The sequence below is a fragment of the Dermacentor albipictus genome, chromosome 7 (assembly GCF_038994185.2).
Source record: "Dermacentor albipictus isolate Rhodes 1998 colony chromosome 7, USDA_Dalb.pri_finalv2, whole genome shotgun sequence".
Lineage (NCBI taxonomy): Eukaryota > Metazoa > Arthropoda > Arachnida > Ixodida > Ixodidae > Dermacentor > Dermacentor albipictus.
In genome coordinates this window covers 47911094-48055272 of record NC_091827.1, presented here as the reverse complement: position 1 = coordinate 48055272, position 144179 = coordinate 47911094, and the positions used below count along the sequence as shown (strand labels likewise).

The 144179-nt window shown below is 47.7% G+C and overlaps 2 protein-coding genes across 3 annotated transcripts in view; one reads left to right on the top strand and one right to left on the bottom strand.

Moving 5' to 3' along the window:
- LOC139047974 (phospholipid-transporting ATPase ABCA3-like) overlaps nucleotides 1-39427 on the top strand; it is a 201193-nt gene extending 161766 nt beyond the window's left edge. Inside the window, exons 18-27 of one of the 2 annotated variants that reach the window (XM_070522210.1) lie at nucleotides 2374-2527; nucleotides 5578-5703; nucleotides 7011-7268; nucleotides 8686-8942; nucleotides 12075-12236; nucleotides 14178-14336; nucleotides 28655-28836; nucleotides 31165-31338; nucleotides 34615-34837; nucleotides 38614-39427. In XM_070522210.1, the coding sequence (XP_070378311.1) occupies nucleotides 2374-2527; nucleotides 5578-5703; nucleotides 7011-7268; nucleotides 8686-8942; nucleotides 12075-12236; nucleotides 14178-14336; nucleotides 28655-28836; nucleotides 31165-31338; nucleotides 34615-34837; nucleotides 38614-38856 (1938 nt within the window). In that variant the 3' untranslated portion in view covers nucleotides 38857-39427. The remainder of the gene's footprint in view (nucleotides 1-2373; nucleotides 2528-5577; nucleotides 5704-7010; nucleotides 7269-8685; nucleotides 8943-12074; nucleotides 12237-14177; nucleotides 14337-28654; nucleotides 28837-31164; nucleotides 31339-34614; nucleotides 34838-38613) is intronic. The other variant, XM_070522211.1, reaches the window with a different exon arrangement.
- Nucleotides 39428-56130: 16703 nt separating this feature from the next.
- LOC139047973 (protein sine oculis-like) lies at nucleotides 56131-125257 on the bottom strand. Its single transcript, XM_070522209.1, has 6 exons — nucleotides 123304-125257; nucleotides 116961-117023; nucleotides 103928-104315; nucleotides 99424-99566; nucleotides 97238-97459; nucleotides 56131-56821 (listed from the first exon to the last, which is right to left on the bottom strand). The coding sequence occupies exons 1-6, from the start codon at nucleotides 123732-123734 to the stop codon at nucleotides 56371-56373; spliced, it is 1698 nt and encodes a 565-aa protein (XP_070378310.1). The 5' UTR covers nucleotides 123735-125257; the 3' UTR covers nucleotides 56131-56370.
- Nucleotides 125258-144179: the final 18922 nt, after the last annotated feature.

Below are 144179 nucleotides of genomic sequence, written 5' to 3'. Positions count from 1 at the left end.
TCGTGCTATATTGGGCAAAGTATTGGGAAAAGCACCACTTTCCAAAAGAAAAAAAAAACGGAGGAAGTCGCGGGCGATCAAGCTCCGCATCGGGAAGCATGTGAGCGAGGAAATGGTCATATCTAGCGAGCATTTCAACAAAGACGACTTCTTTTGGGGCCACCTTGGTGCCACCTCGCGCCGCTTGTCTGCAGGCAGAGCCGCCCGACCTGGACAGCCGCGCTTGTAGTCTCTTGCACTTCACACCATATTAAATGGCGAGCGTTAAATGTAGCCTCTCCCGCTACAGCGCATATCTGCGTTTCCTTAGCAACGTCAAGGATCGCACTTAGAGATACCAGAGGCCCCTAAGCCGCCTGCTTCAGGAGATGCGCACGCTTTCGTATCGCCTCCATCACCTCTATCCCCGCCATATTGAAACGTTCTCCGCGCCACCTGTAGGCGCCGGAAAGTGCGAATGGTTCGCGTTGGAGCGAGAGGCAGCACGAAAGAGAATTCACTCGCCGCTTCTGCCACTCTCCATCGCGCCAGCATTCTAACAGCGAGTGCCCGCGGTGATCGAGTGCGATGGGTTCATGTGTGCCATTGCGCGCGCGACAGCGTGCGTATTAATTAATTTAGAAAGCAAATGCGCATGCTAGCAGCATTTTATGCAGCTGATAAAAGTGCTAACTTCACTTGGTATATAGCTGTATAATAATTTGCCATCGCAATCAATGCTTCGAATTTCGGGCACAACTACGATTTCTGTGACGCATTCCCTCGCGTTACAAACGTAAAATTTTTCACGCAGGCTGTTCTGTTTACACTATGTGTAACTAGGGCCGCAATTTTTGTTTCAGCTGGACTTTGATATCTAACGGCTTGGGCGAGTTCGTATGTGACTCCGTACACACTCCATATTCGTAGCTCACGATAACCAAGCACGAACAGGACAAGTGTGTGGACACGAGCACCCCTGGCTTTCATCTGATCCTTTATTGGCTTATAAACCTTTGCTAAATATATACGGTCGCCGCATTCGCACTTCATATTCTAATCAAATATTATTGAAACGGGAACTGTTAGCTAGGCTCGGCAAACTTTCTATCAAAATCGTCAATCATAAAGAAAAAATATGAGAACTCCACGGTAGTCATGAAGAGAGATCAACGTTCCAGCCGTCTGTCATGTCGTACCATGGCAGAGCGTATCGACTCCTTTCGCGGCGATCCCGTGGGCGCCGCCATGTTTGATCACGTGGCGACGCGTCCATTGCTTGCCTCAGCTGCCTCCGTTGCCTCCGGGATTACAATGGATAGGCATGACGCCGGTACAGCTCAGCAAACCCCTGTTTCGGCAGATATCGCAGACGGTGATTAGGCACAATTAGTACATGACCGGGGTAGTTGGAGAAGCATGGGAGAGGCCTTTGCCCTGCAGTGGGCCTAACCAGGCTGATGATGATGATGATGATGATTATGATGCTGCTGCTGCTGCTGATGATGATGATGATGATTAGGTGGACGACACGAAGCATAGGCCTCAGCTTCAAAAGACATGTAAGGGCTTTCGGAGCTCGTTGCGGCTTGTCCAAACTGTCCGAGCAGCGTACACGGTGTTTGTATCAAAAGTTGACCTAGAAATTAATCCCAAGCTGTGCAAACTTTCCGCTTATGAACTGAGTCAGGGTCATTCTGTTCTGCTCTTCGATCTTTATCCGCCAAACACTTTGAAGCAGTGGCTTGGCATGTTTCCGACTCACTAAAGCTCCTCGGCGCGGTCACTATGTCACTGCTCCTTTTCCACCTTATATCGCTCGCTTTTGTCGTGGTTCTAGTTGCGTCGTGGACCGTAACAGTACCTGCAGCTGTATCGGCGACCGTGTTGTCTAAGCGGGCAACTGCTGCACTAAATCGCCGATGTGGTGGAAATCTAAAAAAAAATGGCTGAAGGCTTAGCTTGGTCAAGCCTGGAAGATTGCGAAAGCAATACCCTTGGCTGCGCCTTGGTTCGGCTGATAGTGTGGACATGGTTGCCGTTTGTTAAACTTATGGCTATACATCATCCGACATAGCGCAAGGCAGCGCGCCGACCACTGCGAGGAGCCGCTAGGAGCATTTATCCTCCTAGCGTGACGTCACACCAGCGAGCGCCCTCTCTCGGTAGCGCCGCAGCAGCGGCGCGCAAGGCTTCGCCTCCACCATCGATGCCGCGAGCTGGGGGCCCCGTCTCTCGGTCTGGCGTGACGTCACACGGTCACGTGACGCGCAGCTGCGTAAGGAGGCGCCACGACCACCGATGGGCCGAAAGTGCGAGCAGTGTTGCTTTCGCAATAAAACCAAATTATGTTGCACGCACAGGCCCGAACCATTGCGTCGTCGCCGTTCGCAGGTGAAGCACCTGCACCTGCTGACGGGCCTGAGCACGTTCCTCTACTGGGTCCTCAACTTCGTCTTCGACTTCCTCTTTTACATCGTCACCGCCCTTTGCGTGCTCCCACCGCTGTGGCTGTTCCAGGCTGGCGCGCTCTCCGTCACCGACATCAGTGAGTCACCCCGTGGGCGCCGCCATGTTTGATCACGTGGCGACGCGTCCATTGCTTGCCTCAGCTGGCTCCGTTGCCTCCGGGATTACAATGGATAGGCATGACGCCGGTGCAGCTCAGCAAACCCCTGTTTCGGCAGATATCGTAGACGGTGATTGGGTGGACGACACGAAGCGTAGGCGTCAGCTTCAAAGGACATGTGGACAATAGAAGTGAGGCGTGCAGACAGGACACAAGCGTAGAGAGGTGGACGACACGAACGCCGAATAGAGTGTGCTAGAATATATTCTACTATGTCCTCCTGGGACCCGAAGACTGCTCGAGGACGTGACCCGGTCGCTGGGGTAGCTGTGCTAACGGGTGAAAACATCGAAAGATGAATTGGATATACCGAGGTTTTTTTTTAACGGTAAACGAAATGTTAAGCCACATGTGGCATATAGCACAAATTTACCCATTCAGCTGCATTGCTAGAAGAGGCGGTCGTTACTTAACATACAGCAAATAAAAATGCGTAAAATTGAATAATAAAAAATGATAATCGTATTAACAATGAATTTAGCACAAATATTGCAGTTCACCCATTGAAGCCAGCGACGTTATAAACCAAGCCCTCTTGGTAGGAATTTAGAATCAAGCACCAGTTTTGAAATAAGCGCTGTCAAACATGCATTAAAAATGCGGTGTTTCTCACAGACTTCCTTAACACAATGCGTTTTTATGCACTGAAGCTCTAAATTTACTAGAACAGCAATGCTTCTCCTCTCAATTTTTTGTAATGCGTATCTGGAAACTGGTGTCATCCTCAGACTTTGTTCCAAGCACATACGTCTTTTGAAGTCATCGGCTACAATTCGTAAATTGCAATATAAACCGTAAGTTAACTAGTTTAGAACTTAATTAGTGAATCTTCGTGAATTAGTCATATATTCGTTTTGATTTCTAGTGCCTGCCTCTGAGAGTAACATAATTCAAGAATTAGATTTGTGCTACGTACCCTGGGTATTATATATTTTTGTTCTGTAAGAATAAAGAAGAAAAAAATGCCCCGTATTGCACTCATCGATGTGGTCGTCCAAACGAATAGTCGGTATTCGTAAACACCAATATTTTTGGCGTAGTATTCGTATAAATTGTATGTTCTTGTATGAACCATAAAACACGAAATTCGAGCACAATTTCGATAACTTTCATCATGGTGACCCCAGTTGCATAATGGAACACACTATACCTCGCTTATGAATCCACACTTTCTCTCTATACCGCTATCATCAACTTGTAACGGATTTCCAGAATGACGCCAGTTCGGAGATTGCGCCATCAAACTTGCCCTAAATATGCATTGTTGTTCCACTTATTGTTTTTAGCAAAACGTCCTTTCATGCACTGAACCACAAGAATCACTGGAACGCCCATGTATTTCATTCCACACTGTAATAAATAGTATTTGGAAACTGGTGTCATCCTTGAAATGGATACGTCTTGCAAGCTCACCAGCCACAATTCGTAAATTGAAATATGTGCCATGAGGTAATTAACTGAGAAGTTAATTATTGATTTTTAAAGATTATTTGAATATGTATTTCGATTTCTCGTGCTAGCAATCTGCACCTGTTCGAACTCGTGGTATTAGAATCATGCTATCTCCCACAGGGGATTTTTAAATATTCCGTAAAGCTTACAAATGATCCCCCTGTATATTTGCCGTTTACATTGTTACGACTAAATACGTTGCCCTGTCTTCTTGTCATTACTTGCATTTATCTGCACTAAACTTTTTAACAACGGGTCCCCTACCAGTCGTGTACTGTGGGATCTCCTTTTGAATACATACGCTGTGCAAGTATTTACTCACGAGTAAATAAAGTTTAGTTTGGAGTTAGAATGTAGAAAGCCGTTCGCCTAGGGTGTGCAGTCCGATTAGACGAGTCTCTCTCGATGTAGAATTGGCAATAACATTAAGGTTATTTTGCATGTAGTAAGCTTGTCTTGCACCGAGCAATGACTCAATAACATTAATATTCCGACATAAGAGCGACGGCTTTCGAGATTAAGTGCGCTTGCTCTATACGTGGGTGCGAGAGTAAACAATTGTGGTCTGTAGCAAGAAGCATATGCAACGATATGCCGGTTGTTTCGACGAACAAGTTCAATATGTTTTTTTTTAGATTCCCTGTGGCAGTTAGCATAATTCTTTTCCCTAAGTAGTCGAAGAGGCGGACATTACTTGTACAAAAATTGATATGCTTAATCAACCACTTAACAAAAAGTTACTGATTAAATTGTTGACTAACTACCTTATGGCACATATTGCAATTTAAAAATTCTATCCGGGGAGCTGGCAAGGCGGATCCACTCAGAACGAATTCATCGGATGACACCAGTTCGAGATATTTATTCTCGAGCTTTGCGGAGAAATGCTTTGGCGTTCCAGTTACTTTTGTGTCTCATTGTATAAAGTGACGTTTGTTAAGAAAGTGAGTGGAACGACAGTGCATTTTTTACAGCAGGTTTGACGGCGCATATCGCGTAAATGGTGCCATCCACACAATCATTTACAAGTGGATGTGCATTAAATAAATGAAATTATGAGGTTTTACGTGCCAAAACCACTTTCTGATTATGAGGCACGCCGTAGTGATGGACCCCGGAAATTTCGACCACCTGGGGATCTTTAACGTGCACCTAAATCCAAGTACACGGGTGTTCTCGCATTTCTCCCCCATCGAAATGCGGCCGCCGTGGCTGGGATTCGATCCCGCGACCTCGTGCTCAGCAGCCCAATACCATAGACACGGCGGTTGGATGTGCATTGCAGTCTCACCCTCTAGGATTTGTAAATTGCATTATGTGCCACGAGGTAATTAGTTAAAACTTTCGTTAGACAATGTTGCTAATTAGTCGATTATCCATTTCAATTTATGGCGCAAGTAATGTCCGCCGTTTCGAGCAGACGAATTCATTGACTAGAATTGTGCTATCTGCCACGGGTAATTTTTTCGAAAAATTTGAATGTCTTCGCTGTAACACCCTTTATCTATTTGTCACAGGCCTTATCTTCTCGCTGAACCTGCTGCACGGATACGCGGCGCTTCCGTGCATCTACCTGGCGTCGTTCCTGTTCGATAACCCGGGACAAGGCTGTTCCACGCTCGCCATCGTCACGTTCATCTTATGTGAGCTTCAAATCACCAACACCCATCTTTCCTTTTATATAAAAAGTTAGGAAGCCATTCCGCCCTTTGAAGGTGGTTCACCAGCGAAGCTATTATGGTGGTGTAAATTATGTTGGTATTCAGTTTTGTTCGTATGTAACTATACATATAACTATGTATGTGCCATTTATGCGAAATACACCAAGATATCAGGAGCGCACTACGTCACGCACTACGTCACGCGCTACGTCGCGCACTACGTCATGTACTACGTCACGCACTACGTCATACATGCGCAGAGCGACCGCCGAAAGGCTTTTACGACGCCGCTCTAAAGGCGCAGGTGCTGTCGACGCAGCTGCGAAATATATCACAGAACTACTAATACTAAAAGTTCTTACCCAATTTTTTCACGCATCTTATGGTGCACCTCACCCATTTTCTCAGTCCTGAGAAGAAGGCTGGGGTCTCCATTTGATTTGTTGGGCTCCTCAGAGTCCTTGTCCGGACAAGGACTTTCGCTGAGGATACCCAATTTTTGAAATAAATCATGCCATGTGTTTCGCGCATGATAGCCTGAATTGCTTATGCGCCATAAAACCCAATACAATACAATACAATGCAGCTGCGACGGAGCGCCGTTTAGAGGCAGGTGGCCGTTACACCGAGCATCGATGCGAGCGTCGATATGCGTTGACCGGGGCGCAGTGAGAAGGAGTGCACGAAACAGAACACGTTTGTTGGTAATTTGCGATTGAGCGTACTTCCTAGTTAATTAGCTGAATGAAACTCGGAAGGACTAGAGTTTTATTCCAGCGGACAAACATGGGACTGTCCGTGTGTTGTCCGTGTGCTGCCCATGTATTGACAGCAGACGCGAATTCCACAATATTTGCATAACTTCACTGTCAACTACGTGGCTACAAAAGGTAAATGAAACTCGGCGTAATTTTATAGTCGTCTTTGTGGATGATTGTCATGTAATTTGTTTCGGTATAGTTAGGATAAAAAAAGAGATACAGCCTTTTTCTGTAGCCATACTACCTCCGTAGATGTCCATGTATTGACAGCAAACGGGAATTCTGTAACGTTTACAAGTTCGCTGTGAACTAACTGGGACAAGTAAATGAAACTCGGCGGGCAGGGTGGCCAGGACGAGTTTCCGGCTCCGCAATCGCTTGAGCCGCATGCCATCTCTCGAAAACCGTGGTAGCCTCCGTGATCTGTTACTGTGTCTAGGAGGCAAGCGTCGCTAGGGCGTGCATCTTGAACGCCACCTTGTAACAGTGGAGCTGCGTTGCATCGCGCGCGCGCATCTCTGGGCCCAGCGTCCGTCGGCTGCCTGGGCGAGGTGTTCATGGAGCACTACGCGGAAGAAGTGAACAGCGCCGCCGTGTCTTTTGTCATCGGCACGGCGCGTCAGGCAGTGCGGCTGCTGCCCTCTTGCTCCTACTCGCGCGCCATGACCAAGGTTCTGCAGCTGGCCGCCGAAAGCTCGGTGTGCCAACTCGGGGGAGCCGAGCTGGAGAGCCAGTGCAACATCAAGGTCACCGAGACGAAGCTCTCGCTGAGGCAGTGCTGCGAGCGTGAGTATCGACATCGTCCCGCTCGGTGTACTACGTGCGACGACGCGTGGAAAAGTGGTTATAAAATCTTTGTAGCTCGGCAGGGCTACTGTCCCTAAAGTGCACGGCAACGGGCAAAAATCTTTTCTGTCTGCGTCAGCTGCGTCGAATTTGACGAGTGTTGTTGCATTTGCGAGGGAAAAGGTGTGTAATCTGGTGAGCGATTTGTGTTCACGGCATTGGCGCTCTTTGGCCACTTCTGGCCCTTGCGCCACTAAACTCCCATCATCATCATCATCATCATCATCATCATCATCATCATCATCATCATCATCATTTTGTTTTAGTTTGTGCCGTAAATTTTTTATCAATGTGCTAAAAATTGAGTACCAGGTTTTCTACTCTGAAGTCGGCAATAAAAAACGGTGTCACACTTTAATACACTGCAGCTTTTGAGACATCTAAAGCAGACCATCTTGATGTATTATCTGCCCCTCTGGAGCATACGACTGATTTCCGAGGACATCTCTTGCAAACCCGCTTTACTTTCTCTAACAGGTGTTCCTTGCAAAATTGCGATATGAGCTTCTGGTGCATAGTTACGAATCTTTAAGCGCCGGGCAGAATCCCGCATGACGAATTTCCCGCTCAGATACGCCATGTTTCGCGCGTAACTTGAGCCAAAAATTTTAAACTATGCATGTGCCACGTGGGTGGAAAAAACCAAGGTAACGTTTTTTGCCGCCGCTTGGAGCAATTCAGTCTATTTTTCGCATTTGGCCCAATTACATAATGAGTTATCAAACGTTAATCAGCTGCCGAAATACTCAGAGCAAAAATATCACTGAGAAAATTGTACATCATCCTGCAAAATTCCCGATCCAGCTTTCACTTGTTCAGTACGCAGTCGGATCGGTTCCTCTTTCGTATTTTGGGGGGCTTTGTTTCAAGCTTGGAAAAAAGAACAAAGCTCTTAATTTAGAGTGTACTGGGGGATAAAAAGCTTGATCGGGAGTTATGTCCAGGACGGTGTACAACTTTATCATTACTCCTTTGGCTCTGGACGTAGTATTTGAGCAGTTGAATAATTACGAACTAATCATGTAATTAGGAGAAACACAAGATATACTCTGACTTGTTACAACTTACGGCGAACATTATTATCTTGCTTCCGTCCAGCTATGTAGCACGTGCACACATATATATTGTTTAAATTTTGGCAGGAGTATAGTATAGATACTTATATTATAGTATAGTATATATACTTATAGTATAGTATAGTATAGTATAGTATATTATAGCATAGTATAGTATAGTATAGTGTAGTATAGTATAGTACAGTATAGTATAGTATAGTATAGTATAGTATAGTATAGTATAGTATAGTAAAGACACACACTGTCTGCGTGTGCGATAACAGAGCCTTCTTCTCCCGCAGACATGTACAGTGTCAACCGGACCAGCTACCTGATCCACCCGTTCGACAAGCACCCGTACTCGGCGTACTACGAGGTCGTCACGCTGTCCTTTCAGGGCGCCGCGGTGTTCTTCGTGCTGCTCGCGTTCGAATTCGTCAGGCAGCCACTCGAGCGGGAGCTGACGTCGCTCGACAACGAGGCGTACCTGGAGGCCCAGGCGGAGCCCCAGTACACCGCCGCCAGTCCTGCAGACCGAGCCGCGCCGAAAAGGAAGAAGGTTGCGCCCCGTTGCTTTTCTTGCTTGCTTGCTCCCTTGCGGACGACGCAACGATTGAGGACGACGCAACGAGCTATGGAAAGAAGAATGATAGGTGTAACGTTAAGGGATAAGAAAAGAGCAGATTGGGTGAGGGAACAAACGCGAGTTAATGACATCATAGTTGAAATCAAGAAAAAGAAATGGGCATGGGCGGGACATGTAATGAGGAGGGAGGATAACCGATGGTCACTAAGGGTTACGGACTGGATCCCAAGGGAAGGGAAGCGTAGCAGGGGGCGGCAGAAAGTTAGGTGGGCGGATGAGATTAAGAAGTTTGCAGGCACGGCATGGCCACAACTAGTACACGACCGGGGTTGTTGGAGAAGTATGGGAGAGGCCTTTGCCCTGCAGTGGGCGTAACCAGGCTGATGATGATGATGATGATGATGATGATGTTTCTCCCTTGCTTGCTTGCTTGCTTGGGCGTCGCATTCACAAATGCTTATGCACTTCTGATTGGAATGGCTGATAGCGCCGAGTGCAATGCCTGCGGTGTCGAGGAAACCGTAGAACACCTGCTGTGCTACTGTCCATCTTATGAAAATGAAAGGCAAGACCTCTGCACAGCTCTCAGTCAGCTAGATGGAAAGCCGTTCACCTTGAACAAGATCTTGGGATCGTGGCCTCGCATATCGCAGCTACGAAAGCCCACAAAAGCGCTGCTGCGATATTTGAAAGCGACCGGATTGAGTCGGCGTCTGTGATCTGGACTGAGTGACGGACTGATATCTCCAGTGGACTTTCTCTTCTTTTATTCTTTTCGTCCCCATTTCCCTTTCCCCAGTGTAGGGTAGCCTACCGGGCTCAGTCCTGGTTAACCTCCCTACCTTTCATTTATAATTTTCTCTCTCTCTGTTGCTTGCTTGCTTGCTTGGTTTATTCGAGGCAACTACCCGCCGTGGTTGCTTAGAGGCTGTGGTCTTGGGCTGCTAAGCACGAGGTCGCGGGATGGTATCCCGGCCATGGCGGCCGCATTACGATGGGGGTTAAATGCGAAGAAACCCGCGTGCTTAGACTTAGGCGCACGTTAAAGAGACCAAGGCGGTCCAAATTATTCCGTGGTCCCCCACTACGGCGCACCTCATAATCAGACGATGGTTATGGCACGCAAGACCCCATAATTTAACGCATTCGAGGCAAATTTCCCACGAAATTTGCCTTTGAGAGATACAACTTGAAAACGACTAAATGCCTCGGTTGGCAGTGCCGCGTTGGCCTCCAAAACAGCTGCAGGATACACTATACGTACCCGAAAAAGAAAAAAAAATTGAGTAGACACATTGCAGACTATTTCGCTGTTTACAAACGAGACACCCTCGGAAGTTTCCCGTTTTGCCCTAAGAGGAAAGGGGAATAAATGGGAGGGGACCGCGACGTCGGTCTGCTAGCCTTGGCAAGCCAACCTTCTCTGACGTCTTGCTGGCTTTCCTTCTGGGCCCCCGTGTGCGTCGAATCGTGGGAAATAGTCTTGCAGACCCTCATGGCTCGCCGGCATCGAAGAAGGAAATAACCTACGAGTGAGCGGCATTACGTCAACCTGCCAGCCTTGGAAAGCGAGCTGCCCCGTGTAGCCATTCCCTTCGCTTTTTTCCCTCGCAGTATGGGCGCAACACGTGACCTCGGAGACTGCGTATTGGACGGGAATGTTTGGTTTCCGACAGCTTTCAATCGATCTGCACTTGTGCGGCGCCGTAAATCGATCTGCCGGCACAGCTGTAGCGCTAAATCCCACCTCGCACCTAACGGGACGATCACGTGACCTCTGAGAGACAGGGTATTGGCGGGGAACGTTTGCTTCCCGGCAGTTTTTATCGATGTACACTTGTGCGGCTGCACTGGCGTAACAGCTCTGCCCGCGCGGCTGGAGCGCTAAACCCCACCGCGTGCCTGACGAGACGATCACGTGACTTCCGAGAGACAGCGTATTGGCCGGGAATGTTTGGTTCCCGACAGCTTTCAATCGATCTGCACATGTGCGGCGCCGTAAATCGATCTGCCGGCACAGCTGTAGCGCTAAATCCCACCTCGCACCTAACGGGACGATCACGTGACCTCTGAGAGACAGGGTATTGGCGGGGAACGTTTGCTTCCCGGCAGTTTTTATCGATGTACACTTGTGCGGCTGCACTGGCGTAACAGCTCTGCCCGCGCGGCTGGAGCGCTAAACCCCACCGCGTGCCTGACGAGACGATCACGTGATTTCCGAGAGACAGCGCATTGGCCGGGAATGTTTGGTTCCCGACATCTTTTAATAGATTTGCCCTTGTTCGGCTGACCTTCCATATTAGTTGTGCTCGCACAGTGGGAACTCTAAAACCCACCGCGCGCCTTGCAGGAAGATCACGTAACCTCCGACAGACAGCGTGCTAGCCGGGAATGTCTGGTTTCCGGTAGCTTTTAATCGATCTGCCCTTGTTCGGCGCATCTACCGTATTAGTTGCACAGCCGGAGCACTAAAAGATACCACGCGCCTGACTAGACGATGACGCGTTGCACGGATGCATTTGGCACAAATCGCGTGGCGCAATCCTCTTTCCTAATGCTTTCGATTCTCTCTTTGTTGCTGAACCTTAACAAACATTTATGGTTTTACTTGCTAAAACCACGATATGATCCATACCACATGTTCGCACCACATGTTCATCTCACATCGGTGAGATGAATGACTTTGAGTACCGTTTAACGTGCGCATGAACACAAGTCAGTGATGTTTTCGAGATGACGTATGAACGTCACCGACTGTCAGCGAGTGTGATCGGACGACAGCATGTATGTTGGGTGAGTGTGTACGTGGGGGGAGTGGACGCATGTATGAGCGTGCGTCAGTGTGTGCCGGTAGGTGATGTTATTGGAAGCGATTGTCAAGGCGAGTGAATGTTGGTGAGCGTGAGCGGAAACGTGGGTGAGTACCGCCTAGTGTGAGTGCGCATGCCGTACTAGTGAGTACATAAAGCACAAAAATAATGGTAAGTGAGTATCCGCTCGTTTACCGACCTATGGTTTAGCGTCAACTACCGATAACCACGCGCAACTTTTGATTCTTGCGGTTTAGATTGCTTTACCTTTTCCCTTCTTTTTTTCTCCTGGCAGCGTCATGGCTTGATAGACAGCGACGTGCAGGAGGAGAACAATGTGGTTGAGGGCATCGTGTCGGGAAAACTGCCAGTCACGCCAGGAACCACGTGGCCCGTGATGGTCGTTCGTCGTTTGCACAGGTCGTACGGCTACTTTGAGAGCAACGTAGTGCTTCGGGCAAGTACCTACAGCGTCCTTTCGTCCTGGAGATGCAGAGTCGATTCAAGTAGAATTCAGTTTACTGCTTTGGTGGTGGTGGTGGCGATAAACATTATTACTGCTTTGGAAAGCGACCGGGGTATTGACCCCTGAAATGGACCACTGGGTTTAAAGGAAGCCTTACCCCACTGTCGATTCCTACGTTTTCATTCGAATGCTCTTGAAACGAAGAAATGTTACCCTTACACAATGACAGAGCCAAATTGAAGGAAATGTGCTGCATTTAACAGATACATCTAAATGTGGGAAGCAGCTTTTTGATTTCGGAACTTGGAAGGTTCTACAAGAACTGCCGGAAATTGGCAATCTAAAGACAAAAAGAAAACTGAAATAGAGAGTGGGCAAATCTGTAAACGACTAAGAAGCGATATCACAGTTCTGTAAAGTGCATCTGTTAGAGCATCTAAAGTACACAAAGTTGGTACGCGAAATTACAGCTTAAGTGAAATTGTTTGCGGGGCTTGTGCAAGTGTCTTGCTCACGAATAGCGCTACATTTCGGGAGTGATATATAATAAGACCAATCTATTCTGCTTTAGATGTATTATTGGGCGCACTTTACAGAATTGTAAAGGCCCTCGGCTAATGGCGCCACCTGGCAGCAGCTGGGCGCGCGCGCCGAATGGGACGGCCAAAGCAAAACGTGCCAGCGAGCGCGATCTCGGAGGCCATGGCTCGCCCAAGCCAGCATGCCGACTGCCCATAGATGGCGCCATTGCCTATGCAATGTGGCAGCGCCTATGGAGAAAAGGTCTACAAAACAATGCGATATACTTTGTTGCCCAAACAAGATGGCGGCTGAGCAGAAGGCTCCGAAAGTTAACGGGAAGGTCGCCTGCGTACAGGAAACGTAGTCACCGTTTCTCACGCGCTTAGTGCTAGCTACGTTATGTTTTTCAATCGGTTCGCACATGCAAAGTGTTAAAATACAGCGATAGGGGCGGGTCGGCGTCACGTTGCAGATGCTACTTCCGGGAGCGTTTAGTTATTTGGTGTCGAAGCTGCCTCCTCGGTTGTCAACCTGCACTGTCTCCAATGCCGGCCAGAACACACACCCATGGTTAGGACATTTATTCGTCCAGCTCTCGTACTTGTGGATTCAAGCTCTCTTGTGCAGTAATCTGTTGATAAATGCTTGTCTGCATTTTCAAGCACTCGTCATCTTCTAAGCAAATCTGGGCAACAAGGCACTGGTTTTCGCGTAGAGGCGGGAACCAGTCAAGCTGCCGTTATGCAGCTTCTATCCTGCCATCCCAACCACTTATTTGCACCAGTGTATACTTACGTGGTGAATGAACTCATGGAGCCCATACGTGTATAGTCATTGCGAATTGGTGAATTTAGAGCACACTATGTTGTTGAAGCTGACCCTATTTCGCGAAGTCACAGAGCCGTTTAAAGCCAAAAGGACGACATTCTTGGAGATCCGTGTTGTGTACTCATCGTATACCCACGCTGGTTGCGCTATAGGTGTGATGGGTATACCGTTAAACTTGCCCCTTCTCGCAGACATGAGCGTTCCCTGTATTAATTTTTTGTACCAAACTTGATTCTGCTTTAATTATATTTGGGGTTTTACGTGCCAAAACCACTTTCTGATTATGAGGCACGCGGCACGCCGTAGTGGGCGACTCCGGAAATTTTCACCACCTGGGGTTCTTTAACGTGCACCTAAATCTAAGCACACGGGTGTTTTCGCATTTCGCCCCCATCGAAATGCGGCCGCCGTGGCCGGGATTCGATCCCGCGACCTCGTGCTCAGCAGCCCAACACCATAGCCACTGAGCAACCACGGCGGGTGTTGATTCTGCTTTGCAGGCAGAGTATGTCACTTACGAAATCGGGCACTGACGAGCGTTCGGGCATTTATCGTCGTGTTTCGGCGCTCACTCGCGCACAGGGGCTGTGCTTCACCGTGCGCTCCGGCGAGTGTTTCGGTCTCCTCGGCGTCAACGGGGCGGGAAAGACCACGACGTTTCGGATCCTGACGGGAGAGATCGCGCCGCACGCCGGCAACGCCTACATTGGCACCGTCTCCATAGTTGAGCAGCCTTCAGGCGTGAGTGTTGCCCGTTTCTTGTTTTTTTTTCTTTCTATTTTCTAACGAAGTGTTTTTTATCCTTCGGGAACCCTTCCGGGACATTGCATGGCTCACATGTAGGACAACATGTTGATACAACGATTCAGCACATATGTAGCCCCGTGCGTACTTCTTCTAGAGATGAGCCGGTGGGCTGCTCTGTTTTCTACAGAAATGGATAGTGAAACCACAAATTGTGCCCGAATACTGTTGATACAACAAATGCATTACTAAGATGCATTACTATGCCGAACAAAAGTGAATTTTCTTCTGAATAGCCGCAGGCTATTCAAGTTACCTACCAAACCTACCTACAAGTTAGCTTCCAAAGGAAATCAAGGGTTTGGCGAAATCTCGTCTGGTCGGGAAGTAATGGCGTAATAGGAAAAAAACAAGAACGCCGACCAAAATGGGGTTGTCTAAAAATTCTTAAACGTTTGGGCTCCCACCCGTAAGCCTTTTTCACTCACCACCAAACTCGGAAAAGTGACGCCAATCTAACACAATGTGGTCAGCTACATGAGGTGGCGTGTCCACGAGTGACCGAACTAGCAGCGGTAGCCGGCGATACGCGGACGGTCTCATGGCTTCTAATTGTTACCTCTCTCTCGCGAGGACAAAGGCAATGCATAAAGTTTAACAGGAAATAATGATGAGTGGAGTGGGATGTGTACAAAACTACTGTATGCAAATACTGCGGTGTCTAGGCTTATCATGCACAGAGTTTAATCACAGATATAATGCCAGGTTAACAAGTCCTAGTGCACGTTTTTTTATGGTTTTGTTAAAAAGACCATCACCAGTTTTTAGTATACCTGAACCAAACGGAAGCAAGATAAACACACGTTCAAACCTGAACAATTCGATTGATATATGTGTTTGTGGTGTTTTTAGATTCCTCTTCATCTGTAGCACCGACTTTATCGAGACTCTGCAAAATGTATAGTTCAAATTATTCAATGCGGAGTCCCAGCCCACACTGCGACTGCACGTCCCAGTGGCGTGTAATATTACTTGGCATGGGCAGGCTGCTCAGTTATGTTTAGTTTGCATTTCAACTGAAGCTGATTGTACGTAAATACGTTGTAAGCAGCCGTGGCGGAGTCATACGGTATTGCAATAAATGCGCAGTAGCATATGCTATGACCAACAGAAATGTTAGAATAGTTTTCAGGTCAGCAACTGCTGAATTACTGTCAGCGTTAGCATTTACAAGAGGTAAAGCGGGGCGGTGCCAGCTTGCTAAATCGATCTGCTCACTTTGGATTGACAACATACGACATGTTCGTCTAAAGGTTGCGTCTAGAACTAAGACTATTGTCGCCATTCATACAGAAATATTCAGGCTCTTAAATACAACAGAGCACTTGACCTACACTGCATCTGTGTTGGTGCTTCAATGCTCCCCCAAGCAGACCATACCATGCGTTGAATCAGAAAACCAGAGATGCTTGTTCTGTACGGTCGTATTTGCTTGCTTTGGTCTGCGTGTCCGTGCGCATTCGCGTGTACTTAATGATTCGTTTATATGTATCTTTTGCGAAGAAAAATGGGAATACATATGAATTCGTACCAGTACATATGTATAGAGCTTTAGACTTTCGTAATATCACCGCAGTGGTGTCCCTGTGACTCGAGGCATCGGGTACCACTGGGTAGGTGAGCAGTGGGTTTCAGGTCTCATTGACACCTTCGCGGTTGCGAAGGTGTCGAAGGCAGACTTCCGGGTTGTTGCCAACGACTTGGACCATGCGCACCGGTGGGGTATCATTGAATTCAGTTGTGTAGGGGATCGCCAGTTTGGCCCCAGTTGGTCAGGCATAGGCGACGCGTCCCAGTATGGCTGAGGGCCCGGATTGTCATCCGGTCGGCAGTTCGGGTTAATGGAGAGTGTGGAGCGGAGGAGGAGGATTAGGAGTCCCACTTTTCTTTTTTTGCCTCGAGTTTTCAATGGCGCTGATAGGCGTCTATATAGGCGCTGCACTACGCGTATAGGCAATCCGCAGACTTTTCAAACCTGACGGTCTTAAGGCCATAATCCAGGCACACACCCGGCCACAAACTTTTCGTTAACTTTGATAGAGTTGACAATTTCTTGCTCCCACCGTTGTCGTCTGCTATAACTTCCCGTTTATGTGCACAGTTGGATGAGTGGCTTCTCTCATTGTTCAAATGGTGGCGCCGGCTTCAATACGCGGTGACCGGGACGAATGCTCCTTCAAGTGTCTCGGAAAGAAATTTCCGAGAAATCCCTATAGGCTTTCAAATACAACGACCACATGTCCGTACAGCGAAGCTTTCTTTGCGATCCCTGGCCGTGGCTGCTGCAGGGTGCTGCAGCCGTCTTGATGAATGCTTCACAAGGTACAGCTTTCATGCAACGAGTGGGCTTATATAGATATATTTTCACCTGTACTACCCCTATATATGTGCTGGTGCCCAGATCGATTCTTTACGAAATTGCAGAATAAAACAGGAAACTACCTAAATATCCTTACGGCTACAAACACACGCCCTCATCTATCCGTTATTACATGAAGATTACCGTGCCTTTATTTTTTGGTGTTTGGCCAGTCTGCTCGGTTAGTTTGGTGGCAGCCGAAGCGGGCAAATCCTGCCAATAGTACACTATAGTAAACTCAGCTGCAGAAAGTGGGTCACTCCTGGAGTTTGCGCAATAGTAAACTTAGCCGCTTCCGCACATGATGCAATGAAAACAGCTGATCTCAGAGACAGTGTCGGCCACATTCGCATGTGCCACGTGGTACGGAGTCTGCTCGTCTTGCCAGGTGGGCATGCACGTATGGCTACGCTGCGAAACGTGTTCCAGAAGATTAACAATTTTACCGCGTGTAGTTACCCGATTCACGAAAGCTCGGGTTCAAATTTGTTCCAACATAAGCGCTAAAACCTATGCTTAAGCTCCTTTCCTTTTAGTGTGAAACTAACCGACTTCAATGACGGTATAATCGGGGTTCCTGGAGAGTATTCTCCTTTTGCTCGAATGATGGCAATCGGCATCACCGCGCACGGTGAAAACAAGGGGAGGCACGCGCCCTGAATATCCAGATGATGATCCTGGTGGTGATCATATGGCCAATGATTAAGAATTCTTTGTGCAACACGCTCTGGATGCGAATTAAAATGGACATGAATGAAACGGCAGAAAAGCGCATGTCATGTCATGACCGCAATGACATTACCTCGTTTTCGTGTCATGACGTCAACTATATATATATAGTTGACGTCGACATATATGACGTTGACATATAGGACAACATCGACACAACGATTCGGCACATATGCACCCCTGTCCGTACTAGTTCTACAGATGAGCTGGTGGGCGGCTCTGTTTTCTGCAGAAATGAATAGTGAAACAACAAATTGTGCCCGGATACTGTTGATACAACAAATACACGTTATCTGCCTATTCAAGTTAGCTACCGAAGGAAATCAGGGGTTTGACGAAATCTCGTCTGGTCGGGAAGTAACGGCATAATAGGAAGAAAACGAGAACGCCGACCAAAACGGAGTTGTCTAAAAATTCTTAAACGTTCGGGCTTCCACCCGTAAGCCTTGTTCCCTCGCCACCAAACTAGGAAAAGTGACGCAAATCGAACGAAATGGGGTCAGCTACATGAGGTGGCGTGTCCAGGAGTTACCACACTAGCAGCTGTAGCCGGCGATACGCGGACGGTCTCATGGCTTCTAATTGTTACCTCTCTCTCGCGAGGACAAAGGCAATACATAAGGTTTAACAGGAAATAATGATGAGGGGAGTGGGATGTATACAAAACTACTGTATGCAAATACTGCGGTGTCCGAGTGCACGTTTTTTTTATGGTCTTGTTAAAAAGACCATCACCAGTTTTTAGTATATACCTCAACCCAACGGAAGCACGATAAACACCCGTTCAAACGCGAACAATTCGATTGATATTTTAACGCGTTTGTGGCGTTTTCAGATTGCTCTTCATCTGTAACACCGACTTTATCGAGGCTCTACAACATGTATATATTGTGAGACGAGGTTTAGGCAGCCAGTCTCTTCTTTATTCTCCCGAGACAGAGCCCCACCACCAGGCCCCAAAACGGTGATGATGAGTATGTACAGGTGAGAATGTGAAGCGTATGAATAATGCTCACACTAATTTCCCCGCACGCGCAAGCGGCCAGCCAGGCCGCGACTTAGCCAGGAGGGGAACGCCGAACGAATCGTTTTAGGCGCGAAACGTGAACGATCTCCGAACCACGACAACGATGGTCGGAAGAAACGTCTACGGGAGTAACGCGATAGTTCACGGGGGATGTTTGTTCGTTAATAATATAGGGTCCAAGAAAGCGGGATTCAAACTTCTCGCACAAACCGGGTGCACGAATAGGCGTCCAAAGAAGCACTTCCTCTCCGGGACGAAAGGAGACGTCGCGACGAGAGATGTCGTAACGTTGCTTGCGATCTAGCTGACTGACTTCTGTGTTGAAACGAGCACGTTGACGGCATTCCTCAAGTCTCGAAACGAACTGTTCGGGTGTACTGTCTGAGGTGTTAGTTGGAGCATTGAAGAAAGTGGCGTCGATGGTGAATGTCGGTGAACGGCCGAAAACTAGGTAGAAAGGTGAGTATCCCGTAGTTCGTTGGATAGCGGTGTTGTGAGCAAAAGTCACGAAAGGTAAAAGTTTTTCCCAATTGTCGTGGTTTGGCCCGATATACATCGATATCATATCTATTAGTGTGCGATGAAATCGCTCGGTTAAGCCATTTGTTTGTGGGTGATATGCGGATGTCGTCTTATGAACTGTGCCACAAGCTCCGAGTACTTCTGCGAGCATTGTTGACATGAAAGTCTTGCCGCGGTCGCTTAACAGTACACGAGGGGCACCATGGCGCAGCACAATGGCATCTAGAAAGAAGGTGGCGACGTCGGAGGCTGAACTAGAGCGTAGAGGAGCGGTCTCTGCGTAACGTGTGAGCTGGTCAACAGCTGTCACGACCCATCGATGACCCGCTGGCGTTATGGGCAAAGGGCTGACTAGGTCTATCCCAACGATGGCAAACGGTGTCTCGGGACATGGGATGGGCTGTAAAAGCCCAGCAGGAGGCGAAGTCGGTCGTTTCCGCCGTTGACACTGAACGCAAGAAGCGACGTACTTGGCCACAAAGGTAGAATTGCCTGGCCAAAAGAAACGGCTCCTAACGCGGTGGTATGTTTTGTGGAATCCCAAATGGCCAGCAGATGGGTCGTCGTGCAAGGCTTCAAGGACTTGTGTGCGCATCGAGCGTGGAAGAATAGGTACCCAGCTGTGTCCGTCGGAGTTGTATATGTAGCGGTACAGCACATCGTTGTCAAGCTTAAATAGTCGCAGTTGTCGACGTAATCTGGCATTTGGTGCAGATGTAGTTCCGCACAGGCGTTGGATGATGCTGTCGCAGTAGGGGTCAGAACGTTGACACGAGGCGAGGTGAGAGAGGCGATTGGAAGATAACGTGTCAGTAACCGTGAGAGGTAATAACGGTAATAACGGGAGTGACGACTTAGTCTCATCATCAAGTGGCGAGCAATGGAGAGGTGTACTCGAAGCTAATAATGGCAGCGGGCAGCGAGAGAGAGCGTCGGCATCTTGATGCTTTTTCCCAGACTTGTAGACAACGTCAAAGTCGTACTCTTGTAAGCGTACCACCCAGCGACCAAGTCGTCCGGACAAATTTTTGATTGACGACAACCAGCATAAGGCGTGGTGGTCGGTTATGACCGTGAAATGTCGTCCGTAAAGATATGGTCGAAATTTTTGGATCGCCCAAACTACTGCGAGACATTCCTGTTCTGTGATCGAGTAATTCATTTCGGCAGGTGTTAGTGCGCGACTGGCATAGGCAACAACTCTCTCTCGTGAGGTGGTATCCCGCTGTAAAAGTACAGCACCGATCCCATGGCCACTAGCGTCGGTGTGCAAGCAAGTTGGTGCGTTGTCATCGAAGTGACAGAGGACAGGGTCGCTGGTTAATACCTGCTTGAGGGCTTTGAAAGAAAGTTCGCATTCATCTGTCCAAGGGAAAGCAGTGCCCGACGTGAGCAACTTGTGTAGCGGCGACGCCATGGCTGCAAAATGACTGATGAAGCGGCGGAAGTAGGATGCCAGGCCTAAGAAACTTCTTAATTGCTTTTGATTTTCAGGGCGAGGGAAGCGATGCACGGCAGCAACCTTTTCGGGATCTGGTCGAATGCCATCTTTGCTGATAAGATGGCCCAATACTTTGATGTTCTTTCTGGCAAAATGGCATTTCTTTGTGTTGAGTTGGAGGCCAGCGTTGGAAATGCAAGTGAAAACTTCGTCCAAGCGCTCAAGGTGCTGACTAAAAGTTGTAGAAAAAATAACGATGTCATCTAAATAGCACAGACAGGTCTTCCACTTAAGGCCACGTAAAACTGTGTCGATCATGCGTTCAAATGTTGCAGGGGCATTACATAAACCGAACGGCATGACGTTGAACTCGTAAAGTCCGTCTGGTGTTGCAAAGGCTGTCTTGTCCTTGTCCGCTTCGTGCATGGGGATTTGCCAGTATCCGGATCGGAGGTCTAGACTAGAGAAATATTCCACACCCTGGAGGGAGTCAATGGCATCGTCAATTCTTGGCATCGGATATACGTCTTTGCGCGTGATCTTATTAAGGGCTCGATAATCGACGCAGAATCGTACGGAGCCGTCTTTCTTGCGAACCAGCACGACAGGAGACGACCAAGAACTGGAGGATGGCCGAATGATGTCTCTTTTGAGCATGTCATCAACGTTATCCGCAATGATTTTCAGTTCTGCGGAAGACACGCGATACGGGCGGCGGCGTACAACCGAACTGCCTTCGGTTTCGATGCGATGTACTGCGACGGAAGTGCGCCCCAGAAGCTTGGAGTGGACGTCAAATAAGGCTCTGTGTTTGTGCAGGAGTGCCAGAAGGTCTTCTTTCTGCGTAGTGGTCAAATCGGGATTTATCGCGGCCGTTAAAGCAGCGGCAGCAGTGTGATAATCAGTTGTGGTAGACAAAGGTGGTGATTCGGTGTGAAGCGGTACCAGCGAAAGAGGTTCGGTGTCAGTAAAGCATGTCACAGTAGAGCCCTGGGAGAGCACAACTGGCGAAGAAGTAGGGTTATGAACAGCGACTGAGGCTCTGCCGTCCTGAAACCGTACTAGGCTAGGAGTAAGGCTAAGCCCACCAGAAATGCAGTAACCACTCGGTGCAAGGAACACATCACCATTAATAATAGTGTCGGAAGTCAGCGTCAGAATATGCTCAGTGCCCGCGGGAATGAAACAGTCGGTAGACGTGACAAAACGCAGGCTGTGATCAATGACAGAGGACGAAGATTCAGTGTCTGTCATATGAATAGTTCGCTGACGGCAAGAGATTAAAGCTGAGGCGGAGGACAGGAAGTCCCATCCCAAAATCATCGCGTAAGTGCACGAAGACAGCACGACGAACTGAATGCGGTGGAGGATGCCATCAATGAAAACGCGCGCAGTGCAAACACTGGAGGGCTGAACAAGAACTGCATTAGCACAACGAAGGGGAGGGCCATTATACGGTGTCTTCACTTTTCGCAATCGAGAACACAAGTCAGCACTAATAACGGAAAGCGATGCACCTGTGTCAACCAAGGCTTCGATTCGGACACCTTCAAGAAACACCAAAAGTACATTTGACGGGCGCTCGGGAGGCGTTTCACGTTGTCCAAAAGATGCAGCTTTCCCTCCTGAAGCTGCACCATTTAGTTTTCCGGGCGGTGATCGGAGGACGAAGTAGCCGGTCGTAGAGGGGAAGAAGAGCGCCGCATTGGTGATGGAGAGCGACGACGCGGGAAACGCGATGAACTGGCAGTGTTGAAGTCCTGTGGAGATGGGGAACGTGGTGGATAATAAACGTAGTCAGAACGCCGACGTCGTGGTACAGGGCCAGAAAACTGATCCCTTTCAAAGCCGTCATAGCCACGTCTTTCATCTTGCTGACGGCGTCGGCAAAACCTGGAAATGTGGCCACGGATGCCGCAGTAGTAACAAACCGGTCGAGGTGGGCTCCATGCGTTATAAGACGGAACAGGCGATGGTCTTGCAGTGATAGGATTCAGGGACATGTGCGGTGCAGGTGCCTGTTGTGGTGGCTGCTGGGGGAGTGGCGCTATAGAGGCAACCTGAGCGTACGTTGGCGTATGGATAGGGTGCGGGCTCGTGATTTGCGGGCAGGTCACGGCAGCTAGCTCTTCCCTCACGATATGGCGTAGGCCGCCACCAGGAGGCGTCAGATGGACGTCAGGAGGGTTTGACGAAGCTTGGGCGTGCAGTTCCTCACGGATGATGGAGCGGATCAAAGCACGTAGCTCGCTGTCGTTGGACGCCTTGAAATCAGATGTGTCAGGGTGTAAGCGGAGCACATGAAGGTCATCGAGACGCTGACACGTACTGATGATGTCGGCGACGGTAGTGGGATTCAGCGCTACAAGAGCATTGAATGCCGCAGTCCCAATACCCTTGAGCAGGTGGCGTACACGGTCACTCTCTGCCATCGAGGTGTTCACGCGGCGGCAGAGGGCGAGGACGTCCTCTATGTACGAAGTGTAGGACTCGCCTGAGTGCTGTACACGCTCAGCAAGCTTCTTCTTAGCGATATCGGAGCGGACAGACGAGTTTGCGAAAATCTGGCGTAGCTGGTTTTTAAAGATGCTCCAGTTGACCAAATCGAGCTCATGATTGTAAAACCATGTTTTCGCAACTCCGGTTAGGTAGAAGGTGACGTGAGCAAGTTTTGCTGATTCGTTCCAGTGGTTAAAGTCACTCACGCGCTCGTATAGCTCCAACCAGTCTTCAACGTCTTCGCCTGGAAGCCCAGCAAATACCGGTGGATCCTTCTGAGGGGTGGTGACTGTCCAAGAAGGGGTTCCCGCAGGAGTCGGCAAGGTGGATGTCGTGGTACTGGTCTGCTGGTCTTGCGACATGGTCGAGTGCAGTTGGTAGAGGCGGTGACCCGAGCGGAGCTCCAGGGATGTAGCGTAGGTGAAGCTGGTTGAGAGACCGGGAGCGAGAGGGCGAAGGGACCGGACATCACACTCCACCACTTGTGAGACGAGGTTTAGGCAGCCAGTCTCTTCTTTATTCTCCCGAGACAGAGCCCCACCACCAGGCCCCAAAACGGTGATGATGAGTATGTACAGGTGAGAATATGAAGCGTATGAATAATGCTCACAATATCAAGTTATTCAATGCGGAGTCCCAGCCCACACAGCAACTGCACGTCCCAGTGGCGTGTAATATTACTCGGCATGGGCAAGCTGCTCAGTTATGTTTAGTTTGCGTTTCAACTGAAGCTGATTGTACGTAAATACGTTGTAAGCAGCCGTGGCGGAGTCATACGGTATTACAATCAATGCGCAGTAGCATATGCTATGACCAACAGGAATGTTAGAACAGTTTTCAGGTCAGCGACTGCCTGAATTACTGTCAGCGTTAGCATTTACAAGGCGTAAAGCGTGGCGATGCCAGCTTGCTAAATCGACCTGCTCACGTTGGATTGACAGCATAGGACATATTCGTCTAAACGATGTGTCTAGAACAAAGATGATTGTCGCCATTCATACAGAAATATCCAGGATCTTAAATACAACAGAACACTTGACCTACACTGCATCTGTGTTGGTGCTTCAATGCTACCCCAAGCAGACCATACCACGCGTTGAGTCAGAAAACCAGAGATGCTTGTTCCGTACAGTCGTATTTATAGGCGCTGCACTACGCGTATAGGCAATCCGTAGACTTTTCAAACCTGACGGGCTTAAGGCCACAATCCAGGCACACACCCGGCCACAATCTTTTCGTTAACGTTGATATACTGCCTTCCGAGAGTTGACAATTTCTTGCTGCCACCGTTGTCGTCTGCTATAACTTCCCATTTGTGTGCACAGTTGGATGAGTGGCTTCTGTCATTGTTCAAGCGGTGGCGCCGGCTTCAATACGCGGTGACCAGGACGAATGCTCCTTTAAGTGTCTTGGAAAGAAATTTCCGAGAAATCCCTACAGGCTTTCAAATACGATGACCACATCTCCGTACAGCGAAGCTTTCTTTGCGATCCCTGGCCGTGGCTGCTGCAGGGCGCTGCAGCCGTCTTGATGAATACTTCACAATGTAAAGCTTTCATAGAACGAGTCGACTTATATAGATATATTTTAATCTGTACTACCCTTATATGTGTGCCGGTGCCCAGATCGATTCTTTACGAAATTACGGAATAAAACAGGAAACTACCTAAATATCCTGACGGCTACAAACACACGCCTTAAAGGGCCCCTGAAACGGTTCGGACAAATTTTGTAGATGCGTAGGGTGCAGCTTAAGTAGAACATTCGCACCACAATTTAAGTGAAGCGTTACGTATTAATGGAGCTACAAGCGATTAGAAGTTACCCTCCTCCCCAGCCATGCTTTTCCTCCTCAACTCGTTCGCCGAGCGAGCGGGGCTAAGCTCCGCCTTCACTGGTCCTGCGTCAAGATGCGACGTCACATCGTCCACTTCCGTTTGTTTTGGAGCCCACCCCCGCCCGCGCGATACCTCTCCACTGGCCACTTGGCTGTCGACCCCAAGCGAGAGCTATCGAAGCAGCGTGCGTTGCGAGCATTCTGTCGTAGCGCCGAACGTGTCTAGTATTCCGTTAACCACAGGCAAGCTGGTCATTTCGGCAAATGACTAGAGGCATAAACTCAAGCTGATGAAGGAACTTAGGCGTAAACGTACGTGAGCGGCCTGATCGGTCTGCACGGTCCAGACACTTGTTGGCGCAGCGCTTAACCAGCCAAACAAAGCGCTACTATTGCTCTAACCAAGTGTAAAACATTTTAAACATTTCTAAAAACAACGTGTTAATGATTACACTCCTGCGAAAAATATACGCACCAGCAGCAAAGAAGAATACGCTTCGTTGCTGCTACTGTGTATGGTTGAGCTCTATGCCATCAGGTGGCTGCACCGTGCAGACCATTCACATTTGCCCTTCTGCTCATCTCGGCTCATCCCGTTACGGCACAGTCAAGCGGCCAGACCATGTCCCCTTTCGCTTACGTTTGCCCTAATACGGGACTCGCGAAACGCTATTGCGTTAGTAATCTTCCGCTGTAAAGTGACGGCCACAAACGCGCAAATCCTGGCGCCGATCGTATAGCGGCAGTCCGATGCGCAGCAGCCAGTTCGCTCGTACGCTGCCTTGCAGAGGGGCACGATGTCGTAGCTTGACATATTGCCAGTCGCTACGTTTGCAGTCCACAAGGCAACAAAGTCGAATCATAGTGCTCGCGAAAAGACTGAGACCAACTCTGACCGCGGAGCTCTCGTCAAAATGGAGTACGTTGTAACACAAGCAGACGACACTTGCTGTGTGTCGGAAGTGCTTAAGTATACTGAAAAATTGTTCTTGTGCATTCTCTTTATGCTACTTTCTTTTTATGAAAACAAATTAACTAACATTCCAACTATTACGAAGATAATTTGTTTACCATAATGTTGGAAAAGTTATCGATCACGCGCCCTAGTCAGCCAATCGGATAGCTCGCCCCACTGACGTCGTATGGGTGATTTCGATCATATGGGTAGGGGCGGCTTAAAATTCCTCCGAGCAGTGCGCTGCGATCGTCAGCGATGCGCATTTTTAAAACCTTATAATAAATTACACGCTTTGCGCAGAGCACTTAGATGTGTCAATTAATGATCAGAAGGACCTACTCTAACGACTCAGTACGTTTGTAGAAAATCGTCAAAAGCGTTTCAGGGTCCCTTTAAAGCTCATCTATCCGTTATTACATGAAGATTTCCGTGCCTTTATTTTGGGGGGTTTGGCCAGTCTGCTCGGTTTGTTTGGTAGCAGCCGAAGCGGGCCAATCCTCCCAATAAAGCACTATAATAAACATAGCTGCAGAAAGTGGGTCACTCCTGGAGCTTGCGCAATAGTAAACTTAGCCGCTTCCGCACATGATGCAATGAAAACAACGGAAGCAAGATAAACACCCGTTCAAACGCGAACAATTCGATTGATATTTAAACGCGTTTGTGGCGTTTTCCGATTGCTCTTCATCCGTAACATCGACTTTATCGAGACTCTACAACACGTGTATTTCAAGTTATTTAATGCGGAGTCCCAGCCCACACAGCGACTGCACGTCCCAGTGGCATGTAATATTACGCGGCATGGGCATGCTGGTCAGTTGTGTTTAGTTTGCGTTTCAACTGAAGCTGATTGTACGTAAATACGTTGCAAGCAGCCGTGGCGAAGTCATACAGTATTACAGTCAATGCGCAGTAGCATATGCTATGACCAACAGGAATCTTAGAACAGTTTTCAGGTCAGCGACTGCCTGAATTACTGTCAGCGTTAGCATTTACAAGGGGTAAAGCGGGGCGGTGCCAGCTTGCTAAATCGATCTGCTCACGTGGGATTGACAGCATACGGTATATTCGTCTAAAGGATGTGTCTAGAACTAAGACGATTGCCGCCATTCATACAGAAATATTCAGGCTCTTAAATACAACAGAGCACTTGACCTACACTGCATCTGTGTTGGTGCCTCAATGCTCCCCCAAGCAGACCATACCATGCGTTGAGTCAGAAAACCAGAGATGCTTGTTCCGTACAGTCGTATTTGTTTGCATCGGTCTACGTGTCCATGCGCGTCCACGTGTACCTAAATATTCGTTTATATGTATATTTTGCGAAGAAAAATGGGAATACATGAATTCGTAACAGTACATATGTATAGAGCTTTAAACTTTCGTAATATCACCGCAGTGGTGTCCCCTTGACTCGAGGCATCGGGTACCACTGGGTAGGTGAGCAGTGGGTTTCAGGTCTCATTGACACCTTCGCGGTTGCGGAGGTGTCGAAGGCAGACTTCCCAGTTGTTGCCAACGACTTGGACCATGCGCACCGGTGGGATATCATTGTATTCAGTTGTGTACGGGATCGTCAATTTGGCCCCAGTTGGTCAGGCATAGGCGACGCGTCCCAGTATGGCTGAGGGCCCGGATTGTCGTCCGGTCGGCAGTTCGGGTTAATGGCGAGTGTGGAGCGGCGGAGGAGGATTAGGAGTCCCACTTTTCTTCTTTTTGCCTCAAGTTTTCAATGGCGCTAATTGTTCCTGACGTGAGGCGTGTTTGAAATCGGCCAGAGAGGGGTCGCTTGCTAAAATTGCATGGTAACAAAAACATGGTGTACTCAAATCGTTCATATCTTTGCAACCGAACTGCCCACGAACCTTACTTCAGTATATTTGTCCAAAGGAAAGAAACCATTACTCGATCATGCATGTGTCACGTGCACAGATGATGCCGGTGTTGTATCACGCATAACACAATCGGAGTTCAATTTATCATTTCGTTCAACGTTCACTTAAGCCATAGCTCGGGAGTGCATTTGTCGATCCGAGCAGCGGCGTCGCATTTGAGAGAGCGCGCATCTGAGACGTGGTAAATATATTCCATCAAACTCGAACCGGCGCCCATCAGGAATTGGAAGGCCGAAATGCGGGAAATTTTTGCTGAAGCTTGGATTTTACTCGGTTATGGGGAGCCTGAGTTCGACACGCCGGCTTTCAATATAGACTGAAGCAACTCGCGCAGCAGGACCTAACGGTTTGACAAACCTAACCTAACCGCTTATATGTCCGTTCTTATGGAAACCCACGCCTTTCTTGCAGCTATCTACCTAAATATCCTGACTGCTACAAACACACGCCTTAAAGCTCATCTATCCGTTATTACATGAACATTTCCGTGCCTTTATTTTTTGGGGTTTGGCCAGTCTGCTCGGTTAGTTTGGTGGCAGCCGAAGCGGCCCACCAAACTTCCTGAATTCCTGAAGTCAGGTTGTGCTACAGTTGCACCGCCAAGTCACCTGTTTGCGCTGTATAACTGACACCACGCACTGCCTTCAGGAAGCATTTAACTTATGCGTTTCTTGCCCATTTCGTACCTTCAAATCGTGTGATCGTTCACATCAATTCGATCGTTCGCAGGAATCGTGCAATCGCCGCATACCGTCGTCGTCATCTTGCTGCTTCAGTCACACGCGCACTCGCGTTGACGTTAATTCTAGTTCACTGTACTCTCATCACGCGCGCGGATACTGTATTTACAGAAACGCCATTGGTGAACCTCATAACGCTTGCTCCGTGCCACGTCGCGCTCGTCCGCGGACTCCTCCTTCTCGTCGTGTCGAATTCACCTTATACTGGACCGTATATATGTTTCGCCTGTGTATTCTGTCGCCCGCAGTTCCAGCGCCACCTGGGCTACTGTCCCCAGCGGGACGGCCTGCTCGACATGCTGACGGGGGTGGAGACGCTGTCCCTGTTCACGCGGCTCAAGGGCGTCCCGCTGACGCCGGAGTACCTGGAGACGCTGCTCGACGTGTTCCGCCTCGAAGACATCGCGGACCAGCTCGTGGGCACGTACAGGTACGTTGAACCTCCTCCCCCCCCCCCCCCGAAGTTTGAACTCGTATAGCGAAAGGCGATTATAACGAACTCCCGTGCAAGGATCGAACTAGGTTTTTATGTACATTATGTTAGATTAACACAGATTGTGTTTATTGTTCCTGCATATTGCTTTTGTATTTGTGCTGTTACTACTTTCCTGGTTCTTTTTATGAATGTATGCTCAAAAAGAGTGTTTTATGTATAATGTGCGTGCATTGTGTATAATGTACATAATGTTTTTCATTTTCTGTGCTGTACACCACCCCTGTAACGGCCTCCGGGCTAACAGTATGACTAAATAAAAAAATGATGTCATAGAAAAAAAGCTATTCTCTACACGCTTAAGCTCCAGCTGTGAGCGGAAAAAAAATTTTGCATGAATGGAACGACCTGAATGGAACGGCGTTCCGCATAAACTCGCAAAACGTTTGCAACGGTGCTCCGGATATTTACATATCCCCTACTTCTTAAATACAGATGATTATGCACAACTGTGATATCGGTGAAGCAGACAGGGCTGTTGGGAACACTGTTCCGCGGACCTGTACCTTTTACCCGCAACATTGTTTCACGCAGCTTTACACGCAGTTACGTTGAAGTATTCGGGACGATCCCGTCCCGCGTACTGGAAACGTGGTTGCTAGCGGCACCTTTGCGTATGTTTTTCTCCTTTTGCGTGAAACGCCTTTCTATTCGATACGCAAGGGGTAAACGCTGGCAAAACTTTGTTCTCTGATAACCAGGAACTTACGTGTGACGAGATTACGAGTCTGTCAACTGCGAGAAACTTCTTTACCGATATTCGTGCAAAACAGCTCCCGTCATTTGTAACGAACGTGACACTGGATGTATTCATAGGAAGACGACGCAACGGCATCCGACGACGAGTGCCGTTGTCCTACGCATTAATTTGGGAGAGCGGGGTGGCGGCTGCGGCTAAAACCCCTTAAACTTCGTCAAGTAGTGACACCCTCCTCCTCCGCCTTCATTCCTCCTCGTTTCTCCTCTCTTTCATGCTCCCTCCTCGACCGTGGCGCCACCTACAGTGCTCGAGCGTAGCAACGGCGCCAACATGCGCTCCTCTCCACTCCGTAGACGCTTCTCGAGCAAAAATGGCGCGGATGCACGGCGCGAGGGCCCACGTAATGCTTTTAGGACAATAGCGACGCGGCGTCGGCATCGGCCAGAGAACGCAAGGGGGAGGCGGCATTCTTCAAAGCGTGGCACTACTTTACGAAGTTTAAGGGGTTTTAGCTGCGGCGAGTAGCCCGGTCCAGATCAAGAGCACTCTTCCCTTTATCGTACCTGCTTCGTCATTCTTGTCCGAGGCAGGGCAACTTGCCGGTGGCGCCCCTACACCGGATATATCGTCAAGCACCTATGCAACAGTAGCTTCATAAGCCTTACGACCGTGCTTGTTCAAAGCCACGAGTAGAAGCTGTCCAAATCACGTCTGTATCCACGGCGAACTGGTAGGGATGTGGCGGTATACGTGGGCGTCGCTACGTGTTTTTGTAGCAACAGGGGTAGTCTGGCAGTCTGATTGCGTCCGTTGGACGTGTTAAGTGCATCCATGATCATTCCTTTATGCCTGTTGTCAGGTACCGGAGGATTAGCAGCGGATTTTCCTACTCTTACGTTAGCCTACATATTCGCCGATTAGCAGTGCGAGAACCTAAGTTGGCGAGACGTGAGTATACATAGAAGCTATAAAATAAATAAAGAATCTATAAAGTGCATGAAATAGCAAATATAGTTTCGGAATGCTTGTACGCTATGTGCCCTGCTCACAGTGCCTGATTTGTCATCCTAGAATCGGTTTCGTCGTCTGACTAGCAGAGCCATATAACCGTTGCCTCTAGATTCGGATGTATACGCTGGGTAGTTGATGCAAATCTATTAATAGTACTATCGACGCTATCGGTAGTTTAGTCCTTACAAAACTATCGACAATGCAAGAACTGTCGATAGTACCATCACAGTGCACTATAGTTAATGCAAAATCAGGCGACGTACCTCATCGCAAACACTGCAGCGTAGGTCCCCAGTTTTATGACCCGGGTCTTATACTGGTGGACAGTTATCGCAAAAACTTATTGCAACATCGCTTGCCAAAAATGTTCCAAGAGCTATCGATGGCGCTATCCACATTAACTAGTACCGGTACTCATAAGGAGATATCGTTGATACCGTCAACAGTCTTCCTCGCATTATCCGTATAGTCTTTGCATCACTAATCCAGAGGTGTAATATTGTGTACGGATGATATCACTTCAACATCCCGCTCCCTAATTGCACGCGATGCAGTATGGGCTCCCGCCGCAAGCTGTCGCTGTGCATCGCCATGGTGGGCACTCCCCACGTGCTGCTGCTGGACGAGCCGTACGTTGGCGTGGCGCCCATGGCTCGGAGGCGCGTGGTCAACTACATCAGCGCGCTGCAGCACACGGCCAACATGTCTGTCGTGCTTACGTCCCACAGGTGACGAGACTATAGCGAGACTGTAGAGAAACAGATAGCCGCCGTCTGCACTCGGTGCATGTTACGCGCAAACCTTCAAGGTGAACCCGGACGTCTTCCAGATGAAAAAAAGAAAAAGCAGAAGGCAATGTGTGCACACGACGATGATAATCATATCGACACCCTCTTTAAAGTGGGATGGTGGCACGTTCCACCAAGCTTGCGCTTGTAACCGTTCTTGATGTACTTGGATATCTAAATTAGCATAAAGCGTCTGTGGTGACGCCACCTGTGGGCCTTGGCTGAGGCATCGCAGAGGGGTCAGACAGACACCTTCAGAGTTGGCAGGAGGCACGCAGAATAGTTATCTTGCGCTGAACCAATTAAGATCTCTTATTTTTTCGATAAGAAAAGAAACTGCCACAACGGCTTTTTGTGACCTGGATATCTGAAACCCTGTATGATTCTTACTAACTGCTTGCTTCACGCCTTGGAACTTCGCGGTATACATTGTGATTGTGGTCCTCTCCCGCTGATGCTGCGCAAATTAGTGCTAAACTATTAGTGATCAAACCATGATACTCTGAAATGCGGTTTCTTGCTCCATCTGCTACAGATGCTGCTTTCTTGGTGAGTGTGCTTCCCGTTGCCGTCCCATTCCAGGTAGCAGACGATGCAATGGCGCCGCGTCCACATCGTAATCACTAGCTGCCATGTAGTGTGAAGCAAAAAATCCCTAGTGAAAATACAGCAGACAATAGAACAGCCAGCTATTGACATCTATGGTGTGAATAAAAAAAACTGCCCGTTGGCGTTTGTAAGAGATAGAGAAATCAACTTAAATAAAGGCCAACTCTGACTTTCCTGTTCCAACATATGTAAACGAAGAAATTCTTTTGTGGGGGAATCGTTTGACCGATGTGAATAAGTTTTCTTGCGGTTGAGAGAGAAATGCAAATCGTAGCGAATGTAGGAAGTAGTGATTTACGGCGTTAAACAGGTTCGTAAAATTCTCGGAAATCCGTAAGTCTAAAAAAAAGATGAAGCACGAACATTACAAGTCCGTAACTCTGTACCATCGCAGTCCTGTAAACAGCATCTCTTACAGCATCTAAACCAGACAAAGTTGGTACATGAATTTACAGCCGAAGTCGAATTGTTTGCGAGGGTTTTCCAAACGTGTCATTCGCAAGTAATGGCTTATTTTGGAGTGGCGTATAATACATCAATTTAATCTGCTTTAGGTTTATTATTAGGTGCACTTTACAGAAATATGATAACTTTGCTTATTGCGAAGTTACAGAATTCTAAATTTGACACTTGACCTTTCTTTTCCTGTGCAGTTTTTAAGCCCGTTATTTAATTGACGGCGTAAATAAAAATACGCTTGCTACTGTCACTAAAGTTCAACTTTTTCTTTTAAATGCAAGAAACTTAATCAAATTTGGTGCAATAGTTGCCCACACAAACAATTTCGCCGTTCCCACATTGGGAGCCCCAAGCTAGAACTGCCTCTAGGAAGAGCAGACGACTACGTCATTACTATCGTTCTGTTAATGGCCAAGCGCGTTCCGTTGTAGTATACCAAAGGAAAGGTTAACCATTATAACGCAGACAAGTTGAAGCGTCTTCGCTTTCGTTCGGGTCCCCAGAGCAGTATTTCGCCAGCCTGAAGCAGCGGAAATAAAACGTCTTGCAACAGCGAAACGATATTGAATAACGAAACTTGGGTAGTATATGGAACTCGGGAACAACGTCGCGGCAAGCGTTCAGACACAGAAGCAAGTTTATCCTGCACCTCGGCTCGGAACACGCCTCAAACTTGCTGCGCTGCCCCTGCCAAATGTCTCCGACGCGCGAATCGTTCTGGGCGTCGGTTTTCGAAGCCACGGCCCGGCTTGCTCCAGCTTGCGCACAACATCACGTGACCAGTTAGCCCCCCCATAGAGTTTCTCACTACATTACCTAGAGGGAAATCTGGCGCTGCTGCGCTGTGGTATGCAAGGGAATGCCGGTATATTGTGGATTCGGATTGGCATCGTTCTCGTAGAGACAGGACACCTTGAAGACGCGCTTGGCAAATACCATTCCGTCTTTCACAATGATTCATTTTCTACTAGAACAGCACGCGAAAAGCTGTCTTAGCTTTATTATTACGCGGAAACATGTTTTGTTTAACTATGAGAACTTGTTATTGTGTGTACGACTACATGTTACGTAAAAAGTATCAGCGGGCCGCTAAAGTTGGAGGACAGACGATAAGGTTCGCGCTCGCTTTGAAACAGTTGGTCGTCTGTTCTTGCTTTTCTTCCCTTGGTCATGCATCGTGGGTGAGTAAAGATGTAATATGCGTGAATGGAAACATTTTATGAAGATTTTACTTTGAGAACGCGTTATTTGTGTAGCCATATCCACGTTTTAGACGAAGCCTCTTATAACACCAGCCAACACGAGCCTCGCAGACACATATACCGTCATTCCCATGACGGCACGGTGCCCCCTTAAGAAACTCCCATAGACGGTGGTGCCAGATTACCCTCTAGATGTTATAGTGAGGAACTCTATGAGCCCCCAACTGTCGCTGCAGCTAGAGCGCCAGAGCATAATATGCAGCCTCGCCACCTGGCGGCGGCTGTTGATCCGGCAATCTATAATGGGCAGGCGACGTGGCCTCGGTGCTTCCGACAAAGGTGACGCGCGAACTCACAGCTCCCTTGGAGCATGGCGCTTATGGGCAGAAATTGAAAGAAGGAAGAACACTTGAGAGAGAGTGCAAGACCCGGCAAATGTAATCACGTGATACAGACTAAAACTTACGCGAAGTGGCTCGTCTAGCCACGATGTTCCACCAGCTAGCCCTCGTCGCCGCATTACTGACATTACTGTTCTTCGCTGTTCGACGCTTCGAACCATTCCTTGGTAAGAAACTTTTGCATGCTTGATCACCTCGATCAGTGTATTCTGCCGACGAAATTCACGATAGTACAGTTAGCCAAACATTTTTTTTTTCGTTACAAGAAATACCACGGCAGTGCCGCCACGTCTTAAAAGATGGGCAAGTTGCGCGCAAATGCTGACAAACACTTGAGACGACACGCAAGAACCAACAGTGCGTCTGTTGGCCTCATGTCCTTTCCCAATGTTTGTCCATATTTGCCCCCACCGAGCCCTCCGTTTAGGACAGCGGGTAACTATATAGTCCCGTTCCGTATTCTTTCGATCTTCGGGACATCAATTCTGTGCAGTTTGTGTAAAATGTAATCGTCTTGAAACACTGCCCGCGCGCGCGGCGCGCAGCCTGGCTGACGTGGAGTTCCTGTGCAACCGGATGGCCATCCTGGGCGCCGGCCGACTGCAGTGCCTGGGTTCACTGCCTCAGCTGAAGGCCAAGTTCGGCAAGGGCTACACCATCACCGTGAAGACCTTGCCGGACCGAAAGCACGACGAAATCTACCAGCACCAGGTGATCCACGCCGTCTCGGCGGCATTCCCGGGCTCCGAATTGGTGCACACGTACGAGGTGAGCAAAATGAGCCCCGGCCACGGAGTGAGACATAGGTGAAACTCCCGTCAGCGCGAGCGAGCGCGGGCGACCAGATAAGGCACGGAGGAAGGAAACTAAGGAGAGGCCCTGACGTCACTCTTTGTGAAGCATAAGTGAAGCCCGAAGTTGGCGTTGCTCATGGCGATGCTCCGCCTTTTGGGACACCCTCCTCTCTTGTTTACATCTTTCGCGAAACCACGCCGCGCTGCGCGTGGTTTCGCGCGCGCTCGCGCAACATCCGGTAGAGCACGGTGCAGGTAACACATCGCAACAAGACACGGTGACTAACGCAAACCCGCCCGCACAGCGCCTTTGCCACGGCACGAAACCTACCAGAGAAACGCGTGTGAGTGCTCAAAACCATAACAACGCTGCCATTGTGGCCCAAAAGGCGTGGCTATACAGCAAAAAAAAAGCAGGAAAAGAAATGAGAACCTACTACGTCATTTCCGCCACACTTTTTTCCTAGCGCGCGGAGGGGGTAGGGCCTCTCCTTAGTTTCCTTCCTCCGTGAGATAAGGTCACAATTGTTGTATGCGCCGACGGGGCCGTATACAGTGGCAGCGCCATGCGGCGTGTCGTAGAAGCCGCAGCGATAAAAAAAAATGCACCGCCCGGGCAGGCCGCTCCGGCGCGCTCTCAACGGCGGTAATTTCTTTCCAGGCCGCCAGGCGCCGCCAGCATGATAACGGCTCCGCGGGCTTGTGACCTTTTCTGGCAGCCGCAAACAGCAGAGTTTCCACTCCTAAATGTTTCTTTCTTGCGAAGGGTTGAAATCGGCCTTTTTGGAGGGAAGCTTTTCTGTCTTGGGTCGGCCAGGTGTGGTGCTTGTGGTCGGTGTTTGTGGTCGTTGGACTGGGGAGAGGATTGCAGTGGGGAGGAGAGGCGTCGCCGAGGAGAAGAAATCCGGAAGAGAGGCAATAACACGCACCGATAGGTTAACGCAGCTGATGCCGTAAGTTAAGGGTAGGGTGCGGCGCCAATCGGTTGGCTCAAGCGATGACGTCACGGGGCCGCGGGGGTGTACTGCGTGGAGGGAGGAAACTTGTACATGTTACAGAAAAAAAGGCAACCGCTTACAATTACTTGTTTCAGAAATGTAATTTATTGCATTTACTAATTACTGCCCCAGGGAAGTAATTGGATAATCAGCGAATAGTAATTCATTGCTTTCACGTTACTCCTCTCCTCACTTTGTTGCACGAAGCTACAAAGGATACACACGTCCCCAACAAAGAGCGCTGCGTAGGGGACGTAACTAGTGTGACGGCGTGTGCGGGTGTGTGCGTGGTTGTAAATGTGCCTATTTTGTGCTCCTTTAATATCTAAGTATCGTTAAATTACAAAATTGCTAAAAGGCGTAATTGATTACATGCAACTGATGACATGTAATTTGTTACTTACCAAATCGGGCATGGAGACAGCACGCACTGCGGGTCGGGCATGATGAATCGAAGCATGCTCGGAGTTGGCGGTGAAGTGGCCGCGAACGACTAGATTGCGGCTGGATCGCTATGGCAGACGTACACGTTAGCAGGTGTAGATAAGGGTGTAAAACTTCTAGGCGTAAATGAGAGGTGAACACAGCCAAGTAGATGCGCCTATCTGAAATATCTAATGTCGCAGCGCGCTCGAAAACCGGAAGAAATGTCGCCTGTGATAAGTGTATAGCGTGTCTAGTGAGAACATTGTGTTTCCAAAGTTCCAAGCACGGTTTTTTTTTTTCATGCGAAAGCATGAAATGGCCCATTGAGCGAAAAAGCCGGCGTCTGTAGCAGCGAAACGGCTCCTAAATTTCCATTGGCTGCGACTCCACGTCCCGCGCACGCCTCTACGGAGCGAAAGGGGTCGTGTTGCTTGAGTGGAGGGGACATCGCCGCGACCCTAAAACCCCTTAAACTTCGTAAAGTAGCGACACTTTCCTCCTCCGCCTTCACTCCTCCTCGTTTCTCCTCTCTTTCACGCCCTCACCTCGACCGTGGCGCCGCCTACATTGCTCGAGCGTAGCAACGACGCCAACATGCGCTCCTCGCCACTCCGTAGACGCTCCTCGAGCAAAAATGGCGCTGATGCACGGCGCGAGGGCTCATGTGATGCTATTAGGCCAATAGCGACGCACCGTCGGCCTCGGCCAGAGCGCGCGAGGAGGAGGCGGCATTCTTCAAAGCCTGGCAGTACTTTACGAAGTTTAAGGGGCTTTACGCGACCCCACGTCACCCTCGCTCTCGGACGCCTGTTAAGCCCAGACCACACTTACGCCCACGCATGCGCAGACGGTGCAGCATGGCTAGTACGCGTCGAAACGCGGCGCGATCTCGGGGAACAGCTCCTCACTGTTGTCGCGCGCTTGGGCGGCCTCGCGTCGGCGCGCCTGGCTACGCAGCTGCGGCGTGGTACATTCAACTCTGGGTGAAGCAGATTCATATCATGCAAGAAAGTGCTCCTTCTTTAAGTTTTGGGCCGATCTAACAGCTGTAAATATACAACAATTACGTTTATAGATATCGAAGCATATTGAAACAATTTCGATAACGAAGTACCAAGCGGCGTCTGCGAAGGCGGCTGAGGGTGAGCCCAGTGAGCGCGCGCTGTCGCGCGTCTTTGTGGGTGCAAACCGCCATTACTCACGAGGCGCGGCAGGCGCTAGGCGCGTGGGCGCGAGCTTGCGCGCGTCCGCAAGCGTACGTGTGGTCTCGGCTTTATGCACGCGTTTGTTGTACGCCCAAGCTCTCGCCTGCGTTCTAACTGCGCCTCGGTAATTGCTGTGAAAAGATTAATGTTCAAAAAAACAGAATAAATTCGAAAAGAAAAAGAAAACATTGTCGTTAGTGAGTTTAACCTGCAACCCCACGCCCAGAAGCCGAGTGTCTTATTCACGAAACCATGGCCAAGCGTGTAAATACTCTGGCTTGCCCGCAAGGAATTCTTAGCTCGAAGGACCGCTCGGCGGCGTTCAATTGGACATTAATTATTTCGCATTCACAACTCATAGGAAGTGCTTAGGTGATCTCGGAGCTTTTGTTCTTTTTTCATGGAAGCTTCTCTGAGGTTAGTGAAAAGCGTAGCAGTTTGGGCGAGTTGGTATGTCATGACTGTTATAGGCTTGTAGCGCAGCTCGGAAGAGCAAAAAAGGAATAAGGTAGGGGTGATCAAAGGGAACGGGAAACAGAGTGAGCGCTCACTCTGTTTCCCATTCCCTTTGATCACCCCTACCTTATTCCTTTTTTGCTCTTCCGAGCTGCGCTACAAGCCTATAACAGTCCTGAGGTTAGTGACTTCTGCGAAGTTTCTAGCACGAACTAAAAAAAAAGCTATGTAATCGGGGCTGGTCTTCGTGCTTCTCAGGTGGCGCTGTCGGTGGCGTGTGGCTGCCAAAACTTTTGCATTACCCGCCGAGAGAGAGAGAGAGAAAACTTTATTGATTCTATCAAGGGGTTTAGCGGTGAGCCATCTTGCGCTTGCTGCCTGGCTCTTCAGCACGGGTGTGCCCCTATTCCAGGGCTCCACTGAGCCTGGCCACTTCGCACGCGTGCTGCACCATTGCCCTTGGGGCGGTGAGCTCGCTGCTGGTGAGCAGGCCCTCCCATTGCACCGCACTCGGGTTTTGATGTTTATGGAATGTGTAGTTATGCTTACATTCCCATGTTATGTGGTAAAGAGTTGGTATTTCTCCGCACCATGGGCAGGAGTTTCTGTATTGTGTCGGGTACATTTTACTTAAACGTACGCATTTCGTTTTCCTTTTCTTCCAGGGCGTTCTGGAGTTCCGCATCTCGTGGGTGCGCATACCGTGGAGCAAGATGTTCGTCCTCATGGCGCGCATCAAGAAGTGCTTCAAGCTGCTCGACTTCTACATCGCCGACACGTCGCTCGAGCAGATCTTCCTCGGCGTGACGCGCAAGCAGGCCTGCGAGGCAGCGGCCGCAGCAGCGCAGCAGGTGCAGCAGGCGCCCGCCGCCGTTCACCACATAATGACGTCCACGCTGGGCATCTGAGCGTGGACGCCATTATTTCCACGCTGGGCATCTGAGCGCTGGGCATCTGAGCGTGTTTTGGTCAACGCGATCGCACTGCGTGTGGGAAGTCGTCGTCGTCGTCACCAGCCGCGCCGGTTTGTCCCGGGCACCAACACTGATTGCGAAAAGAAAAAAGAAAGAAAGAAAGAATAACACCGCGTTGTCGTTTTCTTAACACTGGTTACTTTTGTAAGGGGCCTGTGTGTTTCCGAATGATACGTCGATAAAAGGAGACAATCCCTGCGTACAGGGCATTTTTTGCAAGTAACCCGTCCCCGCAGCCGAACTACAACCTTCTCTGCATCCTTCTTTTGCCGATCATCAAGCGACTGGAACGGACTGCCCCGTCACATAACCGAAATCACCTGTTCAACGACGTTTGCTGATAGACTTAATACTAATATTCTTCATTGAACTCATGTGGCCACCAATTAAAATGCACATTTGTAAACCCCACCCCTTATGTAATACCCCCACTGATGGGTCTTTAAGGAAATAAAAGTGAAGTGAAGTGAAGCACGGTACTATAGACCAATATAGTACCGTGCTGCCGATGGAATGTGATGGGGGAAAAGCCTACGTATGCGCGTTGCCCGACGCCTTACGGTTGAAACTGCAGCAACCGCCTCTTTGTCGTAGAGACTTCTCGTAAAAAAAATCTAATAAAAACATGCGGTTTGACGCCCGAAAGCAGTAAGGACTACGAGGAAGGCCATATAGAGAAACTGAGCGGGTGTGTAAAGTGGGTGGGAGAGGGGCGGTACTCCGGATTTATTTCGGCTATACGGACGCGGCTAAAGTCCTTTTAACTCTCTTCAACCAAGGACGTCTTTATCTCGAGGGAGATGCACGCCGTGTCGCACAGCAGTCCTTTAGCAAAGGAAGTTTAAGGAAGTTCCTAGCGAAAGGAGATGGAAGATCTCCTTTGCAGACTGAAGGGAGTACTCTTGTTCCCAGCGTGCTTGAATTTCGAGTCAAGAAATCACCCTCATTTTTATTACTTTCGCTTTTACCAGCAATTGATTACATATAATATATAGTATTTGAGCACTGACAAAGATATTTGAGTTGAGCAGCTACATTCGACTCTCGAACCGGGCGTTCTCGGAATGGATGGTGCGTTTGCCCAGTAACTCTATGGTTTGCCCTGACTGCGCCATATTTTGTTGTTTTGCTCAACTCGATCGCACGTCTTGCGCATGCGGAAAGAGTGATTCACGCCTTCTCCCAAGACTTTTTAGCAATATATAATGTGTTTCTTTCATGACTGCGCACGAGGTGAGCAGCGCCTAATGGGTTCCCAGCCAACGTTCCAAGAACGTTGTTCCCAGCGGCAGCTTTCAATAGCTCGCTTATAGGCCATGTGACACGGAGCTAACTCCTTTGAGGTGAAACTCCCTTGCAGTCCTTTAAGGGAAGGAAGTTTGCAGGAGATCCGAGTTGCCCGTGTGACACGGGTATAAAAACGTTTTCGCATTTCGCTCATTGGTATGCGGCCGCTGCTTCCTCAAACCCGCTGGGCAAGCCCCTTAGCCATCGCGGCGCCTGATGAACGCCATCACGTGATGACGAGCGGTAGCTGATAACCGCCTTGCGCGTTGCCCAGCGCGCTTAGCTGGCGCGTAGAGGCGATCACGTTGAGTCGATCAGTCTCGCCACGGCCAATTCGCCCGGAAGTTGCAAATGTCGTGTCGCATATCTTGTATTCACGAACACGCATTTCATGAGCCCACTCCGGAGCCTTCTCTGCGCCGTGCCGGATCGAGAGTCTAAACCCTGCAGTAGCGTCCACAGTGCGCCGCGAAGCACAGCAGCGTCACGTCCTTTCCTGGCCGTCGCTCGTAGGATGAGCTTCGCGCGAACCCATCTCCACAGTGCTTGATGCCGTCTATTGAAGTATAGTGGTGATTGTACACTTTTCCGGCGCGCATGTTGCTTTGACCAGCTCGGCCCTCAACTGTGCCGGCTTCAATGGATGAGTCAACGCCGGCTTCAAAAAAAAAAAAATCACCGACGATTGCAATGATCCCAATGCGAATTTCGAGCGCAGCTCTGTACGTGTTTTCTTTTTGCGATAAATATTGCCTGGCGCGTACGATCGGTCTCGTGCGGCACGTTGCTAACGAATCCAGGTGTGTCGCGACTGCCTTGCCAATCTGGAGATGGCCAGAGCCAGCGCGAGGGCGACGCGTGGGCGCGATTTATTTATTTTATTTATTTTCTTTTATTTCAGCATCAGACGAAAACAGAGCCTGATGCAGGGACAGAAGCAAGATGCTGATGGAGCCTTACGAGGCCTCTGACCCTATACAGTCTACAGCGGTTACAGATACAACACAAATCTTAGAAACAAAGGAAATAAAGTAAAATAAACGCAGCATTTGACACCTGTATACAAACGCAGCAGCAGCCGCCGCCTCCGACAGACCACCCAGACGACGCCCGCTACTCTGGCGCCATGTCGTCGTCATCGACGGCGCACTATATACATTGCTTCTCACACTCTTGCCATACCCTCCTCCGCTTTCCGCCTCATTTTTCCGCTGTGCCCTCCTCTCAGCTTTCTGCCTCGCGCCTTTCATCGCCCGCTGCGATCCACGTTCGCTTTCATCGTGCGCTGCGCTATTGGCCTCGAGCTCCACCACTGGAAAAGCTGGCGCCACCGTCGGCGTGACGTGACATGAGGGATCACGTGGACATAGCGGCCGCGTCGGCTGCTTCGGGAGCGCCGAAGCGAGCTGAAAACGAGTTTGAATTTCCTCGTACGCTGCGGTCCTCATTTAGTGGCGAGATTTTCGCGCTTCGAGTGTCTCCTTTACAACGCTTGAAAGCACTACAATAGATAGTGGCTGCCTTTGAACGCGCGCAACATGGTAGACTACTGCTCGGTGCCACAGTGCTGGACGTACGCAACGGAGCCCGGTGTCAGCCTTATTCACACGTAGCTGCAGGACAAGAAGCTACGTGAAGCTTAGCTCGCGAAACATAAAACCGGCAAACAGTCATCGGCTACAACTCGGGTATGCAGCAAGCACAGACGGGAGGAAGATTTCTGCTACGGCGCCGGGTTTGCGATGTTCGGAAAACGCGCACTGAGACACTCGCCCGAGTCCGCTGCCCGACTAACGTCATGACGGCTTGGTCTTTGAATTTGTCGATGCTATAGATACTGGCAAGTTCACTAGAGTGGAAAGGGAGCGGTAAGAAGCACATTAAAAAAAGAAAGCATGGCATATGGTCATGTTTGTGTTATGAATTAATGCACTGGATCGCAAAAAAGAAGCAGCGGGAAATTGTACGCTGATAACACCGATAAACACAGTGCGACGGAACTCCAGAAATAATATTGAAACGTCCAAGAGTTTAGAAGAAAAAAAAAGATTGAATCGTCGCGACTGCACATCGTCCCCGTAGGCGCCGAAGTCTCTACAATGAAATTATTTTTGAACAGCTCTGATAGCGCCCACGCAACATTGGTTGGTTGTATACTGTCAAATGCTCATATTCTGCTGCCTAAAGCTCATGGCACGGTGCGAAAACGCGCACGCGGCGAAAGCGAAACAGTTCGCGGACAATGCACATGCGCAGTCGGTCGCCGCGAATCTGTGTGATCGCTGCATTGAGGCTTCATTCTATTACGCTCCATTTATTTATACAAACACTATAAGAACATATTTCACATAGTTTGCTCTCAGCGTTTACCTATATACTTTTCACGCAAAAAGCCGGTTCGGGAGACTCCATCGTGGCAACCGCGCGCAGTGGCGTTCACTTTACGTATTCGGTAAAGAGAGAGCGTCTGTAAACAATTCTGTGCTTTCAGTTTGCCCAAGAATATTATTTAGACGGTAAAAAACTTCTCTCGTTCTTACAGAAATGTCCAGGAGAGCTCCCGCGTGGTGTTTTCAGTGAGCGCTGACAGCAAAACCTATGAGGAGCGCGCCGCGCGATCCCTCATACTACGCCAGCGAGGCGCTTCCGGTAGATGGCGACTCCGTAACTCCTCGCCGCCAATAGCCTGCTCGGTTACGCCGCCGACGCCGACGCTCGCCGCAGGAACGGGCGCTTAAATTGAGCTGCACTCTAAGGAATATTTCGCTGACGTGGAGCAAGAAAACTACGAGGGAGGAGATCAGTTTCTGCGTATGTTCTTTTTTTTTTGTCTTGAACTGCGAAACTTTCTTTCTGAGAAACCCGCCTGGGTTTCCTTTGTAACTTTGTGCTAGTGTTTTCCCGAGCGCGAAAGAAGCCCGCAAATACATGCAAAATTGCCGCGCGACTGGCCGCTCGAGGCACTTTGCGTATATTCGCGGGCTTCTTTCACGCTCTGAAAAAGAAAAGACACGTTATTGTGGCGCGTATTGCGCGACAGAAAGCGGTATCGGGATTTGAAAAACTCCCGATACAGCTTTCTGTTGCTCAATATGTGCTATACATTGCTCTACAATTTTCTCACTGACCCTTCTTATCTAACTAGAACATCTGAGAACATGATTAATTAGAACTAATTAAGTAATTAGCGGCATGCGAAAATCTAACCAGTGTATCTCCAAGCGACGACAAACGACATTACCTGACTCTGTCCAGTTACGTGGCAATTGCATACTTTAAAATCTTGGTGCATTATAGTTGGGACACCCTACATAGGATCTGGAGGAGGAAATGATGCTTATTTCGCAACCTTTTAGAGAGCGCGGCATAGCGCCGTTGGGGGAAAGGGTGTGGGAAGCGAAGGTGGAAAGAGGAAATGAGAATGAGGGGCAGCAGACTCGACCGTGCAGAGAAGTCGTGGGGCATCGCAGTGGGGCATCGCGGCAGCTTCACCGGCTGGATGCTCAGTGATCCATTCTGCTTCGTTCTTCAGGTTATGGCTGCGCTTCTCGAGAGTCAGCTATCGCTGAGTGGCAGTCTTCCGGTTCACAGACAAGTCGGCCATAGGTACGCATCTGTACCGGAGCCAATACTGCTGCGATTTAATTACATTGACACCATCGTGCCCAGTGTCCCCAGCATGACGGAATGCACGCCGTTTCCCTTGTTGGTGGCGTCACATCACGTGTTCTTCCTGGACGGACATTACGAAAGGACTGACACCGGCGTATCTTTCCAGTGGGCATCGCGCCAGCTTCACCGGCGGATGCTCAGGGATTCTTTGTGCTTCGTTCTTCAGGTTGGTGATCGTTGGCCTTTGCATTTTTATCGAAGTTACAGCCATTACAGCTCATTTTTGTTGCTCCTGCCTTGCTCACCATGCGTACAAAATGTGGTATCTTGTATTGTTTTCGTGCCAAATGTTTATTGCTTTTTGGTGAGGTAGAGCCAAATCCTGGCCCTCCTGATAACGATATATTGCTGGAGCTACTAGCCGGGCAACGGTACATATTGGAAACAATATTCGATCCTCGCATAACAATATTAAAACGAAACTCTCCGCGGTCAGCGGTAAAATAGATACGCTGGAGGAAGGGTAGGTTGTCTAGTGTTGCTGCACTAGGCGACCAGATGCTGGACTTTGAGAACAGATGCGTCGCATTTCTATAAAGACTTACTGGCAATTAAAGATAAACTGGATGACTTGGAAAATAGGGGCTGCCGCAATAATTTCATCCTGCATGGTCTAGATGAAACGAAGAACGAGACGACGAAAGAACTCGAAAAAAAAAGTTAATGAAGGCATTGTACCGCAAAGATTAGGAATTATGGCAAACGGCATTGAGTGAATTCAGAGGCTCGGTCGCTTTACCGAGGATAGATCACGCCCAGTTATACCGAAGTTTCTGGATTATCGGGAGAAAATGTCCATTTTAAACACTTTTTAGCTTAAAAACTGTCGATCTCGGAAGGTTTCTCGCAGCGCGTCCGTGAAGAATGGAAGCTGCAATGGTAAAAGTGCTGAAGAATAAAAACAAAGGCGGCTTAGGATAAAGCTTATCAGTGACAGAATTAGGTGTGGATGGCGCTCTGTGTGGTTGTGATAGAGTGAAGACTTTTCGTTTCAAGCTAAAACACGGTCGGCGAAACTGACCCTCGAACAATGATCCTCGGTTTTTGAAACTTTTAAACATTAACTGTAGGAACGTGGTCAGCAAAATGACTAAGGGCGAGGTATTGGTTATCACTAATAATCCGGGCATTATCACATTGACCACGGAAGGAAAGACTACGGTAGTAGGGAATGCGGAGTGCGCATAGTTTACAAAAGTGCACTAAACACATTTACTGCTAGTGGCAGAGGTACGCAAGATTGAGTTTGTTTTACAGCGAAGCTGTTTATGGGTAGGCTTCCATGCAGTTTTCACGTGCGTGTGAAAAAACCGTGGGCCGATCCAGAAGATAGTGCAGAAAGGGTCCAAGCGCAATGACACATACCAGCAAGCGGTTGTGATTGTTCGGTCCCTCATAAATACTCTTCGTGTACTTTTTCAGCAAGTTGCACAGTCCGTCAGCGCGAAGTGCAGTTCAAGTATACTGGACTGTTCATCCAGTGCTTGCAACTCTCGAGTAAGCCCCATAGCTCACCCGCAGCCTCCTGTTCGCGCAGCGACCGCTGGCCCTTCGGTCGTCCCAGATGTGATCAACGCAGATCACCACCTATGGAACTCCACTTTGCTGTCATGGTGCTTCACTGCACAAAGTCTTCCCCCCACTTCCTTCTTTTCTTCTTTCTATGCCCCCTTTCCCTCACCTTCAGTCTAGGGTTGCAAACCGGACACTCGTCTGGTTGACCTTTCTGCCTTTCCTTTCTTTGCTATCTCTCTCTCCCTCTCTCCTTTCAAGGAGCTAGTGTACGCTGGCAGGATAGAAGAATATACGCGCGATTCGGTCCTTATAGCTAGGACATCGGGCTGCTCTACTGGGATACGAGGTTCTATCCTAGCATCGGATGCGTAATTCAAGTTTTTTTTTTTTTTAAGTGTGAGCTATTCCGCAAGACAGCAGCAGCAGCAGCACTCAGTTAGCATCGACGGTCGGAAAACTCCGGGAGGGTTCGCAAAGAAAGCCTTGCCTTAAAGATTTCTCGCGCAGCTGGGCTCAGGGCCTCCGAGATCGGCGACATGCAGCGGCTGCCAGATATAGGGCGCTTGGTGTAGGGCGCTGAGTGTAGAGGGCGCGAACATCCAATTCATTACAGAGACTGTTCCTAGCGCTTCGCGCGTTTGTTAGCGAGCGGTTGACCTTGCACATAATCGACACGTGGTCCTGGGTCTTAGAGGTTCGTCATGAATTCTGCCAGCGTCTGCTCAAGCATAGTTAGATTGTTATCTGTAAAGCTGGACTACATTGTATTTTTGAGGAGACAAAGGCTGAACTTATCAAGTTTCAAGAGAGAGAGAAAAAACATTTATTCGGACCATCGAGGTGGTTGCTCTTGAAGTCGCGTGGGTGGTGTCCTCATTCCAGGACTCCACTGGCCATGGCTGCACGATGTACTTGCTGGACGAGAGCTTCTTGTCCCGCCAGGGTATGAGCAATGTCTATTGCGAAAGTAATTATACGGACACTGCAACCGAGCTTTCTCCGTCGTTGTCGCCGTCGGTGTCGCCGTGGGGCTCCACTTATATTCATTATGCATTTGTATGGCCTACCAGTGTTGCCAACTCAGTGCGCCGTATTATTCCTAGATTGATACCAAAAAATCCCTAGATTGCTGGGAAAATCTCTAAATTTGTTACACACTGATGACGTTATGCTTCACGCGGCTGCAGAGCTTCGTGCGCGTGTCTGTCACATCCTTTCACGTCTTGTTGAATGGTAAAGTGAACTTGTTTCTTTTCACTCTGATGACCTTGTTCTTCGCCGCCCGTTCTACAAGTACTGAAAATTCGGCGAGTTTGTAAGAATTCACATTCGAATTAGAGCCCAAAAGCACAAGGACCCAAGAAAGGAAGACCAGGCAGGACGAGCGCTTAAAAGTAAACGGCGCATGTCGCCATTTACTTTGATAACGCATCTACTGTACACAGAGCACTTGGAACCGGGAACGCACGAGATGCTGTGAAAGTAGAAATGTTGTAAACTGCCAAGCACGCGTCCTCAGTGCGCAAAAGGTAAAACTGGCCAAGCTTCAGAACTTTCGCCTACAGGTGCGCAGCGCAGCAGGTGTAATACCCTTCGGCGATCATTCTTCGCCCTCTCTCGCGAAGAGGAAAAAGCAAGGGCTAGCAAAAAGAAGACTAGGCCACAGTGGGGAACGTCCTTTTTGGTCAAAAAGAAACACTATGTTACTAGAGCGACAGGGCAGCCGGAAGACATGCCCCATACGGCCGTCAAGAGAACGGCGACACCCACTCCACCCTCTCCCATTACTATGCCAGAATTGAAAGAAGCTACGACTGACTACAGCTCCGCTAGTACTAGGGACCGCTGCTCCGGGCTCAAACCCCTTAAACATCGTAAAGTAGTGCCACGCTTTGAAGAATGCCGCCTCCTCCTCGCGCGCTCTGGCCGAGGCCGCCGCCGCGTCACTATTGGCCTAATCGCATCACGTGGGCCCTCGCGCCTTGCTTCAGCGCCATTTTTGCTCGAGAAGCGTTTACGGAGTGGCGAGAAGCGCATGTTGGCGCCGTTGCTAGGCTCGAGCGAAGTAGGCGGCGCCACGATCGAGGAGGGAGCGTGAAATGGAGGAGAAACGAGGAGGAGAGAAGGCGGAGGAGGAGAGTGTCACTACTTTACGAAGTTTAAGGGGTTTTAGTCCGGGCGCGCTGCTCCACCTCCACTGGTAGTGCTAGAGAGTTAAGAAGCAGCTGGTTCTAGTAACCTTGCTAGAGTCTGCGTCGGTACTTAGGAATATGCAAAGCGGCGCAAACGGCGAGGTAAGTGGATCTATAAAAATCCCTAGATACTTCCAGAAAGACGGTAAATTCCCAAACATACGGGGAGCGTTGTTTCATACATTCATCTGCTGCTTTTCTGTTCGTTTATGCCTTGTCTTTTAAAACCTTTATTATCGTAAATTTTATATGTTGCCATTGTTGTTTGTATTATTAATTCTAGCCATCATGCACAGGAGGTCCCCTTTCAGCTTCTGACGACGGGACCTCCTTCTGTATATACTTACGCTCTAATTATCCCCGTTTTTGTCATGAATAAAACTGATTCTGATTCTAAACCCCTAGATATAGGGATAAATCCCTATAGAGTTCGCATCACTGCCGCCTATGCTATATTGCTGAAACATTCAATCGCTAAAGGTACTCATACCAGCTCGTACGTTCTTGAATAAATTGTTCCTCAGTATGTTGAGAATGGCAGCCCACCAACATATGTCTTGAAACATAACATTCACAGCGCATGCCCTTTATTTTAAATCTTTTCAGACTATTAGGTACTAAAAGGTCGAAATAATATCAGTGATCGGACCTGAAAGTGCTCATATATTACAGGCGTGGCTCTTTACGGGGAGCGTAGTCAAGAGTAGCGTAGTGGGTGCCTGTGCGATGTCATTACAGACGACGTGCTAGAAGCCTTGAATGGTGTCAGAAATTTTGGCACACCCGTGTATGTCGCGTCCGCCGTTAGTCGGACCCGCGTATAGTTGTATAGTTAGCACACTGTCCGAGAAATTGCAGCACAACGGTAAACCTATGCTTCGCCCTTCGGGCCAAACTGCCAATATATATATATGATGCTAGTGAACAGCCGCCACAGTGTGGCTGCACTGAGGAGGACGAAGACGACGTGTGTGCCGGCTTGATATAGCATCGCCATTTTGGCCTCCGTGAGCTTACCTGTAAATAAATTGTATATATATTCGGCTTGATTGATTGATTGATTGATTGATTGATTGATTGATTGATTGATTGATTGATTGATTGAAAACTTTATTGCTCCACCGAGCTGGGGTGCCCGCCTCTTAACCTACACGTAGGTAGGGGAGGAGGACGAAGCAGTCCCCGCGTGTTCAGGACGGTGAGTCTTCACGGCCTCAACGGCCATGCGGATTGCTCGACGCTGGTCGTCTTCAGCCTCGCTCTGGAGCAAGGCCTCCCAGGCTTCTCTACTGACAATGTTTTCCTTGGCCCCTGGGGAGCCAGCACCCTCCCATATTATATGGTCTAGCGTACCTTTTTGCTTACAAATTTTGCAGAGGGCGTCGTTATAGTCCCTCGTCTGTGTTAAGTAGATCCAATGTGGTGATGTATAATTGTTTCCCTGGAGGCGTCGCCAAATGCGAGCGTCCTCCAGAGAGAGAGACCGATGCGGAGGCGGAAAGATTCTTCTTTCGGCTTTGTAGTGATCGACAATTTCCCTGTACGTGATCATGCTATCTTTTATCCCTGGAACTGGCTGCTCTAGAGTTGCCCGGTGGTTGAGTGCTCGGGCGAGCTCATGAGCGGCTTCGTTGCCTGGGACTTCTTCATGGGCTGGTACCCAAATAAAAGTTATGTCCCTCCTGGGAGGGTTTTTGAGTAGAATGTGGAGGGCTTCTTCCGAGATTCTCCCTTTGTTAAAATTTCGGATAGCTAATTTGTTATCGCATATTATTACTCCCGCTTTTGTTCCCGCACAAGCGAGCGCTACTGCAACCTCCTCGGCTGTACAGGCGTCCCTCGTGCACGTGGAGCACGCTATTTTAACGCACCCGTCGCCATCAACCACCGTCGATACCGCAGCCCCGTCTCCGCCGCAAGCGGCGTCCACGTACTAGAGCCTTAGCCCTGTGAGCTCTCCTCTCTTTGTTGTAGATAGGATGCATATTGTTAGGTAGGGGCGCGATTCGGAAGCGCTTACGCACGTCCAACGGAATGTCTTTCTTGTCAGTCGGGGCACCCCTGTCACTTTGAATTCCTACCCATTCCATGATTTTTCTCCCTGTTTTAGACTGGCCTAATCTTTCCAACTGAGACACTCGTACTGCCTCAGTGAGTTCAACTAGCGTGTTGTGTACCCCCATTTTGAGGATGAGGTCTGTCGAGGTCGAGTCTGGGAGCCCTAGGGCTCTCTTAACGCTCTTCCTAATGATCGCATCTTAAGCTTCACGTAACATTAATTTGGTGGAGGTGGACGTTCCCCGTACCCGTCATGGAGGTTCGCAGCGGTCGCAACGGCGACAATGCAACATCGGCTCCTGCTGGCAGCACTTCATCTACGCAAGCGTCTCCGCTTGCGTATATATATATATATATATATATATATATATATATATATATATATATATATGAGCGTGGAGGACGTATGCCGCCTTCCACCGCGCGCAAGGCTCTGGGGTGAGGGTAGGGAGGGGGGCGCGTTCTACTCCCGGCGGCCCGGGCCGCTGTATATTAAAAGCCATCTGCGACGGGGACAGATTCAGCCACGCGCAGTGTTTTCGCAGCTTAGTTCGCGTTGATGCGAGACGTAGCACGAAGGCTAATTCGCTCGCTGTTGCTGCTGCGGTTCCTCACTCCAGCGTTTCGACAGCGAGTTTCCGCGGTCATCGAGTGATATGTGTTCATGTTGGCTTGTGCGCGCGGGACATTATGCTTGTTAATTTAGTTAGTTCGCCTATGTTTACAAGTTAATACGGCCGATAAAGCTACTATCTTGCTTCGTATAGCTGTCCACTAATTTGCTATATAGCAATCGATGCTTCGCCTTTCGGGCGAAAGTGCGACGTTTTTTTTTTTCTTTCTTTTTCACTGTGACGCCCGTTTGCTGTTCATAACAACCCATATTTAGCGAGGAGTTGCCAGTGATGAAGATTACGGCGCGCCTGGAATTATTTGTTTTTTTTTTTTAGTCCGAAAGCATTATATGTCCCTTTACGTAAAAATCCATCGGCGTCGGTGTGACCAAAAGATAGTGCCAAAAACGGCCGACTGACTGCTCAGATTGATGCCATATTTCTCAGGGAGGTTCCTGTAAACAATGCAAATTAATGGCTCTGAAAAGAAAATGTAGCACGTCCCGGTTTTCGTGGGAATCGTAGACAAGCACGCTTCCCCAATGGTACGGCGGCTCCGCTAACGGTGTGCCTAGTGCCTGTGTCATTGCTGTTTTAGAAAACGGTGGTTTGTTTTCCATTTTCACTTTGTGACCACTGAGACATTGAGGCCCCACTGGATGATGACAGCTTTTAAATAATAATAACGACGTACAGTAACAAGTAAAACAACCAAAAAATCGGCAGGGACACTTAAGACTGCATACGTCTGGGAACGGGAAAGCATTATGCCGTTTGTAGACCTCGGATCGTCATTAACGTGCTCATTTTATACACTCCTAACGTGGTGCCACCTCTTCCCATTGACTGCGCCGTCACGGACCCAATCACGCATGCGCTAGGCCACACCTTTAGTACGTCAGCCAGATGGCTGCGGCCTGACATGTCCACGTACCAGCTCACAAGATTGCGGTTGGCTTAGAAAAGCCGTTTTGATGGAGTTTTGATGGATCCCAGATGGCTCGCAAGTAAGCTCTTTAGTGTGTCTTTAAAGAAGTAGCGACAAATAGAGGTGCACATACCCTCCGTTGACGTAGGCGAAGTACCACGTCAAGTTACCTCGTGGAAAGTTTCAACAGGATATAGTTTACTGGCCACTTATCTTCACTAAAAAGTAGCCGAAAAGTTGGCGAGATTCCAAAATGGTAAACGTGTCACAAAGGTGGTTAGGCACGACCGAAGTTTAGCGACTTCCTCGCTAAGCTATACCGACGCTGACGGGCGGGAAGCTTGCGATGCAACATTGCGGAATGCCGTACAATACTAAGCACTGGGCACTGCATGGAAAGCGTTGTCCGGCGCCAACGATCGAGACAAAGTTGCCATAGGGAGGAGGAGGTGTCATGGCGCCCGATGAAGCCAAGCGTCCCTGTCGAAACGCTCGCTCCAGGCTGAGGCGTTTTTTCCTGCGCCCACATTCGTGTGTGACCAGTGTTACGATACCTTGCGGCGACGACAACTCCAATCACACTGATGGGTGAAAAGTGTTAGGACTTTATCCCCTTTCGACATTCGTTTATTGTTGTCATTTTCAATAACGCGACTATACGATCTTCGTGAGCTCCGGTCGCTTTGTCATCTTCGATGCTCCCACAAAGTAGTTCGGGAACCAGAAACACAGCGGTCGCACTGTGAGATCACTAGGATACACAATAAACAGTTTGTTTGAAAAACATGGGTCATGTGACTGATTCCCGCTTAGACGAGGTCGACTCGAGCGACAGAACTGCAGCAGCGGTGCTAACTCCTGATATGCAGCGTTTTGTTTTTCATTGGATAGCGCATAGATGCCTAGCTTGCCGGAACAAAAGGCAAAGGTGTAGTTGCGATAAAAGACAAGTGCCTCCAAGTGACTGTTCAACGTTGCAGATCTTAAACAAAAAGGCCTATGTCTGATGAGATATATAGCGAGAGCCTTTAATCGGTTTTGGCGCCGCAGATCTGTCGCTAGAATTAACCGAGAATGATGCGCGAAGAAGAAATCTAATAATGAAAAAGAAACGAATATGGCGCATTGAACACAAAAAAGAAACACATCTGATATTCATGTGAATAAACTCTGAAACACTCAACTGCAAACACAAAAATCAGGAAAGCACTACGATAACAAACAGAACAAAACTACGTAAATTGCTCACAACATGCATGATCGAGTGTAATCTACTTTGTAGCCCACGTGACGGCATCAGCGTCTCCAGTCTCAGCTTGAAATAAAAGTCTCAATGTTGTTTCAATTTTGCAAATACTGTTGGTACGTCAAACGCAGCAGGTATCCTTCATTAATCAGCACTCAGTCGCAGAGAAGATAGTGCTCGAATTGATATTTGGTTGGTTCATGCGGCGATGTCAGTCCAGGCGTTACGCCGCTCAAACTCAAATCGAGACTCGGAAGACATATTTAGTCCTGGTTTACTACTAAATTGCACTTTCGAAATACCCCCCTCCCCCCCCCCCCCCCAGAAAAAGAACAGTGTATCCGTGATCAGAGGCTGCGCTACACCGAAAATACGCAAAAACGAAAACAAAGTCCGGTGGTGACGTCATCGCAAGGTTCGTACACCCGCCAAATTATCGCGACGTTAAGAATTTTGGTAGCACATCTTCCGAATTATTCGCCCATTGGTAATGGAGAATAATATTGCCTTCTTAACGGACGGAAAACTCAAGCTAGTAGCATTCAAAAACTTTGCTTGCACAAACGCAACCCGGAAAGTGTACTGCGAAATCAGTGACGTCACCAGCACCATGCCTTGTGTTCTAAATCCGCCTCTTCCAAACAAATAAATGCAAACAATGCTTTTTGGAAGAATGCCGTTATGTTGTCTAGTGTCACTTGTTCTCAACGTCTTTTTGGCGTCCTAAACTCCAAGAGCTGATCAAAATTTTGATAATATCGTCCCAGCTTCGCGCGACCGCGTGACGTCACCAAAGGTCCATACAATCAAAGACGAACACTCGATGCCGTTTGCATATGCGCATTCGAATTCAAAAGACATTCTCCGTTCCCCTACGAGTTACGTATCTAAGTACAAGTGTTCGACTCCCACCAAGAACTATGCACTTTATTTTCTCTCGTTGTCTGACCCGCTAGCACATACCACGGCGAGAATAAACATCACGCACGCTCAAAACAAAACGAAACAAAACAAAACAAAGTAAATGTATTCAACGAAAACGCGCTCGCAGCAACCAAACAGAAAGCTGTTAGCCCAACAGAAGGACAGTTGAGGGCACACGCAAAAGAGGAACAATAAAACACAGAAGAAATTGCGCTGTTTCTTTTTTTTAGTTTTATGATGGTTGACGTGCTATGAAATTGTCAATACTTAAGTGCGTGTCCATTTCGACATTATCATTTATAGCTGGCATCGCCACTATATTGCGTTAGAAATTCCACAAAGCCTGCTGCATAACTAATGCTTGCTTTAGAGAGTTGTACTTTCTACCGCCTTGAGCATGGTCATCGCAAACTCTTCCCTTTTAAACGACCGTATTTGGAATTGCACAATTGCTACAGCCCTCTATTTTCCATACAACTGAATGGCTACAAGGCGTCGTGGATCAGTCTAAGAGTGACACTGTAGGCCTATAGACATTATTCGGTCGGGCCAATGCATGGCAGGCGATTTTTCGCGTAGCATTCCGAGAGTGACCGTAGCTATTTATATACAGAAGAAAAAGCCGCACCACATTGCTTTTCAGGTAAGCACCAGAATCGATCACTTTCTCTATCTTGCGTTTATTGAGGAACAGTTGAGGGCTTCCGATAGGTACAAGCACGGCTATCAACGTAGGCGAGCGTGTGTTAAAACTGCACAGTGATATTGCAAAACAGATGACGGTAGAATACTGAAAAATGAATACTGGAACGTTTCCACATATCATTTGTACTAGTGCACATTTGAAGAGCTGAACTGAAAAAAATTCGTCTCTTACGTAGAGAAAGGCGTAACAAAATCTAAATAAAAAACAAGGAATAACGCTGAGTCTAGAATAACGCTTAGCTCTCGACACACTCGGAATAATGCTTCTTTACGAATGACAGATGCGTGAATTACTGAAAGCGGAAGAATGCGAAATGTAGTCGTTGTACATCTTCACTGGCTCTTTATTCTTGACGTGAAATTACTCTTATAGTGCCTTCAGATGCGCTTAGAAACTAAGAGAAAAATGTAACTGCGTCACGCTAACATATATGGCACTATTGTTGCATCGAAACGTGTGCCAGCTAGGCGGCTACTAAAGGTCAAACGCGTTCACGCATAAACATAGCTAACCTAAATTTGACTGGACAAAGGAGACGCAGCACATGAACAGAAACATTTACCGCGACCAGAACCGGTATCATATATCGAAGAGATATTGAATAGAGAAAGGCAAGGAGGTTAAACAGAGGTAGGTCCGGTTGGCTACCCTGCACGGGGGGAAGGTGTAAGAGGGATAAAAAGAGAAAGATAGATTTTCAGAAAACTTATACCACAGTTTACGGAATGCCAGAGCGCCGGGCACGTCAACGGCATCTGCAGCGCTGCCAACGCCATCATGTAACTCTTTGTTCAACTACAATCCCTTAGAAACGTTTATGTGTTTCGCCAATGTCCTTGCAGTGAATGAGAAGCAAATAAATCTACCTTACGCTAATGAAACTTGTTTGTTTTCGGCGCATCGGCAGGCAAGTGAAAGGAAGTCGTCGCAATCACAGTTCTTTGTGTTCTAGTTGATGTCAGCATCGAAAGATGGAGCCAGCAGCGTTACTAAGCGCGTCTCTGGTGTTCCGCTGCTTCGCAAACTGTAATACGCTTACCGAGAACCTAAATCTAATGAACTCTGCTCAGAAGAAGCCCTATTACTATGCACACGTGAATCATTGATAGTGGTTGCGAAAGCTTTCACAACTTCTGTAAGACTTCTAAGTGAGCTTTCGCACTTTATAGAGCATCACAACAACGAAATACGCGCTGTCGGAACACGTAACCAATGCGAAGCTTTGACGCTCAAATGTCCGAAAAAACACACACACGCACACTTCCAAAGAAGCGTCACTATGCCATCATTTACATCCACGCCAACGTGACGACACACACTGGTTGCCTATTTTCTCATCGCCTCTTGCCACTGATGTCTCCGCAAGGACCATTCGGGATCGAAGGCAAAGAACAAACGGGACTACCGAAGCACAATTCGATGGCATTGCGCTCTCCTAACATTTCCTATCGCACTGTTGAGCTTGCGCACCAGGCGATAAACAGCAACATTTTTCAGCGCTACTACAGTTGAGCAAATGCTCCAAATGCTGTCCTTGTATGGTTTGCTTTCACGCACGTCAAGCTATCGCCCACTTCTGTGGCATGCTGCCTACCACACACGGTTCTACCACAGACTACCACAGTTGCACTATTCTCCAAGAAGTAAAACAAAAAGTCCACGAGATTCCCGATTATCCAGCATAAGAAGCACATGTAGGCTCCTACTCATTAGGATATCGTAACTAGCACTGAAGCCGACCATGGATCCCAAAAAGCTGTGTTGATGAATTCTTCGTAGCAGTGTTACAGCACGTACAAAGGGTATGTAGAAATAACAAGGAACAGGTCAGAGTGTTGACTTTCAACTAACAGATTTATCGAGGGCAGCTCTCCAGTTGCTGCCAAAGAGGCGTCAACATTTAAAAAGATAACGGAATGAAAAGAAGATAATCACGCATCACCGCATCGCCGTCATACGCTAACAATCAGAAAGGTCATCGCCTGTTTCTACTGATTAATACAAATTGACGGCACACTGACGCAAACCGTTAGATGAAAGTCAATAGCGGTGTGTCCTCTTCGTTCTTGTTCTTCGCCGCCCGCCCCCCCTCCCTACAATTTGTATGCACCGTAACACTGCTACATACGAAGAATGCATCACCAACCAGAACGCCAGCATTCATTACGTTGATGACGGTCGGAAGAGACGGTCAGGCGTCCGCTTGCGAACACGGGACACACTTTGCTTGCAGCTTGGAATTGTTGACTAAAAAAAGTGGAAAGGAGAGGGGATGGTGGGGCACTGTCCTCTCCCACGGACGGTGGCTAACACTGGTGCACCATGGGCTGCAGACTGTGGTGCATCGGGTCGAACGCGCACGAGGAGTACAACAGTCCCGGCGACGGGTACAGTCCCGGCTCGGTCTTCACCGACATGGCGGGAATGTCTTCCAGCGCGGAGGGCCTCGACTGCTGTTGCTGCTGCTGGTGGTGGGGGTGGTGGCTCGAGTGGTGGCCCGCCTGCTGGGAGTGGTGGAGGTGCTGCTGCTGCTGGTGCTGCGTTTGCTGCTGCTGCTGCTGCTGCTGCAGGTAGGCGAGCGTCGTCAGGTCGTCCTGCAGGTGGTGTCCCGGCAGCGCGGGAGACAGCCTCTGGGCGGGCAGCGCCGTCTGGTGGGGCGCCGCGACGCTCATGCACATGCCGGCCATCAGGGGGGGACTGGAGCGCGGGGTGCACGGGACCGAGTCGCCATTGCTGGCGCGTCCGCTGGCGCCGCCCCTGCATAAAGTGGACGACCGTCAGACGGAAACAGAGTTAAACGCTGAGGCAGTCACAGTCGCATGAGCGTTTGCATTTCGACGGAAAGCTTCGTCATTCAGCATCGCTGCCTACCTGCTTGATATTTATTGTGCTTGATACTTATGTATTGTGTGATGACAGTTCATTTTGTCTTGCTTTATTGTTGTCTTTCTGTATGCATATTCTTTTGTATTCCACTGCTAATACCAACCTGAGTGCTCATGCCTTCGTGATTTTGTTTCTTTCTTTAAAGCTGTCGGATATTTAATAATGTTTAAGATGATATCAACTTTTCTTTGCTCCAACCGTCCGATTCTAGGCTGATCTTCCTCAATGGGTATGTGAAACAGTTACTGAGAGCATCACCATCATCATCATAAAAAAAGAAACTCTTGAGATAGGAGTTGCTTGTAGGTTCCCACCACCGTTATCTTCATAATCATCAATGTCTTCACCAAAAGATTCCGGGAATTCTTATATCGAGTCGAGGACCCACATGTACTTTCCAGTTTCTAGGCTACTAATTAACGCAGATGAAATCAACATCGTCTGCGCACCGTGAGAAATACTAGAATTCTAAAAACGTTAAAAAAATTCCGGGGCTCCTCATACTACATTTGATCGATCGATATGCGAAAGAATATGTGCTGTCGCTGTTGGTACCCGTCTGTCCGTCCGTCCTAACTAAGAACTAACCGAACCTAACTGGTAACATTGTGCTCGTTCTACTCAAAATAATTTTTATGACAAAATTTATCTACCGTGGGCCTCTCGAAATACGTATCACACATCAAAAATTGCTGGAGGTAATCGAGAAAAACAATACTATTTTAACGTTTCATAATTTTTTTAACATCGCAACCGAATCTAAACCCTAAACAATGAATTCGTTACATCACCAAGATTATTTCTTTATAAAAAAATTTGTCTACAATGAGCCTTTCAAGGTAATACGTATCACAGATAATGCTTTGCCAGAGATCAATAAAATAATCGCTGATGTATACATGTCATCAGGAGGGTGTTCGGAATATGTCAAGGGCATCGAACGAACAGAGCAGTGGAAAACTTATCGTTGGAGGAGGACTCACTGTTGGGATAGTTGATCTTGCATTGTAGTTATGGCACAATAGCGCCATTTAATAACGCACTCAAAGAATGAAGTCGACAGGTGGACACTTTTATCGTTTTGGATGAGCAGCCTTTCTTTTTCAGCGTCAGGGGCTGTGTATAGGCTCATGCGTAGGTCGTTTATTATGAGTAATACTTTTATCTGATAGTGGCAAAGCATTGCAGTTTTTTTTTTTATTGGGACGCCGGTTTTGAAAGTTTTCAGATGTGTAGATGATTTCTTAGTTTTTTTAACAAAGTATAGTGACCTGCTATAGCAGAACTGACAGTCGTGGCTAGTCGGTCTTTATTCATATGTGAATTGGCTTGTCCATCACAAGAAACAACACGGACGACAGAGGACCCTACACGGGCAGCGCTGTCTCACAATCTGACGTTGGCGCACCTTCCACTCTGTTCAATACAAATATTGCAGCAGGACAGAGGGATATGGTAGTTTACATTTTTCGCACGCGGAATGAACGGGCTTCTGTGTTTGACGGCACACTTACCTTTCTTTTTTAGATTCGCCTTCTATATACCCAGTGCTTCACGCGTGCTTGCATGCTTGCCAGCTTATTAGGAGCTGTGAAAGTGAAAATGACGTTCACACAATATCGGGATGCGACATTCTTTGATTTGTGTGAAAGCTAGTGAACATGTGGCAGGGGGGCGAGCTGATTTTGCCTACATTTTGGGTGGTCTTCGCGCCTGTCAGATGCCTTGATCCATCGCTCCACCTTCTCGCAGGACCTAGCTACAATGTAGTCTGGATACCAGGCCTATTGTAATTTCTAAATCTGGTCATATACTAAGCTGCGCACTGTGTCCACACATGACTTAAACCCGGCCGCTTGTGTCGCAGGTACAACGATACTGTCCTTCGTTGCCTTTGAATGGGCTGAGATGTCAAGTAAGAGTGGCTTTGGTGACCTAGGTGAGTACTGCCAGTACACATGTTCAGGGTGGAACATTAGCGTTGGTCTAAAAACTAAAGGTTTGTTTGATTCGGCAACTTATTCGTAAAATTGAGGCCGCATCCGTTTTCTTTGAATAGCTTGGGGATATTTGCCACTCTTTTGTTCATGTCATCAACTTCGCGCTGGATAAGGTAATCGGAAACAGAACGAAATATTTTGAATGCTAACCCATTCAGTAGTTCCGGAATCAGCCTGTCGACTTTGCTCAGGAAGATGTTGCTAAGTGTTGGTGCTACTCTAGAGCCAATGCAAATACCACTCTTTTGTAGATACGCTTGATCGCGTACACCTTCAAATGTGCATTTCAAGTAAAACATGAGAAGTTCCAGGAAGATATCCACCGAAATGTTGGTTCTATCAATGAACTTTACCTCGTCGTTATCGCCGTTCTACCTCGTTAGCAGTGTCCGTGTGTGGCCTCTCTGTTGTCCATGCTGTTTCTTACATCCCATGCTTCTATGTTAAATGTTTTAAGTCAGCTCGGGCAAGGGCTGGTTTTCACCTACGAGATTCCTGACGCGGACGGGAGGCACTTTCTGGACCTTCAATTGAAGTTCAACGCTGACCACGTGTGTTGAGCATACTTTCCACTTTTCTAGGTTGCTGGCCGATACAATGACTCTTTGGTTATCTCGGCCCATAATAAGCTGAAAAAGAAAAACTCTGTCCTCGGATCTGCTTCTCAAGGTAAACGCGGAGGCCAAACAAAGCATGAGTGTCGCTCTGTAAAATGCTCCACTGGAGTCACTTACCCCATCGCAACATCATGTGGGAAAATCTATACATGAACCAAATGGAAAGGTGTGTGAATGACCGTCCTGGGGAGCATGCTAAAAAATTTAAAAGAAAATAAAGGGCATAAACACGCACGTTTGACCGCGCGCGTTTCAGCGTGTTGGCGCGAACCACGAGTTCGGGGGACAAAGATCCTAGGCAGCAGCAAAAGTTGCAAGTCTCGGTTGGCTTTGGAGGCGTTCTTTATCAATAGGAATGCCTGTATTTGTGTAAGCGAAGCTTCGATAAGCCTGCATTCGTCTGAATGCGAATTCATGCAGGTTCGCTCTTCGATGCGTGAGAGACTTGAACAGTGGTTTTTTTCCCTTGTGATGTGATGACGCGACGGAGCATGCGCACAACAAATTACACAAGAAATATCGGTTGAGGGGGGGGGGGCGAGAATAAACAAGTGCTAGTAGCGCCCGTCGTTGCCCACTTCGTTCTTTGTGTCCGTTATTAGGTTGCGCTAATCTACCACGATTATCATCACTGGAGATGTGGAATATAGCGCTCGTCTTCATAAAGCGTCTCTGATGTAAGCGAATTTTCTAATTGGCTGGTGCCCGCCGCAAAAAGAGCGATCGGGGTGATAGCCGAGACGATCGCCAATTGCGGAAAACGGTTACGAAAGAGAAATTTCGTCAATGAGAGCACTGCTCGGGCCCGTACTCAAGATATGGTTATGGCACCATGGTGCCAGGAAACACCCACGCTCTACCATATAACGTGGGCCTGCCAGAAAACAAATGCGGCACCAATAATACCAAACCCGAGTGCGGAGCAATGGGAAGGAATGCTCTCCAGTGACTGTCAGGACGTCCTGCTAGGGCTGATCCGACGGGCCCAGCTGGCAGCGGCATCCAGCGGAGCCCTGGACTAGGGGCAGACGGCCAATCATAAGAAGATGGAAGACAGCATTTGACTTCGCGGAAGTCATAAAATGTTCTAGAGCTGAATAAACGTTTTTTCTCCTCCTCCTCCTCCTCATGCACGAAACATCCACGAGAGGCCATAGCCGCGACGATTTTGCCATTACATTCATGCGTCACGGGTGACAAAAGAGCCGGTTAATGTCGAAGCGGTGTTATAACCAGAGAAGTTTTGTGAATGCGATCTGCATAGGGAACTGCGCATTGTGTATTTTGGTCTCGTGTCCCCAGAGATCGTATTGGCGGCGAGCACCACCACTCGAAAAGCTGGCGCCACCGTCGGCGTGACGTGGCATGAGGGATCACGTGGACACAGCGGCTGCGTCGGCTGCTTCGGAAGTGCCGAAGCGAACTGTAAACGGAAGTTTAAAGCCCCACGTGCGCGGCGGTTCTGATTAAGTGGTGAGGCTTCACCGCCTTGTGTGTCAACTTGACAACATCTGAAACTACTATAATAGGTAGTGGCTGCCTTTGGAAAGCGTGCAGCATGGTAGGCTACTGCTCGGTGCCGCAGTGCCGGGCGTACGCAACGGAGCCCGGTGTCAGCCTTATTCACACGTAGCCGCACGGCAAGGAGCTGCGTGAAGCTTGGCTGGCGAAACTTAGAACCGGCAGACAGCCATCGGCTACAACTCGGGTATGCAGCAAGCAAACACTCGAGGAAGAAGATATCTGCTACGGCGCCGGGACTGCGCGATGTTCGGTGAGTAGCAGAAAACGCGCACTGAGACGCTGGCCCGCGCCCGCTGCCCGGCTAATGTCATGACGGTTCGGTCTATGAACTTGCTGATGCTATATACTGGCAAGTTCACTGGAAAGGAAAGGGAGTGGTAAGACGCACATTAAAGAAAGGCATGGCATATGCTCATGTCTGTGTTAAGAATTAATGCACTGGATTACAAAAAAAGAAGCAGAGGGAAATCGCACGCCGAGAAGACCGATAAACATACAGTGCAACGCAACTTGAGAAAGAATATTGAAATTCCAAGAATTTATAAGACCAAAAAAGATTGAATTGTCGTTACGGCACATCACAGCCGCCGTAGGCGTCGAAGTCCGTATAACGAAATTATTTTTCAACAGCTCTGATAGCGTCCACGCAACAATAGTTGCTAGTGTACTGTCAAATGCTCATATGCTTCGGCCTAAAGCTCACGGCACGCACACACACACACACGGTGCGAAAACGCGGTCACAGCGAAAGCAAAACATTGTGCGCGGACATGCATGCAGACGCGCAGTCGGTCGCTGCGAATCCGTGCGATGGCTGCATTGAGGCTTCATTTTGTTGTGCCCCATTTGATTATACAGGCAGCCTACTATAATAATATATTTCACATAGTTTACTTTCAGCGTTTGCCTACCTTTCACGCAAGAAGCCAGTTCGGGAGACTCCATCGCGACGACCACGCGTAGTGGCGTTGGCTGTACGTATTCGGTAAAGAGATAGCGTCTGTAAACGATTCTGTGCTTGCCGAAGATTATTATATCGACAGTCCAAAACTTCCCTCGTTTTGAGAGTACTTACATAAATGTCCAGGAGGGCTACAGCGTGGTGTTTTTATCGAGCGCCGTAAGCGAAACCTATGAGCAGTGCGCCGCGTGATCCCTCATACTACGCAAGGGAGGTGCTTCCGACAGGTGGCGACTCCGTAACTCCTCGCCCCCAATATCCCAGAATAGGCCGCAAAAGCAGTTGACAGCTAATCGTGGCTTCGGACACGTTATTAAGGGAGGTTGTCAGATGGTCCCAAACTGTTGCGCGGATTCGAAGCTTTTGCGCATTCAGCCCCATTATTTTCCTTTGATTTTTCCTGACACTCTGTCGTATCACCAAGTATAGCCTATGTGCAAGCGATAACGAGTCATAGCATTTTGCGAGCTCATGATGAAAGGTAAGAAAAATGTAGAATGAAACAGAAAACAAATAGTCGTCGCAGAATGCGGTCCCTGATGCATAATCTCTGCTCGCGACGGGTACATAAGACGCCTGACATTTCCATCGCAGTAAGCAAATTTACATGAACAGTTGGGTGAACAAGGCGGCTAACGCTGACTTCTAGTTCTGTGTTTCCTTAGAGGGCGCGAACATCTGGACAGGGATAATACAACGATTCTATTACCATGCTATTCTTCTTCGCGTTTGGTCAGTGATGCGAGCGTCGCTTCGTACGCATTATCACTTTGATCAGTCAGTCGTGGGCGGTGAATAAGAAAGCAATAGAATCAAATGAAACAAGTTCGCGCATTATTCCAGCCCTGGAGCAAATTGTTCATGTCGCCACCTAGGAATGTTTCTCTTCGCTAACTGTTTCGGTTTGGTAACTGAACAAAAGTCATGACCCGCCGAAGAGGATAACAATTAGTACTGCTTTGATTGCGTTCAGGTAGCGCTCGCCGGCTTTTTCTGAGGCTGAGCGCGAAAACGTGCGTTTCGACCAGGACGAAGGACGGGGAGTTCTCATCTTACCGCCGTGGTGACAAACGACATTCGGCATTTAGCAGTAACCATGCAGGCGGGTCGGCGAAACGGCAACGGCCTTGGAATCGGTAGACGTGACCGACCCGCCCGTGTAAATGTGATCGCGGCCCGCATGCACTTTGCTGTGGAATATGTTGAACAGGAATCGCCATGTATACCGCCGTGGTTGCTTAGCGGATTTTTCGTTTTACTACTGCGAGCACGAGACACATCCGATGCGGCCGCATTTCGAAGGGGGCGAAACTCAAGAACGCCCGTGTACCGTGCATCGGGTGGTCGTTAAAAAACCCCAGGTGGTAAAACTTAATGCGTAGTCCCCCACTTCGGGGTGCGTCATAATCAGATCGTGGCTTTTGGCATGTAAAACCTCAGAACTTTATTTTAATCGCCATGCAAATGGGCGGTGATCTGTGATTCTAACGCAAACGTTCAGAGCGTGCAGGCAGCACTGCGTCATGGGAATTGCGGGCATTTCATTTCAAGCGTAATAAAAAAACCTAAGATGGCCTTGTCTGAAAAGCGCATGACGTTATTTAAAGTGGATGGCTCATCACTGAGGGCATTTTCGGAAAACTTCATTATGATAAACTTGCGCGATTAGCCCGTGATAACGCACGGACCATCATGGTGAAACAACGCTAGAAAAACACGGACAAGAGAAGAATACAAGGACGAGGAAGGTACCGTACAAACTAGCTCGCACCCTGACCTTATTAAGCACGGACCATGTTCACGGCAAGGTGCGCTGCAGTGACTATAGTACGGTAAGAACTCTAATTAGCCTTGACTTGAGGAGGGAATGGAAGAAACAGGTACTATCGTGAGCAATATGAGCAGGAACACGCGAGCGCGTGGGAAATGGCCTCGAAACCGACGTTGGGCGATGCGTTGCGGCCGCTGTAGGAAACAAAGTGGAAAGGGCGCCGCGGTTCCGCCAACTGTCGGCACTCCCGCCTCACTAGCGTTGCTGCGTAACGGCACCGGATTGCATGTCACCGGGCGCTAGCGATGATAAGGCGGTTATGGCATGCAGAGCGTGGACCGCGCTGTCTGTAGTTCAGCGCAAAATACCGCTGTTAACCTTTTTTGTTCCTTTTTTCTTTGTCTGAGTGTGCGTATGTGGAGCGGTCAGACCCGCCTCTTAGATATTTGCAAGCATGCGACAGGGAATATTTTCTGGCCGACTTCTTAAAAGGTCTATCGTAAGGCCAGTCGCACCTTTCATGGAAACGTTCGAATCTTTGATGAACAAGAAAAGAAGTAAAAACGCTACGTCACGGCCGACGCGCATCTTTAATTTCTTTTTCGTGGCAAATGCTTATAAGGGAGACCACGACTGCCCGCGGTTAGAAGTGCGTTTCAGCGTCCTGCGATATCTCGAGTGCCGTTGAATAAGCGGGAAGAAGTCGTTGAGTTGTCGAAGAAAGCTTACCCGCAGCGAAACATTGCTGCCTTGACGGGCTGCCGGTTGAACACGGTCAACAGGATAGTGCAGGCGTACCGAGATGAAGGACGCATTAAGGATGCGCCGCACGAGAGGCGACCTCGCGCCACGTCGGCGGATCAAGACCTACAAATTGTTGCTGCAGTCAACGAGAAGCCATTTCTAAATGCGAAGGAGGTGCGCAGTACTCTTGCCCTGGAACATGTAAGCGACAGCACGGTGCGGCGAAGGCTAAGGGAAGCCGCCCTCCGTAGTCGTATCGCTGCTCAGAAGCCCCTTCTCACAGTTGCCAACAAGACTGCTCGCCTAAAGTTCGCTATCGATCACCGCAGCTGGAAGGTCGAGGATTGGAAATATGTCATCTTCTCTGATGAATCTACGTTCTCAAGCCGCTGGGACCAGCAGAGAAGAGTGTGGCGCATGGAGAATACGCGCTTCTCTCCGCAGAACGTCAAGCAGGTGGCCGCAAGTGGACGCACGTCAGTAAACGTGTGGGCGGCTATTTCGCGGGATGGCCTAAGTCCCATTGTAAGAATCCCTGGGAGATTTACGAGTTCTGCATATTGCACATTGCTGGAGCACGAGATGATCCCCTATGCACTGATGGGTCCACACCCGGATGGGTATTATCTAGTCCAGCAGGACTTGTCTCCCGTTCACACAGCAAAGGTCGTGGCACGTCTTTTAGGCGAACTAGGGGTAAGGAGCTTGGAGTGGTGTGCGAAGGGTGCAGACATGAACATCATAGAACATGTTTGGGCACGTATGAAGGCTAACCTTTCAAGACTCTCCTTGGACTCGACGACCAGTGATGAACTGTGGGAAGCCATAAAGCGCGAGTGGAAACATCTTCAAGATGACAAAGCCTTCATCGAGGCTCTCTACGTGTCTCTGCCAAAAAGAATGGAGGCCGTCATTCAAGCAGGCGGAGCCATGACCCGTTATTAACGCATGAAGCCTGCAAGGAAAGGTCAAGCTGTAACACTGATGTATTGGGATACTTTTTGTGTGGATGAAAATTTTGTTACCATTAAGCAATCGTCTAATAAAACCTTTAAATTCACTGCTGCGTACAACTTTTCTTTGTTCACAATAACCGAGACATAGAAAAACACGCATAACAAAACAACCCTGCTTTTTCCTGCGTGCGAGCGCTATTACAGGCGCCACAGTATCACGCCGGTATCATCGCGATACGTTCCGCAAGTATGATAAAAAGAGAGCTAGAGATATTTTGCGCTCAACTACAGACAGCACGGTCCCCGCTCTGCATGACATAACCGCCTTATCATCGCTAGCGCCCGGTGACACGCAATCAGCTGCCATTACGCAGTAACGCTAGTGAGGCGGGAGTGCCGACAGTTGGCGGAACCGCGGCGCCCTTTCCACTTTGTTTCCTACAGCGGCCGCTACGCATCGCCCAACGTCGGTTTCGAGGCCATTTCCCACGCGCTCGCGTGTTCCTGCTCATATTGCTCACGATAGTACATAAGAAGCCAATCAATCAGTTAGCGGTAAGAGGGAAATAAGAGGAATTCCGGATCAAGCTACAGAACAGGTATAGGAAGAGCAGATTGGGTGAGGGAACAAACGCGAGTTAATGACATCTTAGTTGAAATCAAGAAAAGGAAATGGGCATGGGCAGGACATGTAATGAGGAGGGAAGATAACTGATGGTCATTAAGGGTTACGGACTGAATTCCAAGGGACGGGAAACGTAGCAGGGGGCTGCAGAAACTTAGGTGGGCGGATGAGATAAGAAGTTTGCAAGGACAACATGGCCACAATTAGTACATGACCGGGGCATTTGGAGAAGTATGGGAGAGGCCTTTGCCCTGCAGTGGGCGTAACCAGGCTGATGATGACGATGATGATGTTCACGCCAGTATCAAGAACTGACGCAGCTAGGAAGCTTCACCGAAGGGCTCGTGACGTCACGTTCGCTCTTTGGAAGACTTGGAGGAGTGCTTCAAACGTCGTCTGTGCGTGCGTCATCCATCACTGCAGCTGCGATCCTCATCAAGCCTTTCCCGGGACGACACCGCAGCAGAATGCCGAATAGAACCGGAACTGAACTGAAAACCGGATATGAACCCTTATTTTCTGCTCAACCGGAACCGAACCGAACCCGAAGCGCAGAGGGACCTTTCCGAATCGGTTCGACCACAGGTTCAGACCGGCGTCGTTGAAATTCTACGACCATGGCATGGCACGCTGGTGCGTTGGCGATAGTAGAGCACACGTCTTGGGTCCAATGAGCGCAGCCCCCGGAGTGTTGCCGCAGGAACGGTCACGTGACTCAACACAGTGATGTCATTGGCTGACTCAACTGCACGCACGATCGCCTTTGACGCGCGCTTTGTATTGGTCGCAATGAAAAATTGCACAGTTTATTATTTCCACCACCACATGTTCGAGGAATTTGGGCATCGTACCGCAATTGCGGATTGGGCAGCCATCTTAGAAAGCAAAACAAAGCAAAAGAAAATCGGGACAACTTTGCGACAGTACTCTTTAGGAATCGATGAACGAGACTATCGAGAAGCGGGATGGTGGGGTAACCCATTGGATAGCCGCACAGGGAGCCATGAAGCCCACTGAATGCACGAGTTCCCGAAATTCATATTTACAATAGTGCTTGGCACCTCATTCTTGAGGTGTTTCCATGTTAATGCCTATAGAAGAAGGAAAAAGAAACTGTCCTCCGTAGTTATACGCAATAATCAAGTGAACTTGCATGTTCATTCAAGAGCACCTTGTAGTTTGTCGGAAACCGGTGGCATGCGAATCATTTTTCCGAACCAATCTTGAACCCGAATTTACCTGTTCAGGAAGCCTCAAACCAGCTCCAACCGTAGTAATTTTCGCTCAGCTGGAGCCCATCCCGAACCGAGCCGAAAAGCGTGAATCTGATCCGAATCCCTAAAAATTTGGGTTCGACACGCCTCGCTACAGTGCTGGGCCGTCGCCTCTGACTGGATGTAGACTTCCCAAATTCGTACTCCTTCATGAGTATGGCTTGTGCAGAGACCATTGAGCCCTTCCTCTAATAGTGCAGCTGCTTCGACGTCCAACGTCAGCCTCTTCGCAGCCCACTTAGCCAAATGAACGGTCGACCGTTTACGGAGGCAAATATCCTAGGTACAAGGCATTGCCCATCATCAACGAAGAAAGCTACGTGTGCTTCTAAAGAAAAAGCCAACGGAGCTGAAAAGAAAATTATAAAGCAGACTGCGTCTGCTATAGTGTATGTGAGCTGTCCTTCTCATTTTGCCTTTCTTCTTCAATCCCTCATCCCCACCACCCTCGTTCATGATAGCCAACCGGACGTCCGTCTGGTCAACCATCCTGCATTTGCTTCTCCCTTTCTCGACAGTGACAAGCTGAGCGGCAAGTGAGCGAACGGGTGAGTCATTCAGTCAGGAGTCCCAATCGTTCAGTCATAGTTACTCTGTCGATAGGTCAGTCGGTAATTAGTTCGGTGAGTCAATCGGCCGGTCAGCCAGTCTCGCCAATAGAATCCTCGTGGCAAACTTCGGCCAAACAAGTGGCACACAAAGCGTCAATCCTTCAGACACAATGAGAAGGCGCATCCGGCGTTTCAACACGGTGCGCGCCTTGCCGACAGCATGGCGACGATACGGGTGTCGTCCTATCCGTCGCTTCCGTACCTTTGCACCTTGACGGCACTAGCCGCGATCGCCGACAGCATGGCGTCGTTTTTGTTTGCTTGCTTCCCACATCCTCGCCAAACGTCCCTACTACGCCTTCCCGTAGCCGTTGTTGTCGTCGTCGTCCAGGGAAAGAGAGAGGCAGACGGCAGCAACGCGTGCTCACAGCTTTCGACCAATGGCAGCGCAGCTGTGGCGGCAGACGACGTCGCCGCCAACGCCACAGCGCTGTTCACGAAGGCTGTTCATCCGGGCAGGCGCCGGCGGCGGCGGCATTCCATGCAAGCAGAGAATCAAAGGCACGCCACCGTACGCCATAACTGGCGCCGGCTCCGTCAGGTGCGAAAGGGCGGTTTCGGATGACTATACGACGTCCTAGCCCGGACGGCGTCGAGTCAAGCGCCGACCGGAAGGGGCGAGCGATGAACGCCGGTGCCATATTCGATCCCCGTCCCTCCTCGTGCCCATACCTCGGCCCTCGCGGCAGATCGCTCGTCCTTTTCGGTTTTTTTTCCCGAGCCTATACCTTACACCACCGGCGCCACCGAGTCTGATCAAGAGCTTGTTTTCTTCATTCTTGTTTTCTTTTGTTCACTGTTCTGCATCACTATTTTTTTTTCTCTCGGTTAGCTTTATTTGTTCTCTTTGTGTTTCCCTATCATGGCGGTTGGCTGCGTAGTGTGTTTGTGTTTGGTTTTGTTCGCCTGCCTGTGCGTGCGCTGTTCGGCGGGCCTTTCTTTTTTTCTTTTTTTGGCGGCACGCATCGAATGACAGATCCGGTGTCCGGTGTTGTTTGCCCGTTTTGCGAGGATGCCGCCGCGTGCGCAGCGTGCGAGGAGTCAGTGCGGGCTCTTCTTGTTAGGCCGAGGCGAACCGCGATGTGGGAACTTGACGTCATTGGTTGGAGCTGCGGCGATGCCCAACCCTGCGGCTTCGACCGAATGTCCCAAATCTATCTCGTTGCTTCTTCTGCCTTGTTTCCTGGCGACTTCGTCTGTCAGCCTCTGCCTGCCCCAGCGCAGTAGAACGAAGCTGCACCAAGTGGGCCCTTTTCAAGCTCTGCTGACTTGACAAAACGATGGCGTTTTGAACTCAGCATCGGCTTTTCTCTTTTTTTTGTAAGACTTGATCTAAGACATATTTCGCTCTTCAGAACATTATCTCTGTTTCGCTTTTCTTTTTATCGGCAGCGAAACATTGCATTCCTCCTATTAATATCTCTGTTTATCCTACCAACGATGTCGGCTCGGATGAAGAGCTTTTCTAGGAGAAAATTAATTTACCTATCTATATCCCTTTGAGGTGTGTGTGCTTACTCGTAGTTAGTCAGGATAAGAAAACATCAGCCAACTAGTCAGTCAAGATGTCCTAAAAACATTTAAAGAAACAACAAAACTAGAAGCTGCCTTCACTTTTGTCTTTCACACGCATCCTTGCCCTTTCGCGCTCTGACGGCCATCCTGATGGCCACAGTTTTTACGTTATTTTCGCACATTGAGGCTTCCTGGTCAGGAGCAAGTGAGTCTCAAATATTTGCCTGCTCTGTTTTCAATCGCAATACAACGCTGTTGTTTTAGCAATACACACTAACTAGCCGGATCTAAGAGCTGCATGGTTCGTGAATTTCGTGGTCAATATCGTTACCAGCCTGTCACTGTTATTTCGTTTCCTGGCTCACGAGTCTGTTGTATTAGGTTTAATCGAACCCACTTGCTATCCCCAAAGTGAGCCCCGGAAACTTAACTTGAAATTCTTGCTCAGCGGTCATATTTTCCATCAACACTGTGAAGTAGCACAGGTGGAAGAGAAAGGGCATCATGGGGAGAATGCGAACGCAATCAGCGCAGGCAGACAACGATGCGGAGTGACTTTACTGCGTGGCATCCTATAAGAATGTAGTGCAAGCTCCACCCACAGAACCGCACTGCCAATTACCCTAATTACAATTGCCCAAAACCCCAAATTAAATTATGGGGTTTTACTTGCCAAAAAGCATAATCTGGTTATGAGGCAGGCCGTAGTGGGGGACTCCGGAAATTTGGACTCCCAGCGGTTCTTTAACGTGCACCTAAATCTACGTACATGGGTGTTTTCGCGGTTCGCCCCCATCGAAATGCGGCCGTCGTGGCCGGGATTCGATCCCGCGACCTCGTGCTTAGCAGCCCAACACCATAGCCACTAAACAACCACGGCGGGTACCTCAGCACTTCAAAAACATAGTTGCCCCGAGAGCCGCAAACATTGAAAGAAGTTCACATCGGCTCTCACGGGATTAGCTGGCGCAATGAAGTATGCATGCTCCTTAAAGTGAGCAGTTAAAAGTACAAGCGCTCTGTCCTCTTCTCTTTACCCGCTCGTCCTGTGTTGCGCTGTTCCTGTTTTTTTTTTATTCGGAAGATGAACGAACCAGCCCCATTGAGCACTGCTAACAGTTACTGTTTTTGTGCTAATTCAATTAAGGATTTTGATTTGTCGTAGAAGCAGTGGCCGCGTCATCGAGTAATTTAGTTCAAGGGTTAGAATTGTACGGTATGCCACGGGCATTCTTTCTTTTTCTTTAATTTGGTGTAGCTAAAAAAATATCCGGTAAGTAAAATTAAAAGACCGTAGCAAAAAAAAAGGGGGGGGGGGAACTGACAAGACTGAACAGCACAAGCGCCTGTGTTGCTCAGTTTTGTCCATGTACTTTCTTGCACTGTCGTAATTTTACTTTAAACCAGACTACGTAATGTATGTGAACTTGCTGGAGCCGCGATCATGGAGTATTCCTGAAATTTCGGAAATGTGCACAATGCTGCGTCACGTACACTTTCATCTGTGCCGCATTTCTGCAGGCTATACCCCCCGAGGCCACATGCATGACTTATATAGGGCGCGTGCCAGCAGCCTTCAAGTAACTTGCGACCGTAAATTGCACAATTAGCACTGCCAATTTAGAATTTGGGTGTCATGAACTGCCTAGAATGTGCAGCGCTTGTGGTACATATGCAGCTTCAATAATTGCGAGAAACTACATGTACTACATGTGCTACATGTGAGAAACAGTGTGCGGAGAAATGTGCGTTTTTTTTCTTTCTTTTCTAGTTAAGATGCACAAATAAACATCTGTGACGCGAAAACACGAATTCGAGCCGGAAAAGGTCAGTTCGGCCGAAAACAGCGATGCAGATTAATCATGAGTTTGGGCCCTCCGTAGACGCTGCATATGCTACAATGGTGCCGACCGTTGTGACACACCTATAGAAACAGAGCAGCATGTCTTTCGCTTTTCTGCCTCTAGTATACGGGCCCGCATAGAAGACCGCTGGCTGATTTTCCATCCGAAATCCGCAATGGGCCGCTCACTGAAGACGTGTACACTGTACTCATACGTCGGGCTGGACGGCAAATCCAGTTGCAGAGCGAATCGGGCATCGCTTACATTCCTACGCATACACCGGTGTCTTGACTCGCGGCTGTGAAAAGTCCGGCTGACAGAAGAGCATATGTCCATGCCTTTCAGTCCACGTAGTCCCAGCTCGTTATTCTCATTTTCTTCCTTTCCCCTTTATACCGCGGTGGAGTAGCACATGGTGTATAGCAGTTAACCGAAAGCTACGGGGGTAGAGCTTGACGCGCGACGTCAAGTAGTCCGGTAGTGTTTTGACAGCGCTTTCAGTTATCTTGTAGCAGACATTCAAACAGCGTAGCCGCGCGTACGACTGTCTCTTCCATTTCGCCGCAGGCGGGAGAAAACGCCACTTTATGTCTTATGTCTCATTTCAATAAGATACGTGATACGCTTGTGTTTTCAGTTCCCTCGGCTATAATCTGCAGCGCGAAAAAGCCTTCTTCGGAACTGTTTTTAAGAGCGACCCGTTACTTGCCTGTGCTTTGCCTCCATGGAGTTCCCATCATTACCACGAGACTTGACCCGCGAATACAGAGGAGTCAGCCTCAGGCCAATCTTTTCTGCCATTTCCTCAAACAAACGCACATACCTATCTGTCAAGCTTGAAAAACATTGCACCGCCCGCGTGACAAATTACGTCGAACGACCGCAACAACCGAAATAGGTCGTAAATAAGCGGGTCGCATTTCACACGCGCCGGTTGGCGGGACTTACCAGATCGCAATGAAACGAAGCCATCGGCATAAAAAAAAAGTATGTACTCAAAGAAAAGCACAGTTGGCTCAAGCGCCAAACCTCACGTTCTCAAAGTGGCGAAGGCCTGGCTGGCCACAGCTGTTACACGCGTGGCCTGCACGCCAAACCCGAGCGACCTCGCCATTGCAGCGCCACTTCCTCAACCGAGATAAGCCTGGCGGCAGCTGTCAACAACGCCTTCTTCAGACTCCTTCACGGGCGCCCTCTGCCCTCTGGTGGGTGCCGCCTGGAGCGCACTGGCATGCGTCGATGCTCGCCGCTTTCGTGATTGTTTCTTGTTTTGTTTCGTTCTTCGAATACACTTTGGTTTGATCGACGCGAGGCCTAGTTCCCACGTTTGACGCCCGAACCACAGAACACCACTTACAGGTTCAATAGATGCTGTAGAAGAAAGGTGAGAAAAAATCAGCAGACTTAAGCCATTCGTCCAAGTGACAGCAACGGGCTCTCGGAACGTTGTTCTTGTTCTCGTTCAGTTGTTTGGCGCTACCCACTCTGGGGGATGCGTTTAGTGCGTGCAACTCCTTCAACCCGTTCTTCCTTCCTTTTCTTTTCTTTTTGCATCCATAAACAACTTTTTTGGCAACCATTTATTTAGGTTTTTGGAAAGCTGGTCATACAGCAGCCGCCCATTCTTGGGAAACTTGTTTGCAACCAGGTTCTAAAGATGTTGACATGTTATTGATGTTGTTGTTTTTAAAAAGAGACTAGTATTACGTGCACGAAATTGATTCTTTGTATTTTATGTAGCTAGCGGTCTCTTTGTACAGGCCAGTACATGCGCGGTACCTAATTTAAACAACAAAAATATTCCTGTTGTAGATACATGCGTCTGCGTTTGACTATTCGATTCAATATTCGGCACTTACTGTTCGTATTCTAAAGAAGTTTACATTCGCCCACCTTTAGATAGGTTAAGATGAACCAAAATGAAGCTTAGAATATAAGAGCGCGGGTTGCAAAAAGCCGTTCGATTCAGTAGAGGTATCAGCAGTCATAACGTAATTGTGTAATCAAGGAGTACAGGAGGCATACGTGACCATCTTGGGAAATATCTACAAAAAGCCCACAGTTGCCTTGGTTCTCCACAAGAAAAGTAGAAAGTTGCCGATCAAGAAAGGGGTCAGGCAAGGAGACACAATCTCTCCAATGCTATTCACTGCATGCTTAGAAGAAGTATTCAAGCTATTAGAATGGGAAGGCTTGTGAGTGAGGACCAACCGCGAATATCTCAGAAACTTTCGGTTTTACAGATGACAATGTCGTGTTCAGCAACATTGAGGGCGCATTACAGCAAACGATTGAGAACATTAGCCGAGAAAGTGTAAGAGTGGTGTTCAGTATTAATATGCAGAAGACAAAGATAATGATCAATAGTTTGGCAAAAGGAACAAGAGTTGAGGATCGCCAAAGAACCTCTAGAGTCTGTACAGCAGTACGTTTATCTGGGTGAATTACTCGCAATGGACCCTCATCATGAGAAGGAAATTTGCAGTAGAGTGAAAATGGATTCGAATGTACACGGCAGACATTACGAAATCCTGACTGGGCGCTTACCACTGTCGTTGCAAAAGAAAGTGTGGAATCAGTGCATTTTACAGGTGCTAACACATAGGGCAGAAACTTGGAGGTTAAAAGAGAAGCCCGAGAACAAGTTGAAGACTGCGCAAATAGCGATGGAATGAAAAATGTTAGGCGTAACATTATGAGTCGGGAAGAGAGCGGTGTGGATCAGAGAGCAAAAGAGGAGAGCCGATATACTCGTTGACAATAAGAGAAAAAAATGGAGCTGTGCAGGCCGTGCATTGTGTAGGGTAGATGACCGATGGATCATTAGGGTTACAGAATGGGTGCCAAGGGAAGGGATGTACTGTCAGGGACGGCAGGAAACAGGGTTGATGGAATTAGGAAATTTGCAGGCGCAATTTGCAATCGGATAGCGCAGGACAGGGGAGATTTGAGATTGCCGGGAGAGCCCTTCGTCCTGCAGTGGGCATAAATATAAGCTCATGATGATGATTATGATGATGATGATGATGATCATGATGATAGAAAAAATGTAGAAGTGAGAAAGAAAGCTCTGTAGGTTGAGCTTTAGTATTTCAAAGCCCAATATAAAATTAAGAAATCGAAGGATAATTTTCGGAATTAAGGTAATTGTTCTGTGCCCCAAATAAACTTGTAAATTACGAGAAAAGCACCTCTGTGGCCGAATTCCAGTGAAGACGCCCAAGGGGAAGGATGGCTGGCGAAGTTAGTATCCAACTTGGGGAAATGGATACTACTAAAACGTTCCTTTTGCTTTTTTTTCCCCTTGACAATTGGCGGCAGCGTATAAAAAGAAGTGCTCAATAGATTCAGGTACATCGTAAGCAATAACGCTGAGTGGGACGAAGACCGACCACGCGAGTATAAATTCAGGTAATACGGCAGTGCAGAATATGGCAGTACAGTTTCCTAACAGAGACTTCAAGTTGTCCTGTGGGACTCCAATTACTATTTTATGAGGGAACACAGATGATGCAAGTCAGGAGACCACCTGAGAGTGAACTATGCAGTATCTTGAGGGCATGGTATAGGGTAGAGAAAATATTGAAAGTGGGCGAAAAATAAACATTGCCGCAGGTCGGATACGATCCCACCTGCGGTAAGTTGTTTTTTTTTCGTCAGTTTCGCATTTCCCTTTATCATTTCAACATTTCAATTAAATACAAGCAATTTACCCCACACCTTCCTTTGTTTCGTTGTCTGTGGGATCCATATGAATGTGAGTGTTCTAAGCTTAAGTGGTCAATTACTTTGTACGTTTTCTGTATTCTAAGTTATTATTTCGGGCTACCCTGTTTGGGCTAATTCTTTATAGCGGGTGCCAGCCATTTCAGCATAAGGCTCCTTAACTACGTATCACATCTTCTTTCGAGTTCTTGAATATTTTCGCAATGAAATAGAGAAGTGCTGGAAATTTCTGCGACTAAAATAGTGGATCAGCTGGACGTGGCACCCGGATTCGAGATTTGCGTACTGGCGTCAAGAAGCTCGGAAACTAGCTGGCAATACTGGCGGTTGCTCGTTTCATCCCTCTCTAAAAGTGAATCAAGGTGGCCTTGACTCTCACAGAAGTACGAGGTTGTTATCTCCGAAACTTTGTCTGTAGTGGCCCTTGACAGCCTGCCACTGTGACGGGCATTACTATGCCTATGCAAAAGTAGATTCCCATTTTTTTTGCGTATTGAGATTTCTAGAGCAAGAGCACATCAACCAAATAGGTTCTACAAGCAAGAGCAGAAACGACCGACGTTTCTTCTTTGACCCTCGAAAATACACATGGCCTAATAGTTCCACGTCAAGCTTGACGTCATAGTGGCGTGATAGAGCATAGTGTGACGTCAAGCAGGAAACCTACGACGCATCGAACCTCAGAACGTACGTGACACGTGTCCCACAAAAAAAGAAGAATTCGCAAGTTCATTATTTACAAGGATAACAAAAGCTGCATTGACGCGCGTATCACATAGGCCCAACTATTTTTCTTTTTTTTTCCCTGTATCTGTGGCCCTTACACTAACTTCCATACTCTCCTAGCCCTACTCGCTATTGTTTACATGACCCTGATGACCGGATTTCGGCCTGACAGGACGACTCGATCCCGCTTAGTCGGACTCATGTAAAAGTAGCTTATGCCCAACCAAATAATATATATATATATATATATACACACTCTCCAAATAGTGGCTCTCAGCCCATAATTTCTGGTAATTGAATATGACTGCATTAGTGGTCGCCTTCAACTGTGCAGTTCGGAGACACGTGCTCCAATGCGAGCAATTACAGAGTTAACTAGCAAAGCTTTGTTAACTATCTAACGCCACAGTGCTATCTTTAGGGCAAGCATATTGTCCTCCTTTTCATCTAATCTAGCTGGTGTTACATAATTGCGCTATCTGCCACAACATATTTTTACTGAGTATGCTTCTATTAACAAAAAGGATGAGCTAGGAATAAGTCCATTATGCAGAGTAATCGAGTAGCCCTGTGGGAAACGTGTACCCAGAGTAGCCTGGAGTTTATACCTTACTTAACCAGAGTATCTTAACCAGTGAAAACATGAACGAAAATTTGTTAAGGCCCTTCATGAAAGTGGAATGCATTGCAGTACACTTACTTACTCCCAAGCACTTGCCATCACTTTATTTCCTTGTTCTCGTAGAGTTCACCAAAATAAATGGTGATTTCTTCTATGATTTCATTGGTTTGGTTGTGTGATTAGTTCACGTCGTTTACATTTAAAAAGAAGTCCTCTCGTTCACATCATAGCGAGGGCTTTGACTTTGGCAGTGTTCACGCCTTGAGGCGATATAAGAGAGATTGTTAGCCGGTTGTCACGTGCTAAAGTCACGTGCTACGCGACGCCTGTCATTTAATAGGCGGAGACAAAGCTATATCGCCGCAGCTCGGTTGGATGCATCATGCGTAGGTCGTGGGTTCGGCTCACACCTTCAACAAGGCTGTATTTTCCTCGGCAACTCTCGTTTCAGTCTTCCTTTATTAATTAATCAGAATATGACAAATTAGGTTCATGCATAAATATTTCCAGAGTTCAATACAAAACAAAAGAGCACGTGTCCACAATGCTGTCGTTTGCTTCACTGAGACGTCGTACGTGCTGACGCTAATTTACGCATACATTTTAGAGCGAATGTGCTTATGTTAAAAATTAAATCATGTTCTGGTTGAGAGGCACGCCGTGTTAAGAGGGACTGCGTATCGAATGCGAACACCTGGGGTTCCTTAACGTGCGCATAATCTCCAAGTGCACGAGCGTTCTTTTCCCTCTTTCTCTCTTTTTTTCTTTGTTTTCCTTTTCTTTCTTTATTGCATTTCGCCCACATTAAAACTACGACCCGCCGCGACCTGAATTGAACCTGCGATTTCGAGGCCAGCAGTGCAATGCCACAGCCATTGGGTCTGCTAATGTTACCGTATTCTGTTTTGGGGGGAGCGTCGCTAAGCGGTGAGAAGGAAAAAAAAACGCGTAGAAGAACAAATAATACATAAAATAGAAATAAAGCTCTACTACAGTGATTTCAAGGGAACTAATTAACAGTCAGGTCGGGACGGACATTGCATCGTTTCTTCGGGGAAAAAAATGAAGAGAAAAATCTGGGTAAATTGTTGGAGCCCCTCTCCGCGAGGAATTATCACTCGCAGGGACGATTCCTGCTACGGTCTTCCGCGCATGTAGCTGTGCATGGACTGTGTTGGTGCGACTGCAACGACTGCTGCTTGTGCTGCTGCTCCGTTTTCTTATGCGCAAAAAAAAAATAGAAGCGCAAGCAAGAAACTCCCCCCCCCCCCCCCGACACCAATAGATCAGCGCTACTCGTCATTCAGTCGAGGCATGTGCCCGCGTATCAAACCGACGTACGGTTAAGAGCAAGAGTGCGCGAGGGGAGGCTGATGGTGCGTAGATGGCCGACGAGGCACCGTGAAGGGAGGGGGGGGGGGGGGCGTTTCGCGACGTGATAAGATACCGAACCGAGCTGCAGTCGAACCACATCCTCGACCCCGCAGCATGACTCTCACACGCCCCCTACCCTCCCTCCCTCCCTTCCCCCACTTTTCTTTTTCTTCTTTCATTCAGCGGGATCCAGTCGGCGAGCACGGTCGTACGTCTTCTGGAAAGACGTCTGGAGGCCCCGACGCATGCCGCCATTTTTGACGCGTCGGTCCACGAGCAATTTTTCAGATGCGAGTGCGCGTGCACGTACATGCATGTGTAACGGCCACCTCGCGCGTAGCTTAGTGCGGAGGGGGGGGGGGGGGGGGGGCGTATTCTCAAAAACCATTGCGTTAGTCAGGTTTGCTGTTTTCATCGGAGAGTAGTCGTGCTGCAGTTTACGGTATACTCGAACGCTGGAGACATGCATGGCGGCGAAAGCGCAAGCGGCGACATTTCGTGACGTAATCCTGGAATGGACAATTTTTAAAAGAAAAGACAACTTTACATTCATGACGCTGCTGCTGCTCCATTGTCCGTGCGCTTGATAGAGTAGTAAGAAAAAACAAAATCGAACCCCTTGGTTGAACTCGTTGTCACGAAAAGGCGCCACCAGCGTTCCCGCTAACGTCTACGTATCCGGCATTCTGTTATTCCGTAAATGGCATACGAGTACGAGCAAAGTAAGGTGTACGTTACTCGGGGCTGCCTATTGTGGGCGCAGTTAAATTGTAACATGTCGATTTCCCCCACACTGCTTCATACTAAAGTAGAAATCTGGTGCTGCGGCCGATTAACTGTCGTTCGAATCATGGGTAAACACATGCATTTTTCTATACGTTCTCTTACGGCATGACATAACACTTTCTGCATTATAATATTGTGGTGTAAAAGTTATAAACAGAAATCGTTGCCTCAGAAAGGCTGGCCAACGTTTCGATAGGAGTGTGCTACTCCTTCTCTCAGTCCCCTTCTTGAATTTGGATTTCCCTTATGATATCCTTATTTGAGGCTAAATTGTATATTTGTAATGTTTTAGATTGTGTCATCGTGTAATTTCTATTGAATGAAGGGTGTTGCTCAATCAAGCAACACTTACCAGCGCTACACTTTTCACAGTGCTGATTGACAAGTGCTAACTAGATCATCACGTTTAAGGGCGCTGCAGGTTTTAAGGACGCATTTCTCAGTACTGCTGCTAAGCGCAGGAGTTCTACTAAACGTATATCCAAATCAAATTAAATTTTTATTGCTTCATAATTATAGAATTACAAAATATATAGGAGAAGGTCCCGTAGTCAGGCACTGTATTGTGACCCCATGAGAGAACTGTACAAACATAGAATAAATGTAGTGGCAAAATAAATCCTACATCCCTCATAAATAAATCTCAAAAGACATCATACAAATGTAAATACCGATAAAAAACGAATGATGATAATTAATAGAAAAGCATAAGTACTAGGAGGGAGCCAGTAACACAATCTTCTCAATCAGAAGACATTCTCTAAGGTGTTGAATTACAAATTTATTAATTAGATGTTTTAATTAGGTAACATCAATCGGCAATTTTTCTTGCCTCTAAGCGACCCAGATGATTAGACAGAATTGCAGTAACTACAGTACAGGAGATATATAATAGGCCTGTTTCCATTAAAATATGTAACACCATACAATCTCGTCTCCGTCGTTAATGTACGGCGAACCACTAGTTCGAACTATACCACTTTTCATTTTGTTTTGTTTTTTAACAATTTAACAATTACAAGACTGGTTTGAAAATCTGCCGATCAAAAGTAAGCTGAACTTAACCATACAAGTAAAGGTTAATCCGCGCTCAACCGTGTGAATATCCTGGAGATATGAATCGGAAGCCTGCACTGTTCACAGTCCCTAAGAACGATCGCTTGAATAGAGATTAACAACGCTTACACTGCGCGCTTTCGTCACTTCTAAATAACGTACCAAATCGCTGACTTTGATGTGCTTACCGGGCCACATACCACGACATTCTCAAATGGTACATAAAGCAAATGCGCAAATAATTAACATAATTTGGCACCGCGGTGGCATTGTACTCTCACGTATGCATTGCGACGACACTTGGGTATATCTGCTCATTCTTGGTTTGCTGTTATTGCTTTGCTGCTCGCGATATTTGTTTGCCTATTCACTATGCTCTCTTATCTCTGTTCTTTGTACTGCACTCCTTTGTTACGAGTTATATTGTACGAAGTGTCTGGGACCACGTGCATCCGCAGATGTTGCCGTTGCTGAAGAAAACAATAGGAGATTGAGGCTTCGTCAAGATGTCTGGAATCTAGCTGTTTTCCTAGAGGCCCTAGGGATCTAGGTGCTGACCTAGCTGATTTCATTAAATTCGGCGTCCAATTCGTTAAGCGGCATCGCAAAATTGGGGAAGGTGGAACCCGTCCTTTTCCCCATAGGGAAGATTCTATGCGGGAAAAAATCCGCGCGCCTTCATGTTGCACGCGAAGAAAGCAAACGACCCCAACAGCTGAATCACTGCGATTCCGTCTAGATGACGTAAGGCTCGACGTCACAGTGCATCTCTCGTTGTTTGCTTGATTCCGTTCACTATAAAGTACCTCGTCAATAGAGCTCGCCGACGCCAGGCTCTGAAAGAACAATAATGGCTCCGTGTGCTTCGCTGGCGCAGTGTGGGCCTGTCTACCACGACTCTCTGCGCAGCGCGGACCTGGAGCCCGTGGGACATTGTGCACAGGCAAGGAAGGAGAAGACGTATGAGGATGTCAGGTGCTTCGAACCGATCAAATCGAAGAGGCCAGCTTAATAACGTTCATCTATACAACGCGTGGAACGCGGACCGACGGACGGACGGTCGGACGTGCGTCGCGTTCATTCAAGCTTGCCGTAGTAGCTCCCTACGTTCCCGCGCGCTTTCCCGCATTGCGAGTTCTCCCACCCGACATTTTCCAACGTTGCGCGGACCCACTGCTCCTTGCTCCCTGGCGACAAAGTGAAAAAAATAAAAAATAAAAAATGAAGTAGGAAAAGAAAAAAATCGCGTTGTCATTCACTTCAACAGCGGGACGAGCATCATTGAACTCGCCCCTTCTTTTTCTCACGCTGAAAAATGCCCCCCCCCCCCCCCCCGTTTGTGTTTTTCTCCGGGCTCTCTTTTGTTCTGCTGCATGAACGGTTTCTGATTCCCACAATACAAAAAAAAGGAAAGCATCGAACCAATATTTTTTAGGTCAAGCAAGAACGTTTTTTTTCCTTTCTAGTGAAGGTGCGTGCGTGTGTGTATTTGTCATCACCACCACCCCGCTGACGAACATGTATGCAACACTTATTCCCTGAGTGTCTACGATAAAATACTGACAAGCAAAGACAAAAAGGGTGATTTATTGTTCTACAATGAATGTGGCAGTCCAAAGCGCAATATGGACAATGAAGTAAACAGGGCGGGCGCTAACTCACAACTCACTTAGTGTTGTTAGATTGTCGACTGTTTACTCTAAAAAAAAATACTTGGGCAACGGCCAACAATGGGTCTACAGAAAAGAGCACTTGTGGCTTTTTAAAAAGCCTTTACGGACCTAGTACACTCTACCCACGCGTCGGGGAAATGCGACACAGCGCCACCACCAACCACAGCACCTAACCTTCAGACAAGACAAAGCTATCGCGTGCCAGAACGATGCGTCTCTGACCTACTATCGGACGCAATCTTATGGCGATGCCTTTTTCCCATGCTATGCTTTCTCGCGCTACGTCATGTGGCCAGAGCTGCGCTCCGTTCGCGGATGGTGTGAGCCAGCTGTGAATGGCACGTGATTGGAGTGGCACATACAGTCGAGCGGAAGGCATCGCTAGGAAATCGCGGCTCCATACCTGCCTCAGTTCCTTGCAGCATGAACTGCGGAAGCTGCAGAACTTCTGCCTGGCCAATAGGAAAGCCAAATACTTCTCAAGATGTGTTCATCCGCGTCGCGTCATCTGCTCGGCTTCTAGCCCTGCCGTCACGTCGACACGTGCTGCGTGGTCCGTGGAGTGTTGAAACAAACGTGCGGGCATTTTCGACCATAAGCTGCGTCTAAATGACGGAGAGGCTCACGCTGCACCTACAGACTCTTTTCTCGACGATCCCGTAGGCGCCGCCATGTTTGATCACGTATAGTGACGCGTCCATTGCATGCCTCAGCGGTGCCCGTCACCTCCGTGTTTACGATGGATGTGCATGACTCCCGGTGTGGCTCAGCGAACCATTGTTTGGGCGGATATCGTAGACGGTGACTGGATGACCGAAACAGAGCTCTGGCCACAGCTTCAGAGAACACGTATGCGCTTTCTGATCTCACTATACGTCGAAACGGCGAGAGCAGCATGTACGGTGTTTGTATTAAAATCGGTGCTAGAAATGTATTCCAAGGTTTCCGCTTACAAATTATATCGGGATCAGTGTGTTTTGCTTTTCGTTCGTTATTTAGCAAACACTTTGAAGCTGCAGATTGTCATGTTTCTACTGAACTACTCGAACTAAAGTTCCTCGGTGCGGTCAGTATCTGATTGCTTATTTTTCTTCCTAATCGCTCGAGGATGTGCTTAGTTGTGATAAATTTGCCCTTGCTGCGTGCAAAGCTTGGAACGTAGATGCTCTGTACTTTTGTAATAGCTTGTGGCAAGCACGTATTATCGCAAGTCACTCGCTTACTCTGTGGACCGTCGCGAAACGTTCAGCTTCGAACATTCGCGTGTGCTGTCGATGTAGTCGCCGTCACCCACGCTTCGGTGCATTTATTCAAGTATTTGCCCATTCACTTCTTCTTCATACGTTGGCGATGTAGTGGGCGCAAGTTTACACGTGAGCTGTGTGTACTTGACGTGCGAAAAACTTAATATGTCAGGAACAGGCGCTACTTACTTTGTCACCGTGTAACGAGCGGTACTCATTCTTGCCGACGTTCCGAGGTTAAAATTCATTTTTTTTTTGGGGGGGGGGGGCGGGGGGCGTTAGCGATACAATGTTGACGGATGAGTTATTTTTTTTTACCCTTGAGGAAAACTATGAATCGCGAAAGGCCGGCAACATGGGCAGTCCCTGTGTCTATAGCAGCGCTGGATGAACTTGTACACACATATTCATTCAATTCCTTAATATGCCAATCAGCATTTATTGCAGCTAACTACTGCACACGTCTTCACTCTACCGTTCCACATTTTAAAGCACGAAAGGAGCAGAGTGCGTTAGCGTTCACCCACTTGCATTTCCGATAGCTGATCGCACAGTAGCGGCGTAGAAGCGTTGACGGTTCGGCGTTCGTGCGCTTTCGCTAAGGCAGTGTGCAACAGCGCCATCTCGTTTGTCAAGAACAAACTAGTCCGCGAAACGGGTGAAAAGAACCGATTGTCGAAGTTAATCCCGAGCCTACCACAATGACAACACCTGTAGTCCCAGCGTTGCCTTAGAAAGTTAAAATTCACGAATAAAAAAGACCGAGTCCCTGCTACCTCCCGCCCACCCCCCTCTTAACTTTTGTGGTATTAAAATTATCCCTATGTAGTCCAGTCAAAGCTCCCCGGCATGCGGTGTTAACCGTAATGGCGTCACAGCCTATACCTATCGCTTTTCTCCTTGCTTTTCTTCTTTCTGCTTTCGGGAGTACCCTGCCGGCTTGTGGGGAAACTTTCCACGGGCGGCTTTGAGGATGGCCCTGGTGCACCGAGCGATCTCGCAGGGGTGGCAGGAAAGAGAGAGAAAGAAAAAAGCCAGGTACGGGCGCGAGAACAATGGGAACGCTCTCCGCTGCTGTAATGTGGAGCGCATAGCGCACACATCTGTGGGCCGCCTTTGTTCTCGCGTCTCTGCTGCGTCCGCTGGAACGGAGCATTTCACTTCAATTAATGGCAGCCGCGCTTCAGCTGACTCTGTTTTCTTTTCTTTTTTCTTCTTTTTATTCGCTCCATATGTGTAGACCACATACTGCGCCGGCTGAGAGACCTGTCCGGAAAACTATACATTCCCCTGTAAGGCTGTGTTTTAACCGGAGCTCGACTTGTAACTTACCACGCACGCTTTAGTTGAAGAACTCACTTGGTAACTTAGTCTATAGGGATTTTTTTGTATTTCGTTTGCTTTTGTCTAACCTTGTTTAACCACTGTTGCAAACGAGGGAACAAGAAACGAACCACTTAACAAAGGGCACCTCGCTGCTTTCAACCCACCCTGAATAATTTGTGATTTACTTCCTTTTCGCTAGCATTGTATAACTTTTTTGCTCTTTGTCGCTATTTCCTCCCACAATACAACCTCACACGAAACGATTGTAGGAGCCTGTGACGTAAATGAATGAATGACAGCTGAAAGCTCGCTGCGCTATCGTACGCACTTGTGCTTAACCGACCCTAGTGGAGAAACGTGACGTTAATCTAAAATGACTGTTGATAGGTGGAACGTTTGAAATAAATATAGCCCAGTGTCACCTGGAACGCAGGCTGGGGTGGACAGGCACGAGTCGATCACGAAAGATGTGGGTGGCAACACCGCTTCAGACATTCCAGCTCCAGCTTCCCGTGACGTTACCAGATTTTTGCGGCGTCTGCTCGTGTCAAGTAATGCATTTGCCAAGAAATGAGTCAGCCGCGCGCTTTAAGGAGAAGAGTAGTAATAAGTAAGAGGACGTGGCAAGCACGCGAAAAAAAAATTGCTTTTACGAGAAAGACCCAAAAAAGCGAAAATATTGCGAAATACGTGACGTTACGCTGACATCATCGGTGCCGGTGCCTGGGTGTGAGATTAATTCGGATGGGGGAGTGTGCCCTTTCAGTCTCAGGACAAATAATAAACCTTACTTAGCCAAAGAGGTCGAATTTAGAGGATCCGGTATACCAACCTAAACTGACTTGGTGTTGCTCTTCAGGTTCCTGTAACGGGAACTTTTACCGACGTGTGGGATGCAGAAACAGATGTGAAGCGCAGAAACTATTTCGTTTGGCCACCGCTAGACAAGCTTACATAAGCTTGGAAGCATTGAACAATAATAAAAAAATTATATATCGACTATTGGTAGTTGACCATAAATTTATAGGACCTAAAATTGCCGAAATCCCGAAAGCTGGTAATATATGAAAATGTACCTTCGCAATAAAGCGGATCTCATAACTTTGTCATCGGGCAAAGTTATGAGATCCGTGAACAAATAAGCGATTTCACGCTTGCTAATTCGTACATAGACCTGCGTGCATCAGACACGCCAAGAAGCGAACTTTACAGAGTCGCTTTATGTATATTAGTATTTGGTGTGATACACGGTTGCAAACGTCTCGAATTTCTTCAAACTTTCACAAAGAAGGAACTGGTGGCAAAGATCTGCAAATGTGCTACAAACAGTCGTGATATGAACGCATTTTTTTTTCTTTGAAGCGAAACCACTTTTGTTATAGTCGTTTCAGCAACAAATTTTGGCAAGTACTCTATCTTGTGCTGCTCCAAAACAAACATGTAAGGCCTTAACTTCACAGACTGCCTACAGACGTGGCAAAACGAACATGAACTCCTGCAAACTGACTACATCATACGGCCTCAACAAATTTTCGTGGAACGACTGACCTGATGCATGCCTAAGGCAGAATCAGCTTGGAAGCAAAAGCTGACCCCCATCTGTCCCATTTCATATACATACTGACGATGCACAAAACGCGACGGCTCCAAATACAACAACCCTTCGTCCGCCCAGCACACAATATGACGTTGCAAGCGATATACCACGCCTTGCAGCCCAATCCCGCAGATGGCGTGTATAAGTATCAACGTTACGGTTTTGCACGCTTCAAAGCTTCTCGCCATTACGAACATTAACCCTGTATTCATGCACTCAGACGCAGTGGTTTCGTACGCTCAACTCTCTCGTTTCTGCCGTTTTGGGCGTCCCACCGAGACGCACCAGCGTGGTTTTGCGGGTTATGTTTATGCCAACCCGCGCCCAATGGTTTTCGCATACGCGAGCTGCATGCGATGCAGCGAGCTGTTTGCAGGCTGCAGCGGTGCGACGGACCCTGGAGGGACGCGCCGTCAAAGAAAGGGTTGGTAGTGTTCGTCGGGGAACCTAGCAGTGCGCCTGACTGCACCCGAAAGCCTCCGCGCCGCGTCTGGTCCAGCCTCCCGTTTTGGTACGGGCGCAGTCCGCCTGGGGTCGCCACACGTGGGTGACGCACGGTGCCGCATCATCGCCGCTTCACCCACTTTCTCCGCTACCAAGGTGAACTCTTCCGCGCGTGTATATATATATATATATATATATATATATATATATATATATATATATATATATATATATATATATATATGTGCAGGTCAGTTGTCGAAGCCACAAAAGGCTGTGGCATGTGCGGCTCCTGCCACAACCTCAATGCGTACAAACCCGCAGTATACTATGTGTACAGGCTTGTTCGTTGAAACTGTCAAATCTGCCCCGTTACACGGGGCGATGTGAAGGGAGGCCTGCCTGCCACGGGTTTTGTTCATTTTTTTTTCCCACTCTGTCCAGCTGGATTCGGTGCAGTGCAGTCGAGGCTACTGAGAGCGATGATGCGCTGACAAAATGAGCATGGCACGTATAGAGAGATTCGTCAATTTGAATCCGCACGTAAACCGTGGCGCGCTGCACAGTTTACGCAGGGCGCGCGGCCAAGTTGATGCAATTAGCGGCCGAGCGTGTACGACGTATGTGATATCAAAAACAATACGCGCACGTTGTAAAGTGAGGATTAAGAGAGATAACGCGCGAAGTTGGCATTTTAAACGGGAGATTAAAAATCGGAAGCGGTGTCGGGCAGGTCATCTGACAGAGTCGTGTTATAAGTCATGGTATAGGACACAAGTCATTAGAGATGTATGCGTGAAAGACTATTTCCGCAGGGTAGGCTTTTAGGCTGCTGCAACTGCTGCTCTTGGTGACATGCAGTTATGCCGCTTTGGACAGATAGATTTAGCTTAGGATCAGGCGGAGAAGCTGAAAGCGTGCGCTTGCTAGAGCACGCTGGCTCAAGCCTACCTTATCTGCCTGGTTTCAAGTAAATTCTCTGTCTACCATTTGTATGCGCGCTAAGGCGCTACGAGTGATAAAATTAATCGAAAATAATGAACTCTTGAATAAAACAAACAAAAACGATGAAAAAGACAATAAAAAGTGGTGGATGCCCTAATGTCACACCTAAGAAGGTGGTTGGAAAGAAAGCCAGTGGCAGGCACTCTGCCAGCGCCTTTCTTTGAGGGTAGGTAGCACGGCACAAAAACGAAAAAAAAAGCGCTTTAAATAATAAATAACAACTTAACGTAAGCAAATGACACAAACTAGTAAGTATTTAGCGGCCCAATGAGGTGGGCAACCGGAGACCGATTCGCTCGTGATGCTGTGTCTATACCATAGTGCTGCTACAAATTGAAAGTTACTGGGTTTTCGAGCGGTTTACGGCACCACGGTGCCTCACATTCGCACATGCGGGGTTCCCAGTTGGTGCGTCAGATCACTAAATGATATTGCGACTGAGTTCTAAACAACAAGATAACACGTACGCGCAGAAATACGCACCACGTGCTTACTGGGACACGAAAGTAAAATTATGTACTGTCGGTAGCGCGTTCGAAACGAAATTATTCAAGAGGACTCGTCAGTCTAGGACACCGAATGAACCTGGAACTTCGGCGAAGAACAAACACGAACACAGAAGTAATGAGCACAGCGGGGAAAAGAAAAGTACCCGAAGACAGTGCCAGAAAAGCCGATTCGAGAATGGATGGAAGTCCTTGCGATTGAAAGAACGCTAACCGAAGCCGGATGGAGGAAGTGCTCCCGGTGGAGAAATGCGACGAAAGGAGAAATGGATTGATGTCGGAGAAAGTGGCAGAAAGAAAGAAAGAAAGAAAGAAAGAAAGAAAGAAAGAAAGAAAGAAAGAAAGAAAGAATCAATGAGAGACCGAATGAAGAGGGGAAAAAAAGGAATGCACGAAAGAGAACGAACAAAGAAAGAAAAACAGAAAGAAGAACTGTAAAAGAGAAAAAAAGAAAAGCAAGAGCGTTGGTGGAACCCGAAACCGCGATGGCACGGACTGCACCGTGACGCTCAGTTCGGCGCTCGCTAGCGGAGGGCGCATGCCTGCCAGGCGGCGGCGACGGCGCGCCGAGGAAACCCGACACCAAGGCGAGCCAAAGCCGAGCCAAAGCCGACTGCGCCAGCCAGACGGACGCGCGCATAGCTACAGAGATCGTCCCGCTCGGAGTTCCTCGATAGCAGTGCGTCGCAAAACTACTCGCGTGAACTCCGCACACGCTATGGGGACGATTAAATTCTTGTTTCGGTTAATCAGAACGAAACTGCTGGACCTTCGGTTATCAGAGCGAACGAGATGCAATGGCGATGTCCGAGGGATGCCCACGTCGCCTCCTATAAGTGTTCACTCTAAAAAACAGTTGCACCCTTTGGGATGTAATTTGCCACGCAACAGTAATCATCATCTGTCTGGCCGCTTTTCCTTTTATAACGCTGCGAGCGCGGTACTTCCAAGTCAAGAACAGCTTGCGCGTTATCAGCATGACAGAGCATTCTCGACAGGAATATAGCGACCGCAGCGTTTTCAAGAAAGGAAACGCAAGCAAGACAGATGACGATTATCCTCGTGTGGCAAATACGCACCTCGATGGGTGCGATTGTTTTAAGAGTCTACAAGCACTTCATACAACACGTCTACGCAATATTTACGACGCGTTGACGCCATGTTACGGTATTTATAGAAAATGATCGTTGACTGATATTCTTTATTATATAGTTGTAGTCCTTATTCATTATGCATTCCTTATCACGTACAGCCAGATTCTCAGTCGAGTTTCAAGGCCATCAAGGCATTACTGAACTTTTTAAATATTACCGGCTTGGATTGCAGACTTTGAGCATTGCAAATTGCATGACATATGTTCTATACCTTCCTTGTACCGTCATCGTCACCCATCATGCACCTCTTTCTTCCCTCTTTCTTTCCCTCTTCCCCTTCCCCCAATGCCGAGTAGCTGGCTAGAGGAATATACCTCAGGCCGACCTCTCGGCATTTCGTATCATGAAACTTCTTTCTCTCTCTTATCACGTACATGCCATACTAGGACGTGTATATGGATCGTATTACCATTTGTAGATAATGATCATGCGCCAACATGACAAATTGTTTCCCTGCAACTCAGGGTTATATAGTCTTCCGAGAAGCGCGCGCAATGTCGCAACATGTCTTAACTGCCTCGCCGCAAATTCTTCGAGGATGCGTGACTTGTTCGCTCTATTTATTCTGCCAGTTCAACGGAACTGTTGACGTTCTCCGAGCGAGTGTTCAAAAGAAATACTCTTGCTTCAAAGGCTGTAATAACGCCCCACCTTGAACAACTTCTCAGAAGGCAAACGTTGTGAACCCACGTCACTCGGTGCTCCTGTCGATGATGCGTTGAAGCCCGTTCCTGAGTGGCTACCATATTTAGATGCTTGCCTGTGTTTGCTTGCCCGATTTTCCTTAATTTTTAACATGACCCTTCAGCATAGCATGTCGCATAGCGTGCGCTTCTTGTAATCAAGTGATGTGCAAAACATTCGTCGGATATATTGATGAGCATGTTTATTAGCAAGAAAAAGAAACCTACCATGAAACATGGGTTAGAACAACTTGCAGGTAAACTGAAATCCGAGAGTATACGAATCACGCTCGGAGATGAGAATTTATTTGTCTTGATCAGCGGCATTCCTGAGCGTACTGGGCGAGGAACGCGGTCATGACCTCGTTTGTATTGCTGTGTCTCCCTTAAACACCTTTCAGAGCTTCAAATATTCGGTTGGTAATGTGTATGTGGTCACTACCATTCGGCTCTGGCGCTCACTAAAGTGGTTGTATCGTGCGAAAGTTCCTGCTCTCTGGAGAACATAATCAGGATGTCTTATTTTTTTATTATATATTCCAAATACATCACTCACAAAATTACCTTCTGGGTGTTGATCATCAATTGACGCAGTTTTACGCCCCAGAAAGAGCTGGCAAAAGGGCTGCGAGATAACGAAAAGTGTAAAAACGGTGAATAAGGAAAAACGATACAAAACAGCGTGCAGGAGGACATGACTAACAAATTCTAACCGAACGACTTGAATTTGACGGCCATACTTCTACCTTCAGTCCTTGGGAAAGTCTCCTCGTCAGTTCGGTCGATACAGAGCAACGACTTCTAAAATGCGGTGGTGTCGCGTTCGATTGCGGGTCAAGGAGGAATCGTTATTGGGCCCAGAAACCGATACGTATTTCCTTCATGCCTTCATGCAACTTTCAAGGTGAGGCTAACTGTTTCCTTTCGTGTTTCAGGATAAGGGCTTGGCCGAAAGCGCTTGCTTGCACCAAAGAGCTTGCTTGGCCAGAAGCGCTGGAGCCTACACGACCGCGTTCATGACACAGAAGTCATGAACCGCAGCTTACCGATATCCTGAAGACATAGATTACGGCAGAACAGGTCACCGGTGGTCGGCAATATGGCAGCAGAAAAGGTGCCGAGGTAAGAAAAAAGATGAAGTCGCCGGTCCCAGAGCATTGGGCGGGGCGACAAGATAGGGAACGAAAATTTGCTGGTGCAGAATGTTTTATTCACGTAGCAAAGGAGCACATATGGATGACCTACAGTAGAGGGCGAGGGAGAGGCCTTGGTCCTGCAAAGAACTTAATCGGTTCCTTACCAGGTCTGGCCATTCTGAGCTGACAAACGCAGTTCATGCAATGCGCCCTCACGATCGTGTCTGCCAGGTATTACATGTACATGTCTGCCAAGAGCTGAAATTTCAAACAAAACGGCGTTGGCCCTTCTCCTCGCGGGCTACGCGCTCCCAGCCGGGAAGTTGACGCCGATCGCGCAAGTGCGCTTACGTAGATGGTGTTGTTGTGACGTCACTCACAGTGACACGTGACTTCGAGAATTATTCAAGGCAACAGTAGTTATTTGTTTGATCTTTTGCTTCAATAGACGAATTAAAGTTTAGAGAAAGAATTTAAAAAAAAAACTACAAACTGCACGTCTGCGAGTCTCTGTTTTACTCCTTGCCGTAGCAAGAGAGATGTGCTTCCGTGTCGTCTGCTTGTTCCCACGACGTGCAGTCGCACACGCAGAAAACGAAACTATGTTTCATTTTCTACCAGGTTTCAATGCGCGATCGTGCTCTTTGACCCGCTCGCGTCTGCCTCTGTGCTCCTGACTGTGGCATTGACTTATAACGCTAGTCAGGTGTTCTCGTGCACAGCGCGCAAAATCGCGCGCTGCGCGAAAGGAGACAAGCTCAACACATCGAGTTTCTCACTACATTACCTAATGGGAAATCTGGCGCTGCTGCTCTGTGGTATGCATGGGAATGCCGGTATATTGTGACTTCGGATTGGCATCGTTCTCGTAGAGACAGGACACCTTGAAGACGCGCTTGGCAAGTACCGTTCTGTCTGTCACAATGATTCATTTTCTACTAAAACAGCACGTGAAAAGCTGTTTTAGCTTTATTATTACGCGAAAACATGTTTTGTTTAGCTATGAGAACTTGCTATTGTGCGTACGACTACATGTTACGTAAAAAGTATCAGCGGGCCGCTAAAGTTGGAGGACAGACGACAAGGTTCGCGCTCGCTTTGAAACAGTTGGACGTCTGTTCTTGCTTTTCTTCGCTTGGTCGAGCATTGTGGGTGAGTAAAGATGTAATATGCGTGAATGGAAGCATTTTATGAAGATTTTACTTTGAGAGCACGTTATTTGCGTAGCCATAGCCACGTTTTAGACGAAGCTTCTTACAACACCAGCCAACACGAGCCTCGCAGACACATATACCGCCATTCCCATGACGGCACGGTGCCCACTTAAGAAACTCCCGTAGACGGTGGCGCCAGATTACCCTCTAGGTGTTACAGTGAGAAACTCTATGCGTCAACAGATCGCGCGCGATACCACCTGCGAAAGTGTACCGCGCAGCAAAAAAGCAAGAGAAAAAAAAAATGACCCCTGACGTATGCGTCACGCGATCCTCCAGCTCCGGTATGTGAGAACACAGGGAAGGAATTTCGCTTGCGGAGGCTGCACGGGGACAAATGGAGAGCGTGTTTGTGTTGGCGGTGACGCTCGCCTCATGAAATCGTGGATTCGCAGCACTAGAACATTTCTATCTCAGATATTAATGAACCAATTTTAAAAATTCTCTTGGCAGAACACTCCTTGGAGGGCACGTAACAACTTCCTGGGTATAACCAAAATTTGCCATGCGGCCTGGTGAGGGGCGCTTTAAGTTAGAGTGCTGCTGAGGGCATTGATAATTAAGATTTTCGATGAAGTCTACGATAACGAATGAACAAGTGAATTAACGAATTTAATGAATAAAGGAGGATAATGATGATGGAGTACGATGTAAAGTGCATTTTTCTTTCTCTAGTCGACCCAAGAATAGGTTAATGAGTGACATCGGTCGCAGCTATCACTGGTTTTCCTCAATGTGCCAGGCTGAAACAGGGAAAAAAAAAACAACAGAAGCAGGAGGACGACGCCTGCGTTCCCACAGCTTGCAGGGAGCGGTGTTTAGTGTTTGTCACAACAGAGTAACCCCATCCCTCGCATCTTCTGTCTGAGCCCGTTATCTTATCTCGAGCAGCCCGGTCTGCTTACCCCAATCACCGGAAAATCAGTGTAACTGAAGCGGGCGAGAAACGGGGGTCGGTGTACCAACAAGCACGGAAACAAACAGATCAACGTGCCCAATGGTGACAGCTGACAGCGCTGTGGCAGTTGCGTTTAAAACATTAATTAAATTATGGGGTTTTACGTGCCAAAACCACTTTCTGATTATGAGGCACGCCGTAGTGGAGGACTCCGGAAATTTCGACCACCCGGGGTTCTTTAACGTGCACCTAAAACTAAGCACACGGGTGTTTTCGCATTTCGCCCCCATCGAAATGCGGCCGCCGTGGCCGGGATTCGATCGCGCGACCTCGTGCTCAGCAGCCCAACACCATAGCCACTGAGCAACCACGGCGGGTGCAGTTGCGTTTGAGCATCCATTTCAAGAATAGAACTCGTATCCGTATGATCCGTGAGTTGAAGTTACGCGGTCTATTGTTCTAGAGCAACGCACGGAGCGTATAGCGGAAGGCTTCGGAATAATTTCGACCGTCTTAAAGCACGGTACACGAGTGTTGTTCTTACACGCTGCCTTTATCAGAGTGCGGCAGCGATGCAAATGAGAGTGAAACCCATGACATCTCACTCACCGCCAGAGCGCTGCATTCACTGAGACACTTCCTGCGTGTGAGGGCCTGTTTTCTTTTTTTCTTCTTGGGCTTCTAAATACAACAGCCAAAATACATACATGTATCGTGCTTTCTAGCATGCAAAAGAGAGAGAGAGAGACCGAAGAGAAGGAAAGGCACGGAGGTTAGCCAGTGTAAATACCGGCTGGCTACCCTGTGCTGGGGAAAGGGGTAAAGGGAATAAAAGGAGAAGGAAGAGAGCAAAAAGAGTAACTCACAAACGCTTCGACAACCGGGGCTGGATCCTGGATCCCAATAAATCGAAATGTGTTCGAAGCAGTGTGTGTTGCAACGAGACCGCATACGGTCCCGCTGGTACACATAAATGGGTTAATGAGTTTGAACGGCCCAAAGCGCGACACATTGACTGAGAAAGGCGCCGCGATGCGGTCCTGCAAATTAATTTTCATCGCGCCGTGAGGATTTGTTTACGTGCGCGCAAGCCAGGCTATATATATGGGCGAGAGTTCTTTGCTTTGAAGGGCCCCGCGGGGAAAAAAAAATGTGGTCGTCGGCAGTCGAACCCTCGATTCTCGTGCATAGCAACCTGCGTGAACGCCGTGGGAACTGGGGCCTAGCTATCAGAAGCTGGTAAAATCTCAACCGCCGTCGGACGCCTGTCAACAACGGTGCCATATGTATAGCTCTGTATGAGCACGGCAAGAAGTTGCTCAAGTTCGTACGCACGCGACCGGTGGAGCTTTCAGCCCGAAGCGCAGGAAAGACGAGAAGGGACCACCCGCTACTCAACTATAGCGAGGCAAAGGTGCGCGTTGACATGCTGTGTATACGCAGGCGCGAAGATAAACTTCGCACTACGTCCACGACCCACTCCTCTCCGAACGCAGGGAAAAAAACAGAGAGAGATGCAAAACGATAATAGAAAAACGAAGAAACCTCAGTAACCGCAGTGGTCTCTCCCTTACAAGTGTCCGTTGCCGACAGAGAGCCGTAAATCAGATGGCACGCACCGGAGTGTTGTTTTGTTAAATCGGGGACGGGACTGTTGAGCTCACTCTGCAATATAGCGGAACATGCGCCTACATTCCTGTACCAAAGTCGACGATCGTGGTAGCGGGCGCAAACCGAGGACAGCGGTTGATATCGTAGAATTCTTTTTTCCCCCGCATGAGCAGCCGGGGCGCTATGTAAACACAGGCCCCAACAACCACTGCAGCAAATCCCGAACCACTTTCGCTTCGAGCCTGCCAAGTCGTGCCAAGAGGTGCACCTTCCGAAACTAAACAGTTAGCTCAAGACCAGCTATGGCACACGGAAAGCCTCTTTCTGTAGAAGGTCCTGCTTGGCTGCCTCGTTCCTAATGGTCTCGCGTTTATATATACGTCCAGGGGTGTACAGTATCAGCGATGTTTACATTTTCTTCCTCCGGAACGGTGAAGTGTCGACAGCCGCTGGGCTGTGGGTGTCGTGCAACTGGCGAGGGAAACCAACTACGCGGCCGCGCCTCTCCAATGCGCCATAACGCGGTGGCCAACAGCTCGAGGTGCGTGCCTCGTAAATACCCGAGTCCCACGATCTTACCGTCGTGCAGCTTCCACTGCGTTACAGATACTCCGCGGTGAGCAGCTCGCGTAAACGCCAGTGCGACCCCCTTCCCCCCCCCCCCCCCGCATCGCATCGACCTGACACGCCGAAAAACACTACACTGACGTCAGAGATTACGGCTTCACGCTATCGTCGAGGTGTTCCCGTTTACACATCGAAGTCGACAAGCTTGTTCTTCAGCGGAACAACAGCTCCCATCCTCTTGGCACTTCTTTATGTACTACGACCACTCAAACGGCGGGTTCTATTCTTTTGTTGCTGTTGTTTCTTATGTGTGGCTCGTATGTGTTCTTGAAAGCGACGCACTTAGACTTCCCCACATAGTATAAACATTTTGACCAACGGTGCTGCGTAAATTTGTTCGAACTTGCGGATTATATGCCCGACGTTGATGTCCACAGCGTTTTGTGTAATGTAAGTGCGTCTTCCATAGTTGTCCTCCTTATTCGTTGCGAGTCGTTCTTTTTTTTTTCTTTAATCACTACCTATTGTATGCACAGTCAGCCGCACAAGTCTAGTCCCCACGTCATCAGGAATTAGACTGATTCTAGCACAGCTGCGCAACGTGGAATTGCCAAAACCCAATGCATTGGTCGAACGAACACTTGTAGGCTGCACACCTTGATTCCAGCCCGTAAGCAATGAGTGCGAAGAAAAAAAAATCTATTTTTCGTGGCATCTGTCATTTCCAGGTTTTTTGCTCGCGCCTGCACATTTCTCATTACAGAGCAGGGAGGCATTGATCCCCTGCTTGTGGTACTTGCCGGCCAGTTCTTTTCGGTCTGCTTTCTCTGTGACCATTTTATCTCTCCGCAAACGTAAAGGTGATATACGTCGTTGGATGGGCGTCGTAATTCATAGTTGCGCGACAATGCACCGAGCAGTCATTAACAAATGTCTGGCGCGGTTTGTTTCAAAAAAACATGCTTTTTGTTCTACTTCCCCTGATTCAATTTGGGCAAGTATAAAGTCAGGAGACACACCACCCGCTTGAGCCATCCTGCTCACAAATTGGCAACAATAACTCCTCATTGAATTCGTGTCTGAATGTGTATAACGTAAGAACATTCTCAACTACCAAATACCGTTGGCCCAAGAAGCATTATGGTGTCAAATAGCTGTGTTCGTCGTCTTTATCCGCTAGTTTACATAACGAGAACGCCATGCCTAAAGGCGCTAGAGATTCGAAAAGGAACTCCGGCAGGTTGTGTTGAACAGTTAGGATAACGAGCGCTTTCAATATGTTCAATGATATTTATCCGAACTAGTATTGAAGCATGTTTTACACTCTTTTTCCACGAACCACCCTCGGAACTCGCTTTGTGAACTACAACTTAATTTCTTGTTTTATTTTCCTTACACGATGTAAGCAATGCTGCCCGGCAAACCTCGTACGTGAGGACCTACGAAATATTAGGTATGTAACTCTGCGCTAGCAGTAATAAACAGGTTACGAGAAGGTTCAGGACAACACCCCAAAAAGATTTGTACTAACGAGCTTCATGTGCACTTGCGTTTTAAAATCCCCATTCGTATGTGTAAGGACATCGAAACATATTCGGACGCAGTGAGCATTCACCGCGACCCGCTGTGATCGTGGCGCGGAGCATTGACGAAAGCAAGCCAACAGAGAGTCTGCTCCAATTTTTGCCACCATAGAAGCCAGTCTACTTTGAACTATGAGGAGGCAGATTCGAACACACGTATTGCATGGGGTGGCAGCTCTGCTCCTAGAGACTGTCAAGTTCCGCCGTATTGTCAAATTCTCCATCTCGTCAGCTCTGATTGGCTCGCAGGCAGGCTGCGCGCTCTCTGTCTTTCTCTTTCTGATGGGCTGAGAACGCCGAGCGTGATGGGTGATTCTGGCAGCGTACAGTCGACATGACGCCTTTTGACACTTATGTGTGATTTGACACCATCTCGCGTCGGTAAACGCAACCAAGATCGGCAAAAGATACGAAGAAATAAGATAAAACGAAAGTATTGTAGCTACATTTTGTACAGACTTTGTGCATGGGAGCATAAAGAATTCACTACATTGATTACTGTAAGCTTAGCACAAGAAAGCCCTAATGCACTACTTAGCTGTCACCTTGTTTTAGGCAGCAAAATGCTTATAACTGCTCCTGATTATGGATCTGTCTTCGCAAAGCCGCCTGCTTTTACGGACTCGAACGAGACCTGCGTTAGCCGCTGTAGGCTACGCCGTTTACTCAGTCCCTCTACGGCGAGTATTGGAGCACCACTCAGAGCCATCGCCTGCAGCCTCCAAGTTTCGAATGTTAATTGAGTATTCGTCGCCGGAAATAACCGCAGCAAACACACTGCCCGAGCAGGTAGCCTGCAGCCTCCAAGTTTCGAATGTTAATTGAGTATTCGTCGCCGGAAAAAACCGTATTGAACTCACTGCCCGAGCAGGTAGGGGCTCAAGCTAGATAGATGATAGACAGTGTCCACTCACGCCCTGCGGTGCGGTGCGTGGTCCCTCTGGCGGCGGTTCTTGAACCAGTTGCTGACCTGCGTCAGCGTGAGGCCCGTCTTGTGCGCCAGCGTGCGCTTCTCGTCGGGCGTCGGGTAGCGGTTGACCTTGTAGCACTCCTTGAGCGCGATGCGCGACTTCTCCTTGAAGCAGTACACCGTGTCCTCGCCGTCCCAGATGGTCTTGGGCAGCGGGTACTTGCGACTGCGGGCAGGGAAGAGACGCGACACTATGGGCGTTATGGGTCACCGATCTATCTACATCGAGACGGGTGCGTTGAGCGAATTTGAAGACTGTGTAGCTCCACTTTCATTCGTACACTGTGGCCTTTATAGGTCATCGATTTATCTACATCGAGACGGGTGCCTTGAGCGAATTTCAAGACTGTGTAGCTCCACTTTCATTCGGACACTATGGCCGTTATGGGTAATCGATGCATCTACATCGAGACGGGTGCGTTGAGCGAATTTCAAGACTGTGTAGCTCCACTTTCATTCGGACACTATGGCCTTTATAGGTCATCAATTTATCTACATCGATACGGGTGCGTTGAGCGAATTTCAAGACTGTGTAGCTCCACTTTCATTCGGACACTATGGCCGTTATGGGTAATCGATGCATCTACATCGAGACGGGTGCGTTGAGCGAATTTCAAGACTGTGTAGCTCCACTTTCATTCGGACACTATGGCCTTTATAGGTCATCAATTTATCTACATCGATACGGGTGCGTTGAGCGAATTTCAAGACTGTGTAGCTCCACTTTCATTCTGACACTATGGCCGTTATGGGTAATCGATGCATCTACATCGAGACGGGTGCGTTGAGCGAATTTCAAGACTGTGTAGCTCCACTTTCATTCGGACACTATGGCCTTTATAGGTCATCAATTTATCTACATCGAAACGGTTGCGTTGAGCGAATTCGAAGGCTGAGTAGCTGCACGTTCATTTCGCTTGTACAAAATTATTGCATGGCCTTGGTAATCTTTTTTTGACGGCTACCGTTGAAGATGCGTGCATCCTAATTATACTTTTCGTTGTCTTGTGCGTGCTTGTAATTTCTCCCCCGCCATATTTATGGTGATGAACGATATCTAATGAATCGTCTTCGGTTATGTGAAGGCAATGCATTCTGAAATTTTTACTGCTTTGCTCTTGTTTTTGTTCGTGTTCTTATTTTGTATATTGTAATACACATTGCGTTTTTGACGACTCGAAAATTTAAATGCGCATATTGCCAGCTAAATGTAGACGTCTATACAGACTGTCCCAAAACTTGCATGATTTGGTGGTGATGTTCACCCGAGAAAAAATAAATAAAAGACGTTCTACGAGTGGTTTGCTCTATAGAGGGCAAAGGTGCCGTCACTGCTGAATTGCGAAATGGGAGTGGCCAAGATTTAACGAACGTTATGCACCCAGCAAGTTCCGTACTTGGCAATTTGCGCGGGGTTCTGTGTATGCCACGCCGACTCCGAGAAGCTGGGCCTCTGATGACGTGTGACGGAAGCCGCAGCGGGAAATATACCGAAACGGAGCTGTACGACTTTGCGCGAATTTAAAATGTTTGTTCTTTTTTTTGAAAACTGTGCTATTATAGCATTTGTACCAGCTCCGCCCGCTTCCTGGTCAATTCGTCGATAGCGGGTATACGCGTCACACTTCTTGAAGTCGTCGTTATCATAATCATCATCATTCATAATTTCTGGAAAGATGAGGGCGATACAAGATTTGCCTGTAAAGAAGCAACGCCCAGGCGTTTTCTTGGCACAGTTCCAGCATTCCGCTGGATGGAAAGCCAGCAATTAAGATGGCGGTATTTCCTGTGACACCCTGCTATACTGTTGTAGCTAGGAGTTTAAGCACGAGAAGAATCGCTGAAAGTAGTAGGTTTTATTTTATCTTTCCCTGTAAACAATGCAACCTATTTACTCTCGATTCCATCCGCTCACACTCCCAGTTCCTGCCAACGCTTTTTTTAAGCAAAATCGAGCTCCCGTCTTTCATAAGTGGCGGGCTTGTAGCTTACTTATAGCCTTCCTAGCGCCCTGTTAAATTAAACGGATCCTTGGGGGGCCACCGCATGGATGCCTCTGTAGGCCAATGACCGGTATAACACCATGTAACCAAGGAGAGGGGGGGGGGGAGGGGAGGTATAGGGGCTCACCGGAGCCGGTACTTGTCGACGGCTCCCAGAGGGCGACCACGTATCTTCTCGGCCTCCCTGTAGTGCGCCTTGTACCACATCTGCTGCAGTTCGTTGTGGTACTTGGAGTCGAAGTTGTGGCTCTCCAAGATGCTATACAGCTCCTGCGGGGCCGTGGAAAGAAGCGTTGTAGCTACGCTCTTGGCGTAATTTCGTATTCTACCGCTGACAGCAGAACTCCCACTACCAATACATATGCGATGATCTGATTTGTACGCGTTACAAAATAGAGGTAACCAATTACAAATACAATTACTTGTTCCAAAAATCTTATTGATTATGGTTACCTTTTACAGTCCCACAAAAGTAACTGAATATTTACTAAAAAGACAAACGTAATCGGTTACTTTCACGTTGCTTTCTACCCTACTTTTATTAACATTGCACAAATACAGCAAATAGAACCAGCTAGACTGGCTATTTCAATACGCCCCTCTGCACCCCCTTTTCATTAAGGATTGCTTTAAAAATTTCCTCTGATAGTCTTATCTCGTGTTCTTGTAAAGATATCTGCAACGACACTGAAAATGCGATCGATGCGCACGCTCTAGAGAAGGGCTGTGTTACAATGTACGAACCCCCTTGAAGCGGGGGGGGGGGGGGGGGGGGGGCTCATAAAATAGGATCTGCGAGTACACCAACACGGTTACTTAAGACTGGGCATATTGATTGTACAAACTGTATTACATGCGGAGGTACGGAAGACACGGAACACTTTCTGTTTGTCCTGCCTAAGATACCGAGATGAAAACGGTGCTCCACTTGACAACGTGCAAAAGAATGACCTTCCGGATGCGTGCCTGCCACAGTGTGCGTCCCCAGAAGGACGAGTTGTGGCTAGCACAGAAGCTTCAAGTCTTCTCTCGTAATAATTCCAAAGAAAGACTTGTTTCGGGGCCAAGCGGTGACGTACGGCAGTGACGTGGTAAGCGATGCTTTGGCGGAAGTGATTGCCGCCCTCGATCCCCGGGCTAAGCCCACCATTTGCTACAAGTTCCCTCCCTCGCCCTTCCCTCCCCACGAATTGGTCATCGCTATCGAGACACAGAAGCGCCGCTCACATTCATCGACCCACATGCGGTGGACCTCCTCCCGGCGCTCTTCACTCGTTAGATGTTTGGACTTGAACGACTAATTGTACCATACGCCAGCCAACGTTCACTCTTTTTTTTGAAAAGGTGGCCAAATTCGCAAGGTAATTTAACGTACAGCTGGATATTATTTAGCCCTAAAAATAAATTATGGGGTTTTACGTGCCAAAACCACTTTCTGATTATGAGGCACGCCGTAGTGGAGGACTCCGGAAATTTTGACCGCTTGGGGTTCTTTAACATTCACCTAAATCTAAGTACCGCGGGTGTTTTCGCATTTCGCCCCCATCGAAATGCGGCCGCCGTGGCCGGGATTCGATACCGCGACCTCGTGCTCAGCAGCCTAACACCGTAGCCAGTGAGCAACCACGGCGGGTACGTAAATAAGTTCCAAGCAGCCGTGGCGCAGTCATACAGTATTACAGCCAATGAGCAGTAACAGATGCTGTGACCAACAGGAAGAATAACGCACGTTTTCAGGCGCACCCTATGACGATGTCAGCGATTGCCTGAATCACTGTGTAAGCGTTAGCCTTTACAATCGATTAAGCGTTACGGTGCCCAGCCTGCTAACTCGATATGCTCTCTTTGGATTGACAGCATACGACATATTCGTCTAAATGATGTGTCCAGACCTAGGAAGATTGTCCCTATTTCTTTAGAATATACCGGCTCTAAATACGACGGAGCGCTTCACCTAGCACCTGTGTTGGGGCTTAAATGTGCCTCCACGCAGACCATAGCACGCGTTGAGTAAGAAAACAAGAGATGCTTGTTCCACACGGTCGTATTTGCTTGCTTCGGTCTCCGTGTCCATGTGCATCCGCGTGTCCTTAATGATTACTTTATGTGTATTTTTATTGCGAAGCAAAATGGGAATACATATAAGTTCGTACTAGTACAGATATATGGAGCTTTAAACCTTTGTAACATCACCGCAGTGGTGTCCCTTTGACCCGAGACATTGGGTACTACTGGGTAGGTGTGTAGCGGGTTTCTGGTCTCATTGACAGGTAACCGCGAAGATGCCTGTGTAAGGTGGATTCGCGGTTGTTGCCAACGACTTGGGCCATGTGCACCGGTGGGATTTCATTGTATTCAGTAGTGTGCGGGTCGGGATCGTATGTTTGGCCCCAGTTGGTCAGGCATAGCCGACGCGTCCCAGTATGGCTGAGTGCCCGGATTGTCCGGTAGGCTATTCGGGTCAATGGAGAGTGTGGAGCGGAGGAGGAGGATTAGGAGTCCCACTTTTTTTTTTGTCCCGAGTTAAGTTACAATGGCGTTACTAGTTCCTGACATGAGGGGTGTTTAAAATCGGTCAGACAAGGGTCGTTTGCTAAAATTGCGCGGTAACAAAAAACTGGTTTACTGAAATTGTTGATAATGTTACGGGTATGTTGGAAGTATAAGACTGAATTTACAATGCGTGTACAAAGTACAACAACACGCAGCAGCCAGCGCCTCGCCATCTTCTTCCTCTCTCTTCCTTTATGCTTCCCTAACAGGACTCCCGTATCCTGAAGCGCCGCCTCGGTGCATGGTAGGTGAACAACTGCGAGCGAAGTATGGCTTCAGCCGTGAAACGTGCACGACGTCAACAGGCGGCGCACTTGAGGATGGATGAAGCTGTAACGGACGTAACCCATATACATGTTTTCACCCCTTTGAAGGCTGTACAGTTCTCTCCAAATTGAAGCGTCGAAAGCTGAAAAATGTAATGGGTTACACGTTTTTGGTTACCGAAAAAAATGTAATTCAATTAAAGTGAGCGTTACCGAGTAAACGAAGTAACCCTTAAATTACAAGATCACCAAAAAACGTAGCTGACTACGAGTAGCTAATTGCATGCGATTCGTTACCTGCAATTGTGGCAGTGACCTATATCTTTTCTTCTAACAAAATTTAATTATCGAAAGTAAATCTCCCGATTACCGCTATCAGTCTTCTTTATAATTTCTTGGCGAGATATCTTCTTGTTTTTCGTCCGCATCGCCCATTCAAGAGCTCGCCATCGTTGTCTGTCTCGTTCACCTGGACTTTTAGTTGCCGACAGGCAGCCGAACCAGGTCCCACCTGTGCATCAGTTTAAAGGAGGCAAGCCGATTTAACAACGTCAAGTCCCTCTGTCGAAACGCTGGCTTCGGATTGAGGCAGCCCTGACGAAGACGATTCCCATTGTCGAAACGTTTTCTCTAGACTGAGGCTCATTGTTGTTTGCCACACTGTTGGTCGTACGACCGAGCGTATCTTTAATATAACTTAGCAATAAATTCGTTAAACTTAGCGAGTTTTAATAACCTTTTGTATCAGCTGCTTTCTCATTTGCTTTACAGTGACGCATATTGCCAGCGAAATGCCCTGCGCCAATTCCTCAAGGGAGACTAACGATGTTTAACGTCTGGTTGACCTCCCTACCTCTCCTTTGTTCCTTTTCATCCTCCCCATCATCCTCATCCTCCTTATCGCCTCGTCCTCATCTTATTAGAAGGGAGACATACGCGCCTCAAATTTCTGCTCCTTGTAAAGATGTACCAAACAGGTTGCTAGCTAGCCATCTGAGTGCATTAAAGCTGCTTTTCATGGGAAAACATGCCGTTTTAGAAAATTGATTGTTGTTTTCGCTTTTCCCCATTCAAACCTCTGACACGCCACTGCGATAATTGGAAGCTGCAGTTTTAAAAAAAGGAATACGTCTATTAAAAATGGAAACCGAATAAAGACAGAACTCTTAAGCAAGTCATGGTCATTTTCTCTAGTTAGCGACGTTAACTGAAAGATGGTTTGTTTTGTGCTGCAAACTTGGGACATTATTTCGAAAAAAAAAAAAAGCTGCCAACAGCGCATATGATATCTCTATCGAAAAATCACGTGTAGCCAATGTGGCCAGAGTCCATAATCCTGTATGATCACATGGGTTCTTATATGAAAGCTTGCATGTTCCTATACAAACCCATATGACCATATAGAATTACGGTAGCAGGTGTGTGGGTATTTTTCTACGGGGACGGTGTTATCGAACGTAAAAATCGCGCGTCGCGTGGACATGACACGTAATTACACACAGACACCACTGACGCGGTGTAACCATCGCGACCCCCCTCCCCCCAAAAAAAATATCAAGAAAAAGAAATGGGCATGGGCAGGACACGTAATGAGGAGGGAAGATAACCGATGGTCATTAAGGGTTACGGACTGGAGACCAAGGGAAGGGAAACGTAGCAGGGGGCGGCAGAAAGTTAGGTGGGCGGATGAGATTAATAAGTTTGCAGGGACGGCATGGCCACAATTAGTGCATGACCGGGGCTGTTGGAGAAGTATGGGAGAGGCCTTTGGCATGCAGTGGGCGTAACCATGCTGCTGATGATGATGATCACCTTGTAATTCTCTCGATGGAACGCCACGGCCGCCTGCGCCCTCAGCACCGCCTCGTCCGAGCGGAGCAGGTCACCCGGGGGCAGCGACCAGAGGAACCGGGCCAGGCGGTCCAGGTTGCGCGCCTGCTGCAGGGCCTCGCACAGGCAGGCCACCTGCTCCAGCGTGAACCTGAGCGCCTTGCCCCCGCCGGCGGTCCCCGAAGAACCGCTCGCTCCGATGCTGCTGCTGCTGCCACCGGTGGAGACGCTGCCGCCGCTGCTTCCGCGGGACGGTGACGCGGTCCCGGCGCCTCCTCCTAGGCCAGCGGACATGAGCTCGGTCAACCGGCTGGTTGCGCTGCCCGTGCTGGTGCCGGTCAGGGACGACGTACCGTTGCTCAGGCCCACGCTGTAAAGAAGGGATGGAACCGGGTCTCGAGAGAGTGACACATTATCTTTCTCGGATGGAGCGAGAGAGAGAGAGACGAAGAGGGAAAGGTGCGGAGGTTTACCAATGACGTGTCCGGTTGGCTACCCTACACTTGGGGAGGGCGAAAGGGGAAGAATAGATAGGGCGAGAAAAGAAAAGAATAATAGTCAGTAATTCACAGTCAGTCGCAGAGGAATCTCCACTATCACAAGCGTTCATACAATCCGGTATCCTTCGCGAAGGGCGAAATAGTTTTTGTGGCCTTTTGCATGCAAAAATGCGTAGGCCATGGTCCAAGGATCATTTCTTCCGAGAGCGCTCTATTATCTAGCAGGTTGAGTTTAGTTTCTAGAGTACGTCCTTGAGTGTCAAAGGATGGGCAGTGGTACAGGAGGTGCTCTAGAGTTTCATCGCACCCACACAAGTTGTACGCCGCACTGTTGGCCATCCCTCTTAGGAATGAATAAGCATTGGTAAATGCAACGCCCAGCCACATGCGATACACACAGTAAAGTTGTTTCGCCACGGGAGAGTCCACGTGGCAGGCGAAGTCTCAAGTTGGGCTCGAGAGATTGCAAGCGTGAGTTGGTGAAACCCGGTGAATTCCGTAGTGGAAGTGTGATGCGGCGAGCAAGTGTTCGAAGTTTCCACGCAGCATCAGTTCTTGAAAGTGCTATAGGAACCCGCTGATGTTTTTGATGAGCTGAACGCGAAACCATCTGCGTTGTCATTGCCGACAATTCCGCAATGGCTCGCCAACCATTGAAATACAATGTCGTGGCTTTTCTCCAACGCGTGATGACTAGCGTGACTTATTTCGTACTCTAGCTGCTCGTGTAACCCATGACGCAGGGCAAACTGCAGAGTTTGTAGGACTGTTTTAGAATCGCAGATAATGGCTGGTGGCTGCTGAAGCTCGTGCTTGAATGTACCTTGACGGGCCGCAAGCTCTGTTGCTGTATACGTCGTATTGTGCGAATATTTAAATCGCAAAGAGATGGCGTCTGATGGAACAACTACTGCTCCAGTAGAGCTGATTGGTCCGTGTAAATGTGTATGCGGTCAAAATAAGACTCGTTGAGGAGAAGCAGAGACAGCTGCTTCATGGCTAGCGGTGAGAAATCTGACTTCTTTGCAATCTCAAGAATTTAGTGGCCCACGTGAATTTGCCGGAGACACACAATGCCGATGTTGGGCGTTTCTCAGGCTCGAAGCCAGATGGTATCGAGTCGTGTTGTCTCATCACAATACCACAGAACGTAGCCTGCGGTCTTCGCACTGGCAAATCGGCTAAATGGTGGCATCGTAGCCGTCAAAGGTGTCGAATGTGCGCTCTTAGCGTCTCACCAACGATATAAGTGGTGATCGGGTGCTCCCGTAGAGTGACAATGGTTGCAGCTGTCGAATAACATCTCGGGAGACCTAGACATGTCTGAAGTGCATGGCCTTGTACGCGTTGTAGTGCAAGGTGTTTAGTATTGCATGTGTTGGACACAACAGGAAGTCTGTATCGCAAAAATCTGAGAAAAAGTGTCGTGTGTAGCTTCAACATGGAGCGCACGGACGGGCGGTCGCCACAATATTCCAGCTGTATACGAATTGGAACATATTCGCAATACAAATGAGTTTTTTTTCTACATTTGTGAGACATGGGGACTCCAGGTGAGGTCACGATCCACAATAACGCATAAGATCCTGTGAGCTTTCTTGTGCTCAACTGACTGGCCCTCGATACACGCCGGGTAGAAAGACGTCGGTTTTCATGTAAATGCCACCAGCGCACATTTTTCTGTAGAAATTTGCAGACCTTGGGGGGTCGGCGAAGGTATGACGCTATGAGGGTTGCCACTTTCTGTATTCTAGCGCGCACTTGTCACGCCGGACGCCCAGATCCAAATATCGTCAGCGTACAGCGAGACATAAGCAATCTGTGCTAGCGTTTCGGCGAGCCCAACTAGAACGAAGTTGAAAAGAGTGTGGCTGTTCACTCCGCCTTGTGGGGACACCACGACTGGAGATATATCTATTGGTAGGGCCATCTTCTGCAAGGATAAACACAGATTTCCGTGAGCGACAGCTCCTAATCCACTTGAAGACGCGGCCTCCAAGTTCTGCAGTCTCAAGAGCTTCGAGAATGGCTTCATGGAATACATTGTCGTAGGCATCTTTTACGTCTAAGAAGAGTGTCACGGAGAGGTGCTTCATAACATTTTGTTGCTGCACGGAGGTCACGAGATCAATGACGGTGTTAATTCAAGACCGTCCACGTCGAAAACCAGCCATAGCCTCAGGGTAGATGTTATAGCATTCGAAGTACCATTCCATACGTGTCAGCAAGATCCTCTCCATGACCTTACCGATGCAACTCGCAAGTGCAATCAGCCGGTACAATGTAAGGTCTAGTGGAGACTTCCCAGGCTTGAGTAGAGGCACCACTCGTCTACACTTCTAATCGTCGGGGGCTTTGCCGTCACGCCAAGATTGATTGAAGATATCCAGAAGACAACGTTCTGCTGTTGATCCTAGGTGCCTTAAGGCAGCGTAGGTAACCCCACCAGGACGGGGTGATGACGAATGCCTGCACGCAGCCAAGGCCGCTTGCAGTTCTTCCACAGAGAAACGCACTTCCATACTTTGATCTATCGAGACGGGAACGTGATGTAGCGAGAAGTCAGCCAGCAGAACGAAGTCGCCAGTAACTTTCGCACAAAATTCTCCCGCGACTCAAGCTCTGGACGACTTTGATGTAGAGCCAGCGCTCTGAAGGGACGACGTTGTTGTGTGTTGTGAAGGTGAGCGAAGACCCTGAAGAGTTCTCCCCACGGCGGATAATGGCTTGCGAGGGTCCAGCAGTTCGCAGAACCACTTCCTTCGTTGGTCCTGATGTTTCTTAATCTGATGCTGAACTTCCTTCTGTGTGCGTCGGGCTTCCCTCAGGTCATAAATGGACTTAGTACGCCTATATCCTCTCTCGGCCCACCGGCGGATCACCCGAAGCCTCTCCAATTCTTGGTCGAAATCTGTGCGTCTTGTAGATCTTATAGCCTGCAGAGCTTGTATGATCCCGTCTTCGATGGACTCGGGATGGTCGTGTCAGCACTTTTCCTCGATCGAAATTCGGTACACTTGCCAGTCTGTATTGAGAGCACATGGTAGAGAGAACTGTCGAGTCTTATGATAGTCATCTACGTAGGAATATGGTCGCTGCAATGCGTTTCAGTGTCCGTGAACCACTGGACTTCGGAACTTAAACTAGGTGACACTAATGTTAAGTCCGAGCAGCTGCTGTAAGTCGCTCCTCGGAGGTAAGTCGGGCTGCCATTGTTCAAAACTTTTAGTCAATGCTCAGCGAGATCAACTAGACTCGTGCCTCGTACGTACGTACGTACGTACGTACGTACGTACGTACATACATACATACATACATACATACATACATACATACATACATACATACATACATACATACATACATACATACATACATACATACATACATACATACATACATACATACATACATACATACATACATACATACATACATACATACATACATACATACATACATACATACATACATACATACATACATACATACATACATACATACATACATACATACATACATACATACATACATACATACATACATACATACATACATACATACATACATACATACATACATACATGTCAACAAGTGTGCCCTCTGTCTCCTCACAGCGTCAAATTAATGCCCTTCAGTGATCTAAGTGCTCATGTGTTCGACTCCAGACCACCGCAAGACTATTTGCAATGACAGACCTAAGAGAACGACAGTTGAAACTGGGTATCCTTATGAAATTGCAGTCCGCCACGCATGCCGGAATCGAACGAAAGAAAAACGGTATAAAGCAAAAAAAAGAATAAATGCGGAGACAAAAAAGAGAGGACCGGGCAGACTAATGATTTGATATTATCAGCGCTGAGAAACAGACTCATTTCACACGAGCGTGCATTATACGACGCCCAAACAGCAGAGAGGCCCACGTCCCTGAGGCTCAAACACACACGCCGGCAGACAGCACAGATTGAAGCTACGGAAAGGGAGCTGTGTGGGAGAGAGGATAGGGGACAGGGGGGGTGAGCTCGCCAACCAACTTACCAACTTTAAACGCTGAAAAATGAGACCATCTGCAACTATATTTACGACCGCGGTGCACCACGAGGGGAATCCTGCCCCCTCCCCCCTTTTCCTACCCTCCGCCCGCCACTCACAACGCACCCGAATAAAATCGGTCATGAAGACTCTTTTTTTCGTTTGTTTCTTGGGTCTTTCTTTCTGAGCGATTATGCGCGTTAACGCGCCTGCATAGCGCGGCCGGGCGCAAGCCTTGAAACAGACGATAAATGTCGTCTTGCACCCCCTCACCCTCATCTCTCTGCATCTCTCTCTCTCTTTCTTTTTTTTCTCCCTGACGGCGTGCCACTGGCCGTGCCCCGTGGGCGATGTTATCAGGAGGCTGGAAGTCTCGAGTTTCGACCACAACACGTCGCCACAATCGGTCACCGCGCAGCAGTCGTCCCCGTGTAAAGCGAATGTTTCTTTCTTGCTTGCTTGCTTTGGGATGCGCGCTCAACGCGCACTGGCCGTGGGGTCGGCCAAGTGCGTCGCCAGGGCTCGTTTATAACGGGGCACACGCCGAGGTTGTGGCACGTCGCGAGAAGGCGTCGGAGTCGCATCCGAGCGGCGCGCTGATTGTTGTATAGACCGGCTTGAGCCCAGACCACACGTATACGTTTGCGGACGCGCGCCTATCGCCTGCCGGGCCACGCGAGGAATGGCGGATGATGATGATGGTGATCGAATGAAAGGAAAGACGAAAGGAATGGCGGTTCGCATACACAAAGACGCGAGACAGCGCGTGCTCACTGGGCTCACTCGCAGACACTTTCCCAGACGACACTTCGTACTTTGTTATTGACAGCGTTTCAAAATTGCGCGATATCTATAAACGTAATTGTTATATATTTACAGCTGTTAGATCGGCACAAAAAGGAAAGAAGAAGCACTTTCTTGCATTATATAAATCTGCTTTAGCGAGAGTTGAACGTACCGCGCCGTAGCTGCGTAGCCAGGCGCGCCGACGCGAGGAAGCCCAAGCGCCCAAGCGCGCGATAACGGAGAGGAGCTGTTCTCCGAGATCACGCCGCGTTTCGACGCGTGCGAGCCATGCCGCACCGTCTGCGCATGGGTGGACGCGCGGACGCGAGCTTTCGCGCGTACTCAAATGTACTTGTGGTCTGGGCTTCACGCGCTGGCGACGCGCCCGCCAGCGCATGTACCGTAATATACGGTTTATTATTATAACAGCTCTTTGGTTTCTGAGAACCAACGTCGAACTGCAGTGCGAAAAAGCGGTGCATCTTGGGAGTGACGTCGCAAACACCGCATACCTAGACCTTTAATAAGAGTGAGACGTTTTCTACAGAAAGAAGTGAAGAATGCAGAATACTCAGTAACCGAATGCGTTGAAGCCAAAAAAAGCTGATGTCATTGTTGCCATTGCTACGACGCTATTCTTTTTCTTAGCGTGGATCGCAGGGTAGGAGAAAGATTTGGGGAACACAGCGGCACGATATTCACGTTTATGTAGGTTTCGTTAATTACTCGCCTCCACCCCCACCCGTCCCTCTCCCCCACTTTCTAGAATTCGTTCTCTAACGTAGACTACCTGGTTTGCCTCTCTTCCCGCACTATATGGGTACATTCGATTCACCCTACCCTTCGTCAACTAGTTCCCACCAGTTTAGTACTAGTTCTTTCTCGTGCGAAACCAGCACGGCATTTCCTGCACAAATGCTTTTACGACGAGTGGAGGGAACGCTGTGAGCTCGTCGTGCACGAAGCCTGCATGCACCGGGAGAAACGAATGGTGACATGCATCGAACACATCTCGAACCAGTTCCGAAAGTGCAGGCGAATCGAATGAAACCTTGTATCTCACCAACTCCGGGTCTTGCGGCGAAAGCTATCACTAAAGCGTAAGCCAATCGTAAATCAAAGGGCCAGGGATGGCATGACGTAACAATTAATGTCACTCGGTTCTCTTCCTTTCGCCAGCTCGGCTTCCCTTCAACCAAAGTGCGAGAATAGGTGGTATTAAATATAATCTCGTAGAAATGAAAATTATCAACTAGCCAATGAAATTGTCTCAGCCCTGTTCGCAAGCTTTCTATTCCACTGGCCGGCCGTCTTCGCTTCGGGATCTTTAGTTACCGGAAAGCTGCGTCAAATCTGCCCCACAGGAAGGGACGCAATGCCCTGCCGTTGGCTTTATTTCCATTTTCTGACGCTGTGAGTTTAGTTCACTTAAAGCAACGTGTACCAACTAACACAACAAGAAGTTAAAACTAAGAAAGGGCTCCCTTGTGGTCCACCTATGATAGCCATCCCTTCGACGCCGGCTGAATGGAATCCATCGAGTAAGCAGCGTGCGAAAAATAGACGAGGACGACTAGCGAAGAACACAAAGCGAACGCTGCCTCTGTTCTTCACGGAAGGATTAGTAGAGCACAATCGACGTGGGACAGCCTATATAAGGCGTCCGACGTAACTCGCGCCAAAATTATTTAAAAAGATATGCAAGTACCCCGAAGCTGCATAGAGTCAAGGTAAGGTTGTCTGTCTTCGCTTGGAACAATCAGACTTTTTAGAGCGCAGCTCTTTGGCATCCGTTCCTTGGTTTCGCGTCGTCGTCGGCGTTGTCGTCGGCCTCGTAACCAGCTCCGCCCCCCTTTTTTCTTTTGTATTTTGCATAATTGCGTAATTAGTCATTATTTATTCAACTCTTCAAACCTCGTATTCAGAGCAAAAGTGTCATGAGAATATTGTAGACCACGCAGAAAAATTCCCGATCCAGCACTCCTGTTGCTCATCCCGCGATACATAAATGTCTTTTTCCAAGCCTGAAGGAAAACGTGCGAAATACAAAAGCAAAACACAAAAAATGCCGCGCGACTAGTAGTATGCTTCTGCTCTTGGTCCACCTACGTGGCACTCGCATATTATTATTATTATCATCATCATTATTATTATTATTTAATTTCAGCTCAAGTTACGTAGGACACACATTGTGGGCTTCCCTGCACTACGCGTAGTGTCTGAGGCGAAGCCCGCATCTCCGCCGCGGAGGCCGACACACAAGTGCTCGATGGTTCATCGGGTCCGCAAGATAAAAACTTCCAGTTCATAACTAATATGAAACAACCCCGTCCTATCTCCAGCCTCCTCTCTCAGCCCCTTCATGGGAGAAAGGCAAAAAAAGTATAATTATAGATAACCAAGAAATTTCTACATTACAAAAAAAAACGGATAAAGAAATACCTCCCGGGTCACTAGTAAGGTCCCAGACTCTTATCACCGCACCCCGATGTGTCCCCATCTCGACCAGGCCTTTCTTTCTTGCTCAGCCGCTATCTCTCTCTCTCTCTCTCTCCGAGAGCTGATATCTGCGCTACGCGCCAGTTTCGACAGAGCGTGTTGACGGCCACATCCACGGCGTCGTTCCTTGAAGGCAAAGCCGCTCTGCGGACGTGCTTATCAAGCGTGCCTAGCGCTACCCCCTCCCCCCGTTCCCTGATTTTTTTCTTTTATTTTCTGCTTGTCTGTCCAGCTGGACGCTATCGCGCCGTCGGCCTCACTATAACTGAGCGCGGAGTTGCGAGATCTCGCGTGAACATACGCGCACGTGCGAGATTTCTCGTTTCTTTGTTCGGCGGGAACGACTCGCTGTCCGTTGAGCAGATTATCGAACGCGGACCTCGGCGCTCTCCGAACAGCGTGGCAACGAAGACACAACTCTCTCTGCAAAAAAAAAAAGAAAAAAAATCACGAGAGTGAATGCTAGCGCTAGTGGTCTGCTTGACCTGCAAGGCCGGTAGTTCAGCCAGCATCGAAATGATTGTTACTATGCAGTACATGGATTTGCTCAAAGTTCGCCCTGGCACTGCAAAAGGTTTTGCGAGTTTGCGAAATGTGAAATTGAACATTTTTCAACAGTGTGTACGTGTTATGGATGCAAAGCATTCGCCGTGATTACGTACGTGCCGCAGTACCTTCTCGCCTTGTTGCGTTTCTGTGAAACGCGACTGAGAGCGTTACAGTCCGGACGCGCAATCACGCAGCGACGCCATTTGTGTGTCACTCTGTGTGCGTACCGCGCTGTTGTCGCTATGCACACAGAAGCCCCGCAGGAACGCGTCTACGTGTAACTGCTTATGTTCACAAAAAAAAAAACTGAATTCTGGGCTTTTACGCGCCAGAACCATCGATCTGATTACGAAGTAACCTTAGATTATTATAGTCAAACGCATTGCTCGTCGTCTGGAGAGCTTCTAAATCACCGAGTGCGGAACGCGCATGCGCCGCAGAAGCCAGGACAGCACGGCGGCGGTGACGCGCGAACGTGGCTCCATTGCCCGTAAGAAATTGCAATAAAAAAATTTTGCTCATCCAATGCACACTTTGGAATCTACGTGAAGCGGCGTCTTCTTGAATCGAGAGAGAGAGAGAGAAGGGAAGACGGAAAGGCAGGGAGGTTAACCAGACTGAGTCCAGTTTGCTACCCTACACGTGGGTAGGGGAATGGGGAGTGAAAGAGGAAGAGAGAGAACTTAAGTATAGGATGTCTATAGTCGGGCACTCAAGTCTGTTGCCCTCAGGTAGCGAAATAGCGCTCGAACTGGTTACACAAATGATGCATAACTGTTCCGCAACGCGTTTTTACAGTATAGTGATTGCCTGCCTGCCCTACGAAACATCGAGAACTTGATACATTCGCTGCGTGAACCGCGCGACCACGGAAGAGTCTCCACTATCGGCCAGCTTATCTTCACGCCATCTCGGGGATATTGCAGCGATGCCATCCCCCCGCCCGATTCCATGCCTCTCTTATCGTGCACCGTTCACGGCCGGCTGATCCCACTGATAACACGGGTGGCGTGCGTCGCTCTGACCACTAACGAAGCGCGAAAAAGCGCGAACGCTAATAGCGTCGGCCAAAAAAAAGGCACCGCTGCAGACATAACGGCTGTGGCGCCCTATCTCCAGGATCGGCCCCACCGAACTCGGCAAGAAGCCGACCGAGCCAGCAAACAACGGGAAACAAGACCTCGCTTCGCTTTAATAAACTAATCAAGCCCCTGAAGAGGCACATTTTGTTGCGCTGAAGATATTTAGGCAGTGTGTGTCCTTTCGCTGGGTATTTCCGTCTGCAGAGCCAGCCTACGGCACAGCTGTAGGAGGTATAGTATAGCTGGGACAACGCGTAATCCGATTCGTCATATACAAGTGGTATCTTCTGTGTGACCTACTTGGCAAGACAGTAACAGCAGTAGCCACGGTAAGCAAGGTTAGTGAGAGTTCTCAAGGAATTATGGGAAGCTTACGAGTCCTTTCTCAAAGCTGGTCGATATTCCCCAAGGTGGCCGTCAGAGACTGCAGCAGCAGTTTTCACACCCCACTTGGCCGGTCCGGGTCCCTCGCGAAAGCGACCTATATAAATTGCTGCTGCATGCGAGTGGCTGGCAACACAGTCCCGGTGCGTTTTGAGAGTTAAACGAAGCTTTGTTGCTAATAGTTTGAATGTTTAGTGGCGTTTGATAGAAAGGTCAATGTGGGCGATGGAATAACAGATAACGATTGGGTCATTCAATGCGCTTTTTGTGTGACTTGAAGGAAACATTGAAAATCTTCTTTTACCACAGCAGCGCATCTTTTTGCGTTCTACGGAGGCAGGCCAGTATGGGTTAGAGGCAGGATAGTAGCTTTTTCGCAATGTCAGCCATTAGGCAGCTGCAGTCTCAAATTTCGCTTTCGGTTGCGTAACGAGTGTCCCTTCAGGCTGAAAGTCGAGTGAAATGAACCGCTAAATTTAACGCTGCGTCAAAACTCGTCAGACGGTCTTCTACGTATAGGTGGGAAGAGATACATTGGCGACACATCGAATGCGATGCAGTGGCTCTGCAGCAGAAGAAATTACAGCGGGAACACTACAAGTGCCTGGTGGCACTCGTACTGAGTAAGCATTATTTCCAGTCGCTCAGCTTTCACTCATGCGACGACTGATTGATTGATTGATTGATTGATTGATTGATTGATTGATTGATTGATTGATTGATTGATTGATTGATTGGCCGAGTTACGCAGACCGCGGCTCATCTGCGTCAAGGATAACGCAATGTGCTGGAATTATTGCAGTCACCCGTGGAGATTTGTTAATTGGTGAACCAAATTAGTCGGAAATAATCTTATTGAGAAAAATAATGTACCCGTAATTAGTTCGAATTAGAGTTAAGTAATACAATATGAATTCATTTTCATTACCCCTATTATTACCGATTGGGCTTCATTATGGTACTCGTAATTAATCAGTACTTAGGTCGTCTTCGTTACCCTTAATTAATTCTGGTTAGCATTAACTAATGCAATGCTAATCAATCGAAATGAGGCGTCATTTAGATTAAGTACTCTTAATTATTCTTGATTATGTTTATTTCATCAATTGCCTAGTTAGAATCAATTAATTACTGATTTTTTTGCGGCAACTGTATGGCCTGCTTTCTATCTGATAAGACTGTATGCTATGGCCGATTGTACGGTATACTTGTTGCGTCAACTTTTATGGCGTACTTTCTTTTTACCTCAACTGTACGATATAGTTAGTTGTTTTGGCAACTGCACTGTTCGTTATCTTTTTGCGCTGACTGTTGCGGAAACTGTAGTTCTATGTGCTATCCGAAGTGAAACCAAATGAAACCTTGTAATCTGCTATCTTATGTAGACTTTGGATATATATATATATATATATATATATATATATATATATATATATATATATATATATATATATATATATATATATATATATATATATATATATATATACTTTTTAATGAAAACCTCATGGCGTTACTTGTTGTGCCGACTGTAGTGGCATGCTTTCTTTCTTTGCTGACTGTAACTGTAGGTGTTCTGTATTTAGTTAGTTAGTTAGTTAGACATAGTTAGCTAGATAGCCAGTTTTCTTTCTGACTTATCAACCTCTCCTCGCGGCGAGAATAGCTCTAGCGGTATTGTGGAATGGTTATCCACAAAGAACACCTCGAGTAATATTTTATGTTTAGTTTCTATTTAAAGCTTGTACTGGTATTTACGCAAAGTCTATATACTCGGCCTGCGCAAGGTCCAGACAACTTACAAAATTTAGCTTCCTATTGGGGTTCTTGCATGTCTGAGGCCATCTTTTGAATATTGCTTTCAGATAAAATCAGTTTGTCAGCCTATCGAACTCTATCAGGTAATCTATCAATACTACGTTTTTTTTCATTCATATTACAGAAAAACGGTTGTTCGTATTGTTTCAGTTACAGCAGAATGCAAAGTTCTAATTAATTACATTAATTCTATTCAAAGTGGCAGTTAACTCCCGAAGGGCGAAACAGTGAGCGCGATAGCCAAGTTTAGCCTTGCGCTTGGTCTCTTTCGTTTCGTGCCTCTATTCTGTCATTCAGTCACGTGGGGATGTTTGCTCCGCCGGCCAGAAATTTCTTATTAAGTCCAACCGAATGCACTGTGGTATGCTATCGTTTTCTTTTTTTGTGTGTGTGTGCGTGTGTACTTTTCAATTAATGGTTATATTGACAATTTCTACTGTCGTTGCTTTGAATTTAGCGTGTAATTTCGCCTTTCAGCAGCACTTACTCTATAGTAGCCCTGAAAGTTTATTTCTGGTTATGTATGACTTGTTGGAATAACGTAGCCTTTTCTTGGTCAGTCCCCGCAGTGGGTACGAGCCACGAATTGGATTGGATTGGCAAGCAATAGATTGTAGAGAAGATATATATATATATATATATATATATATATATATATATATATATATATATATATATATATATATATATATATATATATATATATATATATATATATATATATATATATATATATATATGGAACACCCGCCGTGGTTGCTCAGTGGCTATGGTGTTGGGCTGCTGAGCACGAGGTCGCGGGATCGAATCCCGGCCACGGCGGCCGCATTTCGATGGGGGCGAAATGCGAAAACACCCGTGTGCTTAGATTTAGGTGCACGTTAAAGAACCCCAGGTGGTCAAAATTTCCGGAGTCCTCCACTACGGCGTGCCTCATAATCAGAAAGTGGTTTTGGCACGTAAAACCCCAGATATTATTATTATTACATGGAACAGCATGGCAACAGCTTAAATTTGACTGAAGTGTGTCCATATAATTGCTATCGCAAATAAAAGAACAATTGCTGCCCAAGAGCATTAACGCGCCCTCAGTGGATCTGCTTGGCAAGGTAACCAACTTATGTACAGCTCGTTTGCCAACGTCGATTCCGTGTTCCCGATGTGTTCCTGTTGCAGTTTACATATCCTCGCTAGAGCTTCTTTCCGGGGCACGCATGATGGATTTCTCGCCGTTAGCATTTGTAGCTTCCACTTGTATCACACCTCTGGTTAACCTCCCCGTATTTTCATGTATTTCTTTCTTCATACCTCACGTTATGCACGGTGTAACGACAAAACGCTTCCGCAAGTTCATGCTATACTCACTCTAGCTTTGACCAGGAGCAAGTCTGGTGTCCACTGGAGATGCTTGTCTGGATGTCCGGCCTCCTGCGCAGTAACGACACGCCAGTGAGGACACGAGTAGTTGTGGAATGCGGTAGCATTTCAATGTTTTGAATAATTACTTCTAATGCTAAATCTGCTCTTCTGGTCTAAGTAAGCTTCCGGCACTATATATTTGTAACATTCGAGAAGCTGCTATTGCTGCATCCATCTCTAGGCTTCTCGTTGCTGATTGGACGACCTACTACTTTACGAAAGGTTCAATGTAGCACCTTTCGATTTGGCCTTCACCCGCACAGAAAGGAAGGCCTCGCTGTCCTCTTTGAAAACGAGCGACTAGTGCAACCACCTTCATGTTTGCTCTAATAATGTGCGCGAGTTTTACTGCGTGCGCGCGGGCACCACTTTCCATTTTCGTTTCATCTTCCCCCTTCCCGAGTGTAGGGTAGCAAACTTTAAGTGCGATATCGTTAACCTCCATCCATTTCCTTTTTTATTTCTATCTCTCTCAATTTCTACTGTACATTTAACCAGGTACAGCGAACTGCATCAAAACATTTGTGCGGATATCGACGAGAGTGCAGGATGTTCCGCAGTACGGAAGGTTGACATTCGCTTTAGAGCTTCGCGCTGTGTTAACATTATCATCATCAGCCTAAGTTACGTGCGGCCGAAGCACGAAAGCTCCTCCCAGGTTGCACCCAATCGCCCCTGTCTTTCGTCGGCGGATTTTGCCGTATGCCTGCAAATTTCCCTAGTGTCAGCTCATGACTCGATCCTCAGATGTCCCAGGCTGCGTTTGTCGTCCCTTGGTATCTCTCCTGTACTCCGCAATAATGATCTGTCCAACTCCATTGGGGAGAGTTAGAAAGGCTCAATGACATGAAATGCAGAGAGGTCGCGGCCTGAGGTACATTCCTCTAGCCAGCTACTCTGCACCGGCGGAAGGGGAAGAGGGAAGAAAGAGGTGCATGATGGGCGACGATGACGAAAGGAGGAGGGTGTAAAACATATGGCAGGCAATTGGAAAGGCTCAAGGCCTACAACCCAGGCCCGTACTTTTTGAAAAAAGTCAAGTAAGGCCTGGGCGGTGACAGTATGCGGCGACAGTGACCGACTGTGATTCTATGTCTATGCCCCTTTCTTTCTTTATCTCTACTTTGTTATCACTTTACGTCCCCATCCCCTCTATCCCTAGCGTAGGGTAGCAAACCGGATCTCCCCCTCTGGTTAACCTCTCGGCCTTTCCCCTTTCCTCTGTCTCTCTCTCTCTCAAGCAAGGCCTGAATGGCCTCAAAACTCGATTTAACGTCTGGCCGAAGGCCTAAAATAAGGTCCTCCGACAGTGGCGGGCTGCCAAGGAGCGTAAGGCCATTGCTCAACTTTTGACGCTCTGAATCCACGTACCGAGGGCAGCCAAACACCACGTGACCTATAACCTCGTTCACATTGCACACCTCACAGTGTGGAGACTCGGAGCGTCGCATGAGGTGCACGTACCCGCTCGTAAACGCCAACCCCAGCCTAAGTCTGTCCAGGAGACTGGCACAGCTGCATTGGATTTTGGGTGGCAGCCCATTTCATGGTAGGGTACAATCTTTGGACTCTACTTATTCCTGCGCTAAACATGAGCACCGAATCAGTATAGATTGATAAAGTATTCTTGGTGAAGTCCACTTTTCGTTGATTACGCGGTAATAGGTTGGTTACTAGAATATAAGACGGCGTTCAACGTTCCGTTTCATTTTGAATTTCGCGCCGAAGCCCCCGGGGCCGGTACGTCACTGTGGCGTCACGGAGTTCAAAGCGTTGTTTTCGAATCTGGCCCCATTGTGACTAAATAAACGTTCTCAAAACTGAAGTTCAGTCTCTGGCTCATCTAGTATGCGATGTAGTCCATACTTACAGATGAAAGTTTAATTAGGCTCAAGCGGACGGCGTCGAATTCCACCTGTTACGGCAAGCTCGTGCGGGAACTTCAAGGTAGCTTCTAAGGATTCTTCGTTTATGCTTTTTTTATGGTGAATTCAAACCTTCACTTTCACTAATAGCTTAATTTTTGGGGTTCTAGGGTCGCCGCTATAGTGCATAAAGGGTTATGAGGGAGGCCTTCTTGAAAGGCTACTTGGAGTTTTGCATTCCTCGTGCCAGCATAGCCACTGCGTGTGTATATATATATATATATATATATATATATATATATATATATATATATATATATATATATATATATATATATACACTTCGAACCTCTCCTCCACCTGGTTCGGTAGCTAAAGTTTATCTGCAGGAAGCAATGCGAAAGGATTATAAAGTTAATAAACCTGTAAATGCGTAAATATGGCACAATGGCATACTGACGCATTCAGTTTTTGTAACAACCCTGAGACGCTAAAACGTATTCCTTTTAGACACACACGAGTATTTGTGCTACTCTTCTGCGCAGTGTTGAACATTGTAGGCGTACGCCAATAGAGGGATTCAAAAAATTTCTACGCATATTTCTGCGTCGCCAAAAGGAAGCCTAAAAAAAATGCCTGCTGTATAATTTTGCTTTCACAGCCTTCCTTTTCTTTTTCCTGTTCTTGTCTTGCTCTTGTTCATAGCCTTCATTCCCCTTAAATGACCTCGAGAACATAGCCGTTCGTACAAGAATTTCTGAACGATTTGATTCATTTAAGAGAAAGCTTTAGTTCAGGGCCAGCTCCAATCTCCCTAGTCAGATACAAGTAAAACGCAGAAATGCATTAGTTAGACAAGCACTGGGCCGACTTGAATGAACTTCATTGCATTTAAATAGATTTAGGTGCACGTTAAAGAACCCCAGGTGGTCAAAATTTCCGGAGTCCTCCACTACGGCGTCCCTCATAATCAGAAAGTGGTTTTGGCACGTAAAACCCCAAATATTATTATTATTATTCATTGCATTTAAAAGAAGAAAGTTTAATTCTAGAGACTACAGCAAGCAGACAGAATTTTGATTTAGGCCTGGATTCTTTCCGTGAATTCCCAAATTTGGTAAGTCTTAAAAATACTTACAAATCCGTAACTACCCACAAAAAAAAAATTATCGCAGTTCTATAAACTGAATCTGTTAGAGCATCCAAAGTGAAGAAATTTCATATATAACATTACAGCTGACGTTAGATTGTCACAATGCTTACGAGGGTCTTGCAAGTGCCCTGCTAACAAGTTAGTGATATATTTCGGAGCGGTGTATAATACATTCATTTTCTCCGCTTTAAACTTATGATAGACGCAGTTTGTTACAAGGAATCGACATAAGTTTTTCTATTGTTGAGCCGCAGTAGCTAAAAATTAAATTTGAAGTTTTCTTTTTTAATGTTTCAATATGAAAATTGCTACAATCAGTATTAGAGGGCTTAAAAAAGTTGGTTACTGGAAGTCACTGACACTACTGCATCAAATTTGAATCAAATAACGCAGATATCTGCCGCTGTTGGAAATTTCGGCCTGCAAAATTATTTTTGCTCGAATTCTCCACCTAAAGTAATGGGAGACACTCACTGCTCAACCTCCACATGGATCGGCTAGGAAAGGTAAGACAATATTACAGAAAATGATGATGATGATGATGATGATGATGATGATGATGATGATGATGATGATGATGATGATGATGATGATGATGGCAGTGTCGGTTTTCCTAATGGCGTGCGTTGCACAGGTGTAAAAAGGAAACTGAAGGTGGCAAAAGACGAATCAGAACATCAAATCATACAGAAACAAATTGATGGCTCTCGCGCAATGGAGAGTAGATGTAAGCGTGAAATGCCTACCCCCAAAGCTGATTGAGCGGCAATTATACTAGCCGCAATCTTAAAATGGGCGTAGTGCATGATCGCAAGGGCACACCCCACCCCACCACACCGCACCATCCCATGCTGTGCACTGGTCCATACGGACGCAATAGTTTCCTGCCACAGACAGAACTTCATCCGAGTCTCGACTCGGTCGAACAGCCATCCGCTGCGGGCCAGACGCGCCACGGAACTCACGGACCGCTGGCGTTGAAAAGAGTGCCAGCATAACTCGCCTCAGGACCAAAATGTGACAATCAAGTGTACAGTGCCCTGCATCTGCGTTTTGAACGTCGCTACTGGAAACGTCAAATAAAACTTCCGCGTATTAGAAGTTACAGCTTGAGTGATATCGTGACCAAACATTTGGTGGAACTCGGAAGCAATATTTCTTGTAACTCGTTTGGGCAGTAATTATAGCATGTGTAATGCTGTCCTGTACAAAGGGTTGGGGGCGAAAAGCCGCATTTTCTTAAGCCCGGATGATTTCGTTTTGTTCTCGCAACGGTGCCCGGATAATCTCGTTCTATTATCGTTTCGAGTGCGCGTATAACGGCTCAGCATTTTGGCTCAAGGACTCTTGATGGTCGCCGATAACTGTAGCTAAAAGCATTTCCGGCTTAATATATCTATTCTTTTTCTGTATGTAGGTTTTGTTCGTTTGATAAGCGGTCTTCGATTGGGCCACGAACGCTTGAGCCATCGCTTCGCATTCACTACGGTTATCAGGTAAGCCTAACAGAGGGCAACTATAAACGTAATCGGTTAAGACCTTGCAACCGAAAGTTTTAGGAAGGTTTTCTTCACGATGAAGAAAAGCTTGACGCTATGGTATTCAAGATATAAAGTCATTCTTCTTTGTATCACGTCTTCTAAGGATTATATCCGATACTTGGTAGATCTTTCTCTATTGAAGGGTACATTTGAAGCAATGCGAGGTACAGAACTTCTCCCTGAGGTGGTATTCTGTAAGAGTCCACCTAGTGGACTGTCCATTTCGGCCGCTGCTGATTGGATGCTGCTCTACGAGAGAGGAGGAGACGAGCGGCCCAATCAGCAGCGGCCGAAATGGACAGTCCACTAGGTGGACTCTTACTGACTACCCCCCCAACCCCCTCTGGTCTCGTATGCAGTAAGTAGACGATAATCCAATTTGTCCCTGTGCGGAGGAGTTCCGCAAGTTTGTTTATACCTATGGGGTTAACCGATGGATCGTGTGAAAAGATACAAACATTCGCTTTCTGTTACTACGTTTCGCTTCTGGGTGGAGGCAAATAGCCGATGCTTAAGGACATGCAAAAGACGCTGGATCTCGACAATTTGCGCACCAAAGCACTATGAATGGCTTTGTTCTTATTTGCGCCAATCCATTTCAACCAATGAAACCGGCGCCGTTTCAACCAATCACTGGAGTTACACTTCTCGCTTTTTTTGTCTTATATTAAACTTTTCAATAAAGCTCTTTGAGACCATTACCCATCAAAACGTGGCTATGAGAATGTGGCTGTATGGCAATACTAGAATTTAAGGAAGCTCAATTAAAGGGGGAAGTAACGTATATGCATGCTTTGAAACTGTATCCAACCCTTTCGCAATGCACACTACTGTTTGAGTGAGTGCGGCGATTGTTTGTCAAGAGGTCGACTGCAGTCTTGGGCGTGATGCTATACAGCATAGCTCGATGCACAAGCATGATGCGACGTGTATGCGACCGAGCATGTAAAGCGACTGCGATAAAAAGAGAGAGGCAAAATGACGATGAATCCGCGCCGTATAGCTGTTGTATTAGCCACGAAGGAGTGCTCTGAGCTGCAAGATATGGAGGCACGATACAGCATTCACTGCGTCCCAATAGCGAGTGACACAGGCGCCTATGAGGGAAGCGTTTCGTTCCTCTGCAGGGTCACGCCATGTGGCCTTTATTTGGGCTTATAGACGCCACCCTATTTACTAGCAATTTTCTGTCTGTCCGGATACGCCATTACGTACGGTGACTCGAAACCCTTTTCCACACTGTCTATGTATTATGTTGCCCTGTCACTCACGCCACACATGACTCAGAAACTTTGTTTAGTAAAGAAACAGCAGACGCACAAGGAAGGAGGTCATTCGGAGAGATTGTCCGCGTACAGAGAAGGAGTACACCGGAGAACCGAATCTACTGTTCCTCTTCAGTGGCAAGTATACCGGGGTATCCCACAGTTTAAGGCGCCTATTTTTTATATCCCCCTTCATCGGCAATGGCAACAGCTGCCTACATTCCATGCCTACATTTTTCGTCCACACGAGGTCATTTAGACAAAGATCGACGCAACAGAAACCTGCGCCCTCAATCGTAATTGAATTAGAGCAGTGGCTCCGCCCATATAGTATAGGCACGGCATGCAGATAGAAGGGATATTTTTCCCGCACAGGGGTCGGCATTCGTGCGTTCGCTTAAAGACGGCACACTCTTGTCAGACGATAAACTCACAAACAAACAAACAAGGGAAATCGGCACTGACCATATCGAGTCCGGATCCAACGATGGGAGCACACCACGTGACACCGAGTCGTGCTGTCCGGCTGCCGCCACCAGCTCAGCGTGGTGCGACACGCCGTTGATGAGCTCGTGCCCGCCTCGCCTCAGCAGGTGGTGGTGGTGACTCTGGGGCGACGAGTGGTGGTGGTGACCCACGTCCGGGAGCGAAGAGTCTTCTTCTTCGTCCTCGTCGTCCTCATCGTCGTCCATCAGGTCGTCGCGCCGGCTGGCCCCGTACACGGACGTCGACGGGCCGTGGTGGTCCAGCAGCATGGAATGTTGGGCACCGGGCCCGCCGTGCTCGTCGCGGTTCAGGTCCAGCGGAGCTGGAGACGAGGAGGACCGGTAGTGACAGCTGTCTCCGGACGAGTCCGTACCGCCGCCGCTGGTACTGCTCAGAGCAGAAGTCGCCATGGTGGGCCCAAAATCCGGATGGACAGAGGCTCTGCCTCCGACGCAGACAAGGATTGCTCAGCGGCCAGCTATTCTGCCGATGTTGGGACCGCCGGCGCTAATGTTTCCCGTCATGTCGCGGAGAAACGGGGAATGCCATGAATAGCCAAGCGAAACGGACAGGTCTCCGGCGACTTTCACCTGTGGCACGTTGGCCTCAGCCGGCCTAGTGGCGTAAGTTTAGTTAACAAAACATAGAACCAGGCGTGACGACTACACCCTGTAGTTCTTGAGTGCCCTTTGTTTTGCTGCCTATGAATATGAAACTTGCGACAAAGACCACGCTTTGGGTGGTTTGACTTCTGTCTGTGAGTGGCCCCCAGTGCACAAATGGCTTTCCAGAATGCGGAGTAAACGATTGTTCGCGTGTCTAATCACGTGATAGAACTAGGGTGTCACTGAGTAACTAAAATTGCACTGAAGCACTGCATCCTGCGCATGTAATTGACTTTCCAGGCTCTTTTGAGAGCTCGTTAAGCGCAGTTAACGTCACGCGTCATGGACTTCTGCAATGAGCATCAGATTCTCACAAGTGGCTCTGAACCTGTTGAAAATTATCTTTAGAGGAGTAGCTCAAATCGGGTCTTCACTCGCGATGTATCGGTCCTTGCAAGCGACCAAGCCCTCTAAACGAAATGGCGTCAATGTTTCCGTTACCCTGGGGCATTTCATGTAGCCCAAAACAATCACCTCTTTGTTGAACCACTGTTGACTACACCACGGATCTCGAAGAAGGCTGTGGAAGCAGTTCAGCACAGGCAGACACGTACTATTCGTCGGCCAACTCCTGAGTCTTCGATTTCAAGCATTGCAACTCAAGACTGGACACTGGAAGTTCAGGTGAACCCCTCGAGTTGAATTGTTTAGCTTTCAATGCAACTTTCATGCTTGACTAAGTCGGATGCGACTTGTTTCGTTGTTCCTTGGTCACACGTGACTACTGATCGACGACTGCCGAGAAGCCACACCCTTATAGCCTTATGTTGTGTCCTTGTGCTAAAGAAATGGAGTAGCGTTACTATTCCATATGATATGAATTCTATATCTTAGATATAGAATTCACACGGGGAACGTCGGCCTTTCCAAAGAGGTGAAGCAGAAACACACAATGTTGAAAAACTGACTTACACGTTTCACTTACTCGAAACGTAACGATTCTCAAACGTGTCGGACGTATGGCCCACGCGCACAGGAAGTCGGACAGCGTTGCGGTTTCAGATGTGCCAATCAAGCAGCACCACAAACACTCACAGGTCCAACATCATGTCGTCTCGGCCTTTGGGACGTTCGAGTAGTTTAGCGAAGTCGTTACGCTAAGCACAGTTTCCACAGAACCACGGCGGCGAACACGACGGTCCTCGATATCCGGAGCTTTCTCGATCCAAGGAGCTTCGCCTACAGCACCAACGCCCGGCTTCACCGATTGAAGTTTCTGACCCTTCACGGGACAACCATCGCCACGCTCGAGCCTGGTGGGGAAGCCCCGTCGAGAGAATAAAAACAAAGCGCCACAGGACGGAAAGCTACGCGGGGGGGACGTCTTCTCGGACGGACGCCTCTCATTGGCTGCCGCCGAGGTTTGGAGGGCGGAACCTCTAGTCCGCGTCGCACCAATGAGGGAGCGCCGACGCGAAAGAGAGTGAGCGAGATGGATTCCTCGTCACTGGAGGGAGAGGAGGAAAGATTTCTCGGCGGACAACAAGCGGGAAATCGCGGTACCCCGCGCTCCGTTCTTTCTTTAAAGAGCCTTTCGGTTATTTCCCCGTTTTATTTTTGGTTTGCTTCATTTCAGTGGTGGCTGAAAAAAGACGTACCGGCCTGACGTCGGCGGGGTGGTGATGGGGGACCCGTGAAGGAAGTTTTGTCGTGAAAGCCTCGTGTTGTTCGCTTCGCTGGGCAGAAGCACCCACGCCCTTGATGGAGCTGCCGCTCACCCCCGATGCCTCTGTACGGACTTCTGTGTAGTGCTTGATGTTACTCGTTTATTAATGCCTTCAACATCTCCTCATGACAAAGTTCTTTCTTTTTCTTCTTGCTACTGCTTTACCCAAGTGCTACGACTCACGTAAAGTGTGCGTAATCGCTGTCAGAGATACTGCGACATCTACGTTTACTACAGGGCTTTTCGTGCATTCCCCCCCCCCCCTCTCTTTCTTGATCTTCTTGCCTAGGTTTCGTATCATAGGTCGGATCCATGAAGCTTTCCGTTCGTAAGTAATGTTTGTCATTGGCCAAAACCGGCTTCGACCAAAAACCATGCCCAACGTCCCGATTTCATGTCACCTGCTTTTAGAAACAGTTGCAGCGTATGGAACTTTTTGTGAGTACGGCTGTTTAATGTAAGGGTTCCTTTGTAAAACTCGATCATATTCGATTCCTTTGTTATCATCAGCCGCTCATGGTCAGGCAACATTGATGATAACTCTCACGAATCACCTCTCGGACCATCTACGAAGCGCGGAAAGCAAGTGAATTGTAATAGAATGGTTTACGTTATACCGGCGCTAAGCCACTCAGCACGTTGGAAAAAAAGCACGTCTTAATTCGAAAACCTCCCTGCACTGGAATTTGCCGTTGCTCGGTATAGGAAAGACGTCCCGTCGCGTACAGGGGCAATATTTGCGTATTACTCTCACACGTTAAAATCACCGCATGATAGCAGAGCGGCCATTAGCCCATTCTCGGTACATGGTTAGATAAGCGTGCACGCTGATCTAACCTCAAGCCATTATTAAACAAACCTAATGAGAAACAATTGTTGCTCATACAAGAGATGCGAGTACATGCATGTTTTGTATAGTTACGTTGCACCGCACTTATCGTGAGATACGCAATCTCGCATTTTAATCATTGAATAACCTACTTGCGTAAGAATGCATTAAGAAGGTAACATCATCGTTGGCCCACAATGGGGGCAGCAGCAGGGATGAAGAGCCTCTTCTCCCATTCAACAGACAACGTTTCGTTAAAGCCATCGCTCTGTTATTGTCTCTGTTTAGGGTTTTGTTTAAAATCGGAAAGCTCTTCTCAGCTTTCTGAAGGCTTCTCTTCCGACGTTGGCTGTATTGTGAGAATAATTTACTCGAAGTCTTTGGGTTCTGCAGCTGTATGTGCAGTCTTACGGATATAGCGGGGACTCGTCTTGGGCAATTTCCTCCTTTTCTCTTTCAGTGTTTCGAAACTTTGGCACTGTTCTTACAAGACATTAAAAACTAGCCCGTCATTTGTGAGCCCGCTGTTCTTGGAGTGCTGTTTCCAGAGCGTCTTTCTTTTTCTTTTTTTTTGCCTTTATGTGTCATTGGACACGTGGCGGTGCAGCCAATGGAGTGGTGCCACGTCATGAGTGCATAACGCGAGCGCGTTGATGACGTTCCGAGGTCTACAAACTGTATAATGCTTTCACATTCCACACGTAAGAAGCCTTAAGCATTCTGCCCAATTTTTTTATGCGAAGCATATTACTAGAGCTCAACCCAGCTCCTCAGGCGCGGCGGTGTCGCCTTCAATACCACGTGACACAGTGACGTCATGACAGAGGAGAAACGGGGCTCCAACTCGCGCCGGCGCTCGCGGCGTCGCCTTCAAGGCTGACCACGTGACACCGTGACGTCACGACAGAGGAGAAACGGGGCTCCAACTCGCGCCGTCGCTCGCGGCGTCGCGGCGGTATATAAGCAGCTGCGCTTGCCTCTGCTAGACACTCACGAGGTGAGATGCCTCCTGGAGACAGAGCTGCTCGTTGGAATGAGAACCGAAGGTTGCGGCGTGCTACAGAGACTGTTTCTAGGTGGCTTTGCTACGGCGCAGCGACTATACGCGCCCCGCATCGGACGCGGTGAGCGTCGAGCAACGCAGCGTTCGGCGCGACAACGAAATGTGCGCCTGAGCAAGCGCCGCACGTCTGAGCCGACGCCGACGACACCGGCTTTCCTGCGACACGAGCTCCTTAACGCTGTCGCGTTAAAATAAAGGCTAGTATGCTTCGCATCCTGGGCTTAACCTTAGCTAAGCCACAGCCATTTTTTTTTTCTTTGAGGCGAAGCCTTCTTCGCGAACCCTCCCAGAGTTTGTTGAACAGTGAATGCTGCTGCTGTCTGGCCGGATAGTTTACATACAGAACCGCACACACATAACTAATTTACATATACAGGGTGTTTCAGCGAACACCTTCAAAAGCTTTTAAAGGTTGCCTGTGGCAGATAGCTCAATTCTAGTTTATGAGCCGGTCTACTCGATGTGGCGAAAACTGCTTGCAAAGAAGATTGAAATGCAAAATCCAATAATTAGCAAGGATTCACTAATTAGCTTTTAGCTAATTATCTTATTACCCATATTGCAATTTACAAATTCCTGCAGTGTACTTCGCAAGGCGAATCCACATGGAACGAATTCTCAGGACGACACCAGTTTCGAGATGTAAATTCCCGAATTTTGCGGAGAAATGCATTTTCATTCCAATTACTTGTGTGCTTCAGTGCATGAAACGACATTTTGCTAACAAATTAACTGGAGCGCCAACGCATTTTTTCCGCAAAGTTCGCGAATTTATATACCGAAACTGGTGTCATCTTGACAAATCGTTCCAAGTGGATCCGCCTTGCGAACTCCACGGCTAGAATTTGTAAATTGCAATACAGGTCATAATGTAATTAGTTAATAACTTAATTAGTGATTTTCTTATTAGTTAGTCGATTTTGGACCTCAGTTTGTTGTGCAAGTATTGTCCGGCGCTTCGAGTAGACCAGCTCATGAACCAGAATTGTCATCCATAAACCAGGGAACCTTTAACGATATGGGAAAGCGTTCGCCGAAACACCCTGTATGTTGTCTCCATCTGTTACTACCCGTATTGATGTGCTGGTTGCCAGCTAAGTTATCGGTGAAATTACGCAGTGAAACAACCAAAGCTGCCTAAATATCCTCGTCACAAATGTATACCCCCATCGATCGCATAATTTATTTATTACAACAAAGCTTTCTACGCCTTCTTTCCCCACTTTTGCCACTTCTGATTGGTCAGTTCCTCCTCGAGTAAAAGTTCGCCGATACTGGTGATAGTGCAACACACCGTTGTACTATCTCGCGCGGTGGGGGTTTTTCGTGCCTCACCCACGGTATACGTATATGTAATTCTATGCTAAAACGCTGTGTTGAAGATCATCGGATAATAACATTTAATTAACCGCTTCACAAACGTTTTGTTTCCCGTAGATTCTAATATGTGAATTGGATCTCTCCCCCCTTCTTTTGTACCAATCCTCCCCCCGACCCTTTTTTTTTTCTCAGTGGTCGATGCGTTTATAATTCGCGGTTTCTTCTTTCCACAGTTCGGCACTATTTCAGTTTAAAGGAGGAAAGAAACAAAAGAAATCGTGGCGGACGTTTCTCAGACGTAAGAGGATAATAATACTTAGCAAGTGTGAATTCTGGGAAGTGCTTAATTATGCTTGGACACTGAGTTGACACGAAACGCCAAACCTGGCCTGATGGACATTATGGCGACGTCATGACATAGAGCAAAATATGCTGGGATCGTAATTATTAGCGTTTCGTTTCACAAGTGATCTTTGGCATTGGTCGTCCGTCTTCCCTGATAATACGTCATACATTACTATAATCTGGCATTTGCTAGCGCTTACGAACAGTTTTAGCGTTCTAGAATTTTATCGTGTTTTTTTTTACCTCTAGATGATGTGGAACTTCATTTACACATGCAAGAAAATACAAGTCACCAATTTGACTTAATAGTTCTGCAGAAACCCGCAAGGTGGAGGGAAGTAATTAATAAAGGGAAAATGAGACATCCACCTGAACGTAGCCAAGTGCTACAAAGGAAACCCATACGGGTTCCTCGAAAGAACAGCTCGGCAGTTGAAGAAAAATTCCTCCTTTGTAGCACTTAGCTACGTTTGGGTGGATGTCTCATTTTCTCTTTATTAACAAGTCACACGAATGTCAAGTCAGTAATCCTTCAAGTGTTCCTCCTGAACCACTATTGAGCCTGCTTTAGCTATACCTGTGTTTTTAACATGAGACAGAGAGATATAAATCTGTTTATTGAAATGACGAAAATTATAAGAATGCACCTTTTATAATCTTTTGGTACTCAACGCTTTTGAATGGATCAACATTCTTTTGGAACTTCAAGCACGTTTAGATACATTCGTCCGTATTTTTTTTTATATAAACACTAAAGGCCCGGCCAGGCATTAAGAAGAGGGGGAGCGGGTGAGAGATGTTGCAGTAAACATAGGGATTTACAGGGTAACAGGTGAACAGTCATTAAGAGCAACATCAATGAAACGGGCAATCAATGACACTCGCGTATACAAAAAATATTTACAAGGTGGTATACATAAGGATTCAAACACAAATATTAATCGATGCTAAGCGAACTATTCAGCGTATGCACACATGTATCGTGGTTAATTATAGACCCGACATCGTGGGGCAGATTATTCCAACGACGGATGGCACGAAACAGTGGAGAGTTGGATTGAGTTGGATTGAGAGTTGGCATGTTGGATTACAACTGTGAAAGGGTGATCTAGGCGCGGGAGATCTCGACGGGCAGGCTGTACGTAAGAGGCCGCAAATGGCGAATGATTGGGGCAGAGCTTGTGAAAGTCAAATAACAGTGCCAGCAGGCTTCTTTTCTCTGTTAACGGAAGGTTTAGTGATGCTTTGATATTGGTTATGCTGGAAAGACGTAAGTAATTTCTTGTTACAAATCGGGTAGCTTTATTCTGGGCAGACTCTATCTTATTAATTAGGTATACTTGATGTGGGTTCCAAATGAATGACGCATAGTCTATTTTATAGCGAGCCATGCAGAGAGATGTATGCCATAAGTTTTTTTCTTCGGGTTAGCTTGATGTAAGCGACATCTGATGAATCCGAGTGTTTTGGATGCTTTAGAAGTTATTGCGTCAATGTGGGTATTCCATGTTGGTCGGCAGACAGGTGGTCACCTAAGTACTTTAATGAAGAAACGTGTTCTATAGGCATAGCGTTAATCACGTAGGGATTCCGTGTGGCGTTAGTAGCAGCCGTAAAAGTTATAACTTTTGTTTTAGAAGCGTTAATTGTCATTTACATTGATCACACCGAGTGGAAATGCTGTCAATGTCATTTTGTGAGGCAGTATTGTCGTCGCTGTTAGTAATCTGTTTATAAATCATGCAGTCATCTGCAACTAAGCGAGTCGTAGATGTGAGGTTGTTAGTAATGCCGTTAATGTAAACGAGGAAGAGTAACGGCCCAAGCACTGAGCCCTGTGGTACACCGGATTTAACTTGAATCAATGAAGACGAGCTATCAGTCACAGTAACGAATTGATAGCGGTTATATAAAAAAAGCTAGTTATCAAGTTTCATTATCAGGCGACTGTGAGGGACCTTATCAAATGCTTTTGCCAAATCCATAAATATGGCATTAATTAGTATGGACGCATGAACAGGATGATGGAGGTCGGTGACTAATTCGAATAATTGTGTTTCACATGAACGACCGCGTTGGAAACCATGTTGGTTAGAAATAAAATATTTGTGCTCGCTTATATACCGCATTATTGCGGATGATATGATGTGTTCTAGTCATTTGCAGGGTATACTAGTTAGGGAAATGGGCTTGTAGTTTCATGGCACGGAGGTATTGCCTAATTTCAGAAATATCGGAGTCACACGAGCAATTTTCCGGGCTTCAGGCACACATCCTGTGCCAATACGTTGTTGAAATATAGATTCCAAAATGAGTGATATGAGCGGCTTAGTAATTTCAAGTAACTTAGGGCATATACTGTGTGGACCAGGTGACGAGTTATTTCTGAGATGTTCAATAGCTAATGGAATTCATGAGTGATGGCGATGTCATTCATAGTGGCGTTAATGCAGTCAAATTATAGATGAGCAGAAATGGGCTCCTCCTCAGCGAAAACGTAACCAAAGAACAAATTTAATTATTCTGTAACCTCCTATGAAGATAAAATCCCACCGTCCTTAGTTAAATGAATTCAACAATTTACTTAGGGAATTGTAGGATTAGCCACTTTCCAGAAATTTTTTTGTATTTTTTCTTAGCAAAGCTTGTAATTCGTATATTTCTCTTTAGCTGTTGCTATTTCTTTATTGCATAAACTGGCTTGCTTTCTATATTTTTTTCCAATCGCCATCAGAGTCTGAGAACGCTGCTTTTGAATACAAGCGCTTTTTTCTTGTTGATTCACCGTTTTACGTGCGAGTTGAACCATCGGCTGTGACTGGAACACGTGATCGTGATTTTAGGAATGCATTGATGTTTCAGTTGTAATAGATTGTCGCAAACTATTCGCCAGTTTTCGTTAATATTTCGATCGTGGAAGCGGGAAAAAAAATAATAATCTGAGAAAGATGACAAGTCGGATAGAAGGTGCTCCACGTACGCCCATTTGTAGTCGCATAATATTTTTTCCTGGCTTTTTTTATCTTTATCATGGCTTCACAGTGCAGAGCATTGTGTTCACTAACACATTCCAGTACATGACACAACACTCTATAACATTTCAGTACAGCACGCGCATATTCTCCGGATCTGAATCTGAAGTGATGTGCGATCTGAATAAGAAGTGTGGGATTTTATTGGAATTTCGTTGACTGGCGTGTAGTTTTATACAGTGCTAAAGCTCTGCGATTTTTCTTCCATACTCAAAAAGTTTACCTTTGTTTCTGTTTAATACGCTTGTTCACAGCTGTTAGGTGTATAAAGTTGGCAACAAATTTTCCGCGCGTATATTACCGACTAAAACAGTCCAATCCGTTAAAATTAAAGGTCATTCCTACAAAGCTCCCACGTACTATTCCAGACAAAATAAAATAAAATGACATGACCAAAACTGATTTCTGAACCCGGAGAATAAATTCGTATGACTAGCAAAAAAAGAAAAACAAAAAAGCAAGCAAAGAAGAACATAAAATTGACTATAGTTTTATTATAATAATTATATGCTAATTACTTCTTTGAACTGTCCGCAATCTTAAGACCCCTCCATTGTTTCCAAATCGCTACTGCTAGATTTGCGTTAGGTTTAGAGCGCTTCAAATCGAAATTTTGTGCAATCGAACTCACGGTGTCAAAAATGATATTTGGACCTCGTGGGATTTAATGAAGCTCACCACCGTTTCGGAACCAAAAGGACGAAGTTAATGGATTCATCCCTGCATTGCCCGTCATTCCCGCTGTGGCTGAATATTCGTATAGTGTATACAGCGCAAGCTGGCTTCAGGCTTACCTCTAGTACCGTTAGCAAGAAACTCTCTATGTTCCTACAGTGACCTCCGAGATATTCAGCTCGCCCGGTGACACTGTGCACATCCCGGAGGCTATGTTTAATCGTATAGTCACGCAGCTGTAGGTGCAGGATTAGAGAGACAAGAATGACGTGCGCGGCCCCAGGCACTCCACTCATCCCCGTGGCACAAGAACAAGCGCGGCTGCGATTAAGGCGAACGCATTTAATGCCAACATTGAATGCTCAAGCTGTGCGCCAGCTCTGGTTCGGGCGCTTCGCAAAAACATTGTTGTAAAAAAAAAAAGCGTGTACGCGTGTGGTACAACAGAGGTCGCCACCCGTCGAGAAGTTCGCGAAAGAGAAAGTGAAGCTGAAAAAAAAAAAAGAAGACAAGCCGAAAAGTTTCACAATGACCTCAGTCATTCCGCGCTACGCTGTAGTCTATAGTTGTTGCTGGCAAAAAAAGAAAGTGGGGGAGGGGGCTGGGCACACGCACGCACCGCGAAGTGCCCGTTCAATAGACAAGGGCCAGCCGCGCAAGCTTTTGGCTGGCGCCCGTTATGTACGAGACTATAAGCAATATGCATGCGGTCGGGTCGAGGGGTGCGTCGATAGAGGGACGAGGGCAAGCGGTATTACATATGCGATAAGTTGTTCCATGCAAGCGGCAGGACAGATCAGGGGCTGCGTACGTATTATTTCCGTTCGCGTATACCACAAGCTGCGAAAACCTGCGGCACGGATTGAGAACTCACGCGTCTGTCGAGACCCCCCGAAGAGATCAGTCTACAAGCATGGTGCGTGTAAACGAGAGAGAGAGAGAGAGAGAGAGGGGGCTCAACCAGATATGCAAACAGACTACATCTTCCGGTCACACAAAACAAGAAACATTCCTTTGATTGTGGAGGGGAAATGTATGCTATGTGAACTTGATATCAAATAGACCCAAAACATAATGTGGATCCCAAGCGCTGAGGAAACCCCGTACAAGTGAAGCTCTCTTTGAAGCAAACATAAAAAAAAGGCTTCACTTCGGAAATCAACACCAAATAAATTTAGCCTAGTGACGCTGGCATTCGCAAGTCCCTTTAATCTCGTTTGGTGTACTACCAATGGAGATTCTGAAGGCGAAACATCCCTCGCGTGTGCGGACGCTGGCAAGACGCGTCGACAGCAACGAAATGGGCGGTTTCGGTTATAAATAACGGAGTGACATAACCACAAAGGCACAGAACATGGGCCAGCACACCTATTGTGCTGCGTACGCACATCTCACTCAAGTGTAACATGAGAAGGACGCCCCCCTCTACAGCCACCTCCCCCCTCCCCCCCCCCCCCCCGCACAGACACAGAAACGCTCCCGAATCAAGTCTAAAATGAAGAGAACTCCTCCCCACTTTCACCAAGTTGTGTCGCATTCTTTCGGGCGCTTACTGTCATCATTTAAAGCAAATAGTGCGGGTTGACCCGCGCAAAATCTGAGAATGTGCAAAGTTTGTAACCAAGTTTAACTTTTCCAAAGCATAGACTGAAACAAAATATGCCGCCTGTCCAGCAGGACAGTCCTGCTCCGTTGGCTTTATGTGAATCCGCACAAGGAAGGCAGGAGGCGGGGGGGGGGGAGGGGAGAGGGGGGGAGACCCACGTTTGCAGAGGCCCGCGATGCATCCACTATGCCGAGACCAGAGCGCTGTGTCGCCCCGAGACACGAGGAGTACATGCGTTGCTTGTGCTCATGTTCGTATATACGGGGCGCCATTCCCGCCACGCCGTGTGTTTCGTGCGTTCCTTAGGTGTGTCTGTCCGTGCGTGACGGCGCTTCATTATTTTAATACACAGTCGGTGGCGCGTGGCCGCCGCCCGTCTCGGGTTACGGCACGGTGCGATGCCTCGGGCCGGTGGCGGTGACGTCGGGGGAGAAAATCGTTTTTCGGGGGGAAAGACAGAAAAAAAAAAGAAAGCTGGACGGGCACTCGCTGTGGATCGGGGTGTGCGTAGTCATTTAAAACAGGGCCACTGGATTAGCGGGAGGGGATTTGATGAGCGACGGATTCCGCGAACTTTGGATTCCGGGGAACTCAAGTCAAGGAAAGGAGAGACCCGTACATATCCACGATGTAAGAGTGGAGTTCGAAATAAAAGTAGTAAGAAAGAAAAAGAAACCTGGAATACTTAACGCAACTGATGAGAAAAAATTTCGAGGTTCAGTTCACTGACACTGACTAAGTTATGTTGTATGGTGTGGTGTTCTTGCTTGTCTGTTTCTTTTGTTTCTTCTTTTTCTTTTCATTTTTATTTCTCGGTCAGTTATGAAGCTGCGATGTGGTGCCTTCTACAGGGATGCGGATAAAGCTTTCGGTTGTATGAGAAGGATTACTGCTATGTGTGTTGCCCATCTCCATCGGAAAATCTCATACGGCACGTACGCCGATTATGCATTGATCTCATTTGAATACTTGTGTTTTATATTTATTCTCAGATCGTATGTTATTATTAGACATGTGTAATTTTTGTCATATCAGAGAGGGAAAGAGAGCGAGAGAGTGTGTGTGTGTTTATTTCTGTTTCTGCACAGAAAACAGAGTCAGAGCTGAATACTGCTAAAACAAAAGACGATTGCTCAAGACAACGCTTTTTTTTTCTTTTTGTTAGGGGTTCGCCGCCAAGTTTTCGTAACCTGAGTATCCAGGTATGCTGAGAGAAATGCTGACTGCAATGTGAACATGTACAGGCTTTATCCGAACTGACCGCCTGGCAAATTGCACCAAATGTTTTATCTCATTTTTAGTTTTCTTTTTTAAGCTTTTCGGCTTATTTAACCCAAGAAACCGCTTCCGAGTACACAGAACGCTCAAGGAAAAGAAAAGGAAATGAGCTCAGAACTTAACTGGGTGATCAGTTTAATCATATTCAGTGATTCTGTTCAGTGTCATTCCAAAGTTATCTGCACTCTGTTGGGCTCATGTATGTGAAAGGTATATATATATATATATATGTATGTATGTATATATATATATATGTGCCTGTAAAGTGGACTTGGCTGCACGGCCAGTCGCGAAGAGATGAAACTGTTGAGGATTTAGCTTATATACTCAAGTTTGCCGAACGCCAATAATTGTAAATGTCACCAAGGAAAAACAAATAGTGTTCAAGTAACATGGAAAAAAAGGGGAAAAAAACGCGAGCGCCCCAGGAAACAGTTCAGTCGTCTTTAAAAGGCTGTTCGCCAGAAATGCTGTAGTCAAGAGTCTGCCTACACATCTCATTTTGCGCCCGTAAGCGATCCCACGCGTACGTTTAGTCATTTCGCTGTGCTTCGATTCACCTTAAAAAAAAAGGAAAAGAAACAAAGAAACTGGCTTACGTCCGCATTCCGCCAGCTGCGGTAACGGGTTCACGCACATGAACAAAACTATATAACTTGTTATGTGTTCTGAAACTGCCCACTGGGTTATGAGGGACGCAGTATATTGTTGGGCTCCGGATTAACATGCTTACGTGAACGCGCAAGCGAATGAGCATGAACAGACACACACGCACACACGCAGAATGACAGACAAAACATGCACACATGCGCCAGCACACACACACACACACACGCACTACGCCAATAAATGTAAGCGCGGACAAACATACTGAAATTTCGAACGCACACACACTCACACTTACACACTCACACCTACACACTCACTCTCTCTCTCTCTCTCTCACACACACACACACACACACACACACACACACACACACACACACACACACACACACACACACACACACACACACACACACACATGGACAACATCCCTCCCTCACCACTCTCTGCCCCTTCACCCATATGCGCGTGCACGCACGTAAACGCCGGGCAAATGGGAAAGGGGAACACGATTCGCCCCCGCGCAAGCTTCTTTCGGGTCAAGAGAGGAAACTGCGCAGGGTTGTTTTCAAACATGGCGAACACAATGTCGATGTATTGCTAATCGAAATACGCGAGCTTGTCTTTCCGTCAACTCTTCCGTATCCTTTCTCCGCCCCCCCCCCTATATCTCTCTCTTCTGGAAAAGTACAAGACTGTATCTGCAATACGGCCTTGCGGACGCAATGCAGCATCCGGAAGGGGAAGAGACACAACGCCGAGGCAACCACCAAACGCACTCCATCAAAATCCCTTGTGTAGTCCGGCTGAAAGAGAGGTCTGAAGGAGTATTTCGCTTTGCAGAGTTACTTCCCTTACTCCCGACTCTACCCCCGGCAACTTCCTCACTCTCTCCCCATTCCCTCTCCTCGACACCCGCCGTCCTCCCCATTTCTCTCTCTCTCACTCTCTATCGCGGCGACCACTTCATAAACACTCCCGTAAACAAAAACACACAGAACTCCACACAGACAGTCAACGAGGGAAGACAGCCATCGGCTTTGAAACCCAACACTCGTTCAACTTCGCTCTTTTATTTTCCTTTCATCTGCGACAACGCGACCCCCGCGAGCAGTCTACGGACCCGGCAGCACGGGGCACCGTGCAGGCAGACGAATGAAGACGTCGGCCGGGCTTGCGTTGGCTGCGAAAAAAACAGCGGGGCGAAAAGAAAATGTTTTCCTTCCGCTCCGCCGTGCGGCGGCGTTTCCGCTATTGTGTCTTCCCGGACACAGTGCTCGTGCGTGCCTTCTTCGAGAGAGAGACCTTTCCTCGAGACTGCTCACTGGGCGCCTCGCAAACACGGCCGCGAGGGAGACGCTTCTCTTTTTGTCAGCACCGCATGCCTATACGGTGTGCAGCCACGTCTCGCAAGATGGGCTCTTACTTGTCGTTGCTTTCTGCATGTGCGTGCGTGCGTGTGCATGTGCGGGCGTGCATGCGTGTGTGTGCAAGTTGGCGTTTGTTTGTGTGTTTTGCGTTTGGCTTGGCTTGGCTTTGTATGTTTGTCTGTGCGCGTGTTCTTGTGCGCGCGGTTGTTCTGTGTGCCCCCGAGTTCGTATTTGCGAGTGTGTGTGTGCGTTCACGTTTGTGTGGGTGCCCAGTGCAACTGTTTACCAGTGTGTATTATATGTGCTTGCATGTGCGGTTGTGCCCGGGTCGGGGGTACGTGTTTGCATGTGAGCGCGTGTGTGGGGTGTGCGTTCGATCCGCAAGGCGCGCCAGAGCCCGTGGTTACTCTCGAGCGAGCTGTACGCCTGGTTGCCTCTGCAGAATCGCGGGCGTCGGATGACACCCGACGGGGGGACATTCAACAAGTACCACGCGGCCGGCCAAACTTCCTAGCGTTCGGGCCTGTAGTGAAAGACTATCTGCCTGTGGTTCAGCCCACGTGAGTGTGCATGACAGTCGTAGGGCCATGTGCGCCTGTTATAAGAGTACACGCGTACACCCCTACAGGATTAGCATCGTTGGCAGCCCACCTAGCTCATAGGTCTCTTATCTTGTCATCTGAGACGTTGGCACGAAAGGCGAGAAGCCACGCGTCCCAGCGAGTTACAGAGTGAACAGGTTAACACTAAGCTTGATTGGTAGATAAAGGAGCTAGGAGTTAGGAAGGAGCACCGGCAGGGTGCGCTGATGGCGCGGGGTCGGCAGCGTATCGGGTCTGATCTACTTCAGACAGCTGTGGGCAACAAGTGTCGCATGCCTCGCGCCACCATTATTATAGGATGGACATCGACGTGTATATAAAATAACGGTCCCGGCGTCTTGGGGGATTTATCTGTCCGGCGAAGGCGGGCTACTTGTGCCGTTGCCTGACGAGGAACCGGATGGTGGAGTCCACCAAGAATCTCGTTGTCGATGAATTCTTGACCTGTACATTAGGGCCCGTATTAGGGCCCGTACCATTAGGGCCCGTATTCACAAGAAAGTTCTTGTGAATGCGGGCTTCGACATGGGCAAACAGTCTGGGGTTTACAAACAAGTGTGACCCTATACTAAACTATTGACTGACATTTAGAGCGGACCACATCTCGTTAATGGGACACTAAATAGAAACACTGAAATACTTTACGTTTTTTAATTCGTTCATTGGAAATTGAATTTCTGTTGATTTCGCGGTAATGCACGTTGATATTACAAGTGAAAACGAATGCCAAAATTTCATTTTTTTCGTATTTTAGCCGGAAACCTCAACGCCTTACGTCGGTGTGACGTCACGAATATCATTTTCTAAATTATTAATTTCTTTTAGTTTGTCCTGCTGTGGCCCAATAAAAGTTATTGAGTCTTGCCAAGTTCATTTATTGAACTTTTTGGCATACAATGCAATCCATTTTCACTAACAAAACACTGACTAGGCCAGAGCAGACGTCACCAACTCTATGACATCACGGCGAGGTGCATGGAGCAGAAGTTTCAAGGCGATGTCGCCAGCCGTCTTTTATTTCTTTAGTCTTTTCTGGCTCATCATACTTCATCTCACGGTAAGAGTGGTTCTTTCGGTATTGTAAAAGGGCGATCTATAAATAAAGCTCGCATTTATTCTCTCTCTGTCTCTCTCTTCACGTTTAATGCATGCCCCTTTAAGAGAGGTCGATGCGCTGATATGAGACACCGTGCTATGGCACTTCGCGGAGGATTTAGGCGTTTGAAAAAGAGTAAAACAGCGGATTATGTACATCCCGAATGACGTCATTTTCGGTAATCAATCAACGTATTATGCTGGAGTTATAAAATCATCCGCGGTTGTCTTGATTGTCATTTAAGCATCGTAAAGCGCGATATAAAAGACTGCCGAAATGCCTTTTGACGGCAGGTTGGCTTTGTGCAGGGCCTGACCGGCGCAGCGTTACTGCAACGCGACGTCTCTTGCTGTGCGTATATAGAATGTGTTTGAAGTACTACAAGTGTCGAATGGTTTCTTTTTTTTTTAATGGAGATAGCAGGCTTATTCAGGGTGGGCTGAAGGGGTTGCGCAACGGAGGCATCCAAAGAGTGGCATTTCGCTAACCATGAGGACTACGACCTGTGGGAGGGACAAATGAAGAAGCGCGAAGCTTGATGTGAGTTCGCTCGCTGTTGTTTCCAGGACTGTGTAAAAACAGACAAAAAGCAAAAAGGAATCAAGCATAGAAACAACGAAACAAGCTTTCAAGGAAGCTTGAAAGTGTACAAGTAAAAGGTGGAGGTTTACATATGAACACATTATCGTTTAACATACATACATACATACATACATACATACATACATACATACATACATACATACATACATACATACATACATACATACATACATACATACATACATACATACATACATACATACATACATACATACATACATACATACATACATACATACATACATACATACATACATACATACATACATACATACATACATACATACATACATACATACATACATACATACATACATACATTTTCGGGGCTGGGAACGGGAAAATACGGATAAGAGACTCTAGTTTTTACACTCCTGCTTCATTGTCCTTGGTTCAGTGAGCAAAGAAAAGCACACAGTCATGCTCGAGAAGCTTGAAAACCGAACCCGTACTGAAAACAGAATGCTTTGTACCCTGATGTCAGCCAACTTCAGTCAGAGCTGCTTTAAGGGGGCACTAGTGCTTCTTTCCCCTTTGTTATGTCATACATCGGCACTTTATTAAAGACTAATCACTTTTAAGTGCCTTCTTTGTGTTTGTGCTTACAACTCCGTTTCCAATCTGCGTTTTCTTTCTTCCTTTCTTTCTTTCTTTCTTTCTTTCTTTCTTTCTTTCTTTCTTTCTTTCTTTCTTTCTTTCTTTCTTTCTTTCTTTCTTTCTTTCTTTCTTTCTTTCTTTCTACCCAAGGACATGTTCCCGCGCGTAAGAAAAATCAAAAGAGGTGCGGAGACAAGAAGGACGACAAAAAAAAAGTTGTTCTTTATTGTCTGTTTACCTCCTTTCGTATTTCTTACGCTCTGGAACACGTCCTTGTCTAAATTCCAACTGGTCCAGTTCTCTGCCTTAAATGCCGCTGTTTCTACCCGTTTACCTTTCCATCAGTGCACTACCGCCTTACCTTACCGGACAGTTACCCTGGTTAAGCTCCCCTGACTTTCACATCTTATTTTTATCTCTTTGTTCTTAGTGTTTGTGGGTTACATTTTGGTGGCAACGATACTGTCGGACATGTCATGCTTGAACGCGCCTGTTCTTAATCAGCGGCGTTGTGAGCAGCGTTGTCTTCGGTCAGTCCTTCGTAAGGAAGGTCACCTTCGCAACACCGAGGGAGCTTGCGCTACATAAAACTTAGGAACCACTAGTCTCACATTTTCGCTGAAGACCGCTTCATCCCATAGCACCGGCTACTACGCGCTGCAGACAACCCTAATCACGTGGTCTTTCTCAAGAGCAGTGGCGTAGCCAGAAATTTCGTTCGGGGGGGGCTCACATTGCAGCTCGGTCTCACCTTAAGAGGAAGCTTTAGCTCGGGTGCTCGTAGCTAAATATATATAGAAGAAGAATTCGTTTTTCTCGGCAACCAAAGCACCAAATTTGACAAGGTTGTTGCATTTAAAAGAAAAACTTAAATTCTAGTGACTGTTGGTTTGGAATTTTTCATTTAGGTTGTCAATTTTTTATTAAAAATTCACTAAAATCGTAAATTTTCAGAAGTCTAAACTATCAAGTTTAAAACTATGTAACTCAGCAATGAAAAATGATATCACAATTCTGTGAATGGCACCTAATAGTACATCTTCAGCGAACAAATTTTCTATGTTACACGTGAATCTCCAGAAAAATAGCATTATGGAAATACGGCTTTCGCTGAATCCTTGTACACTACGTAACCAATTCACCTAAGATACGGATTGACAAACCAAATTTGTCCGCTTTGGCTGTTATAATAGATGCCGTTTACTGAACAGCGACATGTGTGCTTGATTCAGAGCTATTAGTTTGTAATCGTTGTGCTTCTATTTCTTTTTTAGCTTTCGAGTTGTTCAAAATATTTAAACAATGTTCAGGTTCTAAATCGAAATTCCGCTTCCAACAGACACTAGCATTCAACTTTCTCTATCATATGCAAGGAATTTCATTAAAAGCGATCCGGGGGTTATCACAGAAAAGCGTTTCTGCGTTTTACATGTATTTGAATAGGCCGCGTCGGAGTTTGGCGCGAGCTAAAGCTTCCTCTCAAACAATTTGTCTGGGGATCAAATACATGAATAATAACTCCATTGTCATTGCTAAAGATGCTGCAAACCAATTCTTGAACGCTACGCACTGTCAAAACAAGTAAAATATGTATTTTTTCATAAAAGAATATACTTGTATGGGCCAAAAATTGTGCCCAAAATAACCGATATCAATGCTTCCATGTTTTTTCTCTATTTAATAAGTAATTAAAATAGCACACTAACTTTAGAACTATATCAGTTCCAAACCAGCAAGGCAGTGCATGCCGCTGATACGAAAAATGTAAAGGCCATGAAATTAACAAGCTGAGGACAAATATTGTCATGAAACTTTGTCATTCAAGAACCTTGTTTAGATTCTTGTACATATGCAACGGCCATTGAAAAATCTCAATGACGCTGTCATTTATTCCAATGCATTACGCAGGAGCAGCTGTCACCTGTCGTGTATCGTGAGTAATTGCACCGAAATTATAGCCGCAACAGAGAGCACGTATAAAGAGCAGGAGTTCTGCAAAATAAACGAGGACGAGTCAAATGAAAGTCAGCCAATGCGAATATATGACAAACTCGGTACCTTATTTAAAGTCGTCTCCATGATCATTTAGACATTTGTCCCGTTGTCTTAAATTCTTTGGGTTGCTGCTTCGAAAAGTCTGCAACTGACTATTTCACGTCATCGTCCGACACGAATCTGGTTCGCTTGAACTGTTTTTTTTTTTTTTTCAAATGCTCCAAAAAGTGGAAGTCGCAAGGCGACACGTCTGGGCTGTATGGCGGATGTTGCAGCGTTTCCCACTTGAACATTGCCAGTTTTGTATTAACCACATCAGCGATGTGGGGACGGCATTGTCGTGGAACAAGATGATCCCATTCGTCAATTTTCCACGTACTTTGTTCTTGATTGTGACACGCAGCCGATTTGGCGTTTTACAATAACGAAACAAACTGATAGTCTCTCAAAATTTAGATGCGTGGCGAGCCCGTTCGCCATCAAAGAGCCCTTGAAACTTTGCGCTCGGATGGGGCTGCTTGCGTTATGTGACTCCCGGTGCATGGGCGCTGCGCGAAATCCAGCCCGAGTTCGCAAGGTTCACGCTGAAATGTCTTTTTGAGCGTGAAAAAGACATTCTAGAGAAAATTCAGAATGATTTCTGGCACCGGGGATTGCTTGGGTGGGTGGTGCATCGACAGCACGAAAAAATTTCGGGGGGGGCTGAAGCCCCATAAGCCCCCCCCCCCCCCCCTGGCTACGCCCCTGCTCAATAGGACTTCATTTTGGTGCCGGTGCATGTAACACTATAACTGATTGTGTCTTGTCTTATGTCCTGTGAGCATCATTCTTCTTCAATGTACATTTATGACCACGGAGCATAATTTCGTACGTTGTGTACTGAATTGTGTACAGAATTGTGTACAGAATTGTGTACAGAATTGTGTACCGTTGTATACCGTTGCGTACCGAATTGTGTATTTGGTGTATGCCCCGTGTCTGTAATGTACTTTAAATACACATCCATGCCTCAAGGCACGCCGCTGAATAAAGAAGGGGGAAAAAAATTGTTTGTCACCGCATGCTACACCAGGCGAACCTCTCGGGTTTCCATTAAAGAATATCTCTGTCTGTCTCTGCCTCTCTAGCTGTATATGCCCATACATTTAAGATTACGACCGTACCGTCTGCATCAACAAATCGACATGCCGCGCGAGGAAGTGACAGGAAGCCTTTCAGAACGGAAGAATAGGGATACGCGTATTCGGTAGGGCACAAGTCCGGATTGCAGAACAACACCACCAACAACAACAAAAAGAAAACGCGCACAGACACACACACGTGCTACGAAAGGCACGCGAACGAATTGGCTGTAGTCGGCTCGCGCAGAAGCAGCAAACAAGCAGTTACGCGTGCTACGGCGGAACCCTTTCGCAGCCATAAAATAAAAAATAAATAAAAAGGAGAGGGGGAGGGGAGGGGGAGGCTCGCTTATTCGTGCGTCCTATCAGCGAACAAACAGAACC

Bases quoted from the DNA above. Each gene is read 5' to 3' on its own strand.
- LOC139047973 (XM_070522209.1), bottom strand. From the start codon at position 123,734: ATGGCGACTTCTGCTCTGAGCAGTACCAGCGGCGGCGGTACGGACTCG. The intron at 97,460-99,423 runs GTGAGCCCCTAT...CCCTGCCCGCAG, and splicing joins GTCGACAAGTACCGGCTCCG to TCGCAAGTACCCGCTGCCCA. The intron at 56,822-97,237 runs GTGAGTGGACAC...CACTTTATGCAG, and splicing joins CACGCACCGCACCGCAGGGC to GGGCGGCGCCAGCGGACGCG.